This window comes from Myxine glutinosa, chromosome 7 (genome assembly GCF_964187855.1).
Source record: "Myxine glutinosa chromosome 7, kmMyxGlut1.1, whole genome shotgun sequence".
In the NCBI taxonomy this organism is placed as follows: Eukaryota; Metazoa; Chordata; class Myxini; order Myxiniformes; family Myxinidae; genus Myxine; species Myxine glutinosa.
In genome coordinates, this window is record NC_136267.1 from 44,185,172 (window position 1) to 44,329,350 (window position 144,179).

Here is a 144,179-nt window from a genome sequence, read left to right on the forward strand (position 1 = left end):
ATACCTTGCTTGTTTGATTTCATCACTTCCAATGGCCATTTCAATGGCCAAATGTGTCAAACAAACAAATAAACTTGAATGAAGAAAAAAGGAAAAAAAGAACCACCTTTAGAGGCCATTTTTACCCGCAGAGCAGGGGTTGGACCTTTTTTGGGCACCATGGTCCCTTTTTGAAGCAATGTTTTATGGCCGGATGCCCTTCCTGCCGCCAACCCTGTTAGTCGCCTCTTGCGACACCCAGGGAATTACCAGTGAACTGGTACTCAATTTGCCGACCTCAGAAGGATGACAGGCTGAGTCAAGCCCCCTGGTTAATTCAGCGATCGACCGGGATTCGAACCCAGGATCCTCGGATCCCAAGCCGGCACCCTAACCGCCATGCCAACACCAGCATAAGAACGAATGAATAAATTATCAGGTTTGTGATTTACGAAGTAGAGAGGGGGTAAGAAAAGATTAAAAACGATTTTTGTTTTCAACAATATACCTCTGACGCCTGTTACATTTGCTTTCCTTGTGCTGTTCCTCTTTGGACAGGAGACAGTGATGAGACTTTGGATACAGGCCATTGCTCTTTGGATACAGAATTTGAGATCGAAAATGATGTCGATGATGATGATTATGCTGATGACGACGACGATGATGATGATGATGAAAGAGATCTGGAGGATGACCAATTGGAGGAGATTTGGAAGCCCCGACGACGTGCGGATGCCCTGCCTTGTCGGAGTAATATGGAGAAGGAAGATTGTATAAAAGAGGAAATGTTTCCTGAGTCACAAAATAACAAGGTGATGGTAGGTATTCCATTTACCATATTGTACACTGCATTTTTAATCCACAGTTTATGCCATCAGTTTGGTAATTTGGTTTGCAGTATTTGTATGTAAATGGTACCGTATATATTTGCCATATAATTCATTGCCAAGGCTTGCCTGTGAGTTTTTATTTATTTATTTATTTACAATAACGGGCCTCGAGGAACGTTCAAAAAATCTGTTCAAACAACCAAGCTACGCACTGCTATGTAGGAAGGCAAAGTAAAACAATGCCCTCAAGACAAATGCGTTATCCCTGATCACAGACATGTCTGGACAGCTCAGAATATCTAGTGCATAACATCAAGTGGAATAACAAGCTAAATATTGACACAGACATCTAATCACAGTATGGTACAATGCCTGATTACAAAAATAGATTAAATTTATTACATAATTCCACAGCAAAACTAAAATTAAGTAACAATCCCATATGGTGCATTGGTTTCACCCAGGTAGGCCCTGGTTCGATTCCCAGTATAGGAATGCTATTTTACCAGTCTCGGTGGTGTAATGGTTCGAGTGTCTGCTCCGGGTCTGGGAAGTTGCAAGATGCTCAGCATCTAAAAAGGCCATAGCCATAGGTTGGCAACCATTCTGCGGGCTTGATGGGCTGAATGACTTCCTCCTGTATTGAAGTTCCTTGTATGGAAGCAAGCAAACTAATCCTTGGCCATGATATTTAATATCTTAACCTCATCCTTTTCTCTCTCCCTCTCTTTATCTCTCCATTTCTCCCAACCCTCCCCCCCCCCAATCTTTCTCTCATTTTAACTCCCACTCTCCCACTTTTTCACTCCCACTCTCGCTCTTTTTCACTCCCACTCTCCGTCTTTGTCGCTCCCATTTTCCCTCTTTTTTGCTCCCACTTTCCCTCATTTCAATTCCCACTCTCTCTCTTTTTCACTCCTTTGCGACAGTGATGCCCCGACTCCTTGTCGCTCCCACTCTCCCTCTTTATCGCTCCCACTTTCCCTCTTTTTTGCTCCCACTTTCCCTCATTTTAACTTCCACTCTCCCTTTGTTGCTCCCACTCTTCCTCTTTTTTGCCCCTACTTTCGCTCATTTTAACTTCCAATCTCCCTCTTTGTTGCTCCCACTCTCCCTCTTTACCACTCCCACTTTCCCTCTTATTTTGCTCCCACTTTCCCTCATTTTCATTTGCACTCTATCTCTTTTTCACTCCCACTCTCCCTCTTTCTCGCTCCCACTCTCCCTCTTTGTCGCTCCCACTCTCCCTCTTTGTCGCTCCCACTCTCCCTCTTTGTCACTCCCACTTTCCCTCTGTCACTCCCACTCTCCCTCTTTTTTGCTCCCACTTTCCCTCATTTTCACTTGCACTCTATCTCTTTGTCGCTCCCACTCTCCCTCTTTGTCGCTCCCACTCTCCCTCTTTGTCGCTCCCACTCTCCCTCTTTGTCACTCCCACTTTCCCTCTGTCACTCCCACTCTCCCTCTTTTTTGCTCCCACTTTCCCTCATTTTAACTTCCACTCTCCCTTTGTTGCTCCCACTCTTCCTCTTTTTTGCCCCTACTTTCGCTCATTTTAACTTCCAATCTCCCTCTTTGTTGCTCCCACTCTCCCTCTTTACCACTCCCACTTTCCCTCTTATTTTGCTCCCACTTTCCCTCATTTTCATTTGCACTCTATCTCTTTTTCACTCCCACTCTCCCTCTTTCTCGCTCCCACTCTCCCTCTTTGTCGCTCCCACTCTCCCTCTTTGTCGCTCCCACTCTCCCTCTTTGTCACTCCCACTTTCCCTCTGTCACTCCCACTCTCCCTCTTTTTTGCTCCCACTTTCCCTCATTTTCACTTGCACTCTATCTCTTTGTCGCTCCCACTCTCCCTCTTTGTCACTCCCACTTTCCCTCTTTGTCACTCCCACTCTCCCTCTTTTTGCTCCCACTTTCCTTCATTTTCACTTGCAGTCTATCTCTTTGTCGCTCCCACTCTCCCTCTTTTTAGATCCCACTTTCCCTCATTTTCACTCCCACTCTCCCTCTTTCTCTCTCTCCATCCCTCTCTTTCTCCCCTTCACACTTTCTTTCCTTCTTTCACCTCAGACATCAGTTTTTTTACTCAATGAAATCAATAGGGCATCAAACATCCTACTAATATTGAACACAGCAAACAAAAAGAGTTCATAAATGTAGTCCAAACCATTGATTGGCATTTTTACAGTGAAATACTAATTCTACAGGGCGGCCTGACAGTCGCTTTACCCATGTTAAATTTCTTGCACCTCCCTTCCTCCCCGTCCGCCCTTCCCCGTCGTGATATGTGGCAACACAGACTCAAGAGAATGATGGAGTGCATACAAAAATGACTGATTAATCATTTTAAGTATTGCACAATAAAACCTGTATACTTAAAAAGTTTAAGAAAAAATTATTTACTGGGAAGGGGCCCCATTTCCCATTTCCCCACCCCCCCCCCCCAGGCTGGTGTGTGTGTGTGTGTGTGTGTGTGTGTGTGTGTGTGTGTGTGTGTGTGTGTTTTAGTACTACAAACCCACCACCATGACATAGCTGCACCTGTCAAAACGTAGGCAAGGGGGGACACAAATGAATCAGGAACATCGTTTTGTCAGATAGGCAACATCAGGATATGCAGAAGCAACCTGGACAGGTACATCTGAGACATTTGTCTGAAGCCCTCTGATGCTGGAGACTAGCAGAGTGAGCTGTAGAAGAGCAAGAGTAACTGGAATGATTGGGTTCTTAAGGGGGCAGGAATAAGAGTGGGGCATACAGATGGCTTGGGGAGTTTGGGGTGTATTTTATTGGGAGTAAGGAACAGGGAGGATAGATGAGGGTGAGCTGTAGAACGTGAGCTGTAGAACTGTAGGTGAGCTGTAGAACGCTGTAGCAGAGTGAGCTGTAGAAGTAAGGAACTATTGGGAGTATTTTATTGGGAGTAAGGAACAGGGAGGATAGATGAGGGTGAGCTGTAGAACGTGAGCTGTAGAACTGTAGGTGAGCTGTAGGTGAGCTGAACGTGAGCTGTAGAACTGTAGGTGAGCTGTAGGTGAGCTGTAGAACGCTGTAGCAGAGTGAGCTGTAGAAGTAAGGAACTATTGGGAGTATTTTATTGGGAGTAAGGAACAGGGAGGATAGATGAGGGTGAGCTGTAGAACGTGAGCTGCAGAACTGTAGGTGAGCTGTAGAACGCTGTAGCAGAGTGAGCTGTAGAAGAGCAAGAGTAACTGGAATGATTGGGTTCTTAAGGGGGCAGGAATAAGAGTGGGGCATACAGATGGCTTGGGGAGTTTGGGGTGTATTTTATTGGGAGTAAGGAACAGGGAGGATAGATGAGGAGCTGGTGCTCTGAGCTGAGGAGATTGAGTAGTTGGTAGGTGGAGAAGAAGGGCTGGTAAGCTTTTGGGCTTACATAGTTGGAGGAAGGGGAGAGAGAGCTATAGTGATGGGAGGAAGAGCTACAGGGAAGGAGGGAGGGGTGAGTTGTGGGTAAGTGGTGATGATGGGGGGAGGAGAGGAGATCTGTGGTGAAGGGTGGACGAGCTGCTTTATTACCTTTTAGAAATATCTGCACACACCTCCACTTTAGCTGTGTCCACCTTATCGTCGTCAATGGCCGTGTCTTACAAAAAGTCAATTTTTATACGTTTACACTCCACAATAATTTGGGATATTTTGACTAATTGCTTCTGTGGCGATAAAACAGCACTTGAGGAATTGTAAGCCACACACACTCAGTTTCTCATCAACCAGTAAGTGATGTAACCGCATTTTCAAAGGTCTTTTGACACCAATACTCGTCATCACCTGTGCCGACGCTGTAACAAAAGTGGCTGCCAGGACCTCCTCATATTGCAAGGTTCATTTTTGTTTTCTTTTTTGATACGTAGTCGAAGCTCGTGCAAGAGCTAGGATTTCCGTTGTGTCTAAGGCTTAAAATAAATCTCCCAAAAGAAGCTCGGACTTTTTTGGGGGGTCAGTCGGGGAAAGATGAACCCTACATCATCATCATTTGTTGGTGAGTGGTGAAGGGTATAAAGGTGGGTGTTTGAGTGTTCCACCATCTTTGTTTGGTGCTGTGGATTCTGGATGCGGAGGTGTTGTTGTAGTCTGCGTTCGCACTGGCTGGGGGTGGGGGTATGTACGCATCCAGGTGTAGTTGCTGCATGTGGATGTGTATGTGCCTCTGCTGGCCCACCTTAGCTGACCGTATCGAGGTTGAAGGGCCGAAACGGGATGACGCTGAGGACCTCGACTGAGGACCCGGTCAGTGCGGCACACTTGTGACCAGGTGTGCTTTGAACTTATGTATATATATGCATATGTATATATATATATATGTGTGTATAACTGTATATGTATTTATTTATTTATATATATATATATATATATATATATATATATATATATATATATATATATATATATATAATTATATATATATATATATTGTAAAAAATTGAGCTGATGATTGTAGTTACTTCTTGCTTTCGGCACTAAAACTGGTGAGTTTTGCATTGCTTTTACTTGAGTTATTGGTGGAAATGCTTGAGCATAAATGATCATCTGTACATTCATTCCCTTATTCATTCATCTGCTGCATCTGGTGGATGGTTGCATCATTTATGTCGGTGAAACTGTGCCACTGATGCAGTGACCTCTGTAGCTTCGGGCAGCAATATGGAACTTAGCCAGAGTGCCAGCACACAACGGCCTACTCTTGCAAAGGACACAGTGGGATCTTTGACTTCCACCAGCAAATGCTGGCAAATAGGACCCTGACTTAACATCCTATCCGACGGACAGTGCACTCATTCATGCGACGCTCTGCCTGCGAAGCACCAGGGTGACAGTTTTAGTCAGTTTTGGGATCAATCCCAGACTAGTTAGCTTGAAGGCAAGTACGCAACCTCTGAGCTGCCCTGTCAGCTCATCTGTACTTCTTGGTAGTCGACAGTAAACAACATAGTTTGAGATCTTTTCTATTTGTAAAATGTTTTGTGTACAGTCTTTTGGGCTATGATGAAAAGTTAGTGCAACATTAGTATCAACGTCTTTGAATGCATAGCCAAAGCTCCTGTGATATCACGTAGTCACAGGATTCGTCAGTAATAACTCATTTTTGATGCCCATCTTGATTCTCCACATTGATGAAATATAGGGAGTGGTGTGTTGATGGTACAAGGTAGGAGTCAAAATGTTTTTTTCCTCCATTTTGAGTAGTTTCACAGTAAAACAACAATTGTTCCAATAGCTTCAGGAAACACACACTACTAGGGAAAAAAATTTCCTGTGATGCAATGTGTGAACTATATGGAAAGGCACTAACATCTGTGCCAAGTTTCATTTGTGCAAGACCAATCCTTTATGGTTGAGGACAAAAGCTTTGGACTCCGCCTTGTATGTAAATTTTATCATGTCAGTCTTGTATCATCCCTTGTGGATGGTGATAAGGGGTCCTCACAAATCCTAACTACACTAACATCATTAGTCATTTAACCTCCCCGGGGTCGTACCCTGCCAATCGGCCTTCTTTAAAATATGCAGTTCTAAGAACCCGAATTCCCGTTGCCCACACAGTGGTGCTCCCCTGAATTTGGGTCTCACCCCACGATTTTTCTATCTGTGCCCTTGCACAATTTCGGGGCTGGGTCGTGTGGCTTCACCGGCAGGTCTACTCACCTGCGCCCGGGACATGTCCTCTCTCGGACAGTCCCACCCCACCCCCCCCCCCCCCCCCCGGTCCACTGGAGTTGCCTCCCAAGCTTGCCTACTCCTCACCCTAACCTATTTGGGGAAGGGCCTCCTTGGCACTTAACACCCGATGCCCACCTTGGCATTTGGCAACCCGAGTCTTTTCCCTGGATTCTCGAGCCCACTCACACACTAACCTAAGTGGCTCCCTCAGCCTACCTACGACCTTACCTGGCCGATGAGCTCCTAGTGACCGGGGTGCCTCGGTCAGCCATCTCTACCAACCAAGCCACACGCCCAGCCATTCTACTGCCTCATGCACCTCACAAAACACTACCGTTTCCACAATCAGCTCCACAGGTGTCAATATCCATTATAATTTACCTACATCCACCTATCTACATCCACATATTGCGATCAGAACCCCACAATTATAACATACTATCAAGATTATTTTAAGCTCTTCTAAAAGTCCTAACACTGGCATCCTCCGCTGCATGTGTGGATTGATGTGTGTTGTGCAGATAACCATGTGCGACACCATAACCAATTGATGGTGATTTACTCTTCAAATTCCACATCTCCATCCACACCATTTGCATTGCATTTCCAAAGAATCAGCTGTCTGAATGGACCTACTGTTCCATATTCAAGTTACCTTTGAGGCACACTGTCGACCTGGTGCGGAGGAGTCAAATAATGAAGCGGAGCCTCTTTATTTTTAACTTGGAACCTTGTGCGAAAATGTATGGCACTTGCTTTTCATATAATTCATGTCATGTATTTTTTTCGACTGAGCATTTTTTGTGAAGCATTCGCACGATGTCGTCACATTCAGAATGTTGTGTTTGAATTGGGTTCCATTCCTGGCACACTTTGCATAAGAGTGAAAAGGTGGGTTTTCTGTGACTTTTATTAGAAATTGTACAAACAAAAATCATTCTGAAGTGGCGAAAGGCATGAAGATTGCCATTGTTGATATCCATTGAGTAAGGATGAAACCTCCTCAAACACCGTTCATTGCAGGTGTTCTTCACACGGAATGGAAAACTGTTGGGAAAGAGGGAGGCGGTGATCCCCGCTGGAGGATTCTACCCGACTGTGGGCATGATGAGCTGTTTTGAGATGGTTCGAGTCGAGCTCAGACCACTTAGCGGGTAGAGTTACATGCAACCTCAGCGGCACGACTGCTGCCCTCACCAAGGGTCATGGCAATGGCAATGCGATGCACCGCCTCAAATTTGTACAGCTCATGGAGTAACTGAGTAATGGGTGACAAAGAACAATTTTCAAAACTTTTCTTTGCTTTATTCTATTTTCCTTTTTATTATTCTTTTTTTGAGTTAACTGTGCACTTAAAATTTATGAATCAAATGTTTAAAAGCGTGTATGTGCATGTATGTGCGTGTATGTGTTTTCATTGCACACAGTTGCATTATAATTTGAAAGAAATTAATGACTTTATACAGTTGTGAATTGTTTACAAATATGCTGCTAATTGGTGCACCTATAATTGGATGAAAAGAACCCTCCACTAATAAAGATATTTTAAAGTTAATGCAATTATCCACTCACTCAAGATTGTTGCTACATCATTGTTACATGCTGAACATGGATTGCCAACAAGCAGGGTTCAGTTCTGCGACAAAGGCCATGTGGGCGCAACTGCTGTAACATGTTTGCCACAGAACAGGCGTGCCATTGTAAGAGGCCTTCATTGACGGCAAGAGCAAAGTTTTCCATTGTTTGGTCTCAAAAGTACTGGTTGGGGTGGACCTGCTGCATGAATTTGTCAGATCCATTTTTCTTTTTGCACTATGAAATATCAGCTGAAACATCATATGATCTTTGGCATCTCAGAGCAGTTTTAATAGTCTTAATCGGATTCCTGGCTTGTAGGGAGACAGGAGTGGTTGGCAAAAAAGTTTATCCAAAGTCAGAAGAAACAGAGACTACATTTATGAGGCTTTGCAGCCTTGGTATCAGCGAGCCAATTCCCTTTTTTTTCTACAACAAATTGAACTCACATTAAATATTTGAGAGATTTTGCATTTTCTCTGCGTGTTCCTTGAATCCATTCTCCATTATGGAAAAAAAATATAGCACTGGCTGCAAAGTGTGCATTTTACTGACAAATCCAGCCTGATCTGTACTTCTTTTAAAATGTACGCTGCAGGCTTGGCGAGGACACAAGTTAATAATGACAACGCTTTGGCATTCAAAAATAACCTTTTCGGTTATTGCCAAAAATGGCAAGTCACCAGGTTGATCTATCTTTGATTCTTCTCTGAATTCAAGAAAACTCAGATTTATTTTACATGGCATGACCATCAATGTGAACACACACGTTTCGATGCATTACAGCACACAGAGTTAGTTGCTTGTTTGATAAAAATTGAGCACTGTACTCCCATTTTTGTCTAAACACCAACTCCAGTTAAAAACACTTACATCACAGGGTATATATAAATCCTAATGCTGATTGTTTCATCACATTCTGCTTTTGTGTCTAACCTGAACAGATGAACAGATGCACTCAAACTGCCTGTTGCTTGATGGATGGATGGATGTGTGTGTGTGTGTGGGTGTGTGTGTGTGTGTGTGTGTGTGTGTGTGTGTGTGTGTGTGTACGTACATACAGTGTATGTATACAGTCGTGGCCAAAAATATTGGCACCCTTGCACCTTTTTCAAATAACTCACAATTTTCTCTAAAATTAAGTTGAAATTCACAAAAGTATTTCGTCTCCACAATTCATGATTTCCCTGTTAATATTACAGAACCTTTGCTTTGGATTCAGAACTTGATATATCGTTTTAAATCAGAAAATAAAAAAGAAATGGCATTGACAAAATTATTGACACCCTCGACAAAGGCACAGCCTTTGGACAAAATATCTGCAGTCAAGCACTTCCTATAGCCATGAATGAGCTTCCTACACCTCTCTACTGGCAGTTTGGCCCAATCTTCTTGTGCAAACTGCTCCATTTCTCCCAGATTTGAAGAGTGCCTTCTACCAACTGTTGTTTTCAGATCTCCCCACAGGTGTTCAATGGGATTTAGATCTGGACTCATTGCTGGCCACTTCAGAACAGTCGAGCGTTTTGTCTTGAACCATTCCTGGGTGTTTTTTGAAGTGTGTTTGTGGCCATTGTTCTGCTGCGAGACCCATGACCTTCGATAGAGACCCAGGTTTCTGACACTGGGTTGAACATTGCGCTCCAGAATGCCTTGGTAGTCTCCTCATTTCATGATGTCATGCAAACATTCAAGGCGCCCAGTGCCAGAGGCAGCACAGCAACCCCAAAACATCACTGAACCTCCTCCATGTTTGACTGTAGGGAAGGTGTTCTTTTCTTTGAAGGCTTCATTTTGTTTTCTGTAAACATAGAGATGATGTGTTTTCCAAAAAAGCTCTAATTTGGACTCAACTGTCACAGGACATTCTCCCAGAAGGATTTTGGCTTGTTCAGGTGTGTTTTGGGAAAACTTCAGCCAGGCTTTCTTCTGTCTCTCTCTCTCAGCAGTGGAGTCCTCCTAGGTCTCTTACCATAGAACCCCCTTTCATTGAGTTGGGGACAGATGGTGCGAGTTGAAACTGTCATACCTTGTGTCTGAAGGTCAGCTTGAATCTGTTTGGCATTTGATCGAGGTGCTTTCTCCAACATTCGAATAATCCTTCGCTGTAATATTCGATTAAGTTTTCTCTTGTGGCCACGTCCAGGGAGTTTGGCTGTGGTGACATGGGCCTTAAACTTCCTTATAACATTGGGTATGGTGGACACAGGAACATCAAGGTCTCTGGAGATGGACTTGTAGCCTTGAGATTGTCCAGGCTTGGCTACAATCCTGTGTCTGACCTCCTCAGACAATTCTCTAGTTTTCCTTCTTTTCTCCACGCTCATTGCAATACACACAGTGACACAAAACAGCAGAATGACTCCTTTTCTCTCTTAAAACTGGTTGAATGAGTGCTTTTTATATTACAGGCAATTGCAACTCACCACAGGTGAGTTCAATTCCAAAGTATAGGAGAACCACCTGCTTGAAATCTACTTATTTCTAACAACTTCTAAAAGGTGCCAATAATATTGTCTGGGCCATTTTAGGATTTCTGTGTGGAATAAGCTAAGATTTAGTAATTTTTTCAGCTTTTTTGGTTTTGTTCCACTGCAAACCAAAGAAATACATATCGTCACCCTCATAACAAAAAGTGCCTGTCATTTTTTGCAGTTTGGAGAAAAAGGCAAAAAACTGCTGCAATTCTACATCAATGAGTATTTATTAACGGACTTAGGCAGATTAACATAAAGTGGTTCAGGAAGTTAACAATGACTTGGGCATTTTTACAGGTGTCGCAAATGATAAAACAAGTGAGTTAGGCAGAAAATCTCAAAATGGCCAAAAAATGACTTAGGCACTTTTGTTATGAGGGTGACGATATATGGATGCCAAAAGATTTTTTAATTTCAACAATTTCCTGGAAGAAATGGTGAATGATTTGAAAAAAGTGCAAGGGTGCCAATAATTTTGACCACGACTGTATATGCATATACACTACTCACAATAAGTTAGGGATATTGTGGGAGTGAGTTTATTTTTTTTTATAGGGGTTAGGGATATTGTGGGAGTGAGTTTATTTTTTTTATAGGGGTATGGTATTGAAATCAAGAATGCTGTGTTTTTTCACACTCATTAATAACCATAGAATTATGACCAACAACTTTTTTCAACATAATTTATACACAAAATCAACCACACCGAAGAACCTGCCAATATCCCTAACTTATTGTGAGTAGTGTATATGTGCATATGCATATATGAATACATACTGTTACGTGGTCCTCCCGGTAACTACCTGGTCTTGGTGACCCCCGGACCGTGGGAGGACCCCGCCAGAAAGATCTCTGATTTATACGCGTTCGTAATGCAATCAATATGAAAGACACAAACAATTCAGGTCAATAAGCAACCCCACACCAAGGATCCGGATTAATTAATAATATATTCTCAATCCATCAACAACAATCAACAATCAATCTGCAATATTACTAAGATGGCCATCTCATATATTTCCCCCCTTTCCCCACTCACGACCCCTCAATGGTCACTGTCCCTCACAATGTCTCTGGGCCCCTCCAGACCAAGGTGAAGGTCGACTTCTCCGCACACGGGCGGTTGACCGAACCCCTGGCTGACGTGCTCCAAACGTGCACGTCGCGTACCGGGAACAGCTGCTGCAGCGCACACCTCCTTGCAAAGCAAAGTGGGCAAAGCAAAGCGCGCGAGGCCCAAGGTGCGACCCGTACGCGTCCTTGTAGACGTTGAGGCGAACTGTGCCGGACGCTTGGTTCCGTGCACGAACCCACGGCAACTTGACGCGTAACCGGTAATTACCCCGCGCAGGTAACTCCTCTCGCCAGACGGGCTTTCAAACGCAGCGTTCCCCACGCTGCTCAATATCGACACCGCTCGCGTCGGAGCTGGGCGAGGAAGAAGAAGATTGCCGCTTCTCCAGCACCTCGTGTCTTGTTTTTCTTCTTCCGGTTCACTATCCCGTTTCCGGTCTCCTGTTATCCGGAGCCTCTCTAACCATTTAACCACAACAACCTTTAATAGAATAAACATTAATAAGCAATGACATGAATAGTAATTCACCTAAATCCGGGATCCGTAACACTCCCCCCCTTCAAGAAAGAAAGTTTGAACCCCGCGAAAACTTTCTGGGCCGGCCAACTTTGATAAACAAACCCGATACCCCAAATCATCAGTTCCCCCCGGGCACAATTATCGCATCTCAAAAATAAAGCAACAAACTTTCACCAAAACCCCCCAGAGATTCCAAGGTAATTCCCTCTAGACCAAGCGTCAACAACTTCTAGTTGCTCTTGGATGGAGGCCCAGCTGAGTACTCACGACATGGACGCCTTAAGGAAGGTGGGGTTCACGGTTAGTCCGGGGAGGAAAGTTCATTACATGGACGCCTTTAAGAACGTGGAGTTCACGGTTAGTCCGTGCAGGAACGTTCCCTACCGGGACGCCTTTTAAGAACGTGGCGTTCACGGTTAGCCCGTGTAGGAGCCCAGGCTCGGCGGCTCCGCCGTATATAGAGTGCTTCAACTTCTCCGGACTCCTAACAGTTACGGTGGGACCCCTTGTCCCAGCAGTCACCTGACTGGCGGTCTCCTTCTCGGCCAGTCCTCTGCCAATCATTCTTTCGGGAGATGCCGTAACTCTGGGAGCCTCCATAGTAATATCGGCTGCTGCCAACACCAAAACTACCGCCAAGTGGTCCTCTTCTGTAGACCTCTCGACGCCTACGAAATGCCTTCCCTACTGTTATGGTCCGACCCTCCAAATCCTTACCATTCCAATTCTTCTCTGCCTCCCTGGCGTCTTTTGTGCTTGCAAACGTGACAAAGCCGAACCCTCTTGACCGTTGCGTTTCCCTGTCTTTTACCACCCGCACTTCCACCAGCGGCCCATATCTGTTGAAGACAGAGGTCAGAACTTCTTCCTCTGTGTTGAAGTTCAGTCCCCCTACAAATAACTTGGCACTTTTGTCACCATCCCGAGCTGGGGTGGTGTTATTTTCCCTGCGGTGCTCTTTACCCACCCTCGGGTTACCATAAATTTGCCCCCCGGCCAAATCATTCCCGATAATCACAGATACTCCCTCTACAGGAAGCGTGGCTTGTAAACCGACGGTGACCGGTCCTGACACCAAATCGGATTCCAAATGGATAACATGAAGTGGGGCACTAACACAGCCACCGATCCCTTGTAACCGAACCCTATCACCAGTTGCGGTACTCTTTGACAATGGCAAAATGCCTTCAAGCATTAAGGATTGATGGGCTCCTGTGTCCCTCAATACCCTAACAGGTCTTGGGTTAGTCAAGTCTCCCTCGAGGGAGACCAACCCCTCATAAATAAATGGTTGGTAACTCTTCTGTGGGCAATTTCTTACGCTTGCCATCGCATTCGGAGTTGTAATAGTCGGACACCGCTCTGGGTTTTCCCTTTTCATGAGGTAACAACTGGACATCAAGTGTCCAGGTTTCTTGCAAAAAGCGCAAGTAGGTCCGGAGGAAAAACTCGTGGTCTGCCCCGGGCCCCCCGAAAAATCAGTTTGTCCTGGGCCCGTCGCCCTCTGATTTCAAACAGTTCGGGTATCAGCGTTGTCCCCATAATCATCTCGAGGCCGCCGCCATGTATTGTCGTTCTCCGCACCTGCTGTTCCACAACTCCCCTGCGGAAATCTAGGCGAGGAGTTAGGTTCATGGACCCCTATCCGGTGTGTTAAGGCATAATCATCTGCCATGGTGGCTGCGTCCCACAACTTCGGTACTTTCTTTTCCTGCAGGTACACTTTGATGTCCTCGTGGACACACTGTTGAAATTCCTCCACCAGGATCAAGTCACGCAATGCTTCGAAGTCGTTCCCGACTCCTTTTGACTCACACCACCGATCAAACATGTTTTCTTTCACTCTGGCAAACTCCACATGGGTCTCACTCTCCCTCTTCCTGACATTCCTGAATTTTTGCCGGTAAGCTTCTGGAACCAACTCATAGGCTTTGAGGATGTGCTTCTTCAATACCTCATAATCTGCACATTGGTCCATTGGTAGCGCCGAATAAATCTCTTGAGCTTTACCCACCAGCACACTTTGCACTAGTATGGTCCAGGCCTCCTCCGGCCAGTTTAATTGTCGAGCCACTTTCTCAAAGTGTGGAAAAAATTGAGTGACTTCCTTTTCACTGAAAGGTGGAACCAGCCTCACATGTCTGCCCACATTCCAGGTGTTCTGGCTAGGTGTCGGCCCAGTCAGCAAGGGTGGTACCTCTCCCCGTTCTCTCATTAACTCCAGCTCCTTGAATTTAATTTCTTGCTGAAGCTCAATGTCACGTTCCTTTAATTCCCTTTCCGCTTTTCTCTCCTCTGCTTCGAGGTCCCTTGCAGCTCTCCTCTCCTCTGCTTTTCTCCCTTCTAACCTTTCCTGGAGTTCTCGTTCCACTCTCCTTTCCTCTGCTTGTTTCTCTTCTCTCCGCTCTTCTGCTTTCCTTTCTTCTTCTGCTCTTTCCTTTTCTGCGTTCCTTTCTTCTTCTGCTCTTTCCTTTTCTGCTTTCCTTTCTTCTTCTGCTCTTTCCTTTTCTGCTTTCCTTTCTTCTTCTTTGATCCGTTCCTGGAGTTCTCGTTCCACTCTCCTTTCCTCTGCTTGTTTCTCTTCTCTCCTCTCTTCTGCTTTCCTTTCCTCTTCTGCTCTTTCCTTTTCCGCTTTCCTTTCTTCTTCTTTTAACCTTTCCTGGTGTTCTCGTTCCACTCTCCTTTCCTCTGCTTGTTTCTCTTCTCTCCTCTCTTCTGCTTTCCTTTCCTCTTCTTTGATCCGTTCCTGGCTCCGTAATTGCAACTCCAGTTTCCAGAGCTCAACGTCTTCTGGTTCTTCGGGTAGCCACTGCCAGGCTAACTCGTCCCATGTTCCTAATCCCACCATAGATTTATCACCGTGGTCTGCAACTCTGCCTTCCTCAAATTAGTTCGGACCTCCAAGTTAAAATGTTTGGCCAATTTCAAGAGGTCCGCTTTTAGTAACGCTCGGAACTGTGCCTCACTAGGTGTTACCGCAAAGTTCTGTGCAACAAACGCCATGGTGACTATCGTTAACCCCTGTTAACCTTCACCCAAGACTTTACCACAATTTCTCAAAAATTTACCAATTAATAATTAATTAATTAATTTTACTTAATAAAAATTATTATTTTATTATGTTATACAATTTTAGATCCCGGAATTCAATTGGACGAGCCCCCAATTCTGTTACGTGGTCCTCCCGGTAACTACCTGGTCTTGGTGACCCCCGGACCGTGGGAGGACCCCGCCAGAAAGATCTCTGATTTATACGCGTTCGTAATGCAATCAATATGAAAGACACAAACAATTCAGGTCAATAAGCAACCCCACACCAAGGATCCGGATTAATTAATAATATATTCTCAATCCATCAACAACAATCAACAATCAATCTGTCGGAGATGGGCGAGGAAGAAGAAGATCGCCGCTTCTCCAGCACCTCGTGTCTTGTTTTTCTTCTTCCGGTTCACTATCCCGTTTCCGGTCTCCTGTTATCCGGAGCCTCTCTAACCATTTAACCACAACAACCTTTAATAGAATAAACATTAATAAGCAATGACATGAATAGTAATTCACCTAAATCCGGGATCCGTAACAATACATATATGTATGTATGCATATATGCATATATGAGTATATGCATATATGTATATATGCATGTGGATATGTATATACATAATATATATGTACATACAGTGCCTAGGCCCTAGACCTAGAGAGTCTCCACCCCCTTTAAAAAATTTCACCTTTTGTTACATGACCGGCAAAATATTCTGTGGTCTGATGAGACAAAAATTTAACTTTGGCTTGAATGCTATGTCTGGCAGAAACCGAGCACAGTTCTTCACCCATCTAACACCATCCCCTACCATGAAACATGGTGGTGGTAGCATCATGCAAAGGGGATGCTTTTCAGTGGCAGGGACTGGTAGACTTGTAAGGATAGAGTCAACAATGAATGGAGTCAAATACAGGCAAATCCATGAAGAGACCCTGCTTCAAAGTGCAAAAGATTTACGTTCCAAGAGGGCATTGGCCCCAAACATAAAGCCAAAGTAACACTGGAATGGCTTCAAAACAAGAACGTGAAAGTCCTTGAGTGGCCAAGCCAAAGACCAGCCTTTAATCCCAATGATAATTATCTGTCTAAGGACTTGAAGATTGCTGTTCACTGACGCTTCACATTCATATTGGCAGAGCTTGAGCAGATCTGCAAGGAAGAATGACTCCCAAAATCCAGATGTGCAAAGCTGAAACAGATATACCCAATAAGACTCGAAGTTCTAATTTTATGCCAAAGGCGCGTCTACATAGTATTGCCTCAGGGGGTTGAATATGAATGCAAATTATACATTTGTGTTTCATTTTTAATTACTTTGTAAAAAAAATCCTTTTTTTTATTCCACTTTGCCATTAAGAGGAATTGTATGTCAATCAGTCACCAAAAATCTCAATTAAATCCATTATGAAGTCAGGCTGTAACACAACAAAATGTGAAAAAGCCAAGTGGTGTGAATACTTTCTGAAGGCAATGTATATATATATATATATATATATATATATATATATATATACATACATACATACATACATACATACATACATACATATATATATATATATATATATATATATATTTATATATATATATATATTTATATATATATATATATATAAATATATATCTATATATATATATATATATGTATATATATATATATATATGTATCTATATATATATATATATATATGTATATATATATATATATATGTATGTATATGTATGTATATATATGTATATGTATGTATATGTATACATACAGTCGGACCTCGCTATTTGCGGGTTCCACATATTCACAGTTGACAAATTGTGACCTGCTTCTCTATTCGCGGCCATGTGTCCCGCAAATTTGCGGTTTTTTGCACGTGCAAAAAAGAAAAGAAAAATTAACGAGCTGTGAGCATGACACAGTTATAAAACCCATCTTTCACCAGCCACGCACAAAACAGCTGGACATATGCAAATAAACATCTTCTCCGAGCCGCGAGCATGACCTGCTTCTACATTTGCAGTGCTGTGCTTCACATTTTCACTGCTTTCGCAGCCGCATTAAAATACAGTACAGTAGGTCATTTAGCTGCACTATAAGCGAGCTTTGTGGGATGTCCCACCAACTGCGTAGCACATCATCCCCCGCGAGTTACTGTACAGAATGAAAACACTTCATCGTATCTACCACAAGACCTCCATCGACATTTGAGGCTGTGTGCTTCGCATTTGTATGGCTTTCGCAGCCACAAATTTAAGCCGCACTATCAGCAAGATTCGCAGGATATCCTACCATCTGTGTAAACAAGTCATCCTCCGCGAGTTGTAGAAGGAAAATGCTTCATCAAATCTATCTCTGTAATTAGCAACTGCTCAATACGGCATTATCCGATAACATCCCCCACAAACAATGGGCAGACAACTCACCCCTCCCGCAGCTACCCACAATGCCCGCATACGTACGTATACTTACTGTGTCCTGGGTCTCAATAATTCTCGTCCCGTTGCTTTGACCTGCGTTTTTGCCTCTTTCTCTGCTCATCGTTCAATTATGGCTCCCAAGCGCAAGACCAGTGCCGGCGATGCGTCGATTAACAAGAGGCAGAAAAAGTGATGATCCTGAGCCAGATAGTGGAGCTGCTGGACCGGCTTCGAAAGGAGAGAGTGCTGCCTCTGTGGGCAGACATTACAGCATCGACGAATCCATCATTCGCTACATACGGAAAAACGAGAAGGTGATTCGTGAAAATATTTCAGCGAGTGCTGCATCAAGTACAAAGGTAGGCACCCATGTCTGGGATGTCCACATAGAAAGGATGGAGAAGGCTCTCGGCATATGGATCGAGGCAAACACGCAGAAGACTATTCCTTTGAGTGGACCTCTCATTCGCGCAAATGCAAAATAGGACTTCATGTTGAAACACATGATGCTTTACCGTTCCCTGAACCCGCTCACCGAGGAGGAGTTTGAGGCCATTACAAAGGATTCCAAGGAGGAGGAGGCGGGCAGTGATGAGGAAGAGGTGCCGAGGTCCAACCTTACAGTCCAGTTCCTGAGCGAGGTGCTGCAGGACATGCAGGCGATTGTCGACAGGGTGAAAGATACTGACCTAGTCATGGTGCGGTAACACAAGTTCAAGAAGGGTTTGGATGATGTGCTGCTCCCCATACAAAGAGCTACATCAAAACCTGCAGCAATCTGCCAGACATCTTTCCATTACACATTTCGTCTGCTCTGCTCCCTCCACCTCAAGTCCATCAGCACCTTCTCCTGCCTGTCCCACCGTCCTCTCAGCATCCTCACCAGCGCCCTCTCCTGCTCCCACTCCTGCCTCCTCTCCTGTCTCTCCATTAGTGCACAACTTTGCAGCACATTCATTTGGGTCTCCCTCAGCGTTCAGGACATAATGGCATTTTAATTCATAATCATCATCATCATCATCATTTGAAAAGTTGCGTGTGTTTGTAAAATAAAATTTTGAAATGGTACATGATGTTGTTGTGGTTTTTTTGTTCTTTTTCATGGTACGGTGTGGTTAAGCACTTTTGATAAACTAAGCGCATTCCTTCAATAAATTGGAAACGCTACCTGGTGTTGTTGTGTATTTTTTTTTTTGTAAGCATTTTTTATGAAACTGCAATCATGTGCATTTGTGGTCAAAAACATTTAATACTTTAAATGAAGTAAGATTTAAATCAGGTATAAACCTATGAATCAGGAACCGCCGGGAACCTATCCCCATTTTCCCCATTGAACCAATGCTCCAACATTTGTGGTGCCGACATTCGCAGGATTTTCCTTGACATTCGCGGGATTTTCGGCGAATCCGGATCTGTAGGGAACCTATTCCCCCTTTTCCCATTGAAACAATGCCTCCCATTTGCGGATTCAACATTCATGGCATTTTCTAGGAACGTATTCCTCGTGAATATCGGAGTCCAACTGTGCGCACCTGCCTGTTGCAGCGTTGCTTGCAAAAAAAAAAAAGGTTGAAAGATTTTTATGGCAGAAAAACAATTTATTACAACAAAAATTTAAAAGCACTTCTGTGTATACACCGTTTTTGGTTTTGTTGAATATTGCCGTCGATGTTTTTGTTGCACGCATAATATACGTCTGGCTGGTGGCATTTCATTGGGTTCCGTGTGGAGCAACAACTTGTGATTGGTCTTGTGAAAAACTGATTCATGCAGGTACACTCCAACTCTTTGCAAAGTATGATCTTGAGCCTTGTCTATCGTCTTTGCAAATGCAAGCTGTATTAGGTACTGACGTCGTTGCCAAAGAATTGGGAAGGACTCCTCAGTGGGGTGTATTGCAATTCCCGGAATTAGCAGCGTTTTGTGCAATCCTGCAATTGTTGCCTGCAGTAGTCACCCGTTGATGATGATAGACCGCTTCTGTATTTTCACACTATTCAGCCTTAAAAAACTCAACGTTGCTTGCAAAGTTATGAAAGGGCAGTCAACTTATGCAATGCACCATTGATTGCAGGATTTGGTAGCCTTTTGTATGCCGAGATGTTTCCATTGGCATGAAGGGGACCTACGTCAATGTCAACGGAATGCGATACAATTTCCAAAATTTATTTGTAAACTACATTTTTGGGGTTTGGTAGCGCATTCATCTGCAATTGCAAAACGAATGTTGTGTGGATGGAAGAGGTGGGACACGACGCTGTAGTAATGGTCATACATGATATGATGATGTGCTACATGATGATGTGATGTGTGATACAACACTACATGATATAGTGATGGTCATGTAGTGTTGTTGATGGTCATACTGAGGACTAAGCGAACTGGAAACTATCAACGCTGCCCCTCGAATGTAAAGTTGTCATCAGTGCAATAGTCTTGTTTGTGCCTTTTTTTTTCTTTTTTTTTTGTATACTGAATCGAGGCTCGTGAAAGAGCTAACATTTATTTCACAAAGAAATCAACCAGACAAACAAAATATATAAAAGGAGGGAGCGGAAGACAAGATGGGGAGAGAAGGGGAAGCACACAAACACAATATTTGAGAGCAGGGAGATGTGTGGAAGGGAGAGGGCTTGGGGGGAGGAGGCGTGGGAAGGGGGGGGGGGGGAGGGAGAAGTATAAAACACAAGGACACCAAGGACTTCCAGGACAGAAGTTGGTATTTCAAAAAAGTGGAATTGGGGTGAAATTAGCGGGGGTAGAAAAGATCAAGGTTTTGGTTGGGGGAAGATAAGAGATGGTGGTGAACAGCAGTTTTAAAGACCTGGAGGGTGGAGTGGGATTGAAGAGAGTGAGGGAGTTTGTTCCAGAGGTGGGAGAAAAGAGGAGTGAAGGTGAGCAGAGAGCCTGCAAGTGTTGCTTGCAATAAGTTTCCATTTATTCCTCGTTTAACCAAAAGTCGTGTGCCATTACCAAGACCATCATTTGGCGTCAGATTACGCACCAGCATAATGTGCATCCCCGGCTTCAAGCAGAACATGTGAGAACGTCGACCTAAAACATCGCAGGAATCGAGGGGCTCGACTGGGATCCATACAACATTTTAGGCATTTTTAACGGTATCAGCGCTCAAACAACACCACTATTCATCAGGATACCTTGCGGCCACTAGGTTGTTGATCTCATTGGTCATTGCATTGTGTGGTGCCAGAATTGATCACTCGGCCATTCAATGTGGGTTGCTCCAATTGTTAGAAATGTTGGAGGATGGCCACTGAATGAGGGCAGCAAGATCAAAGGCCCTGCACATTTCAGGAGGCAAATCAACAACATTTGATACTTTATCATTACCCAGTTGTAGAAGCAATTGGCCATATTCATCGCTGTGCTTGTCAATGTCGCCACTCCACACTCATATTTTTGCGTATCTCATAAATTACATGTTTTAACTCAGTTGTGTCATTTTAAAAAGCCATACCTTCTATTCTCCAGCATTTTCAGAGCTTACCAGACTGATAAAGATGCCAAAATACATCGCTAAAGGAACAAATCGGGAGTTCGCAGAATCGCCGAAAGAACTACAGTACTTTGTGTTGCGCATAAAACATCAATGTACTGTACTGTATTGTAGAGTTGCTGAGAGGCAGCATAAAAGTGTAATTTTAAAAGTGAAATTAGCTGTTATTAGTCAAATTATGCTGGTGAACGTGCAGTTGATGTTGCTTCAGGGTTATTAAGTTTGCGTCCTACTGCGGTGTGTACCATCTATAAAAATGCCAAAGTTAATTGAAGAAGAAGGAGGAAGATGAAGGAGGAACAAGAAGAAGAAGAAGAGCGACCACCAAGATGGACTGCTTCTGGAAGAGGTTTCTTTTTAGGCGCAGGTCTACAAGAGCTCCGCATGGTTGCTGTTCTTGTTGGAGGTAAGAGCTCCGCATGGTTGCTGTTCTTGTTAAAAATATATATAAATAACCACCTTTAGAGGCCATTTTTCCCCGCAAAGCGGGGGTTAGCCTTTTTCGGGTACCGTGGTTGTTGTTGTTTTTTGGTCCCCTTTTTGAAGCAATGTTTTACGGCCGGATGCCCTTCCTGACGCCAACCTTTTTTGTCGCTTTTTACGACAAACAGGGAATTACCAGTGAACTGGTACTCAATTAGCCGACCTCGGAAGGATGACAGGCTGAGTCAACCCCCCTGGCGTTAATTCAGCGATCGACGGGTATTCGAACCCAGGATCCTAAAGCCGGCACCCTGACCGCTAGCCCAACACCAGGGTCTAATCGTGTTCTTGTTGGAGGTCAATATTTGAAATGTGCACCCATTGATCAGGCAGCTGCTTGGCCCCACCCACATTTGTCACTTGACTCCACCCACCGTGCCGCCAGACAAAATAATATGGCCGCCATCTTTGTTTTCTGGTGGGCCTAAGACATCAGGCCTGTCGGCCTCTTCTGATTATACTCTGCCTGGATGTGTTGCGTCATATTTCCATTGGTTTTGTTTGGGTCGAGTGTTACTCACAATGAGTGACCCCGAAAAATCGAATCTATGTTAAATAAAACTTATTAGCAAGGTTTAATCAAGCTTCTTCAAACACAATACACTCTCCTCCCTAAAGACCTTTCTGTGGTAATTTTGTGGAAACATTATCCGATTTCCCTCGGCTTTGTTACTCACAATGTGGTCCACATGCGTCTTTGTTACCTCTTCCACAACTGAGGAAAAATGTATTTCACTCATAATTAAAACTGTATCACCACTTGGCGAATGTCATCTGCTAAATTTACGTGTTCTCTTCCCCCATCAACTTTTGTATACAACTTACTTGTTCTCCATAAAATAAATGTACAGTAATCTAAAAGTGTGAACTCGAATGGGGGCCGTTCAAAAATTATGTAACACTCGGGGTGTGGGAGTCGGTACAGAGTTAAAGGCCGCCAGTCAGCCATCTTTGGTCAGATTACAAAACAAAATCTTCCTCATATTTATACTCATGTATTATCTTTCTGCCAAGATTTAACAAAATCGGTCTATGTCCGAGAAATTGTTGGGGACACGTTTATGTAACAAAATGGCCGCCAGTTAGCCATTATGGATCTGATCTCAAAAAGAAATGTCGTGCATATGTAAGCCATCATTCTTTATCTGTGTGCCAAGTTTGAACAACATCGGTAAATGAATGTCTGGTTGAGGAAGTGTTCAACATTCGGATTTTACAACTAAAATGGCCGCCAGTCGGCCATATTTGAACGCATCGCAAAACAAAAACAGGGGCAATACCCCTGACACTCACCTGGTAGAATAAACCATACTGCACCGACTAATGGTATTTTAAACCAATTTCAATGGTTGCTACAAGACAGGGCAATATGTAGAATCAGACTACCATAATCATAAGACTTTAAACAAACAAGAAAAATACCTATTTTGGGGGGCAACCCCCCACCGCCCCCCCCCCCCCCCCCATTTTTTTAATGCAAGGAACAAACTTTGGTAAACACGGGTGATTAAGGTTGTGGTCAAGTTTCATCAGAATTGCATGTGTAGTTTCAGAGAAGAAAGCAAATACCTATTTTGGGGGGCAGCCCCCCCACCCCCTCCGTAGATCCCAAAAGGGGCAGATTTTTTTTAATGTCATGAACAAACTTTAGTCACAACACAACAAATATAATTTGTGCCAAATTTGGTCGCAATCCCATCAGCGGTTTCAGAGAAGAAGTTTCAAGTATTTACGGACGGACTAACGAACCCCATCGCATAAGCTCCCCTGAACTTCGTTCCAGGTGAGCTAATGAGGTGCTTATGTATCCCATCATGTGTTTTCTTTGCGCCAAGTATGAACAAAATCGGGTTATACATCGCCAAGATATGGTTGCGGACGGATGGATGAAACCCATTCCAAAAGCCCCCGTTGTGGACTGTCCAACGGGGGCTAATAATGTTGGCCTTACACAAGCAGTTTCGCACTCACGTTATACCGACAAGTGTCTCAGGTCCTAACTGACTTTTGAGAGGCCAGACTCGAGAGTTTTAACTTTACTTTCGGCATGGCAACCGATAATGTCAGTAAGGTGCTTACAACGAGACCCACAAGATTGTTGAATCACTCATATTTTCCTGTCATTTTGTTTATGCAGAAGCCAAAGTTCTATGATATGACTGAAATATTTATTGTTGGTATTGTTGGTATGCTTTTTCCCTGATATTTTTACCCATTCACTTTCTTTTTCTTTTTTATTTTGTATACAAGATCGAGGCTCGTGTAAGAGCCAACAATAATCACAAAAATAAAATAAATAAAAATTTAAAAAACTGACACATAAAACACAAGATATAGGGAGCGGTAGACAAGATGGGGAGAGAGAGGAAAGCACACAAGTACAACATTTGAGAGCAGGGACATCGGGAGATCTGTGGGAGGGAGAGGGCTTGGGGGAGCAGGCATGGGAAGGGGGAGGGAGGTGGGAGAGGTTTGTGGCAATTTGTATTTTGAAAGTGATATGCTGTCGCAGCACATATACATCAAGAAATTCTACATAGTATGCACATGCACTCAATTTCAGACTGTACAATTGAGAATTGTGGGCAATTGAGTCGACATAACAGTGCACCCAGTGACAGGTAGTGCACAAGTTGGAGGGAATGCAGTCTGGCTGAGGCTGAACCCTGTTGTTGCCCAAGTAATAAATGTCAGTTGGAATTTGATCCTGCTCAAACTGAGTGATTAAGTGGACGAGGTTTAAACCCCTACACCATTGCTCGTGACTATGGAGCTCAAACATTTTCGTATTTTTATGCAGATTCGCAATGACAAAGTTGTTGGTGAGTCAAACATTTTTTTAACCTCCCACCACTGCTGGATTGCCGCTTTGATTTTGACTCCAATTCATGAATTTGTTCACAAACCAAATTCATTTTCATTTTAGAAACTCAGGGCGCAATTGCTGCAAACGATTGCACTGGTATTGCACAAACTCCAACATTTCCAGACTTGAAGATGCTTCTTGTAAATGATTTAGGTTTGAACGTGTGTGTGTGTGTGTGTGTGTGTGTGTGTGTGTGTGTGTGTGTGTGTGTGTGTGTGTGTGTGTGTGTGTGTGTGTGTGTGTGTGTGTCATTGGTTGTTATCTCCATTTGCGGGTTTCAGGAGGTGGAACGGAGTCCTCCCAGGACCCAAAGTATCCATTTCCAATTCTGTAAGGGATCACAGTTCATGGACAGAGCCTTTTCAGTGTTTTGTTCCAAGTTCTCTTTTCAGGATCGTCACCGAACCCAGGATTGCCTCCAGTTGTAGTTCATTTGTGGTAATATTCCCGGTTATAGTTTTTTAAATCTCTAGTGAGGTTCTTCTTCATCATTCCTTTTACTCCAATTATCACTGGTACAATATTGATGCTCTTCAGCTTCCAAGATCTCTTGACCTCATTTTTGAGGTCCTAGTATTTGGTCATTTTCTTGATTTCTGGGTTGTTTAGGCCAAAATCGCTGGGTACTGATATCTTAATCATCAATGCTGTCTTTTCCTTTTGTTCCTGAGTACAATGTCCGGATGCAATGCTTTATTTTCTATGTTCAGTGTTCACACTCCATGGAATCATCAGGTCGTACATGAACATGACGTCCCCATTTTAAATGATTGTCCTTGTGTTCGTGTTTGCATGAGTTTTCTGGAACTGGGATGTTAAAATTTTTGCAGATATGCCAATGAATCACTTTGCATACTTTGTTGTGCCGTTGTGTGTGAAGTTGTTCTGATAATAGTTTTTTTGCATCCCGAGAGCAGGTGACTAGTACTTTCTGTTTCTGTCTTGTAGCATCTACACTTGTCCATCTGGCTCAGTCCCGCCATCTAATTAAATGCATTGGTATAGTGTCCTTGATCTTGGGCATTTATTATGATTCGTTCTCTGTCTCAGTTGAGCTGACCTCTTCGTAGCCATTCCAAGAAGCCTTCTTTGTCTATCCCCACTCTGTCCAATTCTTTTTTGTAGTTTCCCGCTCTTTTGTCATTCTCCCAGTTGTTGGTGTATATTTATTGATATTTATTTTTATGTATTTATTTTGTCTTTTGTGCAATCGTTGAGGTTGTATTTGTTGCTGTTTCATTTTCCTGTTCGGCATCTTCTATTCTCACCTGTTTTTTGAAAATTATTTGCAAGGTAAGTCAGGGATGTGTGTGTGTGTGTGTGTGTGTGTGTGTTTGTGTGTGTGTGTGTGTGTGTGTGTGTGTGTGTGTGTGTGTGTGTGTGTGTGTGTGTGTGCTGTTCGTTGTTATTTCCATTTGCGGGTTTCAGAAGGTGGAACGGAGCACTCCAAGGTCTCAAAGTATCCAGCTTTGTGTGTGTATATATAATATGTTTGTATATATAATATGTTTTTATACTTATAATATTGTCATGGATCCGTGTTTCAGGGTTCACCACGAGGGGACTTCTCATGCTCTTCCCGACTATCGGTCCTGAGGCCACGAGTTGCGGATAACTCTGCGACCAGGTAGGTTACTAATCAACCACGAACACCAATCAGATGGCCAAATCTGCCAGGGTCCTCTGGCTGACACCCTTTACCTGGGAATGACGTGGCCAACTTAACCAGGGATCACACCCTCGGCTTCTACTCACCTTATATTACCTAATCAGGGGCAGCTGAGTAAACGGATCAGCTAATGTTGTGGAGCCAATTGGTGGGGGAAAGAAAGTCCCTGCTATCACTATTGCACCTTAGCCGAGTCAATAGGAAAAGAGGCGAAACGGACACGTTGGAAACAACTGTTTATCAAGATAATTTGCATGAGTATTTACAAGCAAAAATATAGCAACACATTTACACAGTCATTTACAATGGTAAAAAACAAAGCGATTACAAGCACAACTAGAATGGCACTCGGTAGAAGGCATACCTCCAACAGGCTGAACGGTTTACGATTTGTATCCTACTGACAGGTCAGATCTGGATCTGACATGAACCAAAACCTAATCAGCATGTTCTTGTCACTTACCTGACTTACATCCACCAAGTTTTGTCATAAGTCATCCACAACTTTTTGATATATTGTGCTACATATCGTGTTTAGCCTTATCACACAATGGTTAAGAATCACTTTAAGGAATTAAATAATTCTCGTATTCGGATCCGTATTCAGATCTTCATCAAAAATCGAATTGATTTGTCTTTGTCACACACTCAACCTGTCCACCAAGTTTCGCCTGAATCCGTCCATGACATTTTGAGATATTTTGGTCACAGACAGACATACAAACAGACAGGGGTGAAACATAACCTCCATTCACTTTCTGTGGCAGAGGTAATTATAATTTACCAGCAAAAGTCACAATAAAAAAAACCACACAGTCCATAATCACAACCTGAAAAGCTTAATCCCACTAAACGCTTAAACCCTTCTCCAATCTTACTTAATTATTTACACACGAAACATGGGCCCATCAGAATCACAATCGGAGGAAAAGTAGAGAGGAAGAAATAGAGAATGGGGAAAATGAGTAGGGCTTCGGGTCAACCCTCAACCTGTCAACCCTCGACTCTGATTCTGCAACTGGACCCGACGGCATCAGCCCACGGGTCCTAAAATCCTGCTCTGCTGCTCTATCTCACCCTCTCTCTGTTCTCTTCACCCTCTCTTTTGCTCAAGGTCAACTGCCATCTGCTTGGAAATCAGCCAACATCACCGCTTTGCACAAAAAAGGTGCAAAAACAGATCCTAGCAATTACAGACCAATCAGCCTTCTCCCAATTATCAGCAAAGTCATGGAATCCATCATTGCTTCTGATATGAAATCTTTCCTCTTCTCCAATGGCTTGATCTCTGATCATCAATTTGGTTTCAGACCAGGTCACTCTACTCTGGACATGCTGCTTCTGCTGTCTCAACAATGGATGGAGGTCCTCAATGCCAAACAGGAAATTAGAGCTGTCTCCCTCGACATATCACGTGCCTTCGACACGGTCTGGCACCCCGCTCTGCTCACCAAACTCTCCTCCTTTGGTATCCATGGAAATCTCCACGCATGGCTGGCGGACTTCCTCTCTAGTCGTCGTCAACGTGTGGCCCTGAATGGGTTTCTCTCATCTCCTCTTCCTGTTCAGGCTGGAGTTCCCCAAGGCAGTGTTCTGGGCCCCGTGCTTTTTCTGGTCTTCATCAATGATCTCTCTGACTCTCTCGAAAATCCTCTCTATCTCTTTGCTGATGACTCCACTCTCTGCCGCTCCATTCCTCTTCCCTCAGATCGGCAGTCTGCTGCCTCCTCACTCTCTGAAGACCTGGACAAAATCACAGACTGGTCAAACAAGTGGAACATGTCTTTCAATCCTGACAAATCTCACACTCTTACTATGTCTCTCCGAAAAGATCGACTGGACAACCCTCCCATCTACTTTCTCAACAATCCTCTCCAAGAAGTTCTGTCGCTCAAGATTTTGGGTCTCACTATCTGCCATGATCTTTCTTGGGAAAACCACATTTCCAAGCTGGCCTCCAAAGCCAGTCGCCGACTGGGCATCCTCCGTCGTGCGAAGTCCTTCCTCGGCACACCTGAGCTCCTCACCACATACAAGGCTTTCATCCGCAGCTCAATGGAATACTGTTCTCCCCTATGGGCCGGTGCTCCTGCCTCACACCTAGCTCGGCTTCACGCTGTTGAAACCAAAGCTTTCAGAATTATTGGAATCTCCCGCGATGAAGCTATCTCTGAGGGCCTTTCACTCACTCACCGCAGGCAGGTAGGTGGTCTTTCTGTCTTCTACCGACTCCTCTCCGGCCTTGCACCCCCAGCTCTCTCTGTGCTCTGTCCCCCAAATATTCCTACAGGTCGCACAAGATCTGCCAGCAACCCTCTGATGGTTAAACTGCCGAAATCTCGGCTCTCCGCTCACCTTCACTCTTTCATTCCTCTTTTCTCCCGCCTCTGGAACAAACTCCCTCACTCCCTTCAATCCCACTCCTCCCTCCAGGTCTTTAAAACAGCCGTTCACCACCATCTCTTATCTTCCCCCATCCAAAACCTTGATCTTTTCTACCCCCGCTAATTCACCCCAGATCCACCTTGTTTGAAATTCCAACTTCTTTCCTGGAAGTCCTGGCAGTGTCCATATGTTTTATACCTCTCCCACTGCCCCCTTCCCACGCCCCCCCCCCCCCCCCAAAGCCCTCGCCCTCTCTCAGATCTCTCGATGTCTCCATGTCTCTCGGTCCCTGCTCTCAAATGTTGTGTTTGTGTCCTTCCCCCTCTCTCCCCATATTGTCTACCGCTCCCTATGTTATATGTTTTATGTGTCGGTTTGTCTTTCTGTGTGATTAATGTTCGCTCTTTCACGAGCCTCGATATTGTATACAAAAAAAAAAAAAAAAAAAAAAAAAAAAAAAAAAAACCCTTATCTTACTTGGGCACCATCGACGGATGGTTACTGAAGGTAGGAAGGGGGGTGGTGGGTGATCATCAGTATGATAGTGTAGTGCAGAGATCGCCAGAGATCTCTATTTGGCCTGTCTGATAACCGACACATTGATGCACACCTGGAATGTATGACGTCAATACGTACTCTACCAGGAAGTCAGAAAGCGTCATCACGTTTCGCATGGTACAGTAGGATCGCATTTCACATGGTACTGATCATTGCGGTTTCTTTGTACTTGCAACTGTTTCTAAAGCAATAGGTGCAACATTGTTTTCTTTGACTTGTTTATTGAAATTCGCTCGAAACAAGGGTAAAAGCTACTCAAGGTTTAGGGGTTGCATTGAGTACAGTACAATTTTAATCGGTCATCAGAACTGTACACTGATTGTAAGCTGCCAGTACAGATTACTGAAAAATAGCCGATATCAGCCTGTTCCGATTGCCGGTTCTGATATCAGCACAGCACTATTAATATATATATATATATACATATATATATATATATATATATATATATATATATATATATATATATATATATATATATATATGTATTGTTACGGATCTGGGACGACGGCGCTCCCCTTGCCAAGGGGGGTTTTATACTGGTCCCTTGTCCTTTATACTGGCCCTTGTCCTTTATACTGGCCCTTGTCCTTGTCCTTTATACTGGCCGTCGCCGATCCTGAGGGTATGACGTCACACCCGGTCAGCGCTGGGTAGGGTATTAGGCCTATCCGTCCTATGACCTAAGTACCAGCGCCTTCCTGGACGTAAGGAAACACCCCCCGCCCGTGCCGCAGTGTAATTTGATTGGTTGCGCCGAGCGAAGCGAACTGCGGCGCGAGCCGTTTAACAATCACTAACCCGATTGCAGAGCTTTGGCCGAAATCGCACCACAGGAACTCAATTGGGAAATCACTAAAGTGATCGGATGTGAAGGAAAACCAAAGTGAAGGAGGAACAGGTATTTATTATTATTATTTACACAACCAAAGGAAGAAAAGAAGGACAAAGTAATTTACAGGGAATGGAAGGAGCAGAAGGACACAGAGCAATTCTTAAAACAAGCTTAACTTATACCCCAATGACAGCACGAACAGAACAAACATGTACACGAATGGGAGGAAATGGCAATGGTAGGAATGCTGGCAGAGGGACACGGTCCAAGGAGATGGCGGGCAGGAAGGTCCAGGGCCAGTGGCGCGACGTCGAGGTCCCGCTCGAACGTCCACGCTCCGGTTTGGCAGCGAGCAAGGCGGCGGCAGGCACACGTATCTGGTTTCACGCGGCAGGCACACATATCTGGTTTCACGCGGCAGGGTTGATTTCAGCTTGGCCATGCATCTGGCTCCCTCAATCATCTGGCGGTGGGGGCTGATCAACAGGTTTTCTATCCCCGCGCTCTTGAGCCATACCCACGATCTCTGGTTGGTCGTTCGGGGGCTCCACCCTTGATGACGCTGGGCGGGCCACGCCCTTCTTCCCCGAGTTGACCGCGTGCGTAATGGAGGGCGAATGCAGTTGGCAATGGAGGTTTTGGGCAATTAAAAGGGGAAATCTATCTTATTTGATTCGGTGCAACGCAATGAACTCGTGGAAAAACAGAACCTTATACTGACATAGAATAAAGAGATAACTATTTAGAAGGTCCTATGATTTTCTACATGTATGTGATGGACTAGCTAAAGGGACGACCTTTGACCTTTACATGAATGGAGGTATTTACAGGAATCATTACATTATTTACAATGGGGGTATATTTACAAAGACAGGATTCTCAAATCCGTTACTATATATATATAGATATATATATATATATATAGATATATATATATATAGATATATATATATATATATAGATATATATATATATATATATATATATATATATATATATATATATATATATATATATATATATATATAGTGTATGTGTATGTATATATATATATACATACATACACATACACTACATGACCAAAAGTATGTGGACACCCGAACATCTCATTCCAAAATCATGGGCACTATTATGGAGTTGGTTGCCCCTTTGCTGCTATATCAGCCTCCACTCTTCTGGGAAGGCTTTCCGCTCGATGTTGGAACATTGCTGCAAGGATTTGCTTCCATTCAGCCTCAAGAGCATTAGTGATGGGTGATTAGGGTGGCCTGGTTAGGTTAGGTTAAGGGTGATTAGGGTGATCAGCCCTCATTGGGTGATTAGGCCTGGCTCGCAGTCGGCGTTCCAATTCATTCCAACGGTGTTCGATGGGGTTGAGGTCAGGGCTCTGTGCAGACCAGTCAAGTTCTTCCACACCGATCTCGACAAACCATTTCTGTATGGACTTCGCTTTGTGCACGGGGGCACTGTCATGCTGAAACAGGAAAGGGCTTTCCCCAAACTGTTGCCACAAAGTTGGAAGCACACAATCGTCTAGAATGTCATTGTATGTTGTAGCGTTAAGATTTCCCTTCACTGGAACTAAGGGGCCGAGCCCGAACCATGAAAAACAGCCACAGACCATTATTCCTCCTCCACCAAACTTTGCAGTTGGCACTATGCATTCGGGCAGGTCGCGTTTTCCTGGCATCCGCCAAACCCAGATTCGTCCGTCGGACTGCCAGATGGTGAAGCGTGGTTCATCACTCCAGAGAACACGTTTCCACTGCTCCAGAGTCCAATGGCAGCGAGCTTTACACCACTCCAGCCGACGATTGGCATTGCACATGGTGATCTTAGGCTTGTGTGCGGCTGCTCGGCCATGGAAACCCATTTAATGAATCTCCCAACGAATAGTTGTTGTGCTGACGTTGCTTCCAGAGGAAGTTTGGAACTTGGTAGTTGTTATCTAATAGTTACTTGGTGATAGTTACTTGGTTACTTGGTAGTTACTTGGTTATAGTTGCTTGGTAGTAACTTGAGTGTTGCAACCGAGGACAGACGATTTTTTTTTACACACTACGCACTTTAGCACTCAGCGGTCCCGTTGTGTGAGCTTGTGTTCCTACCACTTCGCGGCTGAGCTGTTGTTGCTCCGAGACGTTTCCACGTCACAATAACAGCACTTACAGTTGACCAAGGCTGCTCTAGCAGGGCAGAAATTTGACGAACTGACTTGTTGGAAAGGTGGAATCCTATGACAGTTCCATGTTGAAAGTCACTGAGCTCTTCAGAACAGCCCAATTCTACTGTCAATGTTTGTCTATGGAGATCGCATGGCTCTGTGCTTGATTATATATACCTGTCAGCAATAGATTACCTGGAATTAAATTGCCTTATAGCCTGGAATTAAATTGCCTTATAGCCTGGAATTAAATTCTAGTTTTTGTTGCCTTATAGTCTGGAATTAAATTGCATTAAATCACACTTTTTCCACCATTATTTACACATTGTAACCCACAACTTCCAAGTGAAAAACAAATTCTACAAATTTCAGAAAATTAATTTAAAATACAAAACTAGAATATCTTGGTTGGATAATTGTCCACCTCCCTGAGTTAATACTTGGTGGAAGCACCTTTGACAGCAATTACAGGTGTGAGTCTGTTGGGATAGGTCTCTACCAACTTTGTGCATCTTGAATGGGCAACATTTGCCCATTCTTTTGCACAAACTGTTCAAGCTCAGTCAAGTTGCGTGGGGAGCGTTGATGGACAGGCACCTTCAAGTCATGCCACAGATTTTTGATTGGATTTAGGACAGAGCTCTGACTAGGGCCACTCAAACATTCATCTTTTCATTCCTTAGCCACTCCAGTGTAGCTTTGGCTGTGTGCTTCAGGTCGTTGTCATGCTGAAGGGTGAACTTCCGTCCCAATTTCAGCTTTCTTGCAGAGTGCAGCAGATTTTTCTCTAGGATTTTTCTGTATTTTGCTCCATCCATTGTCCCTTCTATCCTGACAAGTGCCCCAGTTCCTGCTGATGAGAAACATCTCCATAACATGATGCTGCCACCACCATGCTTCACAGTAGTGATGGTGTTCTTTGGGGGCCTGGAATTAAATTCCTCCCACCAGGTATTTAAAACAGCTGTTCACCACCATCTCTTATCTTTCCCCATCCAAATCCTTGATCTTTTCTACCCCCATTAATACACCCCAAATCCACATGTTTCAATCCCCGACTTCATTCCTGAAATTATTTGTAGTGTCGATTTGTTTTGTACCATGTACCCCTTCCCTTCCCCTCCCCCTTCCCCCCCCCCCCCCAGCCCTTTCCCTTTGAACAGATCTCCCGATTTCCCTCTTCTCTACTGTTGTGCTTGTGTGCTTCCCTCTCTCTCCCCATATTTTTGCCCCCTCCCTTTATTACCCTGCGCTCGCGAAGTGAAAAGTGGAGTTAAGCATTCAGTTGCGTACGTGTGCCGTACTTGTCTGCATTTTTAAAATTCATTTTCTCGTCAACCGTTGGTCAGATTGACACGAAATTGTACCATCGAAGCGCCTCCGCCTGTACAATTATTTTTTTCATATTTATGACGTCATAGGTCACGTGGTACAGACGCCATCTTGAAAAAACATTACACCTCTAAATCAGCCAAACCACTCGATGGAAAAAATTTAAACATGGCATATTGTCAAGTACTCACCATGCGGAATAAGATATGTTGATGGTGATGTCATAGGTGCCTTAATTATGACGTCATAATTCGACAAGTACAACGCTTGATCTGCTCAGTATGAATGAAACAAAACTTCCTCTGCAACTGTTAGACCGATGGACACAACATTTTCAAAATATGTGCAGCTCCTCCTGTATAATTTTTTTATGATAATTATAACGTCATAGGTCACGTGGTACAGACGCCATCTTGGAAAAATCGAAAAATGTTGCACCTCTATTTCTCCGAAACTGCTCCATGGAAAAAATTGAAACATGGCTCATTGTCAAGTGCTCCCCGTGTGGAATAAGATATGTTAATGATGATGTCATCTGTACCTTCGTTATGACGTCATAATTCGACAAGTGCAACACGTATCGATCATTGTGAAAAAATTTTCTCAGCAACTGTTGGTCTGATGGGCACGAAATTTTCACCATAGGAGCACCTCATGTAGAAAATTTTAATGATAATCATGTGGTACAGGCGCCATGTGGTACTGACGTCATAGGTCATTAGGTACAGGCCCCATCTTGGAAAAACCGAAAAATGTTGCACCTCTATTTCTCCAAAACCGCTGCATGGAAAAAAATTTAAACATGGCTCATTGGAAAGAACTCCATATGGGGAATAGGTGTTGTTAACAATGTCATTGGTGCCATAATTATGACGTCATAACTCGACAGGTACAATGCTTAGTCTGATCAGTTTGAAATGTATTGGGCTTGATCTATGCAACAATTATTTAGAGAATATAAATTTATAATGTCATCGCTCACCTGGTCTGGCAGCCATATTGGATAAAAGAAAAAAATGTTCAAAAAGAGAAGAGTTGGCTCACACCAAGTTGACTGCGCAGGGTAAGTAATCCATGAATACCATCTAGTTGTTTTATGTGTCCGTTTATGTTTTTTGTGTTTGATGTGCTAGCTCTTACACGAGCCTCGATCTTGGATACAAAAAAAACAAAAACAATTCAATCCCGGGGACACGACAATATATATATATATACAGACTTGGCATTTAATATGGAATATTTTTTTTGTGGGGGTGAACTTACTTTTCAAGATGTCTTAGAACCAAAAGTTCATTGGAATTATGTTGAAATTATTCTAGATTTTGTTAATGTGACCTTTAAAAGAAACAAAAACCACATTTGACATTTCAAAACAAATAAATTGATCCTTGAACGTGATGTAAACTGATATCGAACTCAATTCATGGACAGTACTGTGTTAAACTTCTGTACGTTTTCCAGAAGTATCTCTTTATTTTGCACATTAGCCAAAAAATTTTTTTAACAGAAACAAAAGTTAAATTACGACTGGGATTACGGACAGTAAAATTACAGTTCAGTACTTTGTGTAACCCCCACGAGCATTCAGGAGAGCACGTAAACGTTGAGGCATGCTGTTCACGAGATTTGCCAAGGTTTGGACAGGAATCGCTTGCCATGCAGTGACAATAGTCTGCTGAAATTCACGCACAGAGGTGGGCTGCTGGTCCAAGTGGTCGATTTGACGCGTTAATTCTGCCCACAAGTTCTCTAACGGATTCATATCTGGGGACATGGCAGGCCACTCCATATGCTCTACACCACGGTCAGCAAGAAAGTGTTGGATCATGCGAGCACGATGAGGCCGTGCATTGTTATCTTGGAAGACAGTTTCTTCGAAAGGCTGCACGAGCAAATGGAAGCAATGTTTATTCCAGAATGGCCCTGTACTTGAACTGGTTCAGGTTTCCATTCAGAACAACCAGGTCACTTTTGCCCCCTGCATGAATAGCAGCCCAAACAGTCACCCCACCACCTCCAGCTTGGACTCTTGGCACTATATAATCTTTGTTGTAGGCTTCATGCACTTGTCTGCGCACTCGGACGCGGCCATCTTGACGATAGACCAGAAATCTAGACTCGTCACTGAAGATCACATGATTCCAGTGTCCTGGCTGCCATTGACGGTGCTCTCTGGCCCACTGCAATCGGCGCCGCTGGCGGTGTTGTCTGGTCAGGGGTGGCTTTCTCAGGGGACGCCTGGCACGATAGCCTGCTTGAACCAGTCGTTGGTTGACTAGCCTTCTGGATACAGGCACATTTGTCAGTTGCTGCCACTCAGCCCTAAGCCGATTAGCTGACTTGGTACGGCCATTGCGGACTAACCGGTGCAGCTGGCGATCATCCCTCCTTGTGGTTCTGCGGGGACGTCCTGGCCTCGGTATTGGAGTAGGGACACCCCTCTGAGCATTTCGTTTCAGGATCTTTGACACCTGACCTTGAGTGATGCCATACTGCCGAGCAATAGCACGCTCTTTCATGCCGTAATTTCGTAAAGCCACCACTCCATGACAAACAGCATTGTCGAGTTGACGGACCATCTCCAGATGAAGCGGCAATAACTTTTGGAGACATGCAGCAGTTGTTTTCCACAAATACAGAACGCAACAACCCTTGTATACCCGACTGTGAAGCCAATCGTCAAATGCACCTGTCCGTACATTTTGCCACGCCACCTGTGATATAATCCTGTTGTTGACTTCTTGCTACGACAATCAGTGACATGGTTATTTTAACAAATAAATCACCAAAGTGTAAAAGAAACTCACCAGATTGATATACTGAGTTAAGAAAGTAAACCCAAGTCGAGGAAAAAAAAATATTCCATAATAAATGCCAAGTCTGTATATATATATATATATTTGTATACAGTATAAATATAAATATATATTTCTAATTATATATAGATATATATATATATATATATATATGTACACATATGTACAAATAACGCATTTACACAGTATAATGAAGATTCATTCATACGGTAGGGGATCCTGGGGTCTGCACTTTTCAGGATTTTCAAAGACAATTCAAACTCTCGTGTTCGGTAATACACAGACAAAGGATAACTTTCTCCTTCAAACTATTGCACATATTCAGGCTCTTTTTATATATTTATAAAGTTGGATTTTTATTCCCAATTTTCCCCCAGGGACCATGTCTATTGGGACACATTCTAACAAATATACGCTCACATCAACAATCAGCCTTTTCTGTGCTTTCGTGCCTCCTGCACAAGTTTCCTTTCGAGGATTAACACGTCATCAAAGCCAATGCCATCGGTATCCTCCTTTTCTGGGAACCAGATTAAAGCATTACATTCCTTATTTTGGTTAGATGGTGAGTAAGGAATTGGATTTCCATGGTGTCTTCGTCATTTTGGCTCTTGCACCATCACACGAAAACAGAAATAAACTCGGTTTTTGGAAACATCTCTTATCAAAACATGTTCACCTTCCTTCAGATCTTCTTTCAGTCATCAGAAACCGATCAGGTTTTCGACCCAAAACCCTAAGGTTGCTCCCTCGAGCGATCCAGAACCGACAGGTGAGTGAACTCCAAACTTGTTTCTTCCAAAGCAAGGTAGCAACACAAAACGATTGTGTGGTGCAGGTGTACCAAAGTAACTTTTTAATAGAAGTTCCTTTTCTCTCCTGCTTTTTTAGTTGTTTTGTACTTTTTATATTTGGTTGCAGAAATCAACAATGTGCAGAGTGACTTGAAACTTATGAAATTATTTTGCATGAATAACATGTTTGTCAGGGATTTTGGAGGGTTTCCTCGCATTTTTTCTCAAAGAGACATAAAGACAACATTTCTTTTTGAAGTAAACAATTCTTAAGTGAAAGCATTTTCTACAAACTGGACACTTAATTGAGCCTTAATCCAAGAGGCTTTGATGCCATATACATTCTGTAATCAATTTACTGGATGAATTTGTTAGAGAAAGACTTCAATCATTAATGACCATTGTCAGCCATAAGATGGAAAACAGAAATAGATGTTATGAGAAATGTAATATCAGCTGTCATGAAGTACCACACCCCGGAAGGATTTACATTCATTACAGTGCCAGCCATTAACCAAAGCAATGCCAGGTGTTCTGCAGCACTGCTCCAAAGTCCTGGTGTGGCATTGCAGTCTGTATTTCAACCTCGTGCGAGACCTCCTGAATACTTCCCTGGACAAAGCATTGTCACCTGGCATTGAGCTCAAGAGGCTCGCTGTTTTAATCCTACTTTCCACACTGGATCAAATTTCTACATCTCTGCAGGAGTGCAGTGGTCACTATGCTCGACTACATTTCGGAGGGGGAAAAAAATGCAATTATTACATTATTTTTTTAATTGATGCAACATCACATTGCAGATTTCGAATTGATTTATGTATATGGTTGCAACAAGATGTGAAATATTCCACCAATATGTTTGCCCTTACCTGCCAATAAAGATTACAGCAAAGAGAGGCTAAAGTTTGCTATATGCTTGTTTATTGTATCCAGGGAGAATTTGTGAATATTGTAGGCCAAGTGAATTTTAATGGATATGTAAGTGTAAGTTGAAGATGGAATAATTAAATGTTTTATTGAATCAATATTTACATCAGAGAAACAAGATTGTCAGAAGTTCTTCCAACAAGTGTGAGCCTACTAATAGATGTTGCTGACATTGTGAAAAAAGGATGCAAAAATCTAGAATGTACCCAAACTTCAAGTATATATCTCACTAGAGCAATGCGACTGTGTCGCCAATATGCCTCCGCATAGTTCCATAATGGGTAGATGCCCTCGTTCACTGTCCTAAAAATAAACAAATTTGATTTAAATCCCTTCAGCGGCTTTCAATTATCACATTTTCACCAGCCATGACAGGTTTCACATCGATCGGTGAAGTGGTTTCAGAGAAGGGATTTTTTTTAACATATTGGCTTTCAAGCTAATATGGCTGCCACACCACATGACATATGACCGTTAAAATGTACACTCTGCATATGTATGTGTCAGGGATCAGATTTGTGAAGTTTCGTGGTGATCGGATAAGGTTCGTTTTTCTCTTCAAGATGGCTGCCAAACCACATGACCTACGACGATATCATTTTCAAACGATATACAACAATGGTGTTAGATGATATTTGTAAAATTTAGCATCGATAGGGTGAGCGGTTTCAGAGATAAAATTATTTAATATTTTCCTTCAATCCAATATGGCTGCCACACCATGTGACCAATGATATATTTGTGATCAACTTTTAATCACCATGCCTAGTCAATGACACACGTAAAGTTTCGAGTCAATCGATTTGGTGGTTTGGGAAAAGATGTTTTTTTGAAGGTTTTAGGTTAAATCCAAAATGGCTGTCAAACCATGTGACCTATGATGTCATAAATTAAATATTTAAATACAAATCGGTCAAAGATCATGTGCATGCAATTTCTGATTTTTAGGATAAGGAATTCGATTAAAACATTTTTGGCTGGTATACCACTTCACCTATGATGACATCATTATCATGGTTTTGTTCCCCATTGGGAATACTTGACAATGTGCCAAGTTTCAAATTTTTCCATTCAGCGGTTTTCCAGGAATAATTTTTAACTATTTGCGTTTAATCCAAGATGGCTGCCATATCTCGTGACCAATGACGTCACAATTATCATAAAAACATTCTGCATGGGTGTCACTCCTACCCTGAAAGTTTCGTCTCCATCAGCCATGTGGTTGCTGAGAAAAACGAGGTTTAGCCCGTACAGACAGACGGACGGACAACCCAAAGACATAATGCCTCCGGCCACCTTTGTACAACATCGTAAAAAATAATATTGGAGGAGGCATAAAAATATGGAGAAGACAAAGGCAAGTCCAAATTTTTATACAACATCATGAAGTAGTATTGCTGTCTACATAAAGTGTAAAAGTGATACCTAATGGTGAGGCCTAGAAGATTTGTGGAATGCACAATGTGGAATCATCTGCGAAAATGAAGAGCTTTTCCAGAGCATCAGTAGATGAAGGACAATATATACTAGGCCCAAGACTCTGCTTTGGAATGCTGCGGCCTCTCCGATGAGAAGAGACAATTATATCACTGATAGCAACATATTGACTGTGGTAATGCAGGAAGTCAGAAAGCAGGGTAGCCTTTGATGTGAAATGATTGTTAGATGTCCAATTCCACAAAATCCAGTATGTGTTACAGTAAATTTAATAGGAACCATGAATGTGATTTTTTTTATTTTTTATTTTTTTTAATACTGAAGAAGGTGCCATTAAATAAGAGATGGACTTTCCACCTTCAATGAAGGTTCCTATCATGGTATTGCAGTGTTTGCAATCAAGTTTTGATTCTTAATAAGTATGCATGCACACATGATTACTACTGATGATCAAAAGGGTAATTCTAAAGGATTCTAATGGGTTTAAAGGGTAATTCTAAATGGTAATTCTAAATGGTAATTCTAAAGGGTAATTCTAAAGGGTATTTCTAAAGGATTCTAATGCGTTTAAAGGGTAATTCTAAAGGGTAATTCTAAAGGATTCTAATGCGTTTAAAGGGTAATTCTAAAGGATTCTAATGGGTTTAAAGGGTAATTCTAAAGGGTAATTCTAAAGGATTCTAATGGGTTTAAAGGGTAATTCTAAATGGTAATTCTAAAGGGTTTAAAAGGTAATTCTAAAGGGTTTAAAGGTTAATTCTAAAAGGTAATTCTAAAGGGTAATTCTAAAGGGTCCTAGAGGTTCCTTCTATAGGCTTTGCCTCTTTCATATTAAAATGCCAAACTGAAGCGCTTCCTTTGGACACGGGTGTGATTTCTTCATTCTGTCTGCCTATGTGTCAGTCAAACAAAATGGAAAATCATTCCAAACAAAAAACTTATTGTTTTTAAGGACATCATAAATAACACAAACAACAGACACGAAGAACTAATGTAATGTGTTAAGTTAGGTGGTGTAAAAGACGCTGCATTAACAGCGGTAAACTTCCAAAAAAAAATTCTAAAACCTTTAAAATATTAATTTTGTTACAATTTAATTATACTAGGACGTGCCCGTACGTGGGTGCCCGTTCCTTGGTGCGGCCCAGCATCTAGTCGAGACCCAGTCACCCAGGCCGATCACCCATTCCGACCCCAAATTCCTCATCGACGATAACTAAACAATATATTATATGAATCGCACCGTACATACCTCCTTCTAGATCTTGTTCTTGTCTTGATATACTCACTCAGGCTCACTCTATCACGGCTGAGTCCTCCCAGCTCCTCCAAATGGCGCCCGCTACGCCTCAAATTCACATCGGCCACGCCTACGCAACAACGTGTTCTGTGATTGGCTGGCCTACCCCGCAACCTGTTCTGTGATTAGTTTGGTAAATAAATCGCCATAGCTCGGTAACTACTTCTCCGATTAATATGAAACCTTGAAAAGGCACATCCTCAGGTCCCCAGCAATATACCTGGCAAGTTTCAAGTATATCGGACCCGTGGTTGTCGAGAAACAGCGGTCACAGACAAACACACAGACACACACACACACACACATACACACACACATACACACACACATACACACACACATACACACAGAGATTACTGGAATTATAGATAGACTAGGGCATGCCCGTACTATATATATATCTAAAAGTATATCCCCCCCCCCCTCTATTTACATGCAATGGTTTGGTCCAAAGCTAACGGCTTGCGAGTACGGTGACAATCCCCCCCCTCTATTTACATGAAATGATTTGGTCCAAAGCTAACGGCTAGCGGAGTTTGGTAAAGAAATCGCCATAGCGTGCACAAATGCGCAGGAAAGCGAAAGAATCGCAAATTAGTTTTAATTAGTTTTAAAACATAGTTTAACGCCAACATAGCGGCAACATAGTTTGCCAACGTGAAATAAATGAATACGCTCTCAAATGTGCCAAAAAAAAAAAAAAACGCTACCCGTACGCTCTACCCCGCCCGTACGCCCGTAAACAAAAAAAACAACGCTCTTCGCTTCCGCCCTTCGCTCTGACTGAATTGGGAGAAATAATGCGCATAAGAAATCGAGAAATTATTATTTTCTCCGGAAGAAATCGAATTACGTACCGTAATGGCGCACGCGCTGGGCTCAGCATCAGCTCGCTCTCACATCGGCCACGCCTACGCAATAACGCGTTCTGTGATTGGATGCCGGAAGTGCAGTCCTCACTGTCCGGAAGGTCGTATATCGCAGTTACGATGAATCGCAAATTAGTTTTTATTAGTTTTAAAACATAGTTTAACGGCAACATAGTTTGCAAACGTGAAATAAATGAATACGCTCTCAAATGTGCCATCCGAGGCAGAGTGTGTCTGCCACGTTCGGCACACGCGATAGCTCGCTGCTCTCTGATTGGTTGAATCGTTTTTTGGACATAGCTCGGTAAGTAATTGTCCGATTAATATGAAACCTTGAAAAGGCACATCCTCGGGTCCCCAGCAATATACCTGGCAAGTTTCAAGTATATCGGACCGGTAGTTGTCGAGAAACAGCGGTCACAGACATACAAACAAACAAACAAACAAACGTACAAACAAACATACACACAGAGATTACTGGAATTATAGATAGATACTTGAGCACAGTTCAAATATATAATTTAATTGAAATAATTGTTCATGTATATCATATAATTGAACACTACACAAATCTCCTTTTTGCACATTCTAAACTCTTCTGTTTAGCAGTATTTGGACAAAATATTACGGCATTTTACGTCATCTCGACCAATCAAATTTGCCGCTCGCAGACTCCGCCCCTGTCCTTGTTTCTCAAGACCACCGGGTAAGGTGTTCGATAAACTCTCTAGTTCATGTTTGTACCTGTGCTGTCTGGGTATGTTGCCTTACCTTTCAAAATGTGTGTGTGGGCTGGAGGGGACATTGGGCCAATCAATCATGCACAATGGTTACCAACCTATGGTTGTTTGTTTGTGCTCTCTACTTTTTTAACGCTGAGCATCAAATGAAAAAGCAGCACGCACCATTTTTTAAGTCTTTGGTATGACTCGGCGGGGTTAGACCCTCCCAGACTCAGAGTAGACATGAACCATGATGCCACCGAGTCTGGTAAGTACTTATTAATAGTTTGGTGTGAACCCTCTGTTTCTGTTTGGTTTCCCTGCAGTGCGGATCAAAATCTATCCTTCAACTCCACTCTCTGTACACCTGATACCGTTTCAACCCTGTAGCGTTTCCCAATGCTGTGTTCATGTTTGAAGCGACATCTTCTTGGCAATAGCGCCACCACCTGCCATGGTTGGGCAAAGTAGTCGAGATTGGAAACAAAATGTCAACTGAACGCCAGTGGCCTGATACCGATGACTTGCACCTGGAAGATAAAATGTCATATTGCAGCTGAAGTTTGATGCATTTATTAATTTAAATTTGGAATTCCAGTCGATGCAAGTGAGCACGCTCTCCAATTTCAATTTTGCAGATGTTTGCTCTACATGAAAGGAACTGTCCCATCTCAGGACAATTCTATAGGTACATTTTGATGACCGGTACTTCTGCTGCTCTCAACGACCAACCAACTGGAGGTGCCTTTAATCTATCACCAAAAAATGCGTATCATTGCTGTTTAACCAAACAATATCCTGCATAACATAAGCTGCGAGAAATTGATTATTTCCATTTTTTATCCCAACTTTCCTTGCTCTATCTATATACCTTACATTTCATGTGGTGCAAGTTTACATGGCTACTCCAAGCAGTGTGCTGAACTGTTGTTGCTAGGTGGTTAGACAACATAATTGGTCTTACAAGGTAAACGGTGAACCACATTGTCAACATACTGTGGGGATCTGATACTTGGCCAAAAATTTACATCCTCACTTTAAAAACTACAGAGTTCAGAAAACATCTTATACCCTGCGCAGTCTTGAGGATAAAGCATATGGGGAGGATCTGCGAGCGGCAAATTTGTTTGGGCGATAACGTAAACTGCCGTAATATTTTGTCCAAACAAACTGATGGGTTTTGAAAATGTCAATAAGGCGATTTATGTTCTACAGTGTTCAGGTGTATAATTCAATTGAAATATAATAAAGATTTTAAAGGTTGGAGAAAAAAAGACTTGGAAGTTCACCGTCAATGTAGCGTCTTATACACCACCTTATTAAACACGTCACATTAGTTTGTCGTGCCTGTTGTTTGTGTCCTTTATGACGTCCGTAAAAAACAGTATGTTCCTGTTTGAAATGGTTTTCAATTCTGTTTTAATGCCAGACATGGACAGAGTAAAAAAAAACCAAAAAAAAAACCCTTGCTCCTCTGGGTTTGGATGAGATTCCAAATAATTTGCCAAATTCAGAGCCAAAGTACTGCTAAAGGGCAGGTTTGTGTTCCGATTCATATTCCGATTCGTGTTCAAAATACAACATTAAATTGAAATTAAGTCGTTGCTCGATCATAAACTGACATTTGTAAACAGACAAATTGACACAATTGCTTAACCACACTTTAAGCTTCACATGTGCGAGATAAGAAGGAATTGAAGCATTACGCAGCAAATCACCAAATGATATCGCACTTTTGTATTTCATAACCACAATTATGGATGGAAAAATACAACGGTGCTGTCATATATGCGAATTGCAAATCATAGACAAGACAGATTGCTTTGTTAATTTCATGACATTAGCTGAGTTGATGAGATGAGCTGCTTCTCCCTCCTTCCTACCCCTCCCCCCCCCCCTGTCCCCCACCCTCCCCCACCATAGTTAACACAGGATTTGCAAACCAATATGTTTGGGCCAATAACAGTGGAAATTATTTTTAAATGTTACATTTAATGAGCAGAAAAGTTTCACTTGTGAAATGTATACTTCACCAGTGGCACGTCCTGCTATTGTGTATTCAGCTGCAGGATGCAGAAGCACCAGGCCTTAGTCGAGCGTCGCTGTGATACTGACCTCTCGGTAATTGCCTGTGACGATCCGTGTTATGTTTTGTTGTATAGCAGCACACGACTCCAAGTTCCTTTTGAGCTGTCCTTCTTACAGACATAACCTGAATGTTTTCAAAAATGGGCGGCTTTTTTTTTTTTTTTTCTTTTTTGGGATACAAGATCGAGGCTCGTGGAAGAGCTAACATTAATCACAAAAAAACAAACTGACGCATAAAACATACAATAAAGGGAGAGGGAGACAAGATGGGGAGAAAGAGGGAAGCACACTAGTACAACAGTGGAGAACAGGGACATCAGGAGATCTGTGGGAGGGAGAGGGCTTGGGGGGAGGTCGGTATTTCAAAAAGGTGGATCTGGGGTGAATTAACGGGAGTAGAAAAGATCAAGGTTTTGGATGGGGGAAGAAAAGAGATGGTGGTGAACAGCTGTTTTAAAGACCTGGTGGGAGGAGTGGGATTGAAGAGAGTGACGGAGTTTGTTCCAGAGGCGGGAGAAAAGAGGAATGAAAGAGTGAAGGTGAGCAGAGAGTCTTGATTTTGGCAATTTCACCAGAAGAGAGTTGCTGGCAGATATTGTGCATCCTGTAAGAATATTTGGGGTACAGAGCACAGAGAGAGCTGGGGGAGCAAGGCCGGAGAGGAGTCGGTAGAAGGCAGAAATACCACCAACCTGCCTGCGGTGAGTGAGTGAAAGGCCCTCGGAGTTAACTTCATCGCGGGAGATTCCAATGATTCTGAAAGCTTTGATTTCAACAGCATGAAGATGAGCTAGGTGTGAGGCAGGAGCACCAGCCCAGAGGGGGGAACAGTATTCCATTGAGCTGTGGGTGAAAGCCTTGTATGTGATGAGGAGCTCAGGTGTGCCAAGGAAGGACTTCGCACGACGGAGGATGCCCAGTCGGCGACTGGCTTTGGAGGCCAGATTTGAAATGTGGTTTTCCCAGAAAAAAAATGGCAGATAGTGAGTCCCAAAAGCATGAGTGACAGAACTTCTTGGACAGGATTGTTCAAAAAGTAGATGGAAGGGTTGTCCAGTCAGTCTTTTCAGAGAGACCTAGTGAGAGTGTGAGATTTGTCAGGATTGAAAGACATGTTCCATTTGTTTGACCAGTCTGTGATTTTGTCCAGGTCTGCAGAGAGTGAGGAGGCTGCAGACTGCCGATCTGAGGGATGAGGTATGGAGCGGCAGAGAGTGGAGTCATCATCAAAGAGATAGAGAGGATTTTCCAGAGAGTCGGAGCGATCATTGATGAAGACCAGAAAAAGCACAGGGCCCAGAACTCCAGCCAGAACCCCAGAACTCCAGAACTCCAGCCACTCCAGGGGAACTCCAGCCTGAACAGGAAGGGGAGATCAGAGAAATCATTTCATGGCCACACGTTGACTACGACCAGAGAGGAAGTCCGCAAGCCATTCGTGGAGATTTCCATGGATACCATAATAGGAGAGTTTGGTGAGTAGAGCTGGGAGCCAGACCGTATTGAAGGCACGTGATATGTCAAGGGAGACAGTTCTAATTTCCTGTTTGACATTGAGGACCTCCATGCATTGTTGAGGCAGCAGAAGCAGCATGTCCGGAGTAGAATGACCTAGTCTGAATCCAAATTGATGATCTGAGATCAAGCAAGTGGAGAAGATGAAGGATTTTATTTCAGAAGCAATGATGGATTCCATGACCTTGCTGATTATTGGGAGCAGGTTGATTGGTCTGTGGTTGCAAGGAGCTGTTTCTGCACCTTTTTTGTGTAAAGCGGTAATGTTTGCTGATTTCCAAGCAGATGACAGATGACCTTAAGCAAAATAGAGGGTGAAGAGAGTGGAGAGAAGAGGATGTGAAGGAGCGGCAGAGCAGGATTTTAGGACCCATGGGCTGATGCCGTCTTGTCCAGTTGCAGAATCTGAGTCTAGGTTTGACAGAAACTTCTCCACCTTGTCAGGGGAGAAGGGCACAGAGTCCAGGAGCAGCTGGGTTCGACTGGGTGAGATGGGTACAGAGAGAGATGAGTTCGGGACACAAGATTTTTAGGCAAACACAGAGTTGAGGCATTTGGCTTTTTCATGTGCGGTGTCAGCTGTGTACCTGTTTGAGGTAAGGGAGGGATGGAGGGGGAACAAACACCAGAAACAGATTTGACCAGGTGCCACCAGGATTTGGAGGAAGGAGACACGTTTGTGAGTTCAGTCTTGAGTGTAGATAGATATTGTTTCCTGGCACTCCTGAGGGTAGACACACACTTGTTCCGAGCTTGGTGGAAGGAACTGAGATTGCCTTCAGTTGTATTTGCTTTCCATGAGGTGAAGGCAAGTTGTTTCATGGCAACTGCCTCACCACAAGATTCCATGTACCATGGACGGGAGGAAGGGTATGACAACTGAAGATGAGATGGGGTAAATCTGTGGATGAGAGAGAGAACAGTTTACAATTACATTGTAAACTGCTCTCTCTCATGCACAGAGACAGCAGCTTAACAGTTACAGAGAGAGCAGCCTAACATTGATAACATGCTTTATGACACAATAATTTGTTTCATCAGCCGCCATAAGGTGACGCAGATTTTTACGCCGTAGCCCACAGGGCAAAGCCGTCTAGAACAGTGTTTGTCCGTCTGTATGTATGTCTCCTCAAGCGTATACCAATCAGAGCTGAGGATCTGGTCACATGACAGGGTGATGTGATTACGTCTGATGTCATTACGGCAGTGCAGCGTCTGACTCTCCACACACCGCCATTTTGATTTATATGCCGTTCATGCTGAACATATTGTCGTGCGACTCCCCCTCAGTTAAGACCGGGGAAATCGCGAACGGCAATCCAGCTTAATGAGGCGTTTCCAATTAATGGCGGATCAAATGTGAGCAGGGGGAGTTTGGGGGAGAATGCCGCTTACCTTCACGGCCCCGCAGTCTTCACCTGTAAATTAATAAATCAACCAAAAACGGATGTAAAATGTACAAACAGAAATATTTATTAACGGAAACCAAGAACAATGGACGCTACGATAAAAACTAAACCCCTCTAATGGAGGGCTCCCACACTTCACTTCAAATATACACAAATCGTATACACAATCGGAGAACTAAAGCAATCGTCGTCTTCGGGTGTGGTGCATCTTATCTGTGTCTGAATGTAGCGTCCGTCAGGAATCGTCCAGGCTCCGGTGTTCATGCTATGTCAGGCCTCACTGAGCGCCTCGCTCGCGCCGGTCTCGCCCGCTCAGCGACAAGCCTCGCTCGCACGTGAACGCCAGGGAGGAGAATCGACGGCGCTCCAACGTTTCCCCAACGTCCGTCGTAACACAGGCAATTCGCGGTTCGCAAAGGCAAAGGTCCAAACGGGGAGAAAGTCAAGGGCAGAAGGGAGGTCCAGGCAGGAAAGAAGCCAAAGCAAGAAGAAAGAAATGTCAGCGAGCCAGTTGTTTTATTGCTCGTTGGCTGACGTCAGCTCTCTCCCTCTGCCAACCAGTGTGTCGTTTCCTTGTGCCCTTTCGTGCCTTCTCACATCACCGGCGCCTCTCCTCCAGCCAGTGTGTAGCGTCTTGGTGGTGGTTTTGCACCTTCCGCACTGATTGGCCGTGGTGTCATCGGTCACTGGCCAATCAGTGTGGCACGTCCTTCATCTTCCTTACCCCCAATCGGTGCTCTTGTTGTTGCTCGCCCCTCCCTCCCCCCCCCCACCCCCCCATCAATCACCAGTTCTCCTGGGCGAGGCTCTCGGCCTGCCTGATCGGTGCTTGCCTGCCATGCCGCTGTAGTACGCGGTCGCTTCCTGCTTGTCTTTCTGGTCAGTCATTGTGGCGGCGGGGGAATTTAATTAGTGTTGTGCTAATGGGCTTAGCAAATGTCTATGAGTGCATTGCCATACGGGACAAATGGAATGATAACCAGGTCTGACACACAGGGGAACGAGCATAATCCCTACTCTACCTACCACACGATCATCCTTGTATAATCACAGATATGCACTTAATCCGACAAACCGCCTAAACAAACGTATTACAGGTGAGGATTCCCTGTCACAACAGACGAAGGACCTACCTATGCAGATCTACCTGGATTTAGATATGCCCTACCCAACCGACATAACAATATCATCAAATCTGTCATACATCACAATCGGCATGCTCTACCTTTACATTTTTCATTCAGTGTGAAACATACAAACCGATTGTTAAAATGACCATCAAATATCGAAAGTATCTGCATTACATCTCTTCCAACAAAACGGTACGTACCCAACCCTTGTGGGGTACAATCTAGATTACAGTAGATCTTTCCTCAGTTTTGTAAGTAAAACTTACCTCACGGATGTCGGGATTCCTCCAAATTTCTTTGTTTAATGTTACTAGGACGTGCCCGTACGTGGGTGCCCGTTCGGAAAAACATTCCAAACCGCGTGGCAGTAACGACCACAGAACCCCCCCCCCCTCTATTTACATGAAATGGTTTGGTCCATTCGCAAAGCCAAAGCGAACGACCACAGAACCCCCCCCCCCCCCCCCCCCTCTATTTACATGAATGGTTTGGTCCATTCGCAAAGCCAAAGCGAACGGCGAACGGCTAAATCGCCATAGCTCGGTAACTACTTCTCCGATTAATATGAAACCTTGAAAAGGCACATCCTCGGGTCCCCAGCAATATACCTGGCAAGTTTCAAGTATATCGGACCCGTGGTTGTCGAGAAACAGCGGTCACAGACAAACACACACACACACACACACACACACACACACACACACACACACACACACACAGAGATTACTGGAATTATAGATAGATAAACAGCACCAGCGAATGTTAAAAAAGCTAATCATGTGTGTTTGTGGTTTATAATATTTTACAAGCCCGGCTACGCCGCTGTTAGACTTTCGGGCTTGTTTTTCTTGAAATTTGCTCATTTTTCTTGAAATTTGCTCATTTTTATCAATACTATGTACTGAGACACAGGTACTTAATTAGCATCATCGATTTCCTGGAGGGTAGGGAGAAACTACTGTAATTGATGTGCGTCAGTGAGTGTGTGAGTCCACATGCAGAACTACTTTAATATCGATTGCTCATTCTCAAATCTATTATAATCTATGTATCCTGTCAAGGATTTGCATTGTTAACGATCACTTCCAGTTATTGGAATGGTAACCTTGCACAGTGCCTCCGATAAACTTGGTGATTTATTTAATGAACGTCTGTAATTGGAAAGATGATGTCGGTCGTGTGTCATTACTAACAAAGTAATGGTTACCAACTCTTTGACAAAGGACGTATTCACGACGTTAAAATACGCCTAGCTTGTGCCAGACATTATTTGGATGGGAGCCGGATGTACCAGGCAGACTTCCCTGAGGGAGATGCCGTATCTGGTTTGGGTGCTTCTCAGCAGTGATGGGACCCATAACTAGGACTTGTGAATGCACAAGGTAAGTTTAAAAGCAACTTTTAAAATGATGAAATGATGAGATTTTTGCATATATTGCTAAAAGGGGAAGTGTGTGTGTTTTATCCACTGCTGCCACTTCCTTGCATTAACAGGAAACAATAAGAACTCGACTTCTCATATCTCCTATATTTCCGGTGAGTCTAATTTGCATTCAGGAAAACAACGATTACGGTTTATCATCACGAAATTTCCACTCTTACATTTAAATGCTGAAAATTATGTTTAAAAGAATTTTACTTCAATATTTCGTGCTATCAAGGGCAGGTTAAAATGTTCCCAGATAGTAGAAGTTCATTGGAAAACATGCTGGAAAAGCCTCGTTAGCGTTCATACGTCATTCTGAAATTCCTGTATTGGGAGTACAATTTTTAATCTGACAACATTGTCTGGATCAAACAAAAAGTTGCTTTTATTATCCAATTGTATTAAAAAAAACAATTAAATGCTAACTTGAGCATTAATATCCCTAAAAATTGCATCCAGGTTTGTTTAACTGTTACTGATATATACTCGTATGGCTTGGATAGAAATAATGGGAAAATGAGGAACATTACACGGGCCTTTACAATTGAGCAGCATTCATTGAATGAATTGATCGATGATACTGTCACGTCAGACGGGTCGTTGACATGGATCATCTGAGTTGGATGGCCGAGGACCATCTGCTGATCACGAAACGGGGTTAATTAAAAGTACTGCATTCAATTAACTTGTACGGTGATTCCCCAGGGATTTATCAACAAAGCCTAACCTGGCGGTGGTCACGTGGGAAGGCAGGAAAATGAGAAAACGCTTCTTATAATTAAAAGGGTTTTTATTTACAAATAATCTGGCGAAGGGGTAGACAAGACTGTCAAAAAATGGTACAGATCTGGTGGTCAAAGGGCACAGATAGAAATGAAAGGGACATGCAATGTTACAGTCGTTGCCAAAAATATTGGCAACCTTGGACTTTTTCAAATAACTCACAATTTTCTCGAAAAATAAGTTGAAATTGACAAAAGTATTTGGTCTCCACAATTCTTTATTTCATTGTTAATATACAGAACCTTTATTTTTGTTTTCAGAACTTAATATATTCTTTAAAATCAGAAAATAAAAAGAAATGGCATTGACAAATTGACACCCGAGACTTAATATTTGGTAGAACAGACATTGGACAAAATAACTGCAGTCAAGCTCTTCCTATAGCCATGAATGAGCTTCCTACACCTCTCTACTGGCAGGTTGGCCCACTCTTCTTGTGCAAACTGCTCCAGTTCTCCCAGATTTGAAGGGCGCCTTCTCCCAACTGCTGCTTTCAGATCTCCCCACAGGTGTTCAATGACATTTAGATCTGGACTCATTGCTGGCCACTTCAGAACAGCCCAGCGTTTTGTCTTGAACCATTCCTGGGTGCTTTTTAAAGTGTGTTTGGGGTCATTTTCCTGCTGCAAGACCCATGACCTTCGACGGAGACCCAGCTTTCTGACACTGGGTTGAACATTGCACTCCAAAATGCCTTTGTAATCTCCTGATTTCATGATGCCATGCACACATTCCAGGCACCCAGTGCCAGAGGCAGCACAGCAACCACAAATCATCACTGAACCTTCTCCATGTTTGACTGTAGGGAAGGTGTTCTTTTCTTTGAAGGCTTCATTTTGTTTTCTGTAAACATAGAGATGATGTGCTTTACTTAAAAGCTCTAATTTGGTATAATCTGTCCACAGAAGGATTTTGTCTTGTTCATGTGTGTTTTGGCAAACTCCAGTCGGGATTTTTTTTATGTCTCTCTCAGCGGTGGGGTCTTCCTGAGTCTCCTACCATAGAACCCCCTTTCATTGAGTTGGCGACAGATGGTGTGACTTGAAACTGTCATACCTTGTGTCTGAAGGTCAGCTTGAATCTGTTTGTCAGTTGATCGAGGTGCTTTCTCCACCATCTTATTATAATAGAGCAAACGTATATGGTTATGTATGTCGTTATGAATGTCGTTATGTATGTCATTATGTTTGTCGTTATGTTTATATGCGATGAAAACGTCTTCTTCTTCTTCAAATAAAATTACCACCCTCTTAATTAACCCTGTTAATTGCGTTAAGACTGCTGACACCCCTCAGACCTTTGACGACCCTTTAATTCCCCCAAGACCCTTCAGACCACCAAGACCCCTGAAGACCCAAAAGACCCCAAAGACCCAAAACACCCCAAAGACCCAAAATACCCTTCAAGGCCCTGAGGCTCAAAAAGACCCTGAATATCCAAAAACCCAAAAGACCCCAAAGACCCAAAACACCCCGAAGACCCAAAACACCCGGAAGACCCAAAACACCCCCAAGACCCAAAACACCCAGAAGACCCAAAACACCCCGAAGACCCAAAACACCCCAAAGACCCAAAACACTATCTGAACCTTCTCCATGTTTGACTGTAGGGAAGGTAGCACTATCTCTCCACACTCAAGATTGAACTCTCAAACCTGTCTCCTTCCTCCAAATCCTGGTGGCGTCTGGTCAAATCCGTTTCTAGTGTTTGTTCCCCCTCCATCCCCTCCCTTACCTCAAATGGCTACACAGTTGACACCGCACATGACAAAGCCGAATGCCTCAACTCTGTGTTTGCCTCAAAATCTTGTGTCCCAAACCCATCTCTCTCTGTTCCCACCTTTCCCAGTCGAACTCAACTGCTCCTGGACTCTGTGTCCTTCTCTCCTGACAAGGTGGAGAAGTTTTTATCAAACCTCGACTCTGATTCTGCAACTGGACCAGATGGCATCAGCCCTCGGGTCCTAAAATCCTGCTCTGCCGCTCTATCTCACCCTCTCTCTGTTCTTTTCACCCTCTCTTTTGCTCAAGGTCATCTGCCAGCATCTTGGAAATCAGCAAACATTACCGCTTTACACAAAAAAGGTGCAAAAACAGATCCTTGCAACTACAGACCAATCAGCCTGCTCCCAATTATCAGCAAAGTCATGGAATCCATCATTGCTTCAGATATCAAATCCTTCCTCTTCTCCAATGGCTTGATCTCTGATCATCAATTTGGTTTCAGACCAGGTCACTCTACTCTGGACATGCTGCTTCTGCTGTCTCAACAATGGATGGAGGTCCTCAATGCCAAACAGGAAATCAGAGCTGTCTCACTTGACATATCACGTGCCTTCGATACGGTCTGGCACCCAGCTCTGCTCACCAAACTCACCTCCTATGGTATTCAGGGAAATCTCCACTCATGGCTTGCGGATTTCCTCTCTGGTCGTAGGCAATGTGTGGCCCTGAATGGATTTCTCTCATCTTCCCATCCTGTTCTGGCTGGAGTTCCCCAAGGTAGTGTTCTGGGCCCTGTGCTATTTCTGGTCTTCATCAATGATCTCTCCGACTCTCTGGAAAATCCTCTCTATCACTTTGCTGATGACTCCACTCTCTGCCGCTCCATTCCTCCCCTCAGATCGGCAGTCTGCAGCCTCCTCACTCTCTGCAGACCTGGACAAAATTACAGACTGGTCAAACAAGTGGAACATGTCTTTCAATCCTGACAAATCTCACACTCTTACAATGTCTCTCCGAAAGGACCGACTGGACAACCCTCCCATCTACTTTCTCAACAATCCTCTCCAAGAAGTTCTGTCACTCAAGCTTTTGGGTCTCACTATCTGCCATGATCTTTCTTGGGAAAACCACATTTCCAAGCTGGCCTCCAAAGCCAGTCGCCGACTGGGCATCCTCCGTCGTGCGAAAGTAGTGTATATATGTTGCTTCTGGAACACTCTCATTTTCCCATTGACTTACATGTTAATTTTTCCCCTCCCTCATTGCCCCTAAACACCTCTATTTCTCTCACCCTGTTCTTTACGAACCTTCTAACCTTTTGACATGTTATCCTTATTCATTAGACCACTTAAACAATGGTCCTTCTGTGTGAACCTGTGATCCTTCTGACCTTATGGACCTTTTAACCTTTTACTCTTAATATCATCTGGTGAATCATCTTTGGTCCACTCAAACAACGACCCTACAAATATTTGTTTATGCGTGGGAAATAATTTAATTCTCTTGCCACTCTCTTCACCATCTTATATATGAACAAAAAATATGTTTGAGTTTGGTTCTTTATTAAGATATTTTAACTGAGCTAAGATAAAATGGTAAACCTCCCTCAATGTTCCTGTTTGAGCGCCTCCAGTGCCACACACTTTTTGGTAGGCTCTGTCCACCTTTTGTTAAGCTCCGTCCACTTTTTGGTAAGCCCCGCCCCCCTTTTGTTAAGCCCCGCCCACTTTTGCGAAGCCCCGCCCACTTTTGCTAAGCCCCACCCACTTTATAAACTCTTTAGCATTGTATCATTTCCAGGTAATACATTACATCATTTTCAGGGAATTCCCATCACATCATTTCCAGTTAAGACACGCCCAGGGAATTTCCACAGGAAATGACACACCCAGTCCTTATAAAAGGCACCGACCACACAGGCTTTTTCAAACACGCTTTCTGCTTCACTTGAGAATGGACTACTATGCCGAAATGGAATGGGATAACTTTGCTATTCCTTGGAGTCCTACTACCTGTGTAGAACTCAACCTTCAGATTGATGAACTGGACTCGAACCTCTTATCAATGGAGGTAAGTTTGTTTATTTATTTATTTATTTATTAATTTAATTAATTATTAATTTAATTATTTATTTTAATTTTAATTTTTTTTAGATGAGACTCGTGTAAGAGTTAACAAAGTTTATTTTAATATTCATAGAGCTTGATTTATACAAATAAAAATATTGTATTAAATTAATACATTGTTATTTTCTTTCACAGGAAATTGTATCTGAGATACGAAATGAAAATTCTGCTTTTAACACAACTTGGGATGAAGTTATTTTTTTGTTTGAAGACATTTTGAACAACCAAGACCCCCAGAACGAGTTCTACCTTGATGACCCAGCCAAAGAGTTATACCTTGGAGACCCACAAAATCCTGAAAAAGAGTTTTACCATGATGATACTTGTTGTGAGTTATCAAAACAAAACCCACTGAACAAGTTCTACCTTGATGAGCCAGAATACAAGTCATACATTGGAGACCCACAAATTTCTGAAAATTGGGAAAGGGGAGTTCTCCCTGATGGTCCGCAGTTATACTATGTGAGACACATCATAGAAACCCTAAAAAATTGTGAAATGGGAATTCTCCCTGATGGTCCGCAGTTATACTATGTTATACACATCATAGAAACCCTAAAAAATTGGACAAGGAGAGTTCTCCCTGATGGTCCGCAGTTATACTATGTGAGACACATCATAGAAACCCTAAAAAATTGGGCAAGGAGAGTTCTCCCTGATGGTCCGCAGTTATACTATGTGAGACACATCATAGAAACCCTAAAAAATTGGGAAAGGGAAGTTTTCCCTGATGGTCCGCAGTTATACTATGTGAGACTTATCACGGAAACCCCCAATATTTCTGAAAATTGTGGTTCTACCTTGGGGACTTGGAAAGATGGTTATATTTTTGGAGACTCGGAATGGGGGTTTTGTTTTGATGACTCGGAATGTGATACCTATCTTGGAGGCTCAACAGGAATGTGGTTATACCTTGGGAACTTGGAAAGTTGGTTTTATTTTGGAGACTCTACCTGTGGGGTTCCTCTTGGAGACTCTTTGGATTCTAAAGCAATGAACAATGTTCTTTATTTAATGACGCTTGATTTAAGCAATATCAAGAAAGTTCGAGGAAGAAAATGCTGGAAAATTCTTTCTTCCCATTTCTACTTCTTCAAACTTGAAAGCCTTGAAAGACAGAATTGGAGGAAGAGGGGGAAAAAAAAAAAGAAATACGTATTTAAAAAAAAGAAGAAAAGAAAGATTATGTTAGGGTTTGGGTGGGATTTTGAATGTGAGGGTTAGGGATGGGGTTGGGTTAGGGATGGGGTTGGGTTAGGGTTGGGATTTTGAATGTGAGGGTTAGGGATGGGTTGGGTTAGGGATGGGGTTGGGTTAGGGTTGGGTTAGGGATGGGGTTGGGTTAGGGATGGGATTGGGTTAGGGTGGGATTTTGAATGTGAGGGTTAGGGATGGGGTTGGGTTAGGGATGGGGTTGGGTTAGGGTTGGGATTTTGAATGTGAGGGTTAGGGTTGGGGTTGGGTTAGGGATGGGATTGGGTTAGGGTTGGGATTTTGAATGTGAGGGTTAGGGATGGGTTGGGTTAGGGATGGGGTTGGGTTAGGGTTGGGTTAGGGATGGGGTTGGGTTAGGGATGGGATTGGGTATGGGATTGGGTTGGGTTAGGGATGGGGTTGGGTTAGGGATGGGGTTGGGGTTGGGTTAGGGATGGGTTTGGGTTAGGGATGGGTTTGGGTTAGGGATGGGGTTGGGTTAGGGATGGGGTTGGGTTAGGGTTTGTATATTATTATGACTCACTCACACATACACACACACACAAAAGTTAAGCCCCAACTGGAAAGTTGAGGGATTCTGTGTTTGGGGTTCACAGATTTAAAAACGTATCCCCATTATACACACACAAAAGTTAAGCCCCAACTGAAACGTTGTGGGATTCTGTGTTTGGGGTTCACAGATTTAAAAACGTATCCCCATTATACACACACAAAAGTTAAGCCCCAACTAAAAAGTTGTGGGATTCTGTGTTTGGGGTTCACAGATTTAAAAACGTATCCCCATTACATTTTATTTATTTATTTATTATTTTCAAGGGTATTAGCTGCTTACTTGTGTTTTTTGTAATTCGTGTGAGTAAAATGAACCCAAGATTTCTTCTCCATTTAAATCATATAATTTGTAGGTCCAAGGGTTTGTAGCCATTACATCAACGATTTTAAATAATTCATTAGTCCATCTCTTTGTATAACCTTTCTCAAAATGGCTTTTCCATTTGTATATTCTTACAATATCACCAACTTTGAACTTGGGCTTTCTCAAATTAATCTCCTTTTCATATTCTAATTTTGTAAATGTTTCTGATGGTTTTGATTTTGTTGATGAATGAACTGTATTATTGTAATTATCTACAATATCCTGAATTAAATACACCCATTTATGAGAACCGAGTTGTGTGAATTTTTTATATAATTTCTCTTTTAAAGTACGATTAAAACGCTCAATAACAACTGCCTTTCCTTCATTAAAGGTGTTGTATAATTTAATACCCTTCCCCTTAAGAAATTTCATGAATATTTTGTTATAGAACTCTGTTCCCTCATCAGTCCATAACTTATTTGGTTTCCTTTTATCCCGATCAAATATTAGCTTAAAGGCTAACATTAAAGTATCACCCCTTTTATTTTTTAAAGGGACAACCCAGGCAAATCTACTCCTCAAATCAATAACGGTTAAAGCATACCTGTATCCCCTGTCATTATTCAATTCAATTAAATCAGCGGACCATATGTGGTCGGTGTATTTAGAATAAACCTTCCTTCTTTTAAACTTTGTGATTATAGGTTTGTGTAATTCTTCAGCCAAAAGCTCCTCAGTCTTGATGACATCATTAGAGCCTAATAGTTTTTTGAGGAATAACCAAGACCAAGTTTCAATTTAGCATTTATCAAATTTCTCACAATAAACCTATCAACTTTCTCTCTCAACGTTGGATTTTGTATCAAAGACAAATTATACAACATTTCGCTGTCGGCTTTATGTTTTTCAGTCAACGTAGTGGTTTTCCCATAAGCAATATCATGCTTCATACACACTTCGTCAACCCTATTTGTAGGTTTAGACCAAGGTTTAGGATTGTCAGCCTCATCTAATCTTTTATCTAAGTTTGTTCCTGGACCACAGAAAGAATACCCTGGAAGGTGTAATTCCCCTGGAATTCCAGTTGTTGTAAATTTACTTCCTGACAGAAACTTTTGTATGTCTCCTCCTCTTTTAGGAGAGATGAATTGGCACTTTTTAGAGCTACATACTTGACATATTCCTTTTTGATAAACTCTATTATTTTTAGCTTTAACATAAGAGATATTTTTAGATTTGGTTTTCTTTTTACATTTGAGACAATAACTCATATTTATTTATCAGAAAAATTCCGACAGAGTATCAAAACCTTTTTGGTTTTCAACATATACATTTCAATCTTTATTTTTAAAACATAAAGAATCCTAAGGAATGCCTTCACTCTCTCCTCCATTTATTTACAAATAAAAACTAACTAAAGTCAATGACACCAACATCATCAATCACATAATCTTTTCCTTCTTCTTCTTCTTCTTCACCACTTTCTCGTTTAAATCTCCTCCCTGAAATTGAAGACATTGACGTTGTTATTTTTGAAACCATTATCTTCATAAGAGTTGTTAATTCTTTAATTTCCTCTTCGGTGCGTTGAGATTGATTTATTTGCTGTAATACACTCAATCTTTTACGAATCTCACTGATTTCCATCTTTTTATATTTTTCCTCCCTCTCTCTTTGCTCCCTTTCCTCCCTGTCCTCCTTCTCCTTTTTCTCCCTCTCCTCCTCCTTTTTCTCCCTTTCCTCCTTCTCCTTTTTCTCTCTTTCCTCCTTCTCTTCTTTAACTCCTTCCTCATTTATCTTAGCAATTTTTGATATCAATATTTTCACAGCATTCATTCTTTCTTTATTTTCCTCTTCGGTGAGTTGAGATTGATCTTCTTGCTGTAATACATCCACTCTTTTTTGAATCGCTCTGATTTCCATCTCCCTCTCCTCCCTCTCTCTTTGTTCCCTCTCCTCCTTCTCTCTTTTCTCTCTTTCCTCCTTCTCTTCTTCAACTCCTTCCTCATCCCTTGCTACCCTTGAGTTTGAACCCCAAAGAATATTATACATATACTCATCTGGATTTTGAGATATTCTTGTATCTATAATTATTTTTCTCATAATAGGATACCAATAAGATTTGTTGACGATTTCTAAAAGAGTTTTATATTTCATAACTTTGAGAAGTTCATTTTAATTTAATATTTTAAACAAGTCTCTATTTGTGGGTTTAACAATATCAGTATAAGGCCAGTTTTTAATGACAAAATTCCCATGTATATGCTCCAAATCATAAGGTATGTAATACCGAGCACCCTTTTCTTGTAGGTATCCTTGAATACAAAAATTATAATTCTCTTGTAGTCTTCTTCCTGCCATTTATGTATCAGAAATATATGTGAGATTAATATTATGACAGGTAATACCACCCCATCTTCCCACTACCAAATTGGTTTGTATTCCTTGGCTTTCTATCCTTATCTCATGACCTTCCTTCTTTGTCATGCTAACCATCGCTATACTATCATATATTTTTCTTTTCTTAAAACCATGTATTTGTTGTTTATTAATTGTACTTCCACATAAATCCTTATCGTCACCAAGTGGATAATATTCTTCTTTACGAGACTGATTAAAATCATGTAGGTCTTCTATGTTTATTGAAAAAGACCAATTATACCCTAAATCAGGCATATCATACCCCCATTTATTAATTCGCATATTAACTATATGTCCTTCTTTATAAAATTCAATTGTAAGCAGGTAGTTAAATTCAATGAGGAAAGGTGTATGGTCAGTATAACCAGGTGTTGTGGTTGTAAATTTTACTTGTTTAACAAAACGTGCTGTTTTCTTTAAAAATATATATTGTGATAAATCACTTAATCTAATTAAGTCATTCGCATCTGTAGGGTTTGGATAATTGATTAATTTATAAGTATTCTTCATATTAATATTTTTACTTACACTATATTTTTGTCGTTCAGCCTGTGCCTTTGTATAATAATTTGATAAATCAATATCCTGAGAGGATTTTCCAAAGATAGAACCATCTTTTCCAACATAAGTCATTTATATTAGATTAAAAATGATATCATAAAAATTTTCATTATTGTTGAGTTGAAATAATACATATAAACATAATTGACCACAACATTTAGAATTAATTTCTTGAACATGAAATGTTTGATAAACACCATTCTGTAAGAATTGTATTACTTCAACAGGTGGTGGCATACCATAACTATCAAAATAATATTTATCCTGACTATTATGAATACAAACCCAATGAGAACCATTCTGTGTGTCTAAATTCATAATAATATTCTTTGTATTCTTATTTATATGTATTAATTCATCTCTCATACAAATAACCACATTATCAATTTTTAGTGTTTTACAATACTTAGCTAGTTCTATATTTGACGTTGTATTCTTTCCAAATTGTTTAAACCATTTATCCATTTATTTATGAGAAAGATACAATCCATTACCCCATTTAGTTAGTTTAACACCCGCTTGAGCGATAGAGGAAAGCATATCTCCAACCAACAATCTAGCTTTATCAGGTAGACTTTCAAGTTTTTGAGCAAAATCTACAATTACACCACTTCCACTAATTTGTTTCTCCAACTCCTTGTTATGTCTTTCCAATTCTTTTTGAGCTTTTAGTTGTGCCTTCCTTTCGTTAGCAGTTTTTACCGCTGCTGAAATACCACCAGTCAATGCTCCCGCCGCACTTAAACCAGCAAATAAAGGAATTAGAAACGGGAGAAATCCTCCTCTTGACTCGTCTATTGAATATTTCTTTAACATAGGTTTCGTCATTTTAATTTTAAGAGATCCAACATCATTTAGTGTTTTTACTTGTGTGTGTGTGAGTAAAACATCAATTCTTACAGCTCCTTTTCTTTGAATTGTATTAACATTAATAATACAAGGCTTTTGATTTTGAATACAAGATGTTAATTTATTAAGATTGATTTGATTAACATATACCCCAACCATTTATTTATGAGAAAAAACCTATGTGATATTAATCATAACACCATTATCTGTATTAATCTGTAATTCTGTTTCCTCCAAAAGCAAACAATATGCATTAACCTCTTCACTCTCCCCTCTTTCAATGTATAGAGAAGTATCCACTCGATTAGACTTTATAGTTTCCTTTTGAGAACTCAGGTCAATTGCGTAGATTGTATAAAGTTTTTGAAACGCAACCATATCCAAAATAGGTTCATTATTACCATTACTTTCACACACCTTTTGGTAGGACTTGTAGGCTTCCGCATAATCATTTTTTTCCCAATCAATTTCCAATCTATCTCGCGGATAAAATGTGCCATCAAGAGAAACCCGAAGTTGTTTCACCTTAGCATTATCACTCAGCGCATTATTCTTATCAGTGCCTTCATCTCCATCTGGTTTCTTAAAAATGAGCCATAGGTATCGTGGCTTTCCATGAAGAACACCTAAATTCCAAGTGTAGGTAGTGTGTTCCAGTTTAACGTGTTGACATCTTCTTTTAAGGTATGATACATTTAGTGGTTTCGTTGAGTTAAGTCTTCTATTTAACATCTCTTCCGTTTTAAGATTAGGAGTATATTCACTAATATACCAACACAAATCATTAATAACAAATTTATTATTATCACCAAAAGCATTTTGAGCCCCAAAAAGCAATCTATTTACATTATCATTCCTTTGTAGTTGAAATCTAATTTTAAGACCATACAAAACTTTGTCATAATCACAAAATCCAAATATACCTTTCAGAGGTACTGCTACGGTAAAACTATTCTCTGGTTTTGTGTCATCATTATACATTGCCTTCCTTTGACTATAACCGGGGTCAGCATTTGTTCCCGTTGACATATCAGGAATAAAACCTTCAACAGCTCCCTTACCCATTCTATCACTAAACGAATATAGTGTAAATTTCATCATTTCAGATGTAGCAGAGACATAATCAACCGCTTCAACCTCTTGTGTTCCAATATACAGGCGGACACTGTCAAACATTTTCCAGAAGAAATCATTTACGAGTGTAGCATTAGTATTATTCGCAGCCTTAGTGAATTTAAATTTACACAGCAAGAAACTATCAGCTATATTCAAGTAAGTTTGTTGATTATTTATTTCAAAACTTTTTGTTCCGTTTGAATTCCAGTCTGTTCCTGTTATAGCATTTACCTTAAAATAGTCTTCCTTTTTTGTGGAGTTTGAAATGATAATTGTATCATCCAAATCATAGATACTATCAATCGCTTCCATACTTGTATTTATATAGTATTAAAATCGTTGAAACCCTGACCCAAGTATTTTAATGATTTTTTGTCGTTCTTGTGAAGATAGTTGAGTTTTACCTTTTTTTATTTCTTTGATTGCTTGTAATTTATGAGACTCCTTTTGAGCATCTTTTATACTCTTTATAGCACCCGCAACGGAGCCCACGACAGAAGCAGTTGAACCAATTAGGTCTTTATGTTTAAGGATGGTTGAACCAATACCCATTAGAGTATCAATTATCCCATCTCCTTTATTTCGAAATTGATGACCTACACCTCATTGTCTCTTAGGTTTATAGTATCCTTTACTGTGTCTGTGTTGTCTGTGTTGAAGTCTGTGTTGTCTGTGTTGTGTGTTGTCCAAAACAACATCGTTGTTTGTCCAAAACAACATCATGTTGTGTGTTGTGTGTTTGGGTACATGCCCAAAACAGACATCCACTGAGCTCACCATTGTCTGCAGATACCTTCCTGGTCTGACCCAACATGGACATCCACAGCTTACCATGATCTCCAGATACCTTCCTGGTCTCTGACCCAACATGGATATCCACAGACCTTCCTGGTCTCGCCCTCAAAACATGGACATCTACTGAGCTTGCTGTAGTCTTTTCCCCCAAAAGACATTCACCGAGTGCACCGTGGTTTCCAGATACCTTCCTGGTCTCACCCTCAAAACATGGACATCTACTGAGCTTGCTGTAGTCTCCCCCCCCCCCCCCCCCAACACAGACATATACTGAGCATACCATGGTCTCCAGATACCTTCCTGGTCTCACCCTCAAAACATGGACATCTACTGAGCTTGCTGTAGTCTTTTCCCCCCAACACAGACATTCACCAAGCTCACCATGGACTGTGGCTACCTTCCTGGTCTCACCCTCAAAACATGGACATCTACTGAGCTTGCTGTAGTCTTCCCCCCAACACAGACATTCACCAAGCTCACCATGGACTGTGGCTACCTTCCTGGTCTCACCCTCAAAACATGGACATCTACTGAGCTTGCTGTAGTCTTTCCCCCCAACACAGACATTCAGCGAGCTCGCCATGATCTCCAGATACCTTCCTGGTCTCACCCTCAAAACATGGACATCTACTGAGCTTGCTGTAGTCTTTCCCCCCAACACAGACTTGTTGTTGCCATACCTTGTATAGTATGGTGAAAGGTACATGCCCTCCCCTGTAATTAATTTATATTTTCCCAACTCATGTTTTCTCACAATAACCATTATTTATTTATTGAAAAACTTCACGTAGGTGAATTCTGATGGATATAATTTCATCATTAAAGGATATCATACGATTATCTTGGTCGGTTATCCTAAAATTTACTCTGTATATGGTTTTTCCTGACACAGGTAAATAGACAAGATTTTTTGGTTCCATATTAAATTTATAACCAATCGGGGTTGAGTATGCACTGAATGAAAATATTGTATTTGTTCTTATTCCATCGTTATAAGCACCATCAATCAAATCACAATGAATTAATACTGAATTTATACCAGAGGATATTTGGATAACATTATCACTGTAAAACGTCCCATTATTTTCAATCTTTTTTGAAAAGAAACCCAATAGCTCTCTAAACGAATTTTCAATCGTGAAATCAACTTTATAATTATTTTTAAGTTTAATAGTTGATTTTGAAGTGTGTTTTTGAATATCTATTACAATATTTTTTGGTTCATCACCTTTTTCTTTCATAAGGCGAGAGACTTCTGAAGATATTTGAGAAATCTCGTAAGCTCCAGGTGAAACGGTTATAGTTTTATATCCACTTCCTGGATTATAACTAAACTTGTTGTTTTTCTCTGTGATATTAAAAAGGGTATTGTAAGTTTCCATTGACAACAAAGATGCCTCATATGAGGTAAGGGGGTCAAGTTGTAGTGGGTAAGGGAATGAAGCTGTGTAATCGCTCGTTGTGAAATTAAAACTAAGAATTGTGCTTCTCATCTTATTTAATATCTAATAAAATATCTTTGTATTGACATTTATTAATTATTTTCATGTTCATCAACTGATCTAAAATGGCTGAGGATTCATTAAAACAATTGTTGTTTCCAGCCTTCTTACTACCTAACAACAATAATAGCCTATTAACTAATTGTGATGGGTCATTTGGAAGAAAACTAACACCCGAACCAAGCTTACTTAAAGCATCAATAATATGTTTCTCCTTCTCATTCTTCTTACTTTTACCAGCAACAGAAACTCCATAATCAAGTGCATTTAGCAACTCAATATATACCCTATCTTCCTCTCTTTCCATATCAAGTGGTTCCTCAAAATATTTTGAACCGCTGAATCCGGGGTTTGTTAGAAGAAACATTAATCTTGGAGTTAATTTAACATTTGGTTGAGTAGAACTCAAGAACATCAATTCATCATTAAATATCAATACCTTTTCTTCCACAAGATGAAACACTGCTGGTTCTTCTGTTGGAATGAGACCTGCTCTGGTTTTTGAATCTGCCAAATATTCATTGTTTTGAAGAGCTTCCACTACATAATTAGGGGGTTGATTTACCTCCTCAAGTTTCTGAAATAATTCTTCATCATTATATTCTAATTTTCCAAGTTCTTGTTTTGTTATCTGACTAAAATCTTTGAGCATTTGAAGTTTTTTCGGAGTAAATTCTACCGTGGGAACTGTAGGGTGTTGAGTTTTTAAAAGCGGTTTAAAAAATTTCTCTTGTTTTCTTTCAAAGGCTTCTTCACCAGTTAGTTTCTGTCTCCGTTTCTTCTTTATCTCTTCCTGTTGCTTTACAACTTTTGAAACCAACTCTTGATGTTCTTTAAACTTTCTTGCTCTTTCTTCGGTATTCATTTAGTATTGAAAAATATCATTTAATGAATTGTAAAGGTCAATGGGAAAATTTTCCTTTTCTTCATCATTATAGTAAATGTGTTGAAATAAATCTTTTTCTTTAAATATTTCATCAAATTCTTTATTGGTATTAATACGAGTTGTTATTTCTTCTTCACTAATACTTGTATCTCTGCTTTTCATACGTTTGCGTTGAGTCTCCTCATCGATATCAAAACCGAATGATAAAATCTTAACTCCATCACCACACAATTGTTTAATAATTTGTCTCATTCCTTCAGGATTAGTTTCTAAAATCCCAAGACCATTAGATTTTACTTTATTTAACTCACTCTTACAATGTGAATATTTTGTAGAACCAAGAGAGACCTCCTCAAATATTTGACCTTCGTTCCTCAATCGCATATGTTCCTCCATTGAAATGTAGTAATAATCTTTCCCTTCTACTTCTCCTGGTCGCTTTGCTCTGGTTGTAGTACTCACAAAACGAATCATAGGGTGTTTTTAAAAAAAACTTACAATCTTTTCATTTTTACTATTCAAGAGTTTAGATTTATGAAAGTTCTTTCCAGAAGCAGATTTGCCCACAAGGTTAATAATAATTGTTGTCATTTACATATGCAATTATGTTTAAAATAAAAATACATCCTTTAATATCTCATCTTGTTTCACAACAATATATTTATATTTTCCAATCGTGTGTTTCATATAATTTTCAAATTCTTTTTTACTACATAACGTAGAGCAATTATCTCTCCAAAAATTATTTACATCTATTGAATTTAAGTTAAATAAAATAAAAGTATTAGCATTGTTTCTTATTGAGCGTCGAGGGAGTTGAAAATATGACTGACTAAGATAAATACAATTACAAGAAGAATGTCTCCCTCTTGTATAGTAGCTATCCATTACTGTTTGGTTTCTCTCATTAACACAATCATCAAAGATGACGAGGTTCTTTTTTGATTTATCTAAATCTTGAGGTGAAGGTATATCATCCGTATTATCACTGAGAATACAAGTTATGGGTTTTGGTTTAGGTTTCTGTGTATCACAAAATAGTTGTATTATATCCTCAATGTTATAATCATTTAGTTTGTTTTGAAGTTTAAATAAACCGATAATGTCTTCCTTTTTAAGACCTGCATTAAAACCCTGTGAGAGTAGTTGATACTCGGGTTGAAAACTTGACTTCGTATAAATTATTAAATTATCATAATCTAAAAAGTTGGGGGTAAGGAGCATCTTTAAAAGCAAACAGGTTTTTCCACATCCGCTTGAACCAACTATTAGACATCTCAATGAATTTGGAATGTTTTTATGGTTATTAAATTTTATCTTATTTTCCCAAACGGGTAAAAAATCATTCATTTATATATTTGGAAAACAAGTCATCCAACTTTTTTTGAGCTATTTTAGAAACTCTATATTTTATCCTGAGTTCGGGTTTAATTTCAAAATAATTTATTATTTTATTTATGTAGTATCTTGTATTAACATTTCCATTAAAATTATTTTGAATAATAAATATCATTAAACCCTTATACATTTCCTCAATACAAAGTCTCTTTCCTTGTAAGAAATGGTGTATTATCACCATAATGCTTAACATTCATCTCTCTTATTAATCTTGTAAAGTAATTCATTTTTGGTTCTAATTTAAAAGAGTTATATGTTTTTTTATATTTCTTATTATCATTAATTAGAATATAATCACAGAATAAACATTGTTTATATGAATCCTCATCATTAAGCCCCACTCTATCACAAGCCGGACAATTCTCTAATTTATCATATGGAGAGTCTGGAAATTCTAAATATCCTTCAGAACTTATCATATTTATGTGGTAAATTTTTACTTAAACTAAATGCAAGTTTATTCATTAATAAATACAATGTTTCAAAGCACAAAAGACAAATTTCAATCAATCTCTACTTCGGTGAAAGATATAGAAAAATATGTCAAAGATGTTAAATTGAACAAAGATAAATATGGAAATTTTTGGGTAAAACCAGTTATGGAAAATAACATGAGCCCCTCTATTTCATTTAAAGGAAGAGCTCTAACTATACCTGGAAAGACATCCATTAAAGTAAATCTAACAAAAGTTTCTCCTCTACTCCTGGCAATTTATTCAAAGCTTGAAAAAGTGATTGACCACGATACTTTGAAAAAGAATGATAAGACCATCAACAATACTCGTGGAGAAATTTGTATTTACTTTAATAATCCAAAGGGTGTAGATCTAAGTAAAATGAATGATGTTAATATTTCTGGTGAAATGTCATTTCGTTCTATGATAGTTAGAGATTATTTAAAGATAACTTTTGATATTAAAAATGTAGAGATTGAATCCGTTAATGAAAGAAAGTATATTGGTATAGATGGAAAGGTTTTTTCTGCTAATTAAATATGAGTCATTACAGCAGTGAAGATTTTACTATTTCATTGAACTCGGACGATAGTGATGATAGTATTTCATTGAACTCGGATGATGGTGATGATAGTATTTCATTGAACACAGATGATAGTTATGATACAAATAGTTTGTGCTCAAATGATAGTTATGAGAGTAGCTTTATTGATGACTGAGTATGATTCTGAGTATTCATGTGATAGTTATGACTTAGATGATTCTGAGTGAAAAAGTGTTTTAGTTTAAGCACAGCGATATATATAAAACGGAGCTGTAAAGCTCAAAAGTGTTTTCTTTTAAGCACAGTGATATATATAAAACACCACGTTTTCTCACGCTATAAATATGGTTTATTGTGATACTTGCGAGAAGGAAGTAAAATATTATAAACAACATATTCTCACCGCAAAACATACATACAACATTCTTAACAAACTTTCCCCTCTTCCACCTAAAACAAAACATTGTAAGGTCTGTAAAACAACCATCCTCAAGAAGGGGTTTAAAGCCCATCTTAAAACTAACAAACACTTGTCAAAATTGTTTACTATTAAAAATACTGATGGTGCTTTCAAAAGACATATCAGGATTCGAATCTTTAACTTCAAACCTCCCGAACCAAAGTCTATAGTTGATGCTGTAGAAATAGTCAAACCTGCTGTTCAAACATTGATTGAAAAAACACTAAAAGAAATGAAACCACTTAAATTTTATATGGGGGTAAAATTAGAAATGACAAAGGATAAAGGAGTTATAGATACACCATACATGAGAACTGAGCCACACTTTATATCTTCATATCAAGATTTTAAAACATCAGGAGTCTATGATGAACTTATTAAACAAGAGCAAGATGTGGATAATTCAATCGTAGGAAGTGGATTCAATATAGGAAAAATTATTTACATAGACATTCATATTCTTAAATCAGATCCTCTAAAAGCTTCTTCTTACATTGATTTACCCAGTGTTATCAAAAATAGAAAAGCAGTTATCAATATCAAAAATAAAGACAATAAATGTTTTCTCTGGTCTATTTTAGCACACTTACATCCTCCACATTTTCATGATGAAAGAGTATCTCATTATAAAAAATATGAGAATACATTAAATACGAAAGATCTAAAGTTTCCGATGACTTTAAATGATATTCCTAAATTTGAAAAGATGAATAATTTATCAGTTAATGTTTATGGTCTAACAGAAACAAACAACATTCAGGTTTTAAAGCTTTCTGACAATTGTAAACAAACTCATATTAATCTTCTATATTTTAATTCAGAGGAAAATTCACATTATACATACATCAAAGATATTGCTAAATTAATAAAACCACAAGTATGTAAAAGAACAAATAAAATATATATTTGTTTGCATTGTCTTAACTTCTTCAATTCACAAGAAAGATTAGATAAACATTCAAATTATTGTGGCGAACATAAATCAACGGTAATCAATATGCCTAAAGAAGGCTCAAAGATCACATTCAAAGATAAAAATAAAAAGATCAAACATCCATTTGTTATATATGCTGATTTTGAAAGTATTTTAGAAAAAATTGATACTGCTTCTCCAGATCCAAAAGAATCATACACAAATAAATATCAAAAACATACTCCTTGTGGTTTTTGTTATTATATCAAATCATCCGTTGGTGATAAATATTACAAGTTAGAGATGTATAGAGGCTCAAATACCCCAGAGGAGTTTGTGAAACGACTAGAAAAAGACTGTGTTCGATTAACCAAATAATGAGAGAAACCAATAAACCAATGTCCTTAACAAGTAAAGAAAAAAGAGAATTTATAAAAAACAATGTCTGTCATATTTGTGAGGAGAAAATTGGTAAAGGTCTAAAGGTTAGAGACCATTGTCATCTCACTGGTAAATATAGAGGTCCGGCTCATCAAAGTTGTAATATTAATTATCAACTCCCCTCTTTCATTCCTGTCTTTCTTCATAACAACGCTCATTATGATACACATCTATTTATCAAGGAACTCTCAAAGACTTCTGGAAGTATCTCAGCAATTCCAAACACGGTTCAGAAATACATTTCATTCACAAAAACAATTCACACATCTCCTATTACTCATATCAGATTTCTTGATACATTTAAATTCATGGCAAGTCCATTGGCTAACTTGGTTCAAAATCTAAAAGAGTTTCCATGTCTTTCAGAGTATTTTTTAGATAAAGATTTTCTAACACAAAAGGGAATTTACCCCTATGACTATATGGACTCATTTGAGAGATTCAATGAAACACAACTTCCTTTAAAAGAAAATTTCTATAACAAATTAAATAATAGTCATATATCTGATAAAGATTATGTACACGCACAAAATGTTTGGAAAAAATATAACATTAAGAATCTTGGTGAGTATCACGATTTGTACCTCAAAACTGATGTGCTTTTGTTGGCTGATGTGTTTGAGGCTTTCAGAACAATCTGTCATTCTGGATATGGATTGGATCCTGCTCACTATTACTCCTGGATTGGCTTGGAGCGCGATGTTAAAAATGACAAAACAAGCTTTGGATTTGATAACTGATGTTGATATGCTTTTGATGATTGAAAAGGCAAAGAGAGGAGGAATTTCACAAGTCTGTTCAAAGAGATATGCTAAAGCAAATAACAAGTACATTCCAAATTATGATCCATCGGTAGAGAGCTCCTACTTGATGTATTATGATGCGAACAACCTGTATGGCTGGGCAATGTCTCAGGCTCTTCCTTATGGAAAACTTAGATGGGTAAAGGAAAAAGATTACAAAAAGGTTTTACAAGATGTATGTATCTCTACACAAAAAGAATTGGATGATTCAAAGGTTGGTTATTATTTTGAGGTCAATTTGAAATATCCAGAGGAACTTCATAACCTACACAAAGATCTCCCATTTGCTTGTGAAAAGGAAAGTCCAAAGAAGGAGTGGTTAAGTGATTATCAACAATCATTTAATATAGGTGAATCAACAGAAATATTACTTACTACATTATATAACAAGAAAAATTATGTTCTACACCAAAGAAATTTGCGACAATATTTATCAAAAGGTCTAAGAATAGAGAAGATCCATAGGGTTCTAAAGTTCAATCAAAGTCATTGGTTAAAGGGGTACATTGATTTTAATACACAAAGAAGAACAGAGTCAAAAACAGATTTTGAGAAAGACTTTTATAAATTGATGAATAATGCGGTCTTTGGTAAGACCATGGAAAATGTGAGGAAAAGACAAAATATCAGACTATCAACATCTTGGAAACAAGCATCAAAATTAATTAATAGACCGAGTTTTACTAGAGCTGAGGTCTTTACTGAGAACTTTTGTGCGATCCATTTGATTAAAGAGAGTATTGAAATGGACAAACCTATTTATATTGGAACATCAATTCTTGATTTATCAAAGTCATTAATGTATGATTACTTTTATAATAACTTGAGGAAGAAATATCAAAATGATGTTAATCTACTTTATATGGATACAGATAGTTTTATTTTGCAAATTAATACTGATGATGTTTATTCAGACATGAAAAAGGACATTAATATCTATGACACTAGTAATTACAGTCCAGAGAGTGAGTTGTTCTCTTCTTAAAATAAAAAGGTGATTGGAAAGTTTAAGGATGAATTAGGGGGAAATGTCATGAGTGAATTTGTGGGGTTGAGGTCTAAGGCTTATGCTTATAAATACATTGTGAATAACGTCGAAAAGACTGATAAGAAGTTAAAAGGTGTAAAGAAAAATGTTATTAAAGAAACAATAAACTTTAAGGATTATTATAACTGTTTAACAACAAAGAAAGAAGAGTTTAGAAAGATTAATGGAATAAGAAGTTATAAACATAAATTATATTCAGAAGAGATGAATAAGAAAGCATTGGGGGCTTTTGATGATAAGAGGTTTATTTTAGAAAATGGAATTGATAGTCTCCCTTATGGTTATATAAGTATATAAGTGATAAGTTAAAAAGGGGGGTTAGGGATTTTAACGGGCTACCGCCGCCTTTTTTACTATTATATAAATGATAGAACCAAGTACCAACCAGACTAAAGAGTGGAGGTGTAATCAACCTTGGTATATAAATGGTAAACATAACGAATGTGAAAAATATCAAATAGGTATAATTGAAAAGACAACTGGTAAAACAATTTACAAAACAAATAAGAGAATTAATTTAAATACCGGTGAATTGGGTAAAAAAGATGGAAATATTTTTGAGTGGACGGAAAACTTTGATGGTTGTCAGGAAAATATATACTTTAATTTTAAAATGGTATGTGGCACTGGAGGCGCTCAAACAAGAACATTGAGGGAGGTTTACCATTTTATCTTAGCTCAGTTAAAATATCTTAATAAAGAACCAAACTCAAACATATTTTTTGTTAATATATTAGATGGTGAAGAGAGTGGCAAGAGAATTAAATTAGTTCCCACGCATAAACAAATATTTGTAGGGTCGTTGTTTGAGTGGGCCAAAGATGATTCACCAGATGATATTAAGAGTAAAAGGTTAAAAGGTCCATAAGGTCACAAGGATCACAGGTTCACACAGAAGGACCATTGTTTAAGTGGTCTAATGAATAAGGATAACATGTCAAAAGGTTAGAAGGTTCGTAAAGAACAGGGTGAGAGAAATAGAGGTGTTTAGGGGCAATGAGGGAGGGGAAAAATTAACATGTAAGTCAATGGGAAAATGAGAGTGTCCCAGAAGCAACATATATACACTACTTGCGAAGTCCTTCCTTGGCACACCTGAGCTCCTCACCACATACAAGGCTTTCATCCGCAGCTCAATGGAATACTGTTCCCCCCTCCGGGCTGGTGCTCCTGCCTCACACCTTGCTCGGCTTCACGCTGTTGAGGCCAAAGCTTTCAGAATCATTGGAATCTCCTGCGATGTAGTCAACTCCGAGGGCCTTTCACTCACTCACCGCAGGCAGGTTGGTGGTCTTTCTGTCTGCTACCGACTCCTCTCCGGCCTTGCTCCCCCAGCTCTCTCTGTGCTCTGTCCCCCCAATATTCCTTCAGGTCGCACAAGATCTGCCTGCAACCCTCTTATGGTTAAACTGCCAAAGTCTAGGCTCTCTGCTCACCTTCACTCTTTCATTCCCCTTTTCTCCCGCCTCTGGAACAAACTCCCCCACTCCCTTCAATCCCACTCCTCCCTCCAGGTCTTTAAAACAGCTGTTCACCACCATCTCTTATCTTCCCCCATCGAAAACCTTGATCTTTTCTACCCCCGGTAATTCACCCCAGAGTCCTTGCAGTGTTCATATGTTTTATTCCTCTCCCACCTCCCCCCAAGTCCTCCCGATGTCCCTGCTCTCAAATGTTGTGTTTGTGTCCTTCCCCCTCTCTCCCCATCTTGTCTGCCGCTCTCCTTGTTTTTTGTTTTGTGTGTCGGTTTGTCTTTTTGTGTGATTAATGTTAGCTCTTTCACGAGCCTCGATCTTGTATACAACAAAAAAAAAAAAAAACAAAAAAAAAACCTTGAAGACCCAAAACACCCTGAAGACCCAAAACACCAAGAAGAACCAAAAGACCCCGAAGACCCAAAAGACCCCGAAAACCCAAAACACCCTGAAGACCCAAAACACCCCAAATACCCAAAACAGCCCAAAGACCCAAAACACCCCGAAGACCCAAAACACCCTGAAGACCCAAAACATCCAGAAAAACCCAAAACACCTGAAGACCCAAAAGACCCTGAAGACCAAAAATACCCCAAAGAACCAAAAGACCCTGATGACCCAAAGACCCTTAAAGACCAAGAATAACCAAAAGACCCAAAAGACCCAAAACACCCTGAAGACCCAAAACACCCTGAAGACCCCAAAGACCCTTAAGATCCAAAAGACCCTGAAGACCCAAAACACTTCAAAGACCCAAAATACCCTTAAAGGCCCAGAGGATCCAAAAGACCCCGAAGACCCAAATGGCCCTGAAGACCCAAAACACCATGAAGACCCAAAAGACATCAAAATGGTGAAAGATGCCTACCCCTCTGAAAGGACGTGTGGTGAGGCGCCCGGAGCGCACCGAGTCATGCTAGTTCTAACAATGCTTGACTGCAATCTTCAATCAAGTTCTCTCTTGTGGCCACGTCCAGGGAGGTGGGCTACAGTGTCATAGGTCTTAAACTTTCTGATAACATTGCGTACGGTGGACACAAGAACATCAAGGTCTCTGGAGATGGACTTGTAGCCTTGAGATTGTCCATGCTTAGCTACAATCTTGTGGCTGACCTCCTCAGACAATTCTCTGCTTTTCTTTCTTTTCTCCATGCTCATTGCAGTACACACAGTGACACAAAACAGCAGAATGACTCCTTTTCTATATTAAAACTGGTTGAATGAGTGATTCTTATATTGCAGGCACCTGCAACTCACCACAGGTGAGTTCAATTCGAAAGTAAAGGAGAATCATCTGCTTGAAATCTAATTATTTCTAACAACTTCCAAAAGTGCAAATAATATTGTCCGGGCCATTTTTGGATTTCTGTGTGGAATAAGCTAAGATTTAGTAATTTTTTCAGCTTTGTTTGTTTTGTTCCACTGCAAACAAAAGAAATACATATGTGGGTACCAACATATTTCTTAATTTCAACAATTTCCTCAAAGAAATGGTGCATCATTTGGAAAAAGTGCAAGGCTGCCAATATTTTTGCCACGACTGTATATACATCAGAGATAAGTAAGGCCGAACGTGTTAAAGGCGCCGACAAATACCAGAACTAGAACAACAAAGGGGCAAACGAGGGGTTGTGGCAGGCACGACCCGGTGACGTGCTGGTTGCTGGCACGCAGGGCTGGTGTGGCTGTGGACGGAGAATGGCAGGAACAGTGAGGTGGAGGCGAGGGATTGTGGTGAAAATTATGGCCCAGTAGAGGGAAGGATGTGTCCTCCACAGGTGGCGACCAAAGCAAAGGGAGATAGAGGTGTTGACGTCACCATATGCAATGCTCAACTGTCGTGCGGAAGGAGCAAGGCCACGTTTCTCGTGAACACTGCCGACCTCATGCATGGCGAGTCCCTGTTATTGGTCACCTGCTGCTTGTGGGCGGGGCCACCTACCTTCCCGCTTTCCTTGAAGGCTCTGCAGCTGACCTTGCCGCCATGGCTTGCACGGTCTGCCAGCCAAACTGTTTGTAATGGTCGTTCCTCCAGAAGCGCAATGGGCTTTACACTGTGCCTTTGGTGTTAAACGGCACGTCCTCACATGGCCTCGTCCGATTTACAGTAGGTTTTACACAATTCTACTATCTGCTTTATAATGGATGCTCATTGCCTCCACAGTGCATTTTTTTACAATACGACCTACTTCTCCACAAATACCTGGTACACGGGGAACTTACGCGATCACACGGTACATGGCAAAGTCTTAACACAATCTATCTATGCCCCTCTTTTTTATACTTTTTATTTTATTGGAAGATTCCATCAACACCTTGGCAGTTGTTCAAATTTATGGATACATAAGGGAATCATTACTCAGGTGGAACACATGGAAGATTTGATATGCCATTCCATCATTATCAGCAAATACTGAAAAAGTTGCCATTTGCGTTTGCAGTGTGATGTTGAGTGTCAACAGGAAGAAGACCACTCGTTTTGCATCTTCAGCTACATTGGGTTGCCAAAGCGGTTTCTAGCCTATTGATCACAATCCTGGATGGGTCGCCACTCCGACGCAGGATACTCGAATGGCTCATTCTTACCAGTAAGCTGGTACTCATTTTGCCGACCTCGGAAGGATGACTGAGTGAGTGTTAATTAAACTGCATGACAGGAGTTTGAACTGAGGACCCTGCGATCCAAGCCATCCACGTCCACCGTTAAGGGTGTAGTACTGGTGAACAGGTGATTTTTTTTTTGTTTTTTTTATTTTTATAATAGCTGAACAGTTTCCTTATAGTCTTATAAACAAGAATCATGCTATTAGAGGTCATAGAAGTACCCCTAATTATTGAAAAATTCAAATTTCAATTCAATTCAATATAATATTTTGCATGAAATTTGTTATAACTTGGGAAATGCATCATTCTTTTGGGCTGAAATTTGGACAGGATATTCAGAATATCACTTCCTTTAAAATGATGAAGGCTTTTGTTTATAGGAGTAGCCATTGTGGATTTATTGAAGGACAACCAAGTTTTATCTGGTAATTGGCATAATTAGCTAATTAGTGAACATTTGACATAATTTCACAAAATCCTCTCATCAGGTAGTAGAGTAACACATGTATAATACATGTACCAAGTTTTGTGTGAAAAGAATGATAGGTGACATAGAAGATAGAAGTAGAAATGTGTTCTTTGTTTTTCCTTGTTTTTTATTGACGGTCTAATTTATGCAAATTATATGCATGTAATATGACAAAGAAGCGTTGAAACTGGTCTGAGTTAAAGCCAAGATTATATCTTTCAAGAAAAACTGAAAATTTGATATTAACTTGACTTTGTTTTTGTGTAAAGGCCTCTCAAAGGTACCTATGTACTTTTCTCAATTTTTCACCAGTACTACACCCTTAAGCCGCCACCAGGCTTTGCCAACAGGAAGTAATGCAATAATGCAGAGCGTGCTGCTCCTCGGGGAGAATGCTTCATCCGTCTAAATAATAAATCGTTCACAATCCCATCAGTTATTTTTCAAACGAATGTTTTTAAACCACTGCCCTCCCTGTCCGGTATACACCAGTAAGCGTAGCAATCCTACCTCATAATTAGACTTTACTTGTTTGTCCTTGAATCAGTATCCGCATGAACCTCGAAATGTGTAATTGGGATAGCTGGATACTTGATTTTGATCCGAGTTTTCACGATCTCTTTTATCCTCGATCATCCGGTAAATAAAGACGTTAAAGTTTTTGTCAGTATCAGAATTACTGTTTGGAGTTTGTGTGTAGTTCACTTGAGGTTGAATCCCTCTCTTTTCCGCCTTGCACTCCAATACCCAATATCCATTTTCCTTACTGGTCAGAAACCGAAAAATCTCCCACATTTTCATTCACATTCGCTCGATTGTTTCTGCAATGTAAGCGATTTTGAATTGCCCTTGAAGTTTGGAGACACTCGATATACTAGAAATGGTCTGGGGCAGCTTTGTCTTCTAGAAAATTATTTTGTTGATCGTTCAAACATTCCAAAGGTCTCCACTGATGAACACGTTTATTGGGTGGGGTCTTGAGGAGGACGGTAGAATGTTAGGATGGCGTTACGGTCACAACACTGCACTTACCCGACGCAGCTCGCTCAGGGTAGGATTATAGCTTTGTAGTTTCCAGGTAGTCGCAAGTTTTTCCCCAGTGATGGGTGACTTTCCTGATGCGGTAAATACAATGAAAGTCATGTTTTTGGTTCTGAAACCTTTTTAAAATGACACAACTTTTTTTTCACTCCACCTCTTCGTTGTTATCTCCATATGCGGGTTTCAGAAAGTGAAACGGAGCCCTCGCAGGTCTCAAAGTATACACCTTCGGGTGTGTATATTTGTTTGTTTGTGTTTGTTTGTGTTTGCGTGTGTTTATGTGTGCTTGTGTGTGTGTGTGTGTGTGTTTGTTTGTTTGTGTTTGCGTGTGTGTTTGTTTGTTTGTTTTTGCCTGTGTTTGTTTGTGTGTGTGTGTGTTTGTTTGTGTGTGATTCTTTGGGTGTGTGTGTATTTGCATGTATATATGTGTGTGTGTTTGTGTGTGTTTGTTTGTTTGTGTGTATTTTTTGTGTGTGTGCACGTGTATGTATGAGTGTTTGTTTGTGTTTGTTTGTGTGTGTGAGTGTGAGTGTGAGAGAGAGAGAGAGAGAGAGAGAGAGAAAGAGAAAGAGAAAGAGAAAGAGAAAGAGAAAGAGAGAGAGAAAGAGAAAGAAAGAAAGAAAGAAAGAAAAAAAAATTGTAAATTGTAAATTTCAGCATTTTCTAATAAGATGTGTAAAAACAGCAACAACATTTATCCTGAAAAGTGTCTGTACCAAATCCATAGATTAGCTGTTGAAGCGCTTTTTCCTACTAGACATTTCACGAATACAAATCCTAAAGTAACACTACTAGCAAGTTTCCTGTGCTCGCACGGGATTCCAAGCGGGGTAAGGATGGAGGGAGGCGGGAAAATGCAAATGGCGTCTTCTGCCATTGAGCCGGGGAGCTGGCAGCACCAATTCACATTTATTGCCACATCTGATGAAATTTAGGAGGTGTTCCATTTCAAATTGTTTGTTCGATATACGTTTGTAACTTTTTGATGCGAAGGGTCCGTAACTTGATGTCAAAGGTGACCAGTTGCAAATTAATAGTCGGATAATTTAAGTAGAAATGAAAGCAATAAATGTAAACATGAAAGGGTAACCAATAAATGTTAGGAATGACAGGGAATAGCGAGCAATGAGTGCAGCGGGAGGAAAATTTCCAGAGAACGTCGATTTCCATCCAACAGATGATACAGAACTACAGTGGCCAGGAATTTCCCAACCGGTCACGCCACATCTTGAGGAAAGGTGGACGAAGGTAACCAACTGAATTGACAGGTTAAATTCAATGGAAGTGAAATGTCTTCCGGAAGGAGGTTTTACTTTCTGGGTGACGTCATTTTTTTTCGCCTCGAGATCGAGGCTCATGGAAGAACTGGAAAGCTTTCTCAAAGTGAATTGCTTTGATTGATTTCAAGGTGAATAATTAAAGGTGAGGGGGCGATAACCGGTGCAATTTGCAATTTCTCCCCCAATTTTAAGTCGCGATCGACGCCCATGTAATCTGCAGTTATTTTGACAAAATGTTTCTCATATATTGTTATGGGTTTTGCAGCAAGAGATGGATATTATAGATGGATGAAGAAATCCAATCTCCAATCTCCCTTTCTTCTTCAAGTTCTCAACCCACCCCTCATAACCCCAGGTCCACGGCTCCCACTTTCTACTTCTAATCCACACACCCCAAACCACAATTCCACATAATAGTCACTAACTCTTCTTCTTCTTTTGAGTTTTATGGTGTTTTCAGAGCCGCGAGGCTCTATACTATACACGCCATGCGCCTGAACATAACTGTGTTGAAAGGAAAATATATTAAAAAGGAGGCCTTATGGGACATCCATAAAACTATATAGGTCTCCCACACGCTTTCACAAAGTTTAGGACCGCCTTGCACAAACGTGGATGCTTCTGGTTAAAATGACCAAAAATGACGGGCAGGTCGGACCCACCGACCCCCTCCTCTCTAACGATTTTAAATAGGAGCGACCTCGGTCCGTCGTATTGGCGGCATACCATAAATAAGTGAGATAGATCTTCGGGTTCCCTACAGGCGTCGCAAGTCTCGGAAGGGTGACACCTTATCAGGTGAAGATACAAATTAAGGCGACAGTGCCCAAGTCTAAGCCTGGAGAGAGCCGCCTGGTCTCTGTGGGACAACTGAGGGAGCCGAACAGGGGGGGTCACGACTGGATTCACCCTGTAACAGAACCTACCCTTCCTGGTGGTGTCCCACTGGGTTTGCCATTTTTTAACAATCTTGTCCCTGACTACAATCACAATTTCAGACGTTCTGGTCCCAAAGGGATTTCGGTGACACATTCGGATGTGAGCGCACACTTGGCTGCAAGATCGCAGGCCTCGTTCCCTCCGATGCCCACATGAGCGGGGATCCAGCACAGATTGACCACCGATCCTCTCCAACTAGCAATGTTGATCAGGTGCAGTACTTCGAGCACCAGGTCAAATCTGCATCCCTCCTGTGGAGACTCTAGTGCCTTAAGTGCAGAGAGGGAGTCAGACAAGATCACGGCACTGAGAGGGTTGAACTCGATTATCCATTCCAGTGCCAATACGATAGCAATGAGTTCTGCTGCGAAGATGGAGAGATGATCAGATAACCTCTTAGCCTTTGTCACCTTAACATCAGGGATACATATTGCTGCCACAGTTCTCCCTAGGGAAGGGACTTTAGAACCATCCGTCTAAACGTGGAGAGATTGACTCCAAACCGAATGGATGAACTCGATCGCCTGGATGCAGGATGCAGAGGGGTTATCCTTGTCAACTCTCCCCATAGATCCAGGTGGATTTGAGGCATATTAAGAGTCCAGGGGGGGGCCAGATTGGAACTTTATTGACGGACTCAATGGGCAAGGAGTCCAGACCCATTTCACCCGCTACCCGCCTACAGGCCATCCCGAAGGGAGCGGAATTTAGATTTTTGCCCATGCCTCATACTCCCAACAGTCTGCAAAAACAGCTTGGACTGGGTGATTGGCCCCAGAGGATATAGATTTGGCCCAGAATTTTAGCCGGGACACCTCCCAGCGGAGGGACAGAGGCATCTCACCGGCCTCCACCAAAAGGGCAGAGATAGGTGAACTCATGAAAGCGACCAGACAGACACACAGGGCTTTAGCCTGAATGGCTTCAAGTTTTCTGCAGTTGGTTTTTGACATGTCTGAAAAAACCTGGCTGCCATAGTCCAGATGAGGGCAGATAAGGGCTTTGTACAGGGGAAAAATACTTCCCTGGTGGGCTCCCCAGGAAGTTCCAGAAAAGCATCAAATTAGATTTAGGCCCTTGGCGCATTTGGCTGCAACCTTCTTAATGTGTGAGCTCCACGTAAGCCCCTTGCTGAAACCAAAACCCAGGAACGACACTTGCTCTAAGAATGGGGTTCCACCAACTGATCTTGATGTGTACTGGACCATCCTCTTGCGGGAAAAAATTACGAACTTGGATTTGGGCCCAGAGAACTGGAACCCACACTTTTGGGCCCACAGCTCCATCAAGCCGATATCAGCCTGAAGTTTCCTTAACGCAAAAGCTAAGTTTTTACTCTGGACCCACAAGGCTATGTCATCCGCAAACAGCAGCATCTTGCCATGGATCCCTGAGAGGGAGGCTATATCATTGATCATAATGTTGAAAAGTGTAGGGCTGAAGCAGCTGCCCTGGGGGACTCCTTCTTTCAGATGAAAGTAGGAAGAGAGGGTCTGCCCCACTCTCACTTGAAATGATCTGGTGGTCAGAAAATCCGGGATCCACCAAAACATTTTGCCACTGACACCGAGATGGTGCAGCTTGTAAAGCAGGCCTTCCGGCCAAACTGTATCGTACGCTTTGTGAATGTCCAGGAAAACACCAAGAAGTGACCCCTGATTATTGAGGGATTTTCTCACCTCGTTAGCCAATAAAACAATGTTGTCGATAGCTGAACGGCCCCTTCGGAATCCGCTCTGGGATTCATTCAACAGGTTGTTCCGTTCGTGGAAGAAAACCAGGCGACAGTTCACCATCTTCTCCATTAATTTGCTTACCACCGAGATGAGGGAGATAGGGCAGTATGACAATGGGGTTTGTTGGTTTTTTCCCCGCTTTAAGGATCGGGACGACTATAGAGTGTTTCCATTCATGGGGAAGTTCTCCTAAAGACAAAACTCTATTAAATAGGTTGGGAAACATGCCCAACCCCTTGTCCTCCATATTCTTGAACATATGAAAGGTCAATAGGTCAGGGCCAGGGGCACTGTTCCTAGATTTATGAACTGCTTGCCTAAGTTCCCAGAGGGAAGTCCAAGTTTAGAGGAGAATTTACGGGACACCAGTCATTGAGGATTTCTCTGTGCTGGGTCTGGAACTGGAACCTGGACACATTGGACTCCCTGTCGGTGTTGTTTTCACTAATCAAGTCAGAGAAATGTTTGCCCAAGGCCTCGGCCTTGTCCTTATTCGTGGAGGAGGTTCCATCAGGAGAAACGAGTACAGGGATGACCCTTCCCCCATCTTTAATACCACTCATGGATTTCAGCTTCCTCCAAACGGATTGAAGAGAGGAGTCCAGGCTAATGACTGAACAGAAACACCGCCAATAAGCAGTCTTGGCACGGTGTATGACCATCTGGGCCTGGGCTCTTTTCCTCTTGTACTCTATTACGTCATCCATCCTTAGGATTTCCTCACTTTCCTCAGAGCCTCCCTCCTTTCCCGGATGGCCTTCCCACACTCGACATTCCACCAAGGCACTTTGGTTTTCCTGCCCGATGAGCTTCTGCAGGTAGGGATTGTTCCCTCGGCGATGGCCTTCATGGTCTGAACTAAAGAGCTGTTGAAGTCCATAGTATTCCCACTTGCAAGATCTTCCCCCACCCCATCAGAGCACTGTAGAAAAAAGGAAGCCCAGTCAGCCTTGGAGAAATTCCAGGAGGGAGGCCACCAGCAGCCTCGATGTCCCTTTCAAATAAAAGATTTGTGAACACTGGAAAGTGGTCGCTCCCCAGATTTCCCAGTGCACCCACCACTTGCATCTTGCTGCTGCAGATGAAGAGATGAAGGTGAGATCAAGGGAGGAGGTTTTCCCCGAGGATGGATTTAAGCAGGTCCCACCTTCCATCCTTTAACGGCACCAAGTCAAACTCCTCAATGATGCTTTCGATGCACTCACCATTTTTATCCGTGATATTGGAGCCCCATAGAGAGTTATGGCTGTTGAAGTCTCCACACCAGATTACGACCCCTTCACACTTCCTGAGCAAATCCTGGAGCAGACCGAGATTTCAATGGTTTGCAGGGATTGTATAGGTTTATGATCGATAGATCTTCCCTCGAGCCGGGAACCCTGATTACAATCGATTCCAGTTCGGCATCACAATCCATTTCCTCAAAGGAAATACCGAGGTTAACAAAAACCCCGCAACCTCCTCCACTCCCCCTCACTCTATCCTTGCGGGCGAAGATATACCCAGGGATCCGGAATTGCTTGGGACTTTTGAGCCATGTTTCTTGAATACATATGATGTCAGGTCGGGGTGTTAGGTCAATAACAAACTTTTTTAATTCATCACCATGGGCCGCTAAACTTCTTGCGTTCAACTGAATTATTCTCATTACTCCATGGATGAATCCTGTGACTGCCTCGAGTTGTTCATAGCACCGGACTTGAATAATGTATTGATCTGCTTGGAGGAAATTCCCACCCAACCCAGATGCTTCTGGGCTGCGAAAGAGATTATGCCTATTTTCTCTGTTCTTCTTTTGGCTTGGGCTGCACAATTAACAACTTCCGTGATGAAGCCAATGAACCCCAGTTTTGAAAAGTTCATGCCCATACTGGTTCTTGACCCCTCGGTTTGGCATCCTTGATCCCTTGTCTCTGTCTGGACTCCCACCGATCTTGTTAGAGTTGGGGCTTGGACTGCAATTCTGAGGGCCGGGATGATGCCATTTGCAGGGGCCTTGACCTTGGGGACCTTGCGGACGGCCTCTGCATAGGATAGCTTCCCTGATGTTTTTATTTGTTGGATCTGGATGGCCCTCTGGAATTCAGGGCACCCTCTATAGGCTGTGCTGTGTTCCCTGCCACAGTTGGCGCAGAACATCTTGGAAGTAGTACAATCCCCACGATCGTGGTCTCCATAGCACCTGCTGCAATGCTGCTTACCCCTACAAGACGGAGAAGTATGGCCAAACTTCTGACACTTGTAGCATCTTAGTGGAAGGGGATTATATTCCTGGACGGAAAAAGCCTGATAACCCAGAAACACTTTGGGGGGAAGAGCCGGGCTGGCGAACGATAGAACCACCGATTATGTTTCCACCTTCACCCCTTCCTTTATTGCAGTGAGCCGGCGGGCATCCACAACTCCCAGATCAGCTAAGTGGGTCTTTATGTCAGCTATCTCGGCCGAAGGGGCAATACCATAAATCACACCACGACTTTCCCACAGCGATCTAGGGATGAGGCAGGAGATTCGACTGCCACCAAAAAGAGAGACTCTCAAGGCGTTGTCACGCTGGGAATCGGATTTAGAAGAATTAGGACGTCCCCAGATCTGAGCTTTTTAGCACTGATGACGTTGCCCAATTCACTCTTGATTAGGGAAGCCATTTTAATTGGATTCTTGGAACACAGGGGTTTAGAACCCTCTAAAGTCGAAATTACTGTATAATGGGAAATTCCCCATTCGGATCATCCTGACTAACCACGGCCTTGCCCGCAGCAGGAGCGTCGGACCCGTCACTACTATCCTGCCGGGACCTTACCCTCTTCACGCCAGATCCTCGTGGGGCTCTGTCCACTGATGGCTGAGCCTCATCCACCTCGTCCCCGGACCTATTACCCATTCTCACCCCCACCCTCCCCCCCTTACACCTCCCGAGGGAATAGGGGTTCAACCCACTGAACCACTGACTAGACGATCGGTCCCCACTCCTTCCTGTTCTATCGTACCACGTGGCCTCCACCCAAACACTCACTACGCTCACATGACTTAGCTGAAACAGCCTGCACTGCTGAATCGAATGTCATGGTCACTAACTGTTAAGACTGCAAAGATTTATTGGTGAAGTAAATGGCAAAAAAAAGGAAATTATACGTAAGACGAGATTGATTGAATAATTTGTGGTTACATTATGTTTTACTTCCGGTAGATGTGCGAACCAGTGACTCTGAGCCTATACACAGCCCATTAAACTTTGTGTTTCCATTTACACAAGGTGTTGTCGCCATGTGAGCTCATTCTTTTGTACGCCTCACGTGTGCATGAAAATAAATTGTAAGCATTAGTAAAGAGTCCCAGGTTGTGTTTGTAAGGGAATTTGTTCCCAATAATTTAGAATGTGGACTATTGATGTAGTTTGCTAGGAATGTCCTCTGATAGCATATAATACATTCGTCACTAACTCTTAAAGGTGGGTTTTCACGGGACACGCGAACAGTTCGCGAAGGATGCGAATGTCGAAAAAATGGCAAAGTCCAACATTCGTATTTTAGGCTCCAAAAGTTCGCCAAACATGCGCGGGGGTTCGGAAGCGTCGTCAATTGTTCGCAGGAGTCGTTTTTTGTTCGGCGGGTATTTCAAAAATGTTTGAAATACCCGCCGAACAAAAAACGACTCCTGCGAACAATTGATTTTTTTGCTCGGCGGGTATTTCAAAAATGTTTGAAATACCCGCCGAACAAAAAACGACTCCTGCGAACAATTGACGACGCTTCCGAACCCCCGCGCATGTTTGGCGAACTTTTGGAGCCTAAAATACGAATGTTGGACTTTGCCATTTTTTCGACATTCACATCCTTTGTGAACCGTTCGCGTGTCCCGTGAAAACCCACCTTAAGACTGCGAAGGTTTCTCGGTGAATATTTTGACAGAAATGTAATTTTAATTTTATTCGGGGGAATTTATTTCGAAAGGTTATTATTTTATTTAGAAAGGTTATTTATTCGGGGGAAAATTATTACGGAAGTGTACCAAGCTGTTGTACTTGCAATTTTCAAAGTACCCTTCCTCGTGATCGATGCACAATTGCAGCCGAGCAGGCACAGAGTGGCCCACACGCCTGCAGAGTTCGATATCAATTTCCTCAAACTTTGCAGTAATTTGAGCCTTCAATTCCTGAATGGTACGAGGCTTTTCACGATAAACAAGGTCTTTCATGAGCCCGCAAAGAAAGAAATCTGGAGGTGTAAGGTCTGGGGAGCGTTATAAGGAGTCTTAAGCGTTATAAGTAAGCGTCTGGGGAGTGTAAGGTCTAAATGGTATGTATTTGCATTTCCCATGTAAATAATCAAAATAATGCTATACAAGACATTAATGATGCTGCACAAGTATCCTATTATTTCTAAGTCAATGCACAACGCTTAGAGCTTAATCTCCAACTTACCTGTCCTGAACGTGAATTACAGGTTGTGCACAAATTAACGTTCCAAATTCAAACCATAATGAATTGGGATGCAATGATGCAGTTTGCTGCATGTGAAAGAACATCTGTCCACGTTTTATTGTCAAGATTGATCAAGATCATGATTTATCATCATGATTAATTATAGGGATTTTGCTCGAACGGCTCACGAACGTGTTCAATATGCTCACCACTGGTCTCCTAAACCTTTTGTGCCACTCACAAATCGTTTTTCCTCAATGGTGGCTGCCTTCCTTAGGTCATCCTGAAGCTTCGTTGCACCTGTGCATCGCATTTGGTCTGTATAAACCAGGCAACACATTTGTGCTTTTTCTTGTGGGGATGCTATTTGCAGTAAATGTGACGTCACGTGTCACAGGAGACAACTGGAAACAAAAAATAAGTGGATAAAATTGTTTAAATGTACTTTCCAGGGCAGTGAACCACATCATTGTAACTCTCATTTTATTAAGAAGATGTGAAATTGGAACGGTAATTTGTGGACACCCTGTGATTTTCTTTTTATTTATTTAGATAAATCTGTTCCACTCAACCTCTAACCACCTCAACATAGTCATGGTTTTTAAGTCATGTCATCTCGATTCTCGACGAGATGAACTTGTAAAATGGTTGTTCTGAAACTTGACACATGAATACAAGACAGTATCCCGCACAATCGCTTGAGCTTCAAATTTTCGATTTGGGATCATGGGGGCTCCCAAATGGTGGGGGGAGGGGGAGGAGGGCTACTCCCTGAAATTTCAGATCCCTACTTGTCCCTTATTTACCAACCAATTGTTCTGAAACCCAAAAGAGCCCTTTTTTTTTTTTTTGTTTTGTATACAAGATCGAGGCTCGTGAAGGAGCTAACATTAATCACACAAAAAAGACAAACCGACACACAAAACACAAAAAAACAAGGGGAGCGGCAGACAAGATGGGGAGAGAGGGGGAAGGACACAAACACAACATTTGAGAGCAGGGACATCGGGAGGACTTGGGGGGAGGTGGGAGAGGAATAAAACATATGAACACTGCAAGGACTCTGGGGTGAATTACCGGGGGTAGAAAAGATCAAGGTTTTCGATGGGGGAAGATAAGAGATGGTGGTGAACAGCTGTTTTAAAGACCTGGAGGGAGGAGTGGCATTGAAGGGAGTGGGGGAGTTTGTTCCAGAGGCGGGAGAAAAGGGGAATGAAAGAGTGAAGGTGAGCAGAGAGCCTAGACTTTGGCAGTTTAACCATAAGAGGGTTGCAGGCAGATCTTGTGTGACCTGAAGGAATATTGGGGGGACAGAGCACAGAGAGAGCTGGGGGAGCAAGGCCGGAGAGGAGTCGGTAGAAGACAGAAAGACCACCAACCTGTCTGCGGTGAGTGAGTGAAAGGCCCTCGGTGTTGACTACATCGCAGGAGATTCCAATGATTCTGAAAGCTTTGGCCTCAACAGCGTGAAGCCGAGCAAGGTGTGAGGCAGGAGCACCAGCCCAGAGGGGGGAACAGTATTCCATTGAGCTGCGGATGAAAGCCTTGTATGTGGTGAGGAGCTCAGGTGTGCCAAGGAAGGACTTCGCACGACGGAGGATGCCCAGTCGGCGACTGGCTTTGGAGGCCAGCTTGGAAATATGGTTTTCCCAAGAAAGATCATGGCAGATAGTGAGACCCAAAAGCTTGAGCGACAGAACTTCTTGGAGAGGATTGTTGAGAAAGTAGATGGGAGGGTTGTCCAGTCGGTCCTTTCGGAGAGACATTGTAAGAGTGTGAGATTTGTCAGGATTGAAAGACAATATCCCACAATATCAATATCCTTATACTCGATATCCCACACAATCGCTCAAGCTTACATTTTTTCTATTTCACATGATGGGGGCTCCTAGTGGGGGTTACCCCCTGAAACTTCGGATCACGACTCATCTCTTATTTACCAACTGATTGCTCTGAAACACGGTTTGATGGTCCACAGGATCACTCAATCTTAGATTTTTCGATTTCGGATCAGGGAGCTCCCAGGGGCTGTTCTCCCAAATCAGCTGAGGTCTGTAATACAATCTCAAGAGATGCCCGTCAGCCCACTCAGGTGGCTGTGTTTTATTATATTTGTCCCAGATTCTACCCGTTTCCTCTTTCCTGCTCCATGTATTGGATTTATCCACCTTTTTTGTCATTTGTAATTGCCACATATTTCTTTGGACGATACATTTGAAGACTCCTTTTTGCATTATACTTTCAGATCAGTCAGAAAATGATTGTCAAGTCGGTGTGTCGGCCCCATATGTCAGTTCTCCGATGTATGTTTTGAGTCATGGAACATCTTAAGTCTTGGCTGAGATTATCTGGCATGTGGCCAGTGAACGCGACGGCCAAGAAACCGCTCTGGTGTTCCCCAATGGAGTGTAACAGCAGGATGTCCAAACCAAACAGTAAAGCACGGCTCGTGGAAGAGGAAATGAAATCTGAAAGGTGGGGTACAACAGGCCTCCAGCAGAAGTGGGATGATTTGGCCATAAATGGCAGGGTGCAGATCTATTTGAAGATAAAAAATGAAGATTAAGAGATGCTGGGATGAAGGACACCTGCAAATGATTGTTGCTTGGAATTCACTTTTGCTTCCCTTCCATAATCTGGTTCAGCTATATTGTTTTGTTATTAGATTTCTTCTAAGCAAGGCTTCGCAAACAGTGTTTAAACATCTCTCCGGAGAAACATTTACAGCTAGTTCGTCTTCCCGGGAGTGGTTTACCTCTTCTCCCTTAAATTGTGCAGTTCACACGTTTATTGCAAGATCTATATCGAAAAAAAATTCGCTTTATTCCCGACAGCACCTTCCTCACAAGGCTGTACTTCTTCACTTGCATTTCATGTGTCATTGTGTCAAGCTGCATCATCACACGATAGTTGTAGGAGATACCTGCCACTCAGGTGCAGGTCGTGAGAATGACGAAGAGCAAATGCACAGCTGTTGCTCCCTCTGACTGTCAAGGAGGTCGCAAAATGCTTGGATTTTCATTCACAGCAGCCTGAGAAACTTGAGTGGGGTCTGCTCGCCTTGAACAGTGATGTTCACGATGGAAAACTGTTTTTTTTTAGAAGGAAAAACCATCAGGAGAAGGTAAAGCGACGTTTTGGGCGTGGACCCTTTTTGAAAGCAAGAGATGTGAAACCAGGATCTAGCAACATTTACTCATTTAGTTGAGAAAATCAATCACCTGAGTGATGATCAATGTGAGAAACATTGTAGTTGTGTGCTGAAATCTGCTCAAACGCTTGGAAAAGACAAGATCATCTTTTAATTGTTCTCAAATGAACAGGATGGAGCAGATCTTGGCAAGGTGAACAGTGGCTGTGCAGCTTTGGCAGATCTACCAAGGGGAGAACACATGGTGTCTTTCATTGAGTGAGATCTTTGCAGGAGCCTGTATTAGTGCGGTGTGGTAGAGCATGTGTTTTAACAGGATGCAGCACATGTCACAATACAAATTAATTCCAGAGCACAGCTAGGCATGACTAAAATGCATCACAGAGCAGCAAATGTACGTGTGGATGGAACTTGTCATTTTCCCAAACAAACTGCCAGATCATGGTGACCCAGACAAAAATTACATAACAACAGAACACTCAAGATAATTTTGGAAAATTGAATAAAATGAGGGACATCCAGATGTAATGGCAGCATAACAGTCACAGTAAAATTTACGACAGTTTCATCCATGCATGATGGAAATTTCCAGAACAGAAAAAAAACCTTTCAAAATGACCAGAAAAGGAAACACACGTTTTTCATTCTGCGGTGGAGGCAAAGGCAGACCATAATATATACTGTATACAGTCATGGCAAAAAATATTGGCACCCTTGCTTTTTTCAAATAATGCACCATTTCTTCCAGAAAATTGTTGAAATAAAAAAATCTTTTGAAAGCCACATATGCATTTTGTTGGTTTGCAGTGAATCAAAACCAAAAAAAAGCTGAAACATTACTAAATCTTAGCTTATTCCACACAGAAATCCTAAAATGGCCCAGACAATATAATTGGCACCTTTTAGAAGTTGTTAGAAATAATTAGATTTCAAACAGGTGATTCTCCTTTACTTTGGAATTGAACTCACCTGTGGTGAGTTGCAGGTGCCTGCAATATAAAAAAACACTCATTCAACCAGTTTGAATAGAGAAAAGGAGTCATACTGTTGTTTTGTGTCACTGCGTGTACCGCAATGAGCATGGAGAAAAGAAAGAAAACCAGACAATTGTCTGAGGAGGTCAGACACAAGATTGTAGCCAAGCATGGACAATCTCAATGCTACAAGTCCATCTCCAGAGACCTTGATGTTCCTGTGTCCACCGTACGCAAAATTATCAGGAAGTTTAAGGCCCATGACGCTGCTTCTCCAATCTCCCTGGACGCCAATCTCCCTGGACGTGGCCGCAAGAGAAAACTTGATCGAATATTGCAGCGAAGGATTGTTAGAATGGTGGAGAAAGCACCTCAATCAACTGCCAAATAGATTCAAGCTGACCTTCAGACACAAAGTACGACAGTTTTAACTAGTGCCATCCGTTGTTAAATCAATGAAAGGGGGTTCTATGGTAGGGGACCCAGGAGGACCCCACTGCTGAGAAATCCCGACTGGAATTTTCCAAAATACACCTGAACAAGCCAAAGTCCTTCTGGGAGAATGTCCTGTGGATAGATGAGACCAAATTAGAGCTTTTTGGTGAAGCACTTCATCTGTATGTTTACAGAAAGCAAAATGAAGCCTTCAAAGAAAAGAACACCTTCCCTACAGTCAAACATGAAGAAGGTACAGTGATGTTTTGGGGTTGCTGTGCTGCCTCCGGTACTGGGTATCTTGAATGTGTGCATGGCATCATTAAATCAGGAGATTACCATGGCCTTTTAGAGCGCAATGTTCGACCCAGTGTAAGAAAGCATGGTCTCCGTCGAAGGTCATGGGTCTTCTAGCAGGACAATGACCCCAAATACACTTTTAAAAACACCCAGGAATGGTTCAAGACAAAACGCTGGACTGTTCTAAAGTGGCCAGCAATGAGTCCAGATATAAATCCCATTGAACACCTGTGGGGAGATCTGAAAAAAGCAGTTGGGAGAAGGCACCCTTCAAATCTGGGAGAACTGGAGCAGTTTGCACAAGAAGAGTGGGACAAACTGCCAGTAGAGAGGTGAAGGAAGCTCATTCATGGCTGTAGGAAGCGCTTGACTGCAGTTATTTTGTCCAAAGGCCGTGCTACCAAATATTAAGTCTCAGGTGTCAATAATTTTGTCAATGCAATTTCTTTTTATTTTCTGATTTAAAAGGATATATTAAGTTTTGAATCCAAAACAAACGTTCTGTAATATTAACAGTGAAATCAAAAATTGTTGAGACCAAATACTTTTGTCAATTTCAACTTATTTTTAGAGAAAATTTAATTATTTGAAATTATTTGAAATTGAGTTATTTGAGTTATTTGAAAAAAATGCAAGGGTGCCAATATATTTTGCCACGACTGTATATATAAGCTCTTCCCATACTCTTATAGTCATATATTGTATATATATAGTGTTACGGTTTTGTGAATAAAGATAACCCCCCTCGTAGGTAGAAGCACCACAACATGTAGCCTCGCTTTAGTTCAGTTATTTCTTAGTAAATGTAATCGTAGTCTCCTTTCCTGTGTTAGTTTTGCGTTGAGCACGCCAGTAAGTGTAGGCCTCGATTAGGCTGAAATACCATGTGCTCGGCCTGGAACAAGTCTGGCAAGGCCGAAGGGAGGAGCTGCAGGGGGGAGTGGCCGGTAAGCCGCGAGCAGCCAATCGGAGCTCAAGGGGAGTGGCTCACAACGGCAACGAGAGGAGGGGCTTGGAACATTCGGGTAAGGCCGGGGAGGGGCCATATAAGACCCTATCCAGAGCCCCCCGAGTCAGAGCAGAGCAGAGGTGATCGTCGCCCCGAGAGGGAGTCAGAATCGGTCAGAGAGCGTCAGTCGCCCCGGGAGAGAGTTGGTTCGTGGTTGGTTCATGGTGATTGAGTGTGAGAAAGAGACATTGTCGCAGCCCGAGTGAAGTCGCTTGCTTGTTATAGCCTCGCTGTACACAAACGCTTCCCGTGCCCTGTGCCCTGCGCTCTGCAGCTGTATTAATCGCGCTTGTGGAGACGATCCATTCCGGGCCACAGACACGCGACCTCCTTGCCTGTGCTCCCAGCATACGTGCCATGAACATCAGAGGGCCGCGCCCGGCGAGTTGTCCGGGAGCGACCGGCGTCAAGGCGCGTTTGGCGCGCGAACTTATTCTTCCTCCTTTTCCCCCACGTGAGTTCGTGGGCCTTTGTCTGGGTATTTAGTTACGACTGGTTAAGCTTGCTCTGTGTCTCTTCGCCCTGTACATTGTAAATAAACCTGTGTTCTTCCTTCCTATTTGATCGTTCCCATCATTTCAACCATTGGCCTAGCATCGCACGAATAAAACCGCTCGAATCGGGTTCAATAGAAAGTAACGGCACGAGTCACGTGATACGCAAACCGCTCGGCGTACTAGATTAGCGTGGCTTGTGCGAGATCCAGTCCCCGTTTTCGTGGCAGTGTGGGTACCAAAGGTACGTGTGGAGTCGACCAGATACCCTTTCCCGCGCTCGCTACGGAAGTGGCGACTCGGCCTCGTGGACTCGAAGACCCAAGGGGGAAAAGGGGTTTAATCTCCCCTCCATACATTGACGGGCTTCGAGAGATCCGCAACAAATTGGTGTCAGGAGTGGGATAATTGGACCTCGAGTGCGCTTCACGCACACGAAAGTACGAGCGCACGAAATTTAGTGTAAAATCAAATTTAATTCGTACAATGGCTGGCCAAAGCGATCAAGTGCCGGTGGGAATATTAGATGAGGAGGAATTAATGGCCCAGGACCGGCAGGAGCAGTTGGTAGTGAAGGAAGCCGAAGAGGGTGCGGCAGCAGGGGAAGAAAATGGCGGCACCTCACACGTGGCAGCGGCAGCCAAGCCCGCTGTGCGAGCCGGATTTGACATTGAATTGTTCCTAACCCAGATGAATGCAAAAATGGACACCCAAAGGGATAACATGAAGGAAATGAAAGATGGGTTAAATGGGTTGGAAAGCAAAATGGACACCCAAAGGGATAACATGAAGGAAATGAAAGATGGGTTAAATGGGTTAGAAAACAAGATGGATGGTCAAATGGAAAAATTGAGGGAGGAGTCCAGGTGTGACATGGAAAAGATGAGGGCAGAGTCGAGAAAGGACATGAAAAAGGCAGGGGAGGACATTGGGCGCAGGTTGAGCGGGAAGGTCGCGGGGGTACGCGATGAGGTGACACAGTGCGGAGAACGTGTGGGTAGCGAGCTTGAGCGAAGGACAGCCAAGTAGACCTGGGCTATGGGAATCGCAACGCGGGGTGTAGAGGAGCCGACGATCTTCGCATTGGAAAATAAAATTTTGGGGGCGCCGGCTAAGGTCAAGTTGGAGGAGGAAATTTTGGGGGCGCCGAAGATCGTTAAGGTAGAAGAAATAATTGGAGTTAAAAAGACGGGAGGAGAGACAGAAGAGAAGTGGAGCAAATCACGGGAGGTGGAAATGGAATATGAACAAAGTTCCTGTTTGCACTGTGATGCCGTGCTTGCTAACTCAATAAAAAGTTTGCAGGGGCTGGCGGAGAAGGAGGTCCCCGAGGTGAGTGAAAATGGCGCGAATGTGTTTGGCGCGAATGGGTGCTCGGCATGCTTGGGAGAGAAGCTAGACCCGGGTGTTCGCGATGGGCCCATTGTGCAGTGTACGAGGGAAAGTGGTACGGAGTGCGAGGAGCGAGAGTGCGTACCGGAATGCGTGGAGAAAGAGTGTGTTACGGAGTGTGTAACGGAAGAGTGTGCACTGGAGTGTGCAGAAAAAGAGTGTGTACTGGAGTGTGCGATAGCGGAGTGTGAGGGAGAATGCACACCGAGTGTGTGGAGGAAAAGTGTGCACCGGAGTGAGCGATGGGCGAGTGTGTGGAGGAAAAGTGTGCACCGGAGTGTGCAGAAAAAGAGTGTGCACCGGAGTGTGCGAGAACGAAGTGTGTGGGAGGCGCGTGTGCGCCTGGGTGTGTGAGTGTGGAGTGGGTCGCGCATGGTGAGGATGCGGCTCATGCATCGACACCGACCGGGGTAGTGCGTAGTGGGACGGGTAGCATACGCGAGCCCCCGGTGAGTTGTATGCTGCAGGGACCGGAGGGGATCGGTGCTGTGTCGGTCTCCCAAGGACCGGCGTGCACGATTCGTGCCTCCGGCCCCCGCACTGTATGGTTGGTGCCGTATGGCGGCAAGGGCGATCGGCCGGTTTCAAGGGGAGGTGTGGATTATCAGAGCCATGCACCTTATCAGGTGCGGTGCTCTGATCGGGGCCGGTTGGGTCATCGCGCATGGGACCGTGAGGCCCCGCGCAGGGATGGAGCCCGGCACCTGGGCCCATCAATCCCTCCCCCCTTGGATCGAAAATGCCGGACGGACACCCTATACAGGCGACCAACCACCCGCATGGATCGCTCGGCCCTTCGGGGCTCATAGTTTAGAGGACTGGAGAGTAGTGTACCCCACGTGGGGGAATGGTAGTGTAACCATTCCTCACATGGGGGGGAGGGCATGAGCATTAGTTTTGGGGGATGGCAGTGATAGGCCCATGGAGGGGCCAGCAATGGTTGCCTCCATGGGGCACCGAAGCTAGCCGAGGGAGGGCTAGGATAATGTTAGGGAATTAGAAGACAGTAGGGACAAGAGATTTAAGTAGTGACACCTGAACTATAGAGGGGATGTAGAGAGTTTAGGTGGATGTTAAAGAAGAGGGAGTGCATAGTGTAAAGGGACGATGGAGAAGCACGAGTTTTTAGGGGAAATTAGTTAGATAGATGATGCTGTGTGTTTGAGGAATTGTGTGTGGAGAATAAAAGGAATTGTGTTGTAGTGTGAATTGAAAAATGGTGTGCAAGATATTTGGTGTGAGCATGCTTGGTGTGGAATGATTGGTGGGGAGTGCATGGTGCGAAGGATTGAATGGGGGGAAGTGGAACCCATTCACGAAAGTCCGGGGGGGGGGTAGTATAAAGCCAGGTAGAGGGCATAGGTAAATTACATGGATATTGATACTTGTAGTGCGGTTAGCAGAAAGAAGTGCTTTGTAGGGTGCATGAGACTGTGGAATGGCTGGGCGTGTGGCTTAATTGGTGCGTGTTGTTATTGAGGCACTCCGCCACTGGTAGTTTGTCAGCCAGGTGAGGCCACAGGTAGGCTCTGGGAGCCGGTTAGTTGTAGTTGTGAGTGGGGCCCGAGGATCCCCGGAGAGGATCCGGGTTGCCCGATTCCAAGGTGGGCATAGAGGGGGTAAGTGCCAGGGAGGGCCTTCCCCAGTTAGGTAGTTGCAGGAGCAGGCAAGCTCGGGAGGCGGCTTCAGTGGCGGAGGTGCGCAGGTAGGTGGACCTGCTGGTGGAGCCACGCAACCCAGCCCCGAAATTGTGCGAGGGCACAGATCGAAAATTTGCGGGGTGAGACCCAAATTTGGAGGGCACCACAGTGTGGGCAATGGGAATTCGGGTTCTTAGAACCACATAGTTTAAAGTGGCCGATTGGCAGGGTACGACCCCGGGTAGTTTAAATGTGTAATGTTATTAGAGTAGTTAGGATGTGATAAATCCCTTCGCACCATCCACAGCCATTCACCGAGGAGGACGAGCTTCACACCGGGGCTCTGTAAGCTGATTGAATAGTGAGACGCATCACGACGTAAGTGGGACAATGATGTGTTCCATCCCTTCCTTCCTGGGAGGGATTTGGAGACGGATTCGGAGTTAGAGGGGGATATGGGAGACAGGACGTAGTGACGGATTGTGAATACAAGGGGGGCTAGGGTAGTGCAGCCAACAGTGGGGGCTATGGACGGCTAGTGACGAGTTTGCTCTGCTCGCTCTATCGCGTCCCTCGCATCGCACCAAGCATGGTGGTGCCTGGTCACCTTGTTTTTTGTGTGCCACATTGTCCTGTTACAGACGCGTTTTTGGATGTTAGTTTACCGAGCGGTTTGGTATGACCGCGTCTGCACAGTTTACCCGATTAGACTCGAACGTTGGCCGAGTCGCGCTACGCTAAATCAATTGAGGAAAGGACACAACGGCTGGGTTAAATGACACGACACCAGGGGTACAGTTCTCAAGACCTCCGGAGGAGGTTATAATATTTGTATGCGGAACGTTGAGATTACAAGGACAAGAGGGACAGCATAGGAAGGTGGGCACTTAATCACGGTCTTATAGTAGCCCCGACAGACCACAGATAAACAGGACAAGACTGACTCACACAGGGATTGATGGCAAGGAAGGGCAGGTAGTCGATGGACAGCACAAGGTGCACCTTGGCTCAGGGACAGGATAGCGCGGTCCAAAAGATGCAGGGAGGTATCGTCGCGCTGGAGGTGGCGTCTGGTTCTCTTCAAGCTGGGGGCGCATCTGACGTCACGTCCGGTAAGTGGCTGCGTATATCCAGCGGGGAGTGACACGCCCTCGGCTCGTTAGCTCCGCCCCAGATGGAATCGGCCCGCCGCTTCTGATTGGGTGCGGGGGGGTTACCGGGCTCCGCCCTTGACGAGGAGCTGACAGTCAGCCCCTTCGTGGTAACCCCGTCGGAGCACATGGGCAATGGCGGCTAACCAAGCCGGAGTGAGGACGCACACTCCCCGCGCGCTGTTGTTGTAGTTGTTGTTGTTGTTGTAGTTTCATGAGGAAGATGGGAGGAGGTATGGGGAGGTCCTAAACTCACTACTGGTGCCATACAATCACATTCTGGTGCAACGAAGAGTCAGAATTAATGGAAACGAGTCCTTAACTGACATAGACTAAGAATAACTAGCAAGATGTCCTATAGTTGTCTACGTGAGATGCGGTGAACCTGGGCACGACATTTAATGGGGGAAAAAGGGGAAGGTCGGTTCTACAGAGTGTTGTTTACAGACAATGGGACTAGGGAATGGGGGATTGGGGATAATTGGGGAGTATTGGGGAAATAGGGGAATATTTACAAGCGGATATGGATGGAGGCCAAATCCCATATCCGCAACAGTCCTTTCCACTTTGCTTGTTGTGCCTCGTCTTCCCTCCCCGCCCCAGGACCATTTTGGAGGCCGAACTGTGCAGCATCCATTCCACTGTGTCACACATGTGCAGCCGACCTGTGCAGCACCTTGCTGCCAGTCCTTTTGCTGCACCCTTGCTACACCTGTGCAGCCGACCTGTGCAGCACTCTGCTGCCAAAACAACCTTGCTGCCATGTCTTTTGCTGCACCCTTGTCACACTCATGGACCACAAGCCGTGTGGCCTTGCACCTCTGCTGTGCAGCATCTTGCTGCAAAATCATCTTGCACCTTCGGACCACTTGTTGAGTGGCACTGATGCCACACAGTTGGACCACAGGAGAGTGGCCCTGCTGGCCAATAAAAAGAAAGTGTGTGCAATTGTTTACTATCGTGTGCCAGGTATAATAATAATAATAATTCATTTATTTTGTATAGCGCTTTTCCAGAAGCCCAAAGGCGCTTTGACAGAGTGGAAAACATAATGCATAACAATACATGAAAACAACAATTGCAAAAAGACAAGAATCAAGAAAACAAACAGCAGCGATATACGGCATATATATAAGACAAGAATCAAAAAGACAAGACAAGAATCAATAGGGAAATATTTAAAGCAAAAGGAGGGAGAAGGAGAAGAGATAGTCAGGGGTTAAATGCTGTGGGTTGAATGTTGAATGCAGCGTTGAACAGGTGGGTCTTTAGTGATGTTTTGAATGTGGTGAGTGAGGAGGAGTCTCTGATGGTGTGAGGTAGTGAGTTCCAGAGGGTGGGAGCAGCGATGGAGAAGGCCCTGTCCCCCCAGGATCTGAATTTGGTCCGGATGGAGGGGGTCAGGAGGTTGGTACCAGCAGAGCGGAGGTTGCGGGTGGGAGTGTGTCTGGAGAGGAGGTCAGCCAGGTAGGATGGGGCCAGGTTATGGAGGGCTTTGTATGTCAAGAGGAGGATTTTGTACTGGATTCTCTGGGGGATGGGGAGCCAGTGAAGCTTGTAAAGGACGGGGGTGATGTGGTCACGGGTCCGGGAATGAGTGAGTAGACGGGCAGCGGAGTTCTGAATGTATTGGAGTTTATTGGTGATTTTTGAGGGTGAACCATAGAGGAGGCTATTGCAGTAGTCCAGACGGGAGGTGATGAAGGCGTGGATGAGGGTTTCTGCAGCCGTGGAGGAGAGGGATGAGCGGAGACGGGCAATGTTTTTCAGGTGAAAGAAGGCTGACTTTGTGATCTGTTTAGTGTATTTGTCGAAGGAAAGGGTTTGGTCAAAGATGACGCCAAGATTCCGGATGTGAGGGGAGGTGGATACTGGGATACCGTCGATGTTGAGGGCAAAGTTATGGGTGGATTTTGTGAGCGTTTTTTGTGAGGTATGAAGAAGATGTGGAAGCTTAGATGGCCCTGATGCTTCATATGGCCTGTATGCCGGTCAGGGCCAGCTGGTTTTGTTAGCCGCACACTGAAGAAGCAAGATGCAAGCAGTAAGTGCCATGATGAGTGTGTTTTTCTCCCCTCCAATTATTTTTCCAAAGTGCAGGTCCTGGGTCATAGAATTGCAAATAAAGTTTAAGTTCTGTGGTTGTAAATATAAGAATGTGCCCACCGGCTATGTGCTTAGTTTTAAATTCCGGAAATACTCGGGTAGTTCTGGTTGTGAATCTGTTAGAGTCGCTGCTCAACGCAATAGGGGGGACATATCTAGTGTTAAAAATGTCGCACACATGGGTCAGAATAAATGCGAGGGGAATTACACCTATGTGTCACATTTAAAAGAAAGGGAAACTTGCATGCCAGGCTCTACCGGTCGTTCCATTGTTGGGGTCAACTCGAGACGAGTCTGGTGAGAGAGGGGTGTAGTGTTACGGTTTTGTGAATAAAGATAACCCCCCTCGTAAGTAGAAGCACCACAACATGTAGCCTCGCTTTAGTTCAGTTATTTCTTAGTAAATGTAAGCGTAGTCTCCTTTCCTGTATTAGTTTTGTATTGAGCAGGCCAGTAAGTGTAGGCCTCGATTAGGCTGAAATACCATGTGCTCGGCCTGGAACAAATCTGGGCAAGGCCGAAGGGAGGAGCTGCAGGGGGGAGTGGCCGGTAAGCCACGAGCAGCCAATCGGAGCTCAAGGGGAGTGGCTCACAACGGCAACGAGAGGAGGGGCTTGTAACATTCCGGTAAGGCTGGCGAGGGGCCATATAAGACCCTGCCCCGAGTCCCCCCGAGTCAGAGCAGAGCAGAGGTGAGAGTCGCCCTGAGAGAGAGTCAGAATCGGTCAGAGAGAGTCAGTCGCTCCGGGAGAGAGTTGGTTCGTGGTTGGTTCATGGTGATTGAGTGTGAGAAAGAGACATTGTCGCAGCCCGAGTGAAGTCGCTTGCTTGTTATAGCCTCGCTGTACACGAACTCTTCCCGTGCCCTGTGCCCTGCGCTCTGCGGCTGTATTAATCGCGCTTGTGGAGACGATCCATTCCGGGCCACAGACGCGCGACCTCCTTGCCTGCGCTCCCAGCATACGTGCCGTGAACATTGGAGGGCCGCGCCCGGCGAGCTGTCCAGGAGCGACCGGCGTCAAGGCGCGTTTGGCGCGCGAACTTGTTCTTCCTCCTTTTCCCCCACGTGAGTGAGTGGGCCCTTGTCTGGGGAATAAGTTAAGACTGGTTAAGCTTGCTCTGTGTCTCTTCGCCCTGTACATTGTAAATAAACCTGTGTTCTTCCTTCCTCTTAGATCATTCCCGTCATTTCAACCATTGGCCTAGCATCGCACGAATAAAACCGCTCGAATCGGGTTCAATAGAAAGTAACGGCACGAGTCACGTGATACGCAAACTGCTCAGCATACTCAATTAGTGTGGTTTGTGCGAGGTCCAGTCCCCGTTTTCGTGGCAGCGTGGGTACCAAATGTACGTGTGGAGTCGACCCGATACCCTTTCCTGCGCTCGCTACGGAAGTGGCGACTCGGCCTCGTGGACTCGAAGACCCGAGGGGGAAAAAGGGTTTAATCTCCCCTCCATACGTCGACGGGCTTCGAGAGATCCGTAACAATGTATACATACAGTCATGTGAAAAAGTAAGTACACCCCATGTAAAGTTTTGACTTTTTCAACATATTTCAACATACAGCTATTTGATCTTCATTTCAACAATATTGATAGATAAAGGTAATATTGTAGCGGTTACCAGACACAATTTTCCTTTACCGGTCGGTGACGTAATCAGCGGGCGGTCACTTGGATTGCATACCACGCCCCGTTGAGAGGCGTGGCTTACTGTTTGAATTTGAAATATATATTGCCGCTCGGGTTAGCCATTTTCAGTGCATTCGTGCCGAGCTCGGAATAAACAGCTCAGTGAAACTCAGCTCGTTGTCGCATCCATATTGTTGGAATTCGACGTGGGAGCACAGCTCCACAATATAATATAACAAATATCATGAAACATTTACATTTTGGAGTCCATTGTATAATTTAAATAAACATAAATGCAAATTTCGCATGTGGAAAATGTAAGTACACCCTTGGCTCTAATCGGTGGTATTGCCCACTTTGGCAGAAACAACCTGAAGTAACTGTTTCTTATAACTGTCTACCAGTCTCTGACATCGACTGGGAGAAATTTTTGCCCACTCCTCCATGCAGAATTCTTTCAGCTGTGCGATGTTTGAGGGGTTTCTTGCTTGCACAGCTCGTTTCAAATCCCCCCACAATATCTCGATGGGATTTAGATCCAGGCTTTGACTTGGCCATTCCAGAACCCTCCGTTTCTTTCTTTTCAGCCATTCCTTGGTGGATTTACTGGTATGTTTCGGGTCATTGCCATGTTGCAAGGTCCACCTTCGGTTGAGCTTCAACTTTCCGACAGATGGCCTTACATTTATCCTCAAGCACCCTCTGGTACAATGAAGAATTTATAGTGGATTATATGATGGTGAGCTGCCCAGGCCCTGATGCAGTAAAGCTGCCCCAAACCAGAATATTTCCACCACCATGCTTTACAGTTTGTATCAGGTTCTTGTGGTCAAATGCTGTCTTTGGTTTTCGCCAAACATGTCTTCTGGTACTGTGGCCAAATAGCTCTACCTTTGACTCATCTGCCCAGAGCACATTGTTCCAGAAGTGCTGGTCTTTGCCTCGGTGTTCATTGGCAAACTTTAGTCTTGCCCTGATGTTCTTTCTGGACAGCAAAGGTTTCCTCTTGGCGCACCTCCCATGTAGATCAAATTTGTGCAGCCTCTTTCTAATAGTAGACTCATGCACTTTGACATCAACAGTGGCAAGAGCTACCTGTAGGTCCCGTGATGTCATTCTGGGGTTCTTAGAGACTTCTTTCAGCATCTTGCGGTCTGCTCTCGGGCTGAACTTGCTGGGGCGGCCTGGCCTAAACAAGTTGGCAGTTGTTTGGAATCTTCTCCACTTGTAGATGATCTTCCAGACTGTCGAATGATTGATTTCAAATTGTTTGGAGATCTTTTTAAATCCCTTCCCAGACTCGAAGGCATATATAACCTTCTTTCTGAAGGCCTCAGGGAGCTCTTTTCATCTCGGCATGGTGACGCTGCACACTTCAACAACAAAGAGCAAACCAAACTAAATGTCTGAGGTTTAAATAAGACAGGTTCCTCCAAGATCCTCTCTGACGATGTTCTAATCATTTGCACCTGAGCTGGTGCACCTGATTCTAATTTTAGGTATTTGAAGTAGTGATAAATGTAGGGGTGTACTTACTTTTTCCACATGCGAAATTTGCATTTATGTTTGTTTAAATTATACACTGGACTACAAAATGTAAATGTTTCATGATATTTGTTATAGCCGGCGAAGCCGGTGTTGTCAATAAACGAGTACGTATTATGTTGAAAACCTGATTATGCCTTGGCTCGAGAATCCGAAGCGCAGTGGGCGCAGCCATCTTGCGTGGGCGGAAGTATGCATAACAAATTTAAAACGTTCATTAGGAGTTTCTTTCACCCGTCGTCGTTTGATTCACAATCTTATGCACCTCCGATGTATTAATAAAATAATTTAAGACCAACATCGGCCCGCACGGGCCTGGTTATCTTCAACAAAACGCGTCACCAAACACCGGACCCAATGAGAGTCGAGCATTTGCAAAAAGATTTCTAAAATGAAAGCGCTCAATGATGGGCGCCATCGACCGGATGCGGAAGTTTGCATAAAACAATTGCGAAAAAGTTCAATAGGAGTTTGTTTCACCCGTCGTTCTTTGATTCATAATCTAATGAAACCTCTCATTAGTAATTAAAATACGTTAAGACCAACCTCGTTATCTTCAACGAAAATCGTCATCAAAGACCAGAACCAATGAGATTCGAGCATTTGAAAAAAAAATTTTTTACAAGCTTATTACGCGTTTCGGACGGTGAAAACGGCGTCAAATATTCTCACATTGACGAAAAATTATTTTTTAGAAATCTCATGGCCGTCGGAGAACCGAATCAGCCAATCAACGCCCTCGACACAGGACATCTTACCAGCGCCCTCGACACGTCTGTGACGCCGGGAACGAGGTTGGTGCAAAACAACCGAATCACGCGTAACCATATACTGCTCGAAATAGTTCTCATCATATGCTCAAATTTCCTAAGCTAAATCGTCATTGCTTTGGGCACTGTTATCTGTTACGGAGAAAGAACAAGAACCGAAATGAAAGGAAAAATGGTACAACTTCCACCAGTGCTATCATCACTGAAACATGATTCGACAACAGTCCGTGGTAACTTGAGAGAGGTTTTTACGTTGCACCAAGTAAAGCCATCGGATGTGACACCATTGTCTTCTTTTTGGGAATATGCTGCAGTAGATGTCCCTGGTGATGGGTCATGCTTTTTTGCGGACTGTCTGCTCTTCTCTTTTACCAAGTCTTACCAGGTACGGTACCTACTACACCTACCTACTATCAACTACCTAACCTACTGATGCCATAGTGATGGGTAAAAATAGTGGCAAGAGGCTTTGGCTTCGCCGGCTCATTGCGGCTTTGCAGTCGGTACTAGTATTATATCACCTTTATCTATCAATATTGTTGAAATGAAGATCAAATAGCTGTATGTTGAAATATGTTGAAAAAGTCAAAACTTTACATGGGGTGTACTTACTTTTTCACGTGACTGTATATATATATATATATATACTCGCTGCACGTATGGACAGTTATGTGCTTACGCTCACCCGGATTGGCCAAACGATGGCCGCGATTCTCGGGGTGCTTTCAACGTTATCATGGCGCTGGGCGCACGTCCTGTCAGCAGGCACAGGGCTAAGCAGGTCCGCTCCATGTTAATTGCAGAGCTATTGGCCGTGGCCAGGCTAAAAGGGGAATGAAAAAGCACTTCCGGCCCAGCAAGACCACGCCCATGCGTGACGGACGCTCACCTGGGCCAATGGACATGCCATACCAACACCAAATGGGTGGGGCAAGGGATTTTACCCTGGCAAAAGCTCCTCCTTCCCCCGAGGGATCCGACACTTAAGACTGATTGTCTAGTTTAGGTCGATGTCGGGCAATTCACATAGAAAAAGCGCCGACTTGTCCATGTTACTGCAATCTACAGTCACAAAGGTCAGTGGGACTTACACGAACATTGCTCTTTTTTCACCCTGTTTTCACACATCTACAATGCACAACATGCATTGTTGGGATAGTTGGGATGGGATATTTTGTCATCCCAACCAGGTTTTGAGTGTAGTTCCTTCCACCTTCCATCTATGGCCATGAGGACTGGGTGCGTCAATTCTCTGTAGTAAGGCCCGACGGTGCACTGCCACTTGATAATGAGACTGCAGAGTGGTACGTGCTGTCACAGAGCATCCCTAGTCTGGACAGGTTGAACTCATCATTCCACCCAAGGCAGAACAAAGGATACCGAGCTTGTTCAATGGGCGGACACTTCTCGCCATTTTGTTCACAGATGAAGCGTTCAAGCGACTCCCTCAAGTGAGTTGGTGGAGCAAAACTTTGGCCAAGGCCTGTGAATACTTCAAGATACGCCGGAGAGGCCAACAACAGTTCAACTTGTCATTTTTTTAACCTTTCCCCCAAAGTACTGTAGCTAGTCATGTCACTTCCTGTAAAAGCATGGAAGCCAAAGAAGGTTTAGCATACATCTTCACCAAGAGAGATGTGCATTTTATTCACATTGATCAATTCTTTTTCTTTTTGCCGGTGTAGAAATGTACACTGATATCCAATTTGTCCACGAGTCTGAGTATCAAAATGCCCACATCTGTGCCCATACTTCTAACTTGAACGATTTGTTTGGGTGAATCCCGTGCTGTATCATCATACTAAAATACACCATTTGGGTCTGTCCATCTGTCTGATGAATTTTTGACGCCAATACATTCCATCGTTACTTATCCAATCTCAACCAAACTTGACAGGATGACCAAGGGTTACATAATGAAGGTTGTAGTGCATTCATTTGCCCCCCTCCCCAAGAGGGTTTTCTCCCCCGAACGGGTTTTTCCCACCATTGCCATCAATGGGTTGCGTGTTGAGGTGTATATCAATGTTAAATTAGCTTTATCGTGGCATTTTTCCAAAGAAGAAGATTTATCGTGGCGTTTTTCCAAAGACGCTTTTAATAACAAAATTAATGATAATCGCATATTATTAATGTTATGACAAAGCAATATTAATACTAATAATGTCCCACTTCCCCAAGGCGTTTTTCCTGCAGTGATAACGTGTATAAATAGCTTATCGTTAAAATGGCATTTCCGTGTGAGCAATGCCCTCTACAGGAAGTAAAAATATTATACACCACAAACACGTTTACTTCGCTTTTTAAACAGTCGCTAATGCTCTTTATAACACTAAATGAAGAAATTTGGAGGAATCCCGACATCCATGAAGGTTTACTTACAGAACTGAGCGAAGATCTACTGTACTCCATATAACCCACAAATGTTGGGTTAATAACATGGCCCTTTCTACCACTACCGTGGCATTTTTCGTAGCGAACTTTTGAAACTCGCTTCCGCTGTTTAATACGAAACAAAGGGAGGAAGATCGGGGTGTGCTCATTTACCAAGCAGCTAGCTAGCGCTTGCCAAGCCATGAAGCCAGCCATTCCTTAACGGTTTTGAATGGAGTACTTGCTCGAATGCTTAAACCACTTGGCGATCTCTCCACAAGAAACCTGGTAAATGAACACACACCCACTGTTCTTGAGATCCGTCCATAGATCGACTGTAATCTATATACTGTAGCGGTTACCTTATTCGCGTGTCGCGGTTAACTTATTCGCATGTCGCGGTTAACTTATTCGTATGTGACGGTTACCTGATGTTTGGTCATAATCCACGTGCACGGGCCTGTGGGGCTTTTGGTTTGTTGGACGTGACGCACGCGCGGTTGTCGGAGCCACGCCCTCCGAAGAGGGTTTTGGCTTTATAAAAGCCGGACGACTTCCGGTCGCGTGGAGAGTGCTGGAGATTTCTGTACGAATAAACGAGCTTCGAACCCTACGAAATGGCCTCGTTCTCTCGCCTTCCGCGACTCCTAAAATACCCCAAAGAGGAATGACCCTTCCTGCCCCTCCCGTAGTCTGTGGGTGTACTAGTTTTGGAAATGCAGAAGGAGGCTGGTGACTCCCACGTCGTGGTCACCACACAACTCTTTCACTCGACAGATGCAATCTTTCATCAGTTCGTCACAAAGGAAACATCATTCCGTTTCAAACACTTGGGCCAAACCCATGAAAACTTACAAATCTGCATCAACAGTTCCTGCATGCATCAGCTTTTCATCTTGCAATTGCCCAACCATCTTGATTCTTTTCCAATCTCCTTGCGAATGATGCACATGCTGAGAAGCACTCGTATTTTTTCTCTCCTTCTTGGAGAGGCCACTGACATATGTGACAACAGTTGGCTTTGCCCACTTGTGGAAGGAACTGGCTTAGTCGTTGCAGAAGAGTTGGAGGCAGCAGTATATTTTCAGAGCTCTGGCAACTTCTGCGAATCTGTGAACTTTCCATAGCAACGACTGTGATATCCCCAGTCATTGGTACATCTGTAAAGAACAAACAAATAACAAAACACCGAATGTATTTAACAACTACCAGATGAAATAAAGAATTCCTTTGAATGAAATGAACAATTCACAACTCAGCCAACAAAAAGATCATCCATCGAACTAACTCACCAGCTTTGACTGTATCACACAACTTAAACACTTTATTTGAAAATGATGATTGATGAGTAATCAGGCAAGGCTAAGACGTCATCCTCTCTTTGGGACTGCACAGATGTTATTGATTATATGTGAATTATATACCAATTAATGGTGGAGCAAGATGATAGCATTGCACTGCATACACGAGGTAATACAGTGAATAGTAATTTGGCATCGGCAGGGCCCGGAATAAGCTTGTAATCTGTGTCCAATGATTGGGTAAATCTGTCTGCATAATTGCCAAATGTCTTTGTCTCGGGAGGTTTTTCATTGCCATAACTAGTGCCAGCAGGCCATCAATGACCAGACAGCTTGTCCCAGCAACTGAGGATATTGTTTTATATCAAAACCACTCCACATTTTGTGAGGATATATAATAGTGTGGCGGGCACATGGGGCAATAATTCCGCGCTCCAGAGGGTGGCGAGAGCGCCCAGGCGGGGACCGATGGCACATGCCCCGCCCTTCGACCGAGCGGCCACGCCCGGGGACTAGGCGTGGCCTCGGCACATATATGCGGGCTCTAAGCTCGAGCCCGCCCAGTGCTGCAGTTTCGAGCTTTCGCAATAAAGACTCTTTTGGTTTTAACAACGCGTTGTGGCCTACCTCTTTGGCAAGCAAGTTGTGTGCGCAGCACCACACTTCAATAGCAGGTTTTAAAAAAATGTTGAAGGAGCTGGGGCTCCCACGTCGATCGGAAGAATGGACGCGACAAAAAGCTGGAATTCATCTGAGTTGCTTTATTGAAATCAAACACTCAGGCACTCTGAAAACCCGTTTATCGGTCAGCAATATATATCTATTAACCCAGGGGGTTTGCCCAGGCCCGGCGCCAGGGGGCGTGGCCCAGCGTCCTGGCTGCGGCCTGGCAAGTTGAGGGCGAGCCTGCCCGGGCATGCCCGGGCATGCCCGGGCGTCCCGACCGAGGCCTGGCAAGTTGAGCGCGGGCCTGCCCGGGCGTCCTGGACGAGCCCGGCATGGTGATCGCTCCGCGTCCTTGATAGGTGCAAGGCGATTGTGAACACCCAGCGGCAGCCGCTACACACGTCCCCCCAGAATCGACTTGCACCGGCAGGGTCAATTTGAGGGGGGTCCTGATGACCCGGCCGAAGCGACCCCTGGCGGGTCGTGGGAGGGGGTCCGGTGAGGTGGTGGGCGGTCGAGTGGGGGGCACCGTGGACGGGGGGCGGCCTCGCCGCGGCGGAAGGGCCACCCGTGGTGGGTGGTCGACGTCCACGTGCGCCGGCTTGAGGCGGTCCACTGCAATCCGGTCCGACCTGCCGCCGATGTCGATGACGAACGACTTGTCGTCCCGTCGCAGCACCCGGAAGGGCCCGTCGTACGGCGGCTGGAGTGGCCACCGATGTGCGTCGTGACGCACAAAAACATACTCCGCTGTGCGGAGTGCTGGGGGGACGTAGGACTGGGGGTCACCGTGGTGGGATGTTGGCACGGGGGCAAACCGTCGGGCGGCCTCCTGGAGGTCCGAGCGCTGGTGAGCTGCGGACCAGGGACTGGTAGCGTCGGGCACGAATTCGCCCGGGACGCGTAGCACCTGGCCATAGACAAGCTCGGTGGTGGATGCCTGGAGGTCCTCCTTGGGGGCCGTGCGAAGGCCCAAAAGGACCCACGGCAGCCGGTCGGCCCAACCGCCGTCTTGAAGGCCGGCCATGAGCGCGGCCTTCATGGAGCGGTGGAATCGCTCGCACAACCCGTTTGCTTGGGGGTGGTAGGCCGTAGTACGGTGGAGCTTGACCCCCAGGTTGCGGGCGACCGCGCCCCACAGCTCGGAGGTGAACTGTGGTCCGCGGTCTGACGAGATGTCCGCCGGTGCGCCGAAGCGGGCGACCCAGGTGGCGATGAAAGCCTGCGCCACGTCGGCGGTGGTGGTGGAGACGAGGGGAACGGCCTCCGGCCACCTGGTGGTCCTGTCCACCATGGTGAGCAGGTGTGTGAACCCCCGTGACGGGGGGAGGGGGCCCACCAGATCCACGTTGACGTGGTCGAAACGTCGTTCGGGCACGGTGAAAGGTGCCAGCGGGGCCTGAGTGTGTCGGTGGACCTTGGCCCATTGGCAGGCCGTGCAGGTGCTGGTCCAATCGCGGACGTCCCGACGAAGGCCGTGCCAGACGAAACGCGCCGACACCAGCTTCTGGGAAGCTTTCCGGCCCGGGTGGGAAAGGCCGTGGAGGGAGGCGAAGATGCGGCGTTGCCAGGTGACGGGCACGATGGGGCGAGGCTGGCCTTGGGAGACGTCGCAGAGCAGGACAGTGTCCGCGCAGGGGATGTCGGCCAGGCGGAGGCCCGTGTCCGCCGCCCGGAGGGCTTGCACCGTGGTGTCGGTGGTTTGGTCCGCCGCCATAAGCGCAAAATCCACGCCCAGGTGGACCGCGTTCGCGCTGGCCCGGGAAAGACAGTCGGCCACGGCGTTGTTTTTGCCGGCGACGTGCCGGATGTCCGTGGTAAACTCCGACACGGCGGAGAGGTGGCGCTGTTGGCGGGCCGACCATGGCTCCGTGACCTTGGCCATGGCGTAAACCAACGGCTTGTGGTCGACGAACGCCGTGAAAGGTCGGCCCTCCAGGAGGTGGCGGAAATGGCGGACGGCCAGGTGTAGACCGAGGAGCTCCCGGTCAAACGTGCTGTATTTGAGCTCGTTCGGCCGGAGCTGCCGGCTGAAAAAAGCGAGTGGCTGCCAAACCCCGTTCACCCATTGCTCATGTACGGCGCCCACCGCGTAGTCGGAGGCATCCGTGGTGAGGGCGATGGGAGCGTTGAGCACCGGGTGAGCGAGCAGTGTTGCGTCGGCGAGGGCCCGCTTTGAGCGTTGGAAGGCCGCATCCATTGCTGCGGACCAGGCGATGTCGTGCTTGGCCGGCTTGTCCCGGAGGGCTTCGTAGAGGGGCCGCATGAGTTGAGCAGCGCGGGGCACGAAGCGGTGATAAAAATTCACCATTCCCAGGAATTCCTGCAGGGCCTTTATGGTGCGGGGACGCGGGAACGTGGTGATGGCCTCGACCTTGGTTGGCAGCGGCACGGCCCCGTTCTTGGTGATGTGGTGGCCCAAAAAATCAACGGCCGTCGTGCCGAAGTGGCATTTGGCTGAGTTGACGATGAGGCCGTGCTCGCTGAGGCGCCCGAACAGTGTTCGGAGGTGGAGGAGGTGCTCGGCCCGGGACGTGCTGGCGACGAGCATGTCGTCCAGGTAAACGAAAAGGAACGGCAGGTCACGCAGCACGCCGTCCATCAAGCGCTGGAACGCCTGAGCCGCGTTCTTGAGACCAAACGGCATCCGCAAGAATTCGAATAAGCCGAACGGCGTGATGACTGCCGTTTTAGGGACGTCGGCCGCCCTGACAGGTACCTGGTGATATCCCCGTATGAGATCAATTTTCGAAAAAATGACCCGTCCCGCCAGACGGGCGGAGAAGTCTTGGATATGCGGGATCGGGTACCTGTCGGGGGTGGTAGCGTCATTGAGACGGCGGTAGTCGCCACACGGGCGCCATCCACCCCTTGGCTTTGGCACGATGTGCAGTGGCGAGGCCCACGCGCTATCGGAGCGCCGCACGATGCCGAGGTGCTCCAACGCGTCGAATTCGGCCTTCGCTACGGCGAGCTTGGCTGGGTCGAGGCGGCGGGCCCTGGCGTAGACCGGCGGGCCCGTGGTTGGTATGTGGTGCTCGATCCCATGCCGTACTGCGACGGCCGAAAACGTCGGCCGCGTGAGGGCCGGGAACTCCGTGAGCAGGCGAGCAAACTCGTTCGCCGCCGGGACGGTGCATGCCAGCTCGGTCGGCGCGGAGCTGCTCAATGTGCATACCAGGGAGCTGAAGGTTTCAGCGTTGATTAAACGACGCCGTTGGACGTCCACCAGCAGTCCGTGTGCGCAGAGGAAGTCGACGCCTAGCAGAGCCATGGGCACGTTGGCGGTTACAAACGTCCAAGCAAAGCGTTGGCCGCCGAAGCAGAGGGTGACGTTGCGCGGGCCGAAGGTGCGGATAGTCGATCCGTTGGCCACAACCAAGGAGGGGCCGCAAACCACGGATTGCCTGTCCTGGTCAGAGGCGGGTATGACGCTCAGTTGGGCGCCGGTGTCGCACAGGAAGCGCCGTCCGGACGCTTTATCCATGATGAACAGTAAGTTGCCCGTGTGGCCGGCGCTCATGGCTGGTAATGAACGCCGGCCCGGCCGTTTCCCGGCCTGCCGAAGGTGCACGGGGGTCGGCATGTCCGGGCCTTTTGTCCGAACCTGGCATGATAGTAACACCACGCTTGGTCGGGCGGAGGCCTCGGTCGTCGTGCTGGAGGTGGTCGGCACGGTAGAGCGGCCGCCAATTGCGTCGGCAGTTCGGCCGTCGACCGTGCCGGGTGCTCGGGCGCCATGGTTGTTGCGTCGGACGGCGGTGGGTCCCATGTCGCCGCTGCGATGCGCCGTCCTGCAGCGGAGATCTTGTCGGCTTCTCTGGCAAGGGCCCGGGGATCTGTGATCGTCGTGCTTGCCAGGGCGAGGCGTACCGGGTTAGGCAGCTGACGGAGGAACAGCTCCCGGAACAGGAATGCCGGAGAGTGCTCGCCGAGCAGTGAAAGCATGTAGTCCATTCGCTCGGAAGGGCGCGTGTCGCCGAGCTCAGGCAGTTCGAGCAGGCGCCGTGCGCGTTCCGCCGATGGGAGGGCGAAAGCATCGAGGAGAAGCTTCTTAATCGCGCCGTATTTGTCAGCGGCTGGCGGGCTTTCGAGGAGGCTCAGGGCGCGGGCCGCGGTAGCCGACCCGAGCGCAGCCACCACATGGTGGAAGCGGGTGTCGTCGGCCGTGATGCCTCGCAGGGCGAACAGGGACTCCGCCTGTGCGAACCAAACCGCCGCGTGAGCCTCCCAGAAGGTAGGCAGTTTAAGGGCGACTGCCGTGTCCATGTCGATAGGTCACCAATGAAGGAGCTGGGGCTCCCACGTCGATCGGAAGAATGGACGCGACAAAAAGCTGGAATTCATCTGAGTTGCTTTATTGAAATCAAACACTCAGGCACTCTGAAAACCCGTTTATCGGTCAGCAATATATATCTATTAACCCAGGGGGTTTGCCCAGGCCCGGCGCCAGGGGGCGTGGCCCAGCGTCCTGGCTGCGGCCTGGCAAGTTGAGGGCGAGCCTGCCCGGGCATGCCCGGGCATGCCCGGGCGTCCCGACCGAGGCCTGGCAAGTTGAGCGCGGGCCTGCCCGGGCGTCCTGGACGAGCCCGGCATGGTGATCGCTCCGCGTCCTTGATAGGTGCAAGGCGATTGTGAACACCCAGCGGCAGCCGCTACAATGTGTGTGTATGCTTGTGCAGTTCTTGGTTGGCCCTGAACACAGAATAACATTCCGTTTTAAAGGTTGAATGTATAAAAATATGACAAGGCGCTTCACACACACACACACACACACACACACACACACACACACACACACACACACACACACACAAACAAACAAACACACACACAAACAAACACACACACAAACAAACACACACACGGCCAATAATAGAGGGGAAGAACAGGGTGTGTCTGACAAACTACCAGGATGATTGGTAACTCGAAGGAATTATCAAAATGTCGAAATGATCAACGGTTTTCGCAGCTCAGGGTGGAGAACGAGCGAAACATACTTTGCAGGGTGTACAAACGAGAACGAGTGAAACACACTTTGGGTGGTCTCCAAACGAGAATGACCAAAACACACTTTGGGTGGTGTATAAACGAGAACGAGCGAAACACACTTTTGGTGGTGTATAAACGAGAACGAGCGAAACACAATTTGGGTGGTGTATAAACGAGAACGAGTGAAACACACTTTGGGTGGTGTATAAACGAGAACAAGCAAAACACACTTTGGGTGGTGTATAAACGAGAACAAGCAAAACACTTTGGATGGTGTATAAATGACAACAAGCGAAAAACACTTTGGGTGGTGTATAAATGAGAACAAGCGAAAAACACTTTGGGTGGTGTATAAACGAGAACGAGCGAAACACACTTTTTGTGGTGTATAAACGAGAACAAGCAAAACACTTTGGATGGTGTATAAATGAGAACAAGCGAAAAACACTTTGGGTGGTGTATAAACGAGAACGAGTGAAACAGACTTTGGGTGGTGTATAAACGAGAACGAGCAAAACACACTTTGGGTGGTGTATAAACGAGAACGAGCGAAACACACTTTGGGTGGTGTATAAACGAGAACGAGCAAAACACACTTTGGGTGGTGTATAAACGAGAAACGAGCGAAACACACTTTGGGTGGTGTATAAACGAGAACGAGTGAAACACACTTTGGGTGGTGTATAAACGAGAAAGAGCGAAACACACTTTGGGTGGTGTATAAACGACATCGAGTGAAACACACTTTGGGTGGTCCATAAACGAGAACGAGGAAACACACTTTGGGTGGTGTATAAACGAGAACAAGCAAAACACACTTTGGATGGTGTATAAATGAGAACAAGCGAAAAACACTTTGGGTGGTGTATAAATGAGAACAAGCGAAAAACACTTTGGGTGGTGTATAAACGACATCGAGTGAAACACACTTTGGGTGGTGTATAAACGAGAACGAGCAAAACACACTTTGGGTGGTGTATAAACGACAACGAGTGAAACACACTTTGGATGGTGTATAAACGACATCGAGTGAAACACACTTTGGGTGGTGTATAAACGAGAACGAGCAAAACACACTTTGGGTGGTGTATAAACGAGAAAGAGTGAAACACACTTTGGGTGGTGTATAAACGACAACGAGTGAAACACACTTTGGGTGGTGTATAAACGAGAACGAGCAAAACACACTTTGGGTGGTGTATAAACGAGAACGAGTGAAACACACTTTGGGTGGTGTATAAACAAGAACGAGGAAAACACACTTTGGGTGGTGTATAAACGAGAACGAGTGAAACACACTTTGGGTGGTGTATAAACGAGAACGAGTGAAACACACTTAGGGTGATGTATAAACGAGAACGAGTGAAACACACTTTGGGTGGTGTATAAACGAGAACGAGTGAAACACACTTTGGGTGGTGTATAAACGAGAACGAGCGAAACACACCTTGGGTGGTGTATAAACTAGAACGAGCAAAACACACTTTGGGTGGTGTATAAACGAGAACGAGCGAAACACACTTTGAGTGGTGTATAAACTAGAACGAGCAAAACACACTTTGGGTGGTGTATAAACGAGAACGAGTGAAACACTTTGGATGGTGCATAATCGAGAACGAGCAAAACACACTTTGGGTGGTGTATAAACGAGAACGAGTGAAACACACTTTGGGTGGTGTATAAACGAGAACGAGCGAAACACACTTTGGGTGGTGTATAAACTAGAACGAGCAAAACACACTTTGGGTGGTGTATAAACGAGAACGAGTGAAACACACTTTGGGTGATGTATAAACGAGAACGAGCAAAACACACTTTGGGTGGTGTATAAACGAGAACGAGTGAAACACACTTTGGGTGGTGTATAAATGAGAACGAGTGAAACACAGTTTGGGTGGTGTATAAACGAGAACGAGTTAAACACACTTTGGATGGTGTATAAATGAGAACAAGCGAAAAACACTTTGGGTGGTGTATAAATGAGAACAAGCGAAAAACACTTTGGGTGGTGTATAAACGACATCGAGTGAAACACACTTTGGGTGGTGTATAAACGAGAACGAGCAAAACACACTTTGGGTGGTGTATAAACGACAACGAGTGAAACACACTTTGGATGGCGTACAAACGACATCGAGTGAAACACACTTTGGGTGGTGTATAAACGAGAACGAGGGAAACACACTTTGGATGGTGTATAAAGGAGATCGAGTGACACCCACTTTGGGTGGTGTATAAACGAGAACGAGCGAAACACACTTTTTGTGGTGTATAAACGAGAACAAGCAAAACACTTTGGATGGTGTATAAATGAGAACAAGCGAAAAACACTTTGGGTGGTGTATAAACGAGAACGAGTGAAACAGACTTTGGGTGGTGTATAAACGAGAACAAGCAAAACACACTTTGGGTGGTGTATAAACGAGAACGAGCGAAACACACTTTGGGTGGTGTATAAACGAGAACGAGCAAAACACACTTTGGGTGGTGTTAAACGAGAAACGAGCGAAACACACTTTGGGTGGTGTATAAACGAGAACGAGTGAAACACACTTTGGGTGGTGTATAAACGAGAAAGAGCGAAACACACTTTGGGTGGTGTATAAACGAGAAAGAGCGAAACACACTTTGGGTGGTGTATAAACGACATCGAGTGAAACACACTTTGGGTGGTCCATAAACGAGAACGAGGAAACACACTTTTTGTGGTGTATAAACGAGAACAAGCAAAACACTTTGGATGGTGTATAAATGAGAACAAGCGAAAAACACTTTGGGTGGTGTATAAACGAGAACGAGTGAAACAGACTTTGGGTGGTGTATAAACGAGAACGAGCAAAACACACTTTGGGTGGTGTATAAACGAGAACGAGCGAAACACACTTTGGGTGGTGTATAAACGAGAACGAGCAAAACACACTTTGGGTGGTGTATAAACGAGAAACGAGCGAAACACACTTTGGGTGGTGTATAAACGAGAACGAGTGAAACACACTTTGGGTGGTGTATAAACGAGAAAGAGCGAAACACACTTTGGGTGGTGTATAAACGACATCGAGTGAAACACACTTTGGGTGGTCCATAAACGAGAACGAGGAAACACACTTTGGGTGGTGTATAAACGAGAACAAGCAAAACACACTTTGGATGGTGTATAAATGAGAACAAGCGAAAAACACTTTAGGTGGTGTATAAATGAGAACAAGCGAAAAACACTTTGGGTGGTGTATAAACGACATCGAGTGAAACACACTTTGGGTGGTGTATAAACGAGAACGAGCAAAACACACTTTGGGTGGTGTATAAACGACAACGAGTGAAACACACTTTGGATGGTGTATAAACGACATCGAGTGAAACACACTTTGGGTGGTGTATAAACGAGAACGAGCAAAACACACTTTGGGTGGTGTATAAACGAGAAAGAGTGAAACACACTTTGGGTGGTGTATAAACGACAACGAGTGAAACACACTTTGGGTGGTGTATAAACGAGAACGAGCAAAACACACTTTGGGTGGTGTATAAACGAGAACGAGTGAAACACACTTTGGGTGGTGTATAAACAAGAACGAGGAAAACACACTTTGGGTGGTGTATAAACGAGAACGAGTGAAACACACTTTGGGTGGTGTATAAACGAGAACGAGTGAAACACACTTAGGGTGATGTATAAACGAGAACGAGTGAAACACACTTTGGGTGGTGTATAAACGAGAACGAGTGAAACACACTTTGGGTGGTGTATAAACGAGAACGAGCGAAACACACTTTGGGTGGTGTATAAACTAGAACGAGCAAAACACACTTTGGGTGGTGTATAAACGAGAATGAGCGAAACACACTTTGGGTGGTGTATAAACTAGAACGAGCAAAACACACTTTGGGTGGTGTATAAACGAGAACGAGTGAAACACTTTGGGTGGTGCATAATCGAGAACGAGCAAAACACACTTTGGGTGGTGTATAAACGAGAACGAGTGAAACACACTTTGGGTGGTGTATAAACGAGAACGAGCGAAACACACTTTGGGTGGTGTATAAACTAGAACGAGCAAAACACACTTTGGGTGGTGTATAAACGAGAACGAGTGAAACACACTTTGGGTGATGTATAAACGAGAACGAGCAAAACACACTTTGGGTGGTGTATAAACGAGAACGAGTGAAACACACTTTGGGTGGTGTATAAATGAGAACGAGTGAAACACAGTTTGGGTGGTGTATAAACGAGAACGAGTTAAACACACTTTGGATGGTGTATAAATGAGAACAAGCGAAAAACACTTTGGGTGGTGTATAGACAACTCTTGTATGGTGCTGTTCTCTATTGCGTTCTCATCTTGTGTAATACTGCACATTGTTATTTGCATATTCTGTATCTATTATCTTATTCTAATATCTACCATCGCTTTCTTTGTCTTGCAGATTGATTGTTCATCGTTGTTGCTAATAAACCTGCATTCAATTGATACATTCTTGTTTATGAACAATCAACTCATCTGAAGATGCCTGCTGCAGTCTGCCCCTTCCCGAGCTGTGTCTACGTTACTGACAGCACTGACAATGCCGTTGCTGCTATCCAGCTCTCCATCCACGCCATGACCCACACGTCCATTGCACCAGCCAAACCGGACAAAGTCAGCCGTCCTCGTATCCAAACCGGCGGTACCAGCGAAGATTGGCAATATTTCACCAGAAGATGGGATGGTTACAAGGCAGCGATCCAGATAATCGGCAATGATGTTCGCGTTCAACTCCTTGAATGTTGTGATGATAACCTACGACGTGACCTCCACCGCAGCAACCCACGCATTGAAATCAAGGACGAGGCAGCTATACTACAAGCCATTCGGTCCCTTGCTGTCCGAGAGGAGAATACCATGGTGTCCCGCGTAAACCTCCACAACATGCGACAGGACCGAGAAGAACCAATTCGTACCTACGCAGCCCGTCTGGCTGGTCAAGCCGAGATCTGCAAGTTTTCTGTTGTATGCTCATGCAATCCCCCTACTGATGTCAACTACACCAAGGACATGGTTCGCGATGTCCTATGTCGGGGACTCGCCGATCAAGATATACAACAGGACATTCTCGGCGATCAAAATCAGAACATGAGCTTGGAGGAAGTTCTCATTTTCGTCGAGGCCAAGGAAGCAGGGAAACGTTCCCAGAATGCCTTGCTCGATAGTGAAGGCGCTCATGGCGCAAGCCAATACAAAAACTGGAAGAACAAAAGAGCCCTGATCACTACCGACAAGCAGGCGGCCATTTGTAGTTATTGCGGCAAAACTGGTCATGGCAAACAGCCGAACATCGACCAAAGGCGTCAATTCTGCAATGCCTACGGGAAAACATGCAGTAAATGCGCCACTCGCGGCCATTTTGCACATGTCTGCCGGGGAGGCACGAAAAAGGCGGACAACAAACCTACGGACAAATCAATGGATGCTCATGATGTGGATGAAAGCAGCCAGGTCCACGATCTCCTCTGCTCTGTCACGGAACGAGAAACGGCCATTTGGAAGCCGCAAATTAAAAGGGCCATGGCCACCTTGTCAACTCCACTCCACTTGTCAACTCCATGCGCACTGCACACGTGAGACCCACCACACCCAGTCACCCTTCCATCAAGCAATGGCGGTGCCACATAACACCAAAAAGTCGGTAACAGACGCCTGGAATGGCTATCACAGCGTTCCAATCAGAGAATGTGACCGCCATCTGACAACGTTCATCACACCATGGGGCCGATACCGTTACTGCACCACTCCCCAAGGTTACATCGCTTCAGGTGATGGATACTCCAGACGATTTGACGAAATCGTATCGGACTTCAAAAACAAGTCCAAATGTATTGATGATACCATCATGTGGAGCGACACATTGGAAGAGAGCTTTTTTCAGACATGCAACTGGCTCGACCTGTGCGGCCGTAATGGGATTACGCAAAATCCGACGAAATTCCATTTTGGTCAGGACACGGTCGAATTCGCTGGATTCGAGATCACCATGGACAGTGTACGACCATGCCAAAGGTATCTCCAAGCGATACAGGACTTCCCCACACCAAAAACAATTACTGACATTCGCTCCTGGTTTGGGCTAGTCAATCAGGTAACATACTGCTTCAGCATGACCGAGAGGATGCGACCTTTTCGGGACCTCCTAAAACCATGCACCCCCTTCTACTGGGATGCGACACTACAATCCCTATTCGAAGAATCAAAACGACTCATCATATCTGAAGTCGCAAATGGGGTCCGGATCTTTGACAAGGAACGGACGCAAAATCCGACGAAATTCCATTTTGGTCAGGACACGGTCGAATTCGCTGGATTCGAGATCACCATGGACAGTGTACGACCATGCCAAAGGTATCTCCAAGCGATACAGGACTTCCCCACACCAAAAACAATTACTGACATTCGCTCCTGGTTTGGGCTAGTCAATCAGGTAACATACTGCTTCAGCATGACCGAGAGGATGCGACCTTTTCGGGACCTCCTAAAACCATGCACCCCCTTCTACTGGGATGCGACACTACAATCCCTATTCGAAGAATCAAAACGACTCATCATATCTGAAGTCGCAAATGGGGTCCGGATCTTTGACAAGGAACGGACCTTTGACAACCACCAACATCTTCCAACAACCACCAACCCTGGCATGCCGAATGCGCAAAGCTTCCTCACGATTGTTGCGTGTCTCCCGCCAGGTGTCCGATGGCAAGTATCTGCCTGGGGTGATGGGTATGAAGTCCTTGACTGGCCTCTTGAAGATGATCATGGCTGGAGACAACCTAGTGTCCTGATCCGGTGCATTCCGGTACTGGAGTATTGCACGTTGGAACCGATCAGTGTCTAGTTCACCATTGGAACCAGTGTTATCGGTGATCATTCTTTTCGATGTTTTGACTGCGATCTCGGCACGACAGTTGCTGTGTGGGAAGGCAGTGGATGACAACCGATGGTTAACGCCCCACCGACGCAAGAAGTCTTGGGTGTCATGTGCCGTGAATTCTGGCCCACAGTCAGATGCCAATTCGTCGGGGATACCATAAGTGGCGAAGTTCGACCGCAGACATTTCACTAGGCCTTGTGCCCCGCCAGTAGTTAGCTGAATGATTGTCAAACGCAACCACCAGCCCGATTCAATTCAGAAGAATATCAATTATAAACTCATGTGATCCTTTTTCTCGGTCTCCAGTTTCGTTCTATTCTGTGTCACAATTGAACGTTTTTGGGAAAGGGAGATAGACAACTCTTGTATGGTGCTGTTCTCTATTGCGTTCTCATCTTGTGTAATACTGCACATTGTTATTTGCATATTCTGTATCTATTATCTTATTCTAATATCTACCATCGCTTTCTTTGTCTTGCAGATTGATTGTTCATCGTTGTTGCTAATAAACCTGCATTCAATTGATACATTCTTGTTTAGTGTATAAATGAGAACAAGCGAAAAACACTTTGGGTGGTGTATAAACGACATCGAGTGAAACACACTTTGGGTGGTGTATAAACGAGAACGAGCAAAACACACTTTGGATGGCGTACAAACGACATCGAGTGAAACACACTTTGGGTGGTGTATAAACGAGAACGAGCAAAACACACTTTGGGTGGTGTATAAACGACAACGAGTGAAACACACTTTGGGTGGTGTATAAACAAGAACGAGCAAAACACACTTTGGGTGGTGTATAAACGACAACGAGCAAAACACACTTTGGGTGGTGTATAAACGACAACGAGTGAAACACACTTTGGGTGGTGTATAAATGAGAACGAGTGAAACACAGTTTGGGTGGTGTATAAACGAGAACGAGTTAAACACACTTTGGATGGTGTATAAATGAGAACAAGCGAAAAACACTTTGGGTGGTGTATAAATGAGAACAAGCGAAAAACACTTTGGGTGGTGTATAAACGACATCGAGTGAAACACACTTTGGGTGGTGTATAAACGAGAACGAGCAAAACACACTTTGGATGGCGTACAAACGACATCGAGTGAAACACACTTTGGGTGGTGTATAAACGAGAACGAGCAAAACACACTTTGGGTGGTGTATAAACGACAACGAGTGAAACACACTTTGGGTGGTGTATAAACGAGAACGAGGGAAACACACTTTGGGTGGTGTATAAACGAGAACGAGCAAAACATACTTTGGGTGGTGTATAAACGAGAACGAGTGAAACACACTTTGGGTGGTGTATAAACACGAACGAGCAAAACGCACTTTGGGTGGTGTATAAACAAGAACAAGCAAAACACACTTTGGATGGTGTATAAATGAGAACAAGCGAAAAACACTTTGGGTGGTGTATAAACAAGAACGGACGAAACACACTTTGGGTAGTGTATAAACTAGAACGAGCGAAACACAATTTGGGTAGTGTATAAACGAGAACAAGCAAAACACACTTTGGATGGTGTATAAATGAGAACGAGTGAAACACACTTTGGGTGATGTATAAACGAGAACGAGCAAAACACACTTTGGATGGTGTATAAACGAGAACGAGTGAAACACACTTTGGGTGGTGTATAAACGAGAACGAGCAAAACACACTTTTGGTGGTTAATAAACGAGAACGAGCAAAACACACTTTGGATGGTGTATAAACGAGAACAAGCGAAACACTTTGGGTGGTGTATAAACGAGAACGAGCAAAACACACTTTGGGTGGTATATAAACGAGAACGAGTGAAACACACTTTGGGTGGTGTACAAACGAGAACGAGCAAAACACACTTTGGGTGGTGTATAAACGAGAACAAGCGAAACACTTTGGGTGGTGTATAAACAAGAACGAGCGAAACACACTATGGGTGGTGTATAAACAAGAACGAGTGAAACACACTTTAATAATAATAATAATTCATTTATTTTGTTTTGCGCTTTTCATGAAGCCCAAAGGCGCTTTGACAGAGTGCAAAACATAATGCATAACAAAACATGAAAACAACAATTGCAAAAAGACAAGAATCAATAGGGAAATATTTAAAGCAAAAGGAGGGAGAAGGAGAAGTGATAGTCAGGGGTTAAATGCTGTGGGTTGAATGTTGAATGCAGTGCTGAACAGGTGGGTCTTTAGTGATGTTTTGAATGTGGTGAGTGAGGAGGAGTCTCTGATTGTGTGAGGTAGTGAGTTCCAGAGGGTGGGAGCAGCGATGGAGAAGGCCCTGTCCCCCCAGGATCTGAATTTGGTCCGGATGGGGGGGGGGGTTCAGGAGGTTGGTACCAGCAGAGCGGAGGTTGCGGGTGGGAGTGTGTCTGGAGAGGAGGTCAGCCAGGTAGGATGGGGCCAGGTTATGGAGGGCTTTGTAGGTCAAGAGGAGGATTTTGTACTGGATTCTCTGGGGGATGGGGAGCCAGTGAAGCTTGTAAAGGACGGGGGTGATGTGGTCACGGGTCCGGGAATGGGTGAGTAGACGGGCAACTTTGGATGTTGTATAAATGAGAACGTGCGAAACACACTTTGGGTGGTGTATAATCGAGAACGAGGGAAACACACTTTGGATGGTGTATAAACGACATCGAGTGAAACACACTTTGGGTGGTGCATAAACGTGAACGAGGGAAACACACTTTGGGTGGTATATAAACGAGAACGAGGGAAACACACTTTGGATGGTGTATAAAGGAGATCGAGTGAAACCCACTTTGGGTGGTGTATAAACGAGAACGAGCGAAACCATGGAGTTATATTATAGACTAGAGGGCATACTCACTATGCCACATACAGAACCCAGCTGTACCACCATGGAGACCTGGCCTCCATGTTTTTGGGGGGCAACAAGTACACGGACGCACACAACCGCTATGGTGTCTAAGAACGAGTGGCCGTTTAAAGTTGATTTTTTATTATTTGTTTCTTTTTTCTTTAATCTAAACGAACAATATAGTCATTGCCACTATTTATCATACATTAAAGCTCCAATCCTGATTGAAGTTGGCAACCACACGAACGAACGAACGATACATTTATTTACCTAATAAAAAACTTATATTTTCCTGATTATTAATGGGGTTTAAAACAGTTGATTATAAAACACCCATGATAAAACTAAGTTATACTCGGTCATCTGCACAATCACTCTGCGCACTGTAACGGGAAGGGGGGCACAATCACACTTATATGCTGATAGTGTAGCGGCTGCCGCTGGGTTTTCACAATCGCCTTGCACCTATCAAGGACGCGGAGCGATCACCATGCCGGGCTCGTCCAGGACGCCCGGGCAGGCCCGCGCTCAACTTGCCAGGCCTCGGTCGGGACGCCCGGGCATGCCCGGGCATGCCCGGGCAGGCTCGCCCTCAACTTGCCAGGCCGCAGCCAGGACGCTCGGCCACGCCCCCTGGCGCTGGGCCTGGGCAAACGCTCCGGAATAATTGGTATATATATTGCTGCCCGATAAACGGGTTTTCAGTGTGTGCCTGAGTGTTTGATTTCATTAAAGCAACTCGGATGAATTCTAGCTTTTTGTCGCGTCCATTCTTCCGATCGACGTGGGAGCCCCAGCTCCTTCATTGGTGACCTATCGACATGGACACGGCAGTCGCCCTTAAACTGCCTACCTTCTGGGAGGCTCACGCGGCGGTTTGGTTCGCGCAGGCGGAGTCCCTGTTCGCCCTGCGAGGCGTCACGGCCGACGACACCCGCTTCCACCATGTGGTAGCTGCGCTCGGGTCGGCTACCGCGGCCCGCGCCCTGAGCCTCCTCGAAAGCCCGCCAGCCGCTGACAAATACGGCGCGATTAAGAAGCTGCTCCTCGATGCTTTCGCCCTCCCATCGGCGGAACGCGCACGGCGCCTGCTCGAACTGCCTGAGCTCGGCGACACGCGCCCTTCCGAGCGAATGGACTACATGCTTTCACTGCTCGGCGAGCACTCTCCGGCATTCCTGTTCCGGGAGCTGTTCCTCCGTCAGCTGCCTAACCCGGTACGCCTCGCCCTGGCAAGCACGACGATCACAGATCCCCGGGCCCTTGCCAGAGAAGCCGACAAGATCTCCGCCGCAGGACAGCGCATCGCAGCGGCGACATGGGACCCACCGCCGTCCGACGCAACACCCATGGCGCCCGAGCACCCGGCACGGTCGACGGCCGAACTGCCGACGCAATTGGCGGCCGCTCTACCGAGCCGACCACCTCCAGCACGACGACCGAGGCCTCCACCTGACCAAGCGTGGTGTTACTATCATGCCAGGTTCGGACAGAAGGCCCGGACATGCCGACCCCCGTGCACCTTCGGCAGGCCGGGAAACGGCCGGGCCGGCGTTCATTACCAGCCATGAGCGCCGGCCACACGGGCAACTTACTGTTCATCACGGATAAAGCGTCCGGACGGCGCTTCCTGTGCGACACCGGCGCCCAACTGAGCGTCATACCCGCCTCCGACCAGGACAGGCAATCCGCGGTTTGCGGCCCCTCCTTGGTTGCGGCCAACGGATCGACTATCCGCACCTTCGGCCCGCGCAACGTCACCCTCTGCTTCAGCGGCCAACGCTTTGCTTGGACGTTTGTAACCGCCAACGTGCCCATGGCTCTGCTAGGCGCCGACTTCCTCTGCGCACACGGACTGCTGGTGGACGTCCAACGGCGTCGTTTAATCAACGCTGAAACCTTCAGCTCCCTGGTATGCACATTGAGCAGCTCCGCGCCGACCGAGCTGGCATGCACCGTCCCGGCGGCGAACGAGTTTGCTCGCCTGCTCACGGAGTTCCCGGCCCTCACGCGGCCGACGTTTTCGGCCGTCGCAGTACGGCATGGGATCGAGCACCACATACCAACCACGGGCCCGCCGGTCTACGCCAGGGCCCGCCGCCTCGACCCAGCCAAGCTCGCCGTAGCGAAGGCCGAATTCGACGCGTTGGAGCACCTCGGCATCGTGCGGCGCTCCGATAGCGCGTGGGCCTCGCCACTGCACATCGTGCCAAAGCCGGGGGGTGGATGGCGCCCGTGTGGCGACTACCGCCGTCTCAATGACGCTACCACCCCCGACAGGTACCCGATCCCGCATATCCAAGACTTCTCCGCCCGTCTGGCGGGACGGGTCATTTTTTCGAAAATTGATCTCATACGGGGATATCACCAGGTACCTGTCAGGGCGGCCGACGTCCCTAAAACGGCAGTCATCACGCCGTTCGGCTTATTCGAATTCTTGCGGATGCCGTTTGGTCTCAAGAACGCGGCTCAGGCGTTCCAGCGCTTGATGGACGGCGTGCTGCGTGACCTGCCGTTCCTTTTCGTTTACCTGGACGACATCCTCGTCGCCAGCACGTCCCGGGCCGAGCACCTCCTCCACCTCCGAACACTGTTCGGGCGCCTCAGCGAGCACGGCCTCATCGTCAACCCGGCCAAATGCCACTTCGGCACGACGGCCGTTGATTTTTTGGGCCACCACATCACCAAGAACGGGGCCGTGCCGCTGCCAACCAAGGTCGAGGCCATCACCACGTTCCCGCGTCCCCGCACCATAAAGGCCCTGCAGGAATTCCTGGGAATGGTGAATTTTTATCACCGCTTCGTGCCCCGCGCTGCTCAACTCATGCGGCCCCTCTACGAAGCCCTCCGGGGCAAGCCGGCCAAGCACGACATCGCCTGGTCCGCAGCAATGGATGCGGCCTTCCAACGCTCAAAGCGGGCCCTCGCCGACGCAACACTGCTCGCTCACCCGGTGCTCAACGCTCCCATCGCCCTCACCACGGATGCCTCCGACTACGCGGTGGGCACCGTACATGAGCAATGGGTGAACGGGGTTTGGCAGCCACTTGCTTTTTTCAGCCGGCAGCTCCGGCCGAACGAGCTCAAATACAGCACGTTTGACCGGGAGCTCCTCGGTCTACACCTGGCCGTCCGCCATTTCCGCCACCTCCTGGAGGGCCGACCTTTCACGGCGTTCGTCGACCACAAGCCGTTGGTTTACGCCATGGCCAAGGTCACGGAGCCATGGTCGGCCCGCCAACAGCGCCACCTCTCCGCCGTGTCGGAGTTTACCATGGACATCCGGCACGTCGCCGGCAAAAACAACGCCGTGGCCGACTGTCTTTCCCAGGCCAGCGCGAACGCGGTCCACCTGGGCGTGGATTTTGCGCTTATGGCGGCGGACCAAACCACCGACACCACGGTGCAAGCCCTCCGGGCGGCGGACACGGGCCTCCGCCTGGCCGACATCCCCTGCGCGGACACTGTCCTGCTCTGCGACGTCTCCCAAGGCCAGCCTCGCCCCATCGTGCCCGTCACCTGGCAACGCCGCATCTTCGCCTCCCTCCACGGCCTTTCCCACCCGGGCCGGAAAGCTTCCCAGAAGCTGGTGTCGGCGCGTTTCGTCTGGCACGGCCTTCGTCGGGACGTCCGCGATTGGACCAGCACCTGCACGGCCTGCCAACGGGCCAAGGTCCACCGACACACCCAGGCCCCGCTGGCACCTTTCACCGTGCCCGAACGACGTTTCGACCACGTCAACGTGGATCTGGTGGGCCCCCTCCCCCGTCACGGGGGTTCACACACCTGCTCACCATGGTGGACAGGACCACCAGGTGGCCGGAGGCCGTTCCCCTCGTCTCCACCACCACCGCCGACGTGGCGCAGGCTTTCATCGCCACCTGGGTCGCCCGCTTCGGCGCACCGGCGGACATCTCGTCAGACCGCGGACCACAGTTCACCTCCGAGCTGTGGGGCGCGGTCGCCCGCAACCTGGGGGTCAAGCTCCACCGTACTACGGCCTACCACCCCCAAGCAAACGGGTTGTGCGAGCGATTCCACCGCTCCATGAAGGCCGCGCTCATGGCCGGCCTTCAAGACGGCGGTTGGGCCGACCGGCTGCCGTGGGTCCTTTTGGGCCTTCGCACGGCCCCCAAGGAGGACCTCCAGGCATCCACCGCCGAGCTTGTCTATGGCCAGGCGCTACGCGTCCCGGGCGAATTCGTGCCCGACGCTACCAGTCCCTGGTCCGCAGCTCACCAGCGCTCGGACCTCCAGGAGGCCGCCCGACGGTTTGCCCCCGTGCCAACATCCCGCCACGGTGACCCCCAGTCCTACGTCCCCCCAGCACTCCGCACAGCGGAGTATGTTTTTGTGCGTCACGACGCACATCGGTGGCCACTCCAGCCGCCGTACGACGGGCCCTTCCGGGTGCTGCGACGGGACGACAAGTCGTTCGTCATCGACATCGGCGGCAGGTCGGACCGGATTGCGGTGGACCGCCTCAAGCCGGCGCACGTGGACGTCGACCACCCACCACGGGTGGCCCTTCCGCCGCGGCGAGGCCGCCCCCCGTCCACGGTGCCCCCCACTCGACCGCCCACCACCTCACCGGACCCCCTCCCACGACCCGCCAGGGGTCGCTTCGGCCGGGTCATCAGGACCCCCCTCAAATTGACCCTGCCGGTGCAAGTCGATTCTGGGGGGACGTGTGTAGCGGCTGCCGCTGGGTTTTCACAATCGCCTTGCACCTATCAAGGACGCGGAGCGATCACCATGCCGGGCTCGTCCAGGACGCCCGGGCAGGCTCGCCCTCAACTTGCCAGGCCGCAGCCAGGACGCTGGGCCACGCCCCCTGGCGCCGGGCCTGGGCAAACGCTCCGGAATAATTGGTATATATATTGCTGCCCGATAAACGGGTTTTCAGTGTGTGCCTGAGTGTTTGATTTCATTAAAGCAACTCGGATGAATTCTAGCTTTTTGTCGCGTCCATTCTTCCGATCGACGTGGGAGCCCCAGCTCCTTCAATAGTATAAAACTGCAACCTAAAAAACTGAGGAACAGTGACAAGAAAGATCACTTTCATATTTAATTTAATTCATTGCAACTTCATTTAGAATTCAAACCTTAATTTAAAAAAATAATAATAAAAAATAAATACAAAATCAACCAACCCACCCAACCAACCACCTAACCAACCAACCAACCAACCACCCACCCAACCAACCACCCACCCAACCACCCACCCAACCACCCAACCACCCACCAAACCAACCACCCACCAACCAACCAACCAGCCACCCACCCAACCAACCACCCACCCAACCACCTAACCACCCACCCAACCAACCACCCACCAACCAACCAACCAGCGACCCACCCACCCAACCAAAACCAACCACCCACCCACCCACCCAACCAACCAACCACCCACCCAACCAACCAACCACCCACCCACCCAGCCAACCAACCACCCACCAACCAACCAACCAACAAGCCACCCACCCAGCCAACCACACACACAAACAAACAAACAAATGAAAAATCGGTCAGAGACCGAGGACTTGCCGGAATGTACTTTTTTATCGGCCATTTTGGATCAAAATAATAATACATAAGGACATGGGTTGAATCCCTGCTTGAGAGAATGCCAACCCACTCTCCGCCATCACGGTCGTCTCTCCAACTCACAATCCCATGAGATATGTGGAAAGGACGACCCAAGACCAATTATCTTCTTTTTGATTCGTATATAAACATCATTAAAAGTAAATAATGACCTCTGCCAAAGTTCAAACGACATGGGTTTAATCTCTACATGAGAGAATTCCACATAGCTATTTGGGCGGTGTATGAGCTAACAGATCGCTGTCTCCATCGATCTTGCCAAGGCCGTAACACCTTTCGGCTCAAAATCCTTTTGACTGTTGACTTGGTAGTTTTTACAGTGAAGGAAACACGTATCGGGAGTACATACGACATAGCGATTGTGAATGTGACAGCTCTGAGGCGTCTTTCGCTGTGCATCACAGTGACGGTGAGCACAAACATGGGGGCTGTAAGATTAAAATCTGGCTTCAAGCCCCCTCACCACCCAAAATAGATTTCGGCGAATCTATTCCGGCAAGTAACAAACCAACCAATCAACATACATGCCGGAATCTATTCCGGCAAGTAACCAACCAACCAACATACTTGCCAGAAGGTCTTCTGAGCTATCGGACGTGGGAACACAAACGCAAAGGTGTGCAAGCACGGGAGGAGAAGGCAAGTAACAAACGGACAAACAGACAGGGGTGAAAACATAACCTCCATCCACCTTTGGTGGCGGAGGTAACGAAATCAGGATGAAGGTCCCAATGAAAATCCGCCTCATCGCGGCTTCATTTAAACCGCCGAATCCTTCCGCTGTATCACTCCGCCTCGCCCCGGCTTTACGCTGCAGTCACGATTTTCACGTTTTGGGTGACCTTGAGCTTGACCTTGGGCTTAGAGAGTTGAAAATTGGGCACAGTCTATTCCAGGGCAAGGCAAATATGTGTGTAAAGTATGGCGATGCTATGCACAACGATATAGACGTAGTACTGCGCACAAACAGACAGACAGATGAAAAATCAGTCAGAGACCAAGGACTTGCCGGAATGTACTTTTCTATCGGCCATTTTTTTTTTTTTGTATACTGAATCGAGGCTCGTGAAAGAGCTGACATTTACTTCACAAACAAATCAACCAGACAAACAAAATATATAAAAAGAGGGAGCGGAAGACAAGAGAAGGGGAAGCACACAAACACCTGAGAGCACACAACATTTAAGAGCAGGGAGATGTGTGGGAGGGAGAGGGCTTGGGGGGAGGAGGCGTGGGAAGGGGGGGGGGGGGGGGGATGGGAGAAGTATAAAACACAAGGACACCAAGGACTTCCAGGACAGAAGTTGGTATTTCAAAAAAGTGGCATTGGGGTGAAATTAGCGGGGATAGAAAAGATCAAGGTTTTGGATGGGGGAAGATAAGAGATGGTGGTGAACAGCTGTTTTAAAGACCTGGAGGGTGGAGTGGGATTGAAGAGAGTGAGGGAGTTTGTTCCAGAGGCGGGAGAAAAGAGGAATGAAGGAGTGAAGGTGAGCAGAGAGTCTTGATTTTGGCAGTTTAACCATAAGAGGGTTGCAGGCAGATCTTGTGCGACCTGTAGGAATATTTGCGGGACAGAGCCCAGAGAGAGCTGGGGGGGGGGGGGGCAAGGCCAGAGAGGAGTCGGTAGAAGACGGAAAGACCACCAACCTGCCTGCGGTGAGTGAGTGAGAGGCCCTTGGAGTTAGCTTCATCGCGGGAGATTCCAATGATTCTGAATGCTTTGCTTTCAACAGCGTGAAGACGAGCTAGGTGTGAGGCAGGAGCACCAGCCCAGAGGGGAGAGCAGTATTCCATTGAGCTGCGGATGAAAGCCTTGTATGTGGTGAGGAGCTCAGGTGTGCCAAGGAAGGACTTCGCACGACGGAGGATGCCCAGTCGGCGACTGGCTTTGGAGGCCAGATTTGAAATGTGGTTTTCCCAGGAAAGGTCATGGCAGATAGTGAGACCCAAAAGCTTGAGTGACAGAACTTCTTGGAGAGGATTATTCAGAAAGTGGATGGGAGGGTTGTCCAGTCGGTCTTTTCGGAGAGACATCGTAAGAGTGTGAGATTTGTCAGGATTGAAAGACATGTTCCACTTGTTTGCCCAGTCTGTGATTTTGTCCAGGTCTGCAGAGAGTGAGGAGGCTGCAGACTGCCGATCTGAGGGATGAAGAATGGAGCGACAGAGAGTAGAGTCATCAGCAAAGAGATAGAGAGGATTTTCAAGAGAGTCAGAGAGATCATTGATGAAGACCAGAAAAAGCACAGGGCCCAGAACACTGCCTTGGGGAACTCTGGCCTGAACAGGAAGAGGAGATGAGAGAAACCCATTCAGGGCCACACGTTGACTACGACTAGAGAGGAAGTCCGCCAGCCATGTGTGGAGATTTCCATGGATACCAACAGAGGAGAGTTTGGTGAGCAGAGCGGGGTGCCAGACCGTATCAGAGGCACGTGATATGTCAAGGGAGACAGCTCTAATTTCCTGTTTGGCATTGAGGACCTCCATCCATTGTTGAGAAAGCAGAAGCAGCATGTCCAGAGTAGAGTGACCAGGTCTGAAACCAAATTGATGATCAGAGATCAAGCCATTGGAGAAGAGGAAAGATTTCATATCTGAAGCAATGATGGATTCCATGACTTTGCTGATAATTGGGAGAAGGCTGATTGGTCTGTTGTTGCTGGGATCTGTTTTTGCACCTTTTTTGTGCAAAGCGGTGATGTTGGCAGATTTCCAAGCAGATGGCAGATGACCTTGAGCAAAAGAGAGGGTGAAGAGAACAGAGAGAAGGAGTGAAAGAGCGGAAGAACAAGATTTTAGGACCGGTGGGCTGATGCCGTCAGGTCTAGTTGCAGAATCAGAGTCGAGGGTTGACAGAAACTTTTCCACCTTGTCAGGAGGAAAGGACACAGAGTCCAGGAGCAGCTGGGTATGACTGGGTACGGTGGGTACAGAGGATCAAATCCTCTGTACCCACCGTATTTTGGATCAAATTTTGGATCAAAATGATTGATTTGGGTGGTGTATAAACACACGTTGGGTGGTGGATCAAAATGGATCAAAATGGATTTTGGATCAAAATGGTGGGAAATCTATAAATGTATATACGCTAAGCAATGGAAGGTAACTGAGTAAGTGTATGCATGTCTCTTGTCCTTTCAGAGTTGTAGTGGTTTGATAGTGGTTTGAAATATATTTTCAATGAAAACTTGGCCGCCTGACATTTGACCCCCAAAAATACTTAAAACTGAGCATTTTTGACCATTTTGTGCCACATGTTATTTTTCGGGAATTGAATAATGAACATTTTGGTGTTGGTTAGAAGGGAATCGGATAATGTTTGACAGAGTTATTATTTAAAAAACAATTATTGACCTTGAGTTTGACATTTCAAGGTCACTCAAGGTCAAAGATCATGGTGCCAAATGAAATGTCATATGTGACTTCATATATGTCAGTAACAGGAAGTGTATGCATATCTCTTGTACTTTTAGAGTTATAGTTGTTTGAAATATATTTTAAATGAAAACTCGACCCCACTGATTTCATGTTTTGGGTGATCTTGAGCTTGACCTTGGGCCTAGAGAGTTAAAAATTGGGCACAGTCTATTCCAGGGCAAGGCAAATATGTGTGTAAAGTATGGCGATGCTCGGTGCAACGATGTAGACGTAGTACTGCGCACAAACAGACAGACAAACAGACAGACAAACCAACCAACCAACATACTTGCCGGAATAGATTCCGGCAAGTAACAAATACCCCAACAAATAAACAAACAAACACCACATCCATTCTACGCATGACCTAACAAAAATCTAAAGCAGATTGTTGGATTTTGCTGAGGCTGCACATGTGACGTTGCTGCAGGCATGTTTTAGAATTGACCTTGTGATGGTCGTCTGGATCGATGGGACCCCATTACATCACAGGGTCTCCAGATGGTGCTGCCCATGGAAAATGTACAAATATATTGTTACAGATCGCGGACAGATGTTATGATGACCGAGCGGTGGTGTATTACCGCGACCTAACAGGATCCCTGACTCACCCGATTCCACCCAAACGTTGGCCGGATCGCACCGCAGCTAGTCAATAGGGAAAAGACAAAGGCGACACGGATGTGAAGAAGAAAAAGAAGACAAAAAGGTTGGAAATGCTACTGAATTTATTTACTATTTACACACATAAGCAAAAAGGAGCAATCAAGTTTATTTACAACACATAAGACGCAGGTGACACAGTGCAAATATTAGCTTACCTACAGACTTAATTAAATACCCAGGGACAGAACAAACAAAAGACAGACTCACGCGGGGAATGACAGGAATGGCAGGAGGTGGATGGCTGGAGGTGAATGCTTGGTGGAGCCAACGCGGAGCTTGGTGGAGCTTTGGTGGAGGTGAACGCTTGGTGGAGCCAACGCGGAGCTTGGTGGAGCCTTGGTGGAGGTGAACGCTTGGTGGAGCCAACGCGGAGCTTGGTGGAGCCTTGGTGGAGGTGAACGCTTGGTGGAGCCAACGCGGAGCTTGGGGGGTTGGTGTGACGGGTTCTCTCTCCTTCCCTCACAAGCTTCAGGACTCTTTCTCTCCCTTTCTTAGTCCAACTCAAGGCCTTCCTGTCTTCTGATCTCCTCCCTCCTCGACTCCTCACCGCAACCAACGCAACCACTGACCGCCACCACCGACTCCCCACCGCAACCAACTGACCACGACTCCACTGACTGACTCTTCACGACTCTCTCTTGACGACCAACTCTTTGTGACCAACTCTTTGTGACCAACTCTCTCTGGCAACCGACTCACTCGCTTCCTGCGTGCACGCCTTTATAACGCCTCCGGCGATTCAGCCGCCGGCCTTCAGGACACGCCCATCGGGGTGCTCACCTCGGCCCTGGTTGGTCGCGCGACCCTCGGGCTCCGCCCTGGATGACGACGGGCGGGCACGCCCCTCTTCCCCTCTATGACGAGGTGGAGACACGCCTTTCTTCCCCGACTCGAGCCTCGTGGTCAATGGCGGTTATTGGAGGGGAGGTGATTGGGAATCGAGGGCTCAGCAATGACGAGAGGGGATGTAATATGGGCAATCGAGGCTCGGCAATGACGAAAGGGGATGTGATAGGAAATGGAGGTTTTTGGGGATGGGAATGAAAGGGGATCTATTCTCTTTCACTGGTGCAATGGAGTACTTCAATTAATGGGAGACACAGCCTTACCCTAAAACACAGAATAAGAGATAACTATCAACAGGGGTATTCTATTACTTGGCTGACGTGTATGCTTGTGGACTAATTATGGGATGCCCTTTCACCTTTACACAGCTCCGGAGGTAGGGGGGCACAGAATAAACAATAATAATAATAGTACAGCACACAATCAAAAAAAATACAGTCCTCATCTCCGCAACACTGCACCCTCCTCCTCTTAGGCACATCCCGGGCCTACAACTTTTATTTTTAGTGTGACACGTAGGTGTAGTTCCCTCTATTTTTAACCTGACCCTGAGTGCGACAGTTTTAAAACATAAATAAATGTGTCCCGCTGCTCCATTGCACCCTGCCTAACAGACTTACGCCCACAGTTAACCGAATCGCGGAATGGTCTTCAAACTATACACTGACGGTGGGAAGCATTATTTACAATTGACGCTACTTTTATTTACAAGACTAACCCAGGACCTGTGATTGTTCTTTCTGGGGGGGGGGGAGACAGTCTGCTCTGCATCGACGCACCATGAAAGCACCCAAAAACGCACCCAAGCACCAATCGGTGCACAGTCATCACTGTTCATGAATAAAAATAACCAAACAACCCCTAACCCTGCAGGTGGTCTCTTGCTCTTCGGCTCCCTCTGCTGGTTATTATTATTTGGTCTTCCAGATGTTGTCATTCTTTTGCTTTGCTTACTGGCGGCCTATTTGTATTAAAACTTGTGTTCGGTTTTTTTATTTAGGGCCTCAGGGGCCAACTAAGGGTGGTCCACCTGTTTGGCATAGGTGCCACCTTACCGAGGTCCGCAAGCAAGATTCCCTGGCCACTATGGCCGGTCTCCAACAGAGGTGCCCTGCCCCAGAACCTGGGGTCCATCAAGTGGTACTTGGCCGCAGAACAGCGGTCCATAAAGTGGTACATCAACGCAATGCATGCTGGTTCCGGGAATCTCGGGCGCACAATGGCCACCTCACGCACGCTCCCCTCGGCACCCAATGGCGCACAGGTCATGTGGGAGACAAAAGAAAGACAATTGAGCGAGGGGTAAGGTCACAAGGGTACACGTCAATAAGGCAATGCAAGGCGAAATGCGTACGGAGGGCGAAGTGAGAAAGCTCGTCCCTACCGTACGTCACCCCCCTGTCACCTACACTACCCTTGCCCTTACCCCATATTTACAAAATCTACCCATTTACAAATTCGTCACTACTGTCACGTCTTCCCCATATTTCCCCTATACCAAATTCGTCTCCACAATCCCTCTACTTCAAAATTTGCCATCACCAATTCATCATCAATCCTCATAAGGAGGGAGAGATGGAATTACGCACAATGTCACACCCACGTCATGATGCGTCTCACAATCCCAACATTTGCATCATAAAAAATAATCAAAACATGGCATGGTGTGGAGTACCTGTCACCTCAGGTGAGTGGATGCAGATGGTGCGAGGAGATCCTTCATCCTAACTATTTTCTAAATGACTTTAACACACTTTACACTACCTGGGGTCTTTCCCTGCCAATCCATTGGCCACTTACACTATGGGTTCTAAAAACCAATTCCCATTGACCAAACTGTGGTGCTTCTCAATTTGGGGTCTCACTCCCCCGATTCATCTCCTGGTGCCTTCGCACAATTTCTGGGCTGCGACGTGTAGCTCTCCCAGCAGGTCTACCCACCTGCACACCTCCACCACTGCAGTTGCCACCCGAGCTTACCTAGCTCCTCACCCTAACCTAACTAACTGGGGAAGGCCCTCTCCTGGCTCTGTCACCCCTTGGTGCCCTCTGGCACTGGGCTACCCGGGTCCGTCCTCCGGATCCTCGGGCCCCATCCACAACAACTACTACCGGCTCCCAGAGCCCACCTGCGGCCTCACCTGGCCGACATCCTCACAGAGCTGGAGCGCCCAACCAACTACACACACTAACAGGCTACACGCCCAGCCATTTCCACAACACTAATGCACCCATCCAAAGACCATTCTTTCACCCGCACCACAGATGCCAATATCCAACCACAATTTACCTGTACCCTCTACCTAACACTTACACTACCCGCCCCGGGTATCCGTGATGGGGGTCCACTCTTCCCCCATTCACACCTTCGCACCATCCACTCCACTCCACAATTTCCACCATACTCACTCCACGACCATCCATTCCAATACTCCATTTATTCCACACTACCATTCTCCATACCTGCTGTTCCACACCTGTGCCCTCACACCTGGTGCCACCTGCACCCTCCTTTCTTCCTGGACCATTTGGTCAGCACAACACGCAATCACCACTACTCCCTCATACACTGCTCCATTCACCTGTTCAGTTGCACACCTGTGCAATCACACCTGTTCAATTCTCACCTGTTCAATCTTCACACACACGGCATCATCTCAGCTAACTACTCCCTTCTGAAACTTGCGCTTCCCAGTCGTCCCTTTAAACTATTGCGCTCCCACGTCATTATCATCCACACTAATCTACCTGCGTCCCCACTACAGGTATGCTTGTCACTACCTAAACTTAACGTTACCTAATGTCATCTTCGCTAGATCCCTAACAATATAACCAAGCCCTCCCTGGCTCGGTTGTCATAGCCACCCCATAAACTATTGCGCATTTGCCCCCACGTGAGGGATGGTGGATTTGCCATCCCACCACATCGGGGGTCTCTCCCTATAAATTTTGTTCGTCCAAATTCAATAAACCAAAAATTTGCCATTTACTGCTAATCACCATACCATCATCAAATTTTGCTTTTTTTCTAATTTCGGGGCCAAAACACTATCCTCATCACCCGTCTACTTATTACATCCTCTCGGTGCGCCAATTCCCTTCCAAAGCTCGGCTTCGTACAGCCGAGCAATGAACGCGGGTCGTTTTGTGCCAGCGGCTGGATACGTCCCGCATTCGGGGCAGGGACGGGGGCTTACCCGGGCCGAGATCCCACGCACCACCTCGGCGTGGAGCCATCCAATGGCCCGATCTCGACCTGCCAGCACGTCTCAATAGAAAGTGGTCGCCATGACGACCCTTCCTATCGGGCTGCCCGCTCCGCCTAGTGGAGCCCGGATGCGGCCGTTCCAAGCGAGGCACAGCGTGGATCGCGTACGGCGGTTCTTTCGAAACCGCCGTGGTTCGGATCCCCGCTGGTCCTCGCGGCACGCGAAGCTGCCCGACGCGCACCGAGGGCCCGATTCGGCTATAAGTCGTTCTAACCTCTAACCTGGTTACCGTCGATGCCTCACCTGGATGCTTACGTGCATACGCTACCCCTTTCTTGCTCATACCTCCAGCTGTTCCCATGCTCCTTGTACCTTTCCTTACACACCTCGGTACACTCATTCCGCTCACCGACTTGGTCACACACCTGACCACCGAACACCTTGGCACACATTCGTCGCTCGCACACCTCACCAACACACCTCTTCGCGCCCCTTTCTCGGTCACCTCCTTTGTGACAATCACAGGTGTGCTCTCACCCGCACACCCAACCACGTGCCTCACTACGAATTCCAGCGTGCATTCCCACTCACGCTCTACCATTCCAGGTGTGCATCCTTCCATTCCAGGTGTACATCCTTCCATTCCAGGTGTACATCCTCGCTCACCTGTCACAACCAACTCACGCTCCGTGTCACTCTCACTGCTCTCACCTCCATTCTCGACAGCGCACTCACCCTTACTCTCGACAGCGCACTCTTTCCTCATGCACCTGTCCGTTACACACCTTTCTCGCGCATCCTCTCGCGCACACTCTTTCGTTACATCCTCTGTAACTCTCACCACACCGCGCTTCCATGTACCCCCTCGCACACGCGCTTCGACCAACTCACTCTTGACGGCACACTCACTCCTCGGCGTGCACTTTTTTCTCACACACCCCATGGTCGGACATTCTCGCACACCTCTTTTTTCGCACACCAGACCTGTCGCACACTTCACCAACGGCCTTTCACGACCACCCGGATCCAAACCAATCCCCAAGCCGACTGAAGCTTTCCTCACATCATATACATTGCCACTCACCTCCGTACCTCGTCTCCACACCTCCTTTGCCACCTGCAAACTCTTTATTCGGTTAGTGAGCATCACATCATGAGTTGAGCACCGACCTTGCACATATTCCATGACTTCCTCCTTTATCTCCCTCTTAGTTTCCCTCCGTCTCTTCTTAATTTCACTCACCTCTTCTTCCACTTCCTCTAATTTTTGTTTAACCTCTTTTATTTCACGGTGCGTCTCCTCAAGTTCGTCCTCTAAGGCTACCGTGACCGTCTCTATGTGCATCCTCACCTGCCGGTCCTTTGTCTCCATTATCTCTGTCACCTCGTCCACCCTCATTGTCAGTTCCTCACGTACCATCTGACATTGCCTCTGCGTCGCTATTAATTCGTTTTTAATTTCTTTTTGTGTCGCCTTTAACCCTCCTAGTACCGCAGTGTTCTTTTGAACCTGCTCCACTAGTTCTTTTTGTCCCTCCGTCAGCTGTTCCACCTCCTCCGTCAGATCTTCTATGCCCCCCTGTAACCTTGCCGTATTATTTCTCACTTCTTTCTCCATACGCTTCTCACCTCGCTTTACCTCCTCGCGTAGCCCCGAAACCTCCTCACCCACACCTCGTCGTATCTCCTCCTTCATCTCCTCCCTCTCTTTTGTAGATGCTACCCTCATCTGTTCCAATTCATCCCTCTGAGCATCCAGTTTACTTTCTAACCCGATTTGCACCTCCTCTATCTGGTTCCCCATCTGTTCGAGTTCCCGGGCGGATTGCTCCCCTATTTCCCGCAATTTGTCTTCCATCCTATTTTCTAACCCCATTAACCCATTTTTCACCTCTTTTATCCCGTTGTCTAACCCCTCAAAATTATTGTCTAACTTCCCAAATTTCTTGTCTAACTCCTCAAAATTATTGTCTAACTTCCCAAATTTCTTGTCTAACTCCTCACTGGTACCCCTCGCTTCGTCCCTCATTACCCCCATTTGGCCCCCCATCTCTCCCATTTGGCCCCCCATTTCTCCCATACTGCTTTTCAAACCTCTAATTTGGTCTCCCAATTGCTCACTATTCTTTTCCATAAGGGCCTTCATTTGCATCATAAAAAGGTTCAAATCCACCAGCGGCGCTGCTGCGGTCGCGGGCGCGGCAAAATTTGGTGCCGCAACACCCACGTGCGCGAGGACGCCATTTTGTGCGCCTGATACCCCCTCAACCGCCTCCTCATTGCTCTCCTCCTCCCTTTCATCCACATACATTTCCCCTAGGTCCTGGGTCGATTCCACCCTGTCTATCTCTCCCACCGACATCCGATCGCCTTCATTGTCCATGGCGCGATCTCAAAATTCAGGTTTATAAAACAAAATAAATTTCGGCAGCTTGTAATTTTGAGCGCGTTAAGCGCGCTTCGGGTCCGATCTCACTCCTCGACACCAATTGTTACTCTAATAGTACAATTGGTGTTCCAAAATTTGGGCCTAACAAATTTAGTCCCAGGTCCGAATCCAACTCCTGACAACCAATTGTTACAGATCGCGGACAGATGTTATGATGACCGAGCGGTGGTGTATTACCGCGACCTAACAGGATCCCCGACTCACCCGATTCCACCCAAACGTTGGCCGGATCGCACCGCAGCTAGTCAATAGGGAAAAGACAAAGGCGACACGGATGTGAAGAAGAAAAAGAAGACAAAAAGGTTGGAAATGCTACTGAATTTATTTACTATTGTTACATATTTAGGGGAATGTATGTGAGTTACTATTCAGGTCTTTGCTTATCAATGTGTAGTCGATTAAGGGTTGTTGTGGTTGGAGGGTCAGGAGCCCTTCTGGAAAAAGAGACCGGAAACGGAAGAAGAAAAGACACGAGGTGAAGAGAAGCGACGAGGCTTCTTCTTCCTCGCCCCGCTCCGACGAGAGGTGGGACCGATATTGAGCCGTGTGGAAAAGCGGCGTTCCCGAGCCCGTCTGGCGAGAGGAGTTACCGGGACGGATACCTGCCCGGTGGACACGTCAAGCTACCGTGTGGCCGTGCACCGACCCAGCGTCTGGCACCGTTCGCGGCACCGTCTACAAAGACGCTTACGGGTCGCACGTTGGGGCCTAACCCGCGTTGCAAACGGCGTGTGGCTTTTGCCTGCTGTACAGTACCCGCTTCGCGTGGCCAAGAGGGGGCTGCAACCTTGGTTCCCGGTTCGATACATGCCCGGTGGGAAAACGTCCACCCGGGGTTCGTTCAACCGCCCGAGAGCGGCGAAGCCGACCATCATCTTGGTCAGGAGGGGCCCAGAGACATTGTGAGGGACAGAGACCAAAGGGGGTCGTGAGTACAAAAGGGGACACACGTATGTAAGATGGCCATCTTAATCATCTAGGGGATTGATTGATTGTTGAGTGTGAATTGTGGATGGTGGATTGCTCGGGGAATATATCCTTGATTATATCATTGAAATTGTATGGTATCATTACCCTTGAAATATATCATTGAACATCAGTTTTCTCTTGGGTGGAATTCATAGGGATTGTGTTGCGAAAGCGCATAGATAATACTACTTTCTGGCGAAGTTCCTCTCACGGTCAGGGGGTCACCGAGACCAGGTAGTCACCGAGGGGACCACGTAACAGAATTGGGGGCTCGTCCAAATTACGATTTGCGGATTCGCAATTGGGTCTACGTCCGGGATCTAAAATTGTATAAAATAATAAAATAATATTTTTATTAATTAAAATTTATTAATTAAGTATTAATTGGTAAATTTTGGGGAAATTGGGGGTAAAGTATTGGGTGAAGGTTAACAGGTGTTAACGATAGGCACCATGGCGTTTGTGGCACAGAACTTTGCGGTAACCCCGAGTGAGGCACAGTTCCGAGCGTTACTAAAGTCGGACCTCTTGAAATTGGCCAAACATTTTAACTTGGAGGTCCGAACTAATTTGAGGAAGGCAGAGTTGCAGACCATGGTGATACAGTCTATGGTGGGATTAGGAACATGGGACGAGTTAGCCTGGCAGTGGCTACCCGAAGAACCAGAAGACGTTGAGCTCCGGAAACTGGAGTTACAATTACGGAGCCAGGAACGGATCAAAGAAGAAGAAAGGAAAGCAGAAAAGGAAAGCGCAGAAGAAGAAAGGAAAGCAGAAAAGGAAAGAGCAGAAGAAGAAAGGAAAGCAGAAAAGGAAAGAGCAGAAGAAGAAAGGAAAGCAGAAGAGAGGAGAGAAGAGAAACAAGCAGAGGAAAGGAGAGTGGAACGAGAACTCCAGGAAAGGTTAAAAGAAGAAGAAAGGAAAGCAGAAGAGAGGAGAGAAGAGAAACAAGCAGAGGAAAGGAGAGTGGAACGAGAACTCCAGGAAAGGTTAGCAGAAGAAGAAAGGAAAGCAGAAAAGGAAAGAGCAGAAGAAGAAAGGAGAGTGGAACGAGAACTCCAGGAAAGGTTAGAAAGGATGAAAACAGAGGAAAGGAAAGCAGAAGCAGAGGAGAGGAGAGCTGCAAGGGAACTCGAAGCAGAGGAGAGAAAAGCGGAAAGGGAATTGAAGGAACGTGACATGGCGCTTCAGCAAGAAATTAAATTCAAGGAGCTGGAGTTAATGAGAGAACGGGGAGAGGTACCACCCTTGCTGACGGGGTCGACACCTAACCAGAAAACCTGGGATGTGGGCAGACATGTGAGGCTGGTTCCACCGTTCAGTGAAAAGGAAGTCGCGAAATTTTTTCCACACTTTGAGAAAGTGGCTCGACAATTAAACTGGCCGGAGGAGGCCTGGACCATACTCGTGCAAAGTGTGCTGGTGGGAAAAGCTCAAGAGATTTATTCGGCGCTACCAATGGACCAATGTGCAGATTATGAGGTACTGAAGAAGCACATCCTCAAAGCCTATGAGTTGGTTCCGGAAGCTTACAGGCAAAAATTCAGGAATGCCAGGAAGAGGGAGAGTGAGACCCATGTGGAGTTTGCCAGAGTGAAAGAAAACATGTTTGATCGGTGGTGTGAGTCAAAAGGAGTCGGGAAAGACTTCGAAACATTGCGTGACTTGATCCTGGTGGAGGAATTTCAGCAGTGTGTCCACGAGGACATCAAAGTGTACCTGCAGGAAAAGAAAGTACCAAAGTTGTGGGACGCAGCCACCATGGCAGATGATTATGCCTTAACCCACCGAATAGGGGTCCACGAACCTAACTCCTCGCCTAGATCTCCGCAGGGGAGGTGGGGAACAGCAGGTGCGGAGAACGACAATACATGGCGGCGGCCTCGAGAGGATTATGGGGACAACGCGGATACCCCACCTGTTCGAAATCAGAGGGATGCGGGCCCAAGACAAACTTATATTTCGGGGGGCCCGAGGCAGACCACGAGTTTTTCCTCCGGGCCTACTTGCGCTTTTTGCAAGAAACCTGGACACTTGATGTCCAGTTGTTACCGCATGAAAAGGGAAGACCCAGAGCGGAGTCCGACTATTACGACTCCAAATGCAATGGCCATTGTGAGAAATCGCCATCAAAAGGGTTACCAACCATTTATTTCAGAGGGGTTTGTGTCACTGGATGGAGCCTCGACTAACCGGAGACCGGTTAGGATATTGAGGGACACAGGAGCACATCAATCTTTAATGCTTGAAGGCATTTTGCCATGGTCCGAGGAGACGGCAATGGGGGATAGTGTTCGTTTACAGGGGATCGGGGGCGGTGTTAGTGCTCCACTTCAGGTCATCCATTTGGAGTCCGATTTGGTGTCCGGACCGGTCACCGTCGGTTTACAAGCCACACTTCCTGTAGAGGGTGTATCTGTGGTTATCGGGAATGATTTGGCCGGGGGTCAAGTTTATGGTAACCTGAGGGTTGGTAAAGAGCCCAGCAGGGAAAATAACACCACACCAGCTCGGGATGGCGACAAAAGTACCAAGTTATTTGTAGGGGGACTGAACTTCAAAACAGAGGAAGAAGTTCTGACCTCTGTCTTCAACAGATATGGGCCGCTGGTGGAAGTGCGGTTGGTAAGAGACAGGGAAACGCAACAGTCAAGAGGGTTCGGCTTTGTCACGTTTGCAAGCACAAAAGACGCCAGAGAGGCAGAGAAGAATTAGAATGGCAAGGATTTGGAGGGTCGGACCATAACAGTAGGGAAGGCATTTCGTAGGCGTCGAGAGGTCTACAGGAGAGTAAAACTGGGCGGTAGTTTTGGTGGTGGCCGCAATCAATATTATTATGGAGGCTCCCTGAGTTACGGCAGCTCCAGAAGGAAGGATTGTCAAAGTAGTGGCCGAGAAGGAGACCGCTATTCATGGGACTACAGTGACAAGCGGTCCCACCATAATTATTAGGGAAGTTCTGAAAAGCGGAAGCACTGAATGCGGCGGAGCCGCCGAGCCAAGATTCCTACACGGATTAACCGTGAACGCCACGTTCCTAAAGGCGTCCATGTAGTGAACTTTCATGCACGGACTAACCGTGAACTCCACGTTCCTCAAGGCGCCCATGTAGAGAACTTTCCTGCACGGACTAACCGTGAACTCCACGTTCCTAAAGGCATCCATGTAGTGAATACTCGGCTTGGCCTCCCGGAAAAAGTGCTATCGAGTTGCTTAACTTTGGATCTTTGATCAACCCCTTAACCTTCATTCACAAGAAGCTGACAGTCAAAGTCAGAGGGTCATGAGATGGAGTTTGGCTTGGCAGGAGTACAACGGGAAATTGAACATGTAAAGGGCAGGGACAATGTCGTTGCTGGTGCTTTGTCCAGAGTGAATTACCTTTGAAAATCTCTGGGGGTGGTGTGAAATTTTGTTGCTTTATTTTTAAGTGATAACTGTGCCCGGGGGAACTGATAATGTGGGGGGGGGTTGAGTTATCTGGTTTGTTTATCCAAGTTGGCCGGCAAAGAAAGTTTTCGCTGGGTTCAAACTTTCTTTCTTGAAGGGGGGGAGTGTTACATATTTAGGGGAATGTATGTGAGTTACTATTCAGGTCTTTGCTTATCAATGTGTAGTCGATTAAGGGTTGTTGTGGTTGGAGGGTCAGGAGCCCTTCTGGAAAAAGAGACCGGAAACGGAAGAAGAAAAGACACGAGGTGAAGAGAAGCGACGAGGCTTCTTCTTCCTCGCCCCGCTCCGACGAGAGGTGGGACCGATATTGAGCCGTGTGGAAAAGCGGCGTTCCCGAGCCCGTCTGGCGAGAGGAGTTACCGGGACGGATACCTGCCCGGTGGACACGTCAAGCTACCGTGTGGCCGTGCACCGACCCAGCGTCTGGCACCGTTCGCAGCACCGTCTACAAAGACGCGTACGGGTCGCACGTTGGGGCCTAACCCGCGTTGCAAACGGCGTGTGGCTTTTGCCTGCTGTACAGTATCCACTTCGCGTGGCCAAGAGGGGGCTGCAACCTTGGTTCCCGGTACGATACATGCCCGGTGGGAAAACGTCCACCCGGGGTTCGTTCAACCGCCCGAGAGCGGCGAAGCCGACCATCATCTTGGTCAGGAGATGCCCAGAGACATTGTGAGGGACAGAGACCAAAGGGGGTCGTGAGTACAAAAGGGGACACACGTATGTAAGATGGCCATCTTAATCATCTAGGGGATTGATTGATTGTTGAGTGTGAATTGTGGATGGTGGATTGCTCGGGGAATATATCCTTGATTATATCATTGAAATTGTATGGTATCATTACCCTTGAAATATATCATTGAACATCAGTTTTCTCTTGGGTGGAATTCATAGGGATTGCGTTGCGAAAGCGCATAGATAATACTACTTTCTGGCGAAGTTCCTCTCACGGTCAGGGGGTCACCGAGACCAGGTAGTCACCGAGGGGACCACGTAACACTATTTACACACATAAGCAAAAAGGAGCAATCAAGTTTATTTACAACACATAAGACGCAGGTGACACAGTGCAAATATTAGCTTACCTACAGACTTAATTAAATACCCAGGGACAGAACAAACAAAAGACAGACTCACGCGGGGAATGACAGGAATGGCAGGAGGTGGATGGCTGGAGGTGAACGCTTGGTGGAGCCAACGCGGAGCTTGGTGGAGGTGAACGCTTGGTGGAGCCAACGCGGAGCTTGGTGGAGCCTTGGTGGAGGTGAACGCTTGGTGGAGCCAACGCGGAGCTTGGTGGAGCCTTGGTGGAGGTGAACGCTTGGTGGAGCCAACGCAGAGCTTGGGGGGTTGGTGTGACGGGTTCTCTCTCCTTCCCTCACAAGCTTCAGGACTCTTTCTCTCCCTTTCTTAGTCCAACTCAAGGCCTTCCTGTCTTCTGATCTCCTCCCTCCTCGACTCCTCACCGCAACCAACGCAACCACTGACTGCCACCACCGACTCCCCACCGCAACCAACTGACCACCGACTCCACTGACTGACTCTTCACGTCTCTCTCTTGACGACCAACTCTTTGTGACCAACTCTTTGTGACCAACTCTCTCTGGCAACCGACTCTCTCGCTTCCTGCGTGCACGCCTTTATAACGCCTCCGGCGATTCAGCCGCCGGCCTTCAGGACACGCCCATCGGGGTGCTCACCTCGGCCCTGGTTGGTCGCGCGACCCTCGGGCTCCGCCCTGGATGACGACGGGCGGGCACGCCCCTCTTCCCCTCTATGACGAGGTGGAGACACGCCTTTCTTCCCCGACTCGAGCCTCGTGGTCAATGGCGGTTATTGGAGGGGAGGTGATTGCGAATCGAGGGCTCAGCAATGACGAGAGGGGATGTAATATGGGCAATCGAGGCTCGGCAATGACGAAAGGGGATGTGATAGGAAATGGAGGTTTTTGGGGATGGGAATGAAAGGGGATCTATTCTCTTTCACTGGTGCAATGGAGTACTTCAATTAATGGGAGACACAGCCTTACCCTAAAACACAGAATAAGAGATAACTATCAACAGGGGTATTCTATTACTTGGCTGACGTGTATGCTTGTGGACTAATTATGGGATGCCCTTTCACCTTTACACAGCTCCGGCGGTAGGGGGGCGCAGAATAAACAACAATAATAATAGTACAGCACACAATCAAAAAAAATACAGTCCTCATCTCCGCAACAATATTTTGGGTCAAAAAGCCACTAAAGAAAACACCAAAGGGAAAATGTGTAGTTGTTTTAGACTTCTCTAACATCTTTTGATACGTGGGGAAAAAAGTATTTAAGGTTTGCTATCCTTTAATGTACACCGGTATGAGGGCAAAATTAACCTGATGCAAGAATATGTATAATACGACCAACCGTGTTTTTGAAAACAATGATACATATCTCCAGTAAAATCTTAATGTATTCATTAGAGTCCAATAAATGACAGACAAAAAAATGTCCAGATGACAGACTCTCGCAGGTTTGAAGTTCATTTTTAGTGTTAGGCCTCGTGTAATGCTTGGCCACAATGGCATGAATGGAGGGCCCTTTGCTCCAAAGATTGAAAGAGTTGCAAAGAGACATTAACTCCGCCTGTCATGCCTGTGCCTGGCTAGCCCTACAAGCAGGGCTGTATGGCTCTCTTTTACCATGGGTCTTATTGTAATGGCGACAACAATAAGACCCATGATATAAAAGAGAGCCGTTCAGCCTTGCTTCTTGTTGTATGCCTGTCCGCCACTCAATGAATCTGACCAAAATTTCTACTTTTAAAATGAAAAACACAGACAGAGTACCGGTACTCACCTGTGAAAACTAACATCCTTCTTCTGGTTGCTATGATGTGCACCCGTAGCAGGCACAACTTTTCGGCATCTTGCCACTAGAAAATATTCGCGACAAAACTAGGTCATGCACATGAAAGTTGTCAACAAATGTTGCCCCCCAAAAACATGGCTGCCGGTCATCCTTGTTGGCACGGGGTCACGTGGTATGTACGCCCTCTAGTCTATAATACAACTCTATGAGCGAAACCCACTTTGGGTGGTGTATCAACGAGAACGAGCGAAACACACTTTGGGTGGTGTATAAACGAGAATGAGCGAAACCCACTTTGGGTGGTGTATAAACGAGAACGAGCGAAACCCACTTTGGGTGG

At 45.1% G+C, this 144,179-nt stretch overlaps 1 protein-coding gene across 4 annotated transcripts in view; it reads left to right on the forward strand.

Moving 5' to 3' along the window:
• SPRYD3 (SPRY domain containing 3) overlaps positions 1-8,049 on the forward strand; it is a gene marked incomplete at its 5' end in the record, with an annotated part of 464,688 nt that extends 456,639 nt beyond the window's left edge. For 2 of the 4 annotated variants that reach the window (XM_078781589.1, XM_078781592.1), the window contains 2 exon segments: positions 538-797; positions 7,518-8,049. In XM_078781589.1, the coding sequence (XP_078637715.1) occupies positions 538-797; positions 7,518-7,652 (395 nt within the window). 4 annotated transcript variants of the gene reach the window in all.
• Positions 8,050-144,179: the final 136,130 nt, after the last annotated feature.